General features: G+C 45.4%; 3 protein-coding genes across 6 annotated transcripts in view; 1 reads left to right on the top strand and 2 right to left on the bottom strand.

Moving 5' to 3' along the window:
* Positions 1-4,847: 4,847 nt before the first annotated feature.
* Slc18a1 (solute carrier family 18 member A1) lies at positions 4,848-38,420 on the bottom strand. The gene is made up of 16 exons (XM_060381893.1): positions 38,315-38,420; positions 36,367-36,641; positions 34,775-35,111; positions 33,565-33,623; positions 29,646-29,729; positions 28,658-28,750; positions 27,048-27,137; positions 26,775-26,818; positions 21,161-21,221; positions 20,985-21,080; positions 10,595-10,673; positions 9,370-9,421; positions 7,664-7,727; positions 7,270-7,389; positions 6,934-7,067; positions 4,848-5,579 (listed from the first exon to the last, which is right to left on the bottom strand). The coding sequence occupies exons 2-16, from the start codon at positions 36,488-36,490 to the stop codon at positions 5,469-5,471; spliced, it is 1,548 nt and encodes a 515-aa protein (XP_060237876.1). The 5' UTR covers positions 36,491-36,641; positions 38,315-38,420; the 3' UTR covers positions 4,848-5,468.
* An 11,681-nt stretch (positions 38,421-50,101) lies between these two features.
* Atp6v1b2 (ATPase H+ transporting V1 subunit B2) lies at positions 50,102-74,550 on the top strand. Its single transcript, XM_021652136.2, has 14 exons — positions 50,102-50,295; positions 56,906-56,961; positions 61,950-62,048; positions 62,467-62,560; positions 62,699-62,776; positions 62,983-63,122; positions 63,387-63,488; positions 63,808-63,905; positions 64,449-64,572; positions 66,648-66,798; positions 68,563-68,645; positions 69,337-69,441; positions 71,042-71,171; positions 73,252-74,550. Exons 1-14 carry the CDS (start codon positions 50,160-50,162, stop codon positions 73,389-73,391), a joined length of 1,536 nt encoding a protein of 511 aa, XP_021507811.2. The 5' UTR covers positions 50,102-50,159; the 3' UTR covers positions 73,392-74,550.
* Positions 74,551-95,287: 20,737 nt separating this feature from the next.
* Positions 95,288-143,632, bottom strand: part of Lzts1 (leucine zipper tumor suppressor 1) — a 59,560-nt gene continuing 11,215 nt past the window's right edge. The window contains exons 2-5 of one of the 4 annotated variants that reach the window (XM_060381894.1): positions 108,809-108,949; positions 103,853-104,310; positions 101,729-102,526; positions 95,288-98,816 (exon numbers count right to left, since the gene is read on the bottom strand). In XM_060381894.1, the coding sequence (XP_060237877.1) occupies positions 98,154-98,816; positions 101,729-102,526; positions 103,853-104,197 (1,806 nt within the window). In that variant the 5' untranslated portion in view covers positions 104,198-104,310; positions 108,809-108,949 and the 3' untranslated portion in view covers positions 95,288-98,153. Of the gene's footprint in view, positions 98,817-101,728; positions 102,527-103,852; positions 104,311-105,535; positions 105,690-108,808; positions 108,950-128,339; positions 128,779-143,632 lie in introns of those variants that run through there. The other 3 variants (XM_060381895.1, XM_060381896.1, XM_021652139.2) reach the window with 3 other exon arrangements.

Raw genomic sequence — 143,632 nt, forward strand, 5'->3', positions numbered from 1 at the left:
AGATCTGAACAAGGCAGAGGCAACAAATGCCTACAGAAGACTTGGCTCTACAGCCAGGATCTGGCTTCTGCCTGGAATCCCAGCATTCAGGAGCAGAAGCAAGGAGTCTGAAATGTTGAGGCCATCCTCCTGAGCTCCTGAGCTCCTGAGCTCCTGAGCTCCTGAGCTCCTGAGCTCCTGGCCAGCTTGTTCTACATGACAAAATACTCCCCTCCAAAAAAAAAAATACTTTTTACTTGAAACTTTTAAGTATAAAACAATTCAGCATGTATAAACTCCACAATAATTAATAAGTAATACACATTCAGTAATGAGCTATATCAAGTTAATCAGAGGGATTTGTTTGGCTTCCTTGTTGAACGCCTTTTTCAATTCACTGTGGAGTCTACTGCCCTCTTCTGAAAAGAATGGCAATGGAACCTTACTTGTGGTTGTGCCCATGGATGTCTGAGGCCAATTTCATGGTGAGATCCAGGCAGAACGGGCAGGTGGCTCCGGAAGAAGGGGAAGCAAGATGGAAGCAGAGAAAGGGTGCAGCTCTGTGGCAAACTTCTTAAAATCTGAAGAACAATTCTTATGACCCTTTTAAACTTGAAAAGTAATTCATTTAAGACATGGAACTGGCTGATAGTGTGGTCCATAAAGTACTAGATGAGTACAAGCGTGAGGACATGAGTTCAGATACCCAGAACCCACACAAAAGCTGGTGTGGCATCATGCCTCTAATCACTGTGCTGGACAGGCACAAACAGGTGGACTCCTGGGGCTTAGCTGGGTGGACAGTCTACCCAATCAGTACGCGCCAGGTTCAGTCACTCAAGTGAACTGGTTTTTTGTTTTGTTTTGTTTTTTGAGACCGAGTGTCTCTGTGTGGCCTGTGGACTTGATTTGTAGACCAGGCTGGCCTCAAACTCACTAAGATCCACCTGCCTCTGCCTCTGCCTCCCTGAATGCTGGGATTACAGGTGTGTGCCACCACACCTGGCAAGAATATTGGCTTAACAAGGAAGGTTCTGAGACTTGGGAGCCATGCCCAAAGTTTGGCTGTGAGTCTCAGCACCCTTTTGGGTGGAGCCTTTCAGAGGACCCTCTATAGTAGGCTCCCATCCTGTTTCCTCTCTTCTACTGCTTCTGGTATCTATCCTGTTTGCCATTCTGAATGAGATTTAAGCATCCTTCTAGGGTCCTCCTTAGTATTTAGTTTCTTTAGGTTTATGGATTTTAGCATTTTTATCCTATATGTCTAATATCCACTTATGAGTGAGTATATACTATGTGTGTCTTTCTAGTTCTGGGATACCTCAACTTGAAAACTAAGACACAAATAGCCAGGACTATACAAGGTCAGGATCACTGTCTTCTACCTTCCTCTCACTGGAAGGTCTTTGGAGATACCAGCTTGTATGGAGCTGTCATCACCCAGATAATACCAATGCCTGAGTTTTTGTTTGTTTGTTTGTTCCGTTGGTTGGTTGGTTGGTTGGTTTTTTTGTTGTTTTATCATTTTTATTTTATTATTCTTTTTTATTTTATTTTTATTTTTAAAAAATTCTTTATTAATTACACTTTATTCACTTTGTATCCCCCCTGTGGTTCCCTCCCATCTCCTGTCCCAATCCCTCCCTTTCTCCACGATCTGCATGCATGCCTCTCCCCAAGTCCACTGATAGGGGAGGACTTCTTTTCCTTCCTTCTGATCCTAGTCAATTAGGTCTCATCAGGAGTGGCTACATTGTCTTCTTCTGTGGCCTGATAATGCTGCTTCCCCCTCAGGGGTAAGTAATTAAAGGGCAGCCAATGCCTGAGATTTTCTGAATGCATCCTACAGGACCTACCTAGAGCTGTTTTCGGTGCATTAAAAAGGGTCTGCAGATGGATTCAATTGTTAGAGTGCCTGTCTAGCATGCGCAAAGCCAGTGGTCCAGTCCCTAGCATCAATATAAAGAGTATGATGGCACATGCCTGTAATCCCAGCACTCTCTGGAGGATCAGAAATTCAAGGTTATCCTCTTTTATACAGCAGGTTCAAGGCTAGCCTGGCTACACAAGACTGTCTTAAGTGTGTGTGTGTGTGTGTGTGTGTGCACATAAGCATTATAAAAAGTATACCACAGGGGCTGGAAAGATGGCTCAGTGTTTAGGAGCACTGGTTCTTCTTCCAGAGGACCTAAGTTCTATTCCCCGTACCCACAAGATGGTTCTCCAGCCTTCTGTAACTCTAGTTTCAGGGGATCTGAAACTAGATCATCATACACACACGGTGCACAGATATACATGCAGGCAAAACTTTCATGCAAAAAACCAAATCTTTAAAAAGTCCAGTGTGTATATACATAGGCTCACTATCATGGTTATTGTTTGTCATTACTACATGTCACACACATTAACTGCTCAATTTTGGCATGACTGGCATGGCAGGTTTATATATACCAGTATCTCCATAGACAGCTGAGGTGTGGACTGTGATTTGGCATTAAGTCAGATCAATATCACTGGGAATATTTGAGCTTTATTATCATCAATGGGGCCACAGTCATACATTCAGTCCATCATTGACTAAAACATCTTTATGCAGGAAATTATATGATGACTCAATCTGAAGGACAAATGTAAACAGAACTTGCTCATTCTCCTGCCTCTGATAACCCTGACCTTCCTCCTCTAGAACAAGAATGAAAGGAGAGGAAAGGAAAGGAGAGCAGGAGGAGCCAAAGGAGAAGGAGGGCAAGGAAGAGGAGAGGGAGGAGGAAAAGGAAAAGTATGAAGCAAGGAGGGGAGAGAAGAATGCAGGCAGAGGGAAGTCCCAACTGTGTTTCTGAAGTGATGGGAGGCAGAGGCAGGCAGATCTCTGTAAGTCTGAGGCCAGCCTAGTCTACAAAGCAAGTCCAGGACAGCCAAGGCTTCACAGAGAAACTCTGTCTCAGAAAACCTAAGGGGGGGGAGACTCATGTGATTGAATAGCGGCCCATAGGGAGTGGCACTATTAGGAGGTGTGGCATTGGTGGAGGAAGTGTGGATCCAGGTGTAGACCTCTCAGCTCTTTCCCCAGCACCACGTCTGCCTGCATGCTGCCATGCTTCCCGTCCTGCCATGCCGATAACGACTAAACCTCTGAAACTGTAAGCCAGCCTCAATTAAATGTTTTTCTTTATAAGAGCTGCCATGGTTATGGTAGCTCTTCACAGCAATAGAACAGTGGCTAAGACAGTATTTCTCCACAACCTCCCATCCTGTCTGCCTCTTAAAAGTGCAAGTGCCGCACTTGGTTTGTCTCCAGTCTGAGAATGTCCGACATTTTTCTAGCATTTTGAAGTTCTCCTGCCTTCTTTGTGCAGCTATCGTTGGGAGCTCCATGCACTACCCGAGGAAAGTACACCTCAGTTGTTGTGTAGTGCAGATCATCTGCTGCTTTTACAGAAAGATCCTTCAGTCCCATTCTCACTGGACTGACATCGTCGCGTCTTGAAGGTCGGCATGACCTTCCTAATGTTTGATGCTTCCCACGTATTCTTTCCGTGTTGCTGACAAGGGCACTAATAGAGACCAAGTTCATCCTTGATGATTTTTGTTAAATTCTTCCCTTCTTTGTAACACACATTAATAGTTTCTGTAACAAGCTCAACTTTTTAAAAATGTTTTTCAAAGATATTTATTACTTATTAGTTATTATTATTTACTTATTACTTATTTAATACTTATACAGTATTCTGCCTGCATGTGTGCCTGCACACCAGAAGAGGGCACCAGATTTCACTTTCATTGGATAGTTGTAAGCTACCATGTGGTTGCTGGGAATTGAACTCAGGACCTTTGGAAGAACAGTCAGTGCTCTTAACCTCTGAGCCATCTCTCTCTCCAGCCCCCAAGCTCAACTTTTATTACAAACCCCACCCTCATGGATGTGCTCCATCCCTTCCCACTTTAAAGCTCTGGTGGTCTGCATTCATACTCTCTCTCTCTCTCTCTCCCTCCCCCCTGCCTTCATTGGGAGCTATGGCTTAGAAAGGAGGTAAATCATTTGCTAATTTTACCTTTATGCGCCTTTAAAATGTGAGAAACATGTCATTTGCACTAAATGAAATCCATCTGGTTCTGAAAGTTAAGGAAGTCTAGTTTAAAGCCAAACAACCCCACAAAAAATAAACCACTAATCAGATATTCATTGTCCAAGTACACAGATTCAGTGAGCACTACCCAAACTGTGTTCTAGTGAATCGGGGTTGGTCCAGAGCCTATCCAGCTTCCAGGGAAGAGCACGGAGGTCCAGGTCAAGCCTGAACAGGCCTGTCTGAGATCAGAGTCCCTTCCACAGCCTCCCCTCTCCACTTCTGCCATTATCCCCCACCCAGCCCTGAGCACCCGTGCCTCCATGTACATGCTAACTTGGCTTGTTTATAAATTTTATTCTGTCTGCTCAAACAAATGAGAAGCCACTTAGGATGAGTGTCATGTCTCCCGTATCTTTGAGACTCCATCACCCAATAACCATTTCAAAAATGTAGCACAATGTCATATGACTTATAACACCCACTGTATTTTCCCACAAACTCTCTCCAGCCACAAAGCAGCGTCTGGCTTATCACGTGTGAATTGGATAATGACTTACTCATTGACACATGTGAACAATGAATGCCTTATTCTATGCCGAGTGTTAAGAAACTCACACTGAGAGAAATCTCACGTTTCCTTTTGCTTCATGCAGAGCACTCTTGAGTCTAATGCAATTGTGTTGGTTTGGTTTTTGTTGTTGTTTTCTGTCCTTCAACCACTTTTATTTGTAAGGGTTTCAGAGGTTTGGGAAACATAGAAACATATATGAAAATCACAAGAACAGACATGACGCAAGCCTAAGAAAGCTGCCTATTTCCTTTTGACTGGGTGATGAAGAAAGTAGGAAGGCCTCATTTAACGAAGGTGAAGTAATTTTAGCACATACACCCACAGATAAAGATACATATTTTTTTTAATAAGGAAAAAGCTATATATTGAAGCTCCACTGCAAAAAATAAAGTAAGGAAAAAACATCACAGGACAGCGATCAAATCCCATGACCTGTTGGGAATATGTCAAAGAAAATCACAGAACAAAGCAAGCCTGGCTGTTTGTTCCTCTGGTTCCACAGGCACAGTGTTCAGTACCGCCTGCAGGAAGTGAGTCATGCCTTGTAGAACCTGTCACAACTCAACTTTAAGCAGCCTCGTTCGGGTCTGGCAGGAAGTAGCACTGTCCTCCCACAAAAAGTGGGCCACCTGTGGTGAGAAAGCACAGACAGAGCACAGTGGGCTGCACAGGTGAGCAAGGGCAAGCCATTGAGGAGAAGGGAGAAGGGAGGAGGGAGGTGACACCCAGAGCAGAGGAAAGCCAAGTTGACTAGTCCGTGGTGATGCAGTCCCTGGGGAACAGGTGGTCACTGAAATCCAAGCCTTATGGAGTCAGTTGGGATTGGGCTAAGGTATCGCCATCTGTGGCTACTCCTCACTGTCAGGATCATCACTGTTCTCTCCTAGTGGAAACTCCTTTGTGGGCTTCTGTGATACATACATCCGGGTCTCCATGGGGCATTCTTGGCTCAGAATTGCCTGCAGCAAAAGGCAAGTACAGAGATTACTGCATGTCTTTGACCATCCTGTTTCTTGTTCACACTAGTATATCCAAGCTTAGTGTTACTTAGAAAAACTCAAGAGATAAATACAGCATCCTCTTTCTGCCTCATGTATAGACTCAGGCCTTCCGAGATACTTGGGCATATCAAGCCCAGTCAGGACAAACATCCGATATGCTGGTGCTTGAATCCTAGCATTAGCAGGTACAAGGCATAGCAAGAAGCTGGCTGAACTGGGCACTCCTCTCTCTAGACCTTCCTGCCTACTTCTGTTCCTTTGTGCAGCTGCTACATCCATTCTGAATACCCGAAGACCCTAGGGCTGCTGGGACGTCCATGCTGCAGCAAGAGCAAAGTATCATACAGTATGGAGGACCGTTCACCTGGAGACTGCCTTTTAACTTTAAAAGACATGGCCTGAGCCGAGAGATGACCCAGTCGGTACAAACACTTACCCTGTAAGCATAAGGACTGAGCTTGAGTCCCCAGCACCCATATAAAAGACTATTCTGGTCATATGCTGTAATCTGAGTACTGGTGGATGGAGACAGACAGCCCAGACAAGAGGGCACACATCTAGTTCACTGATAGACTCTGTCTCAAGGCAGTAAGGCAGAGAATAATAAAAGAAGACGACATCCTCCTCTCACACACTAACTTGCATGTACCACACACAGACAAAAAATAAAGAAATGAAATACATTTTGTAAAGAGACATCACCTGATAAAGGTAAGGGAAGATTCAAGTGAATGAGCTCTTGAGTAAATGAAGGAACGCACTCAATGGAATGTTACTAGCTACAAAAGAGACGACTTAGTAAATCGAGCCTTGCTATTGGCTATAGTAACCACAGGATGCCTTTTACAGGCAACATCCCTAACTTTTAGTAAGATTCCCATTTTTCCTTTTATTTTTTGTTTTGTTTTGTTTTGTTTTGTTTTTTTGTTTTGTTTTGTTTTTTAGTTTAGTTTAGTTCAGATTTTTTTTTTTAATGAGTAGGGATTATGAAGGCCAGGCTGACCTTCAATATGTAGCTGAAGATTACCTTGAACTGCTATACTACCCCTGTCTCCCAAATGCTGGGATTTCAGATGTGTGTCACCATGCCTGCTCCCCTTCTTTACTTAAAATCCAGATAATAGGGGAGCTGGTTGCTTAGAGAAAGAGGTGAAAGCCAAGGGTTCAAGGGAAGAATAAGCAATTTAGGAAAAACAGAAATGCTACAAAGCAGAGAAATGAGCAGCAGAGTGGAAATGAGCTCGAGGTGAAGGGTCAGGGGAACTCAGGAGGAAACAGACATGTGTTTTAGTCAGTACTCAGGGTGCCTTACAAGTTTCTCCTCGTTGGCTGGGGGATTCTGCAGGAAGCAGCAGAGAGGGGCGTAAACGATGTTGATGACACCAATGATGACCATGAGCCAAGGGAAGCCAATGACCTGTACCACGGCACCCCCAGTAGACGGACCTGTGGAAAATAAACCAAGTTCCAAGTGTTTGTTGAGTCAGTCACCTGTGATACACCATGCTGGGACAGAGGATGCGGCAGATTCCACTATCTTCAGATAGCTACAAGAGTAAGGCCACTGCTTCCACATCTAGATAAGCTACAATGGAGAGGGGAGACTGGGTCACTCAGGCCCGGGAGCCAGCTGCCCCAACCAACATACCAATAGCAAAGCCCATGCAAAAAGCCACATCAGCGATGGCGTAGACACTCCCGTACACAGAGGTGTGGCGCAAGTCCACCAGATAGCCCATGATGGGCATCAAAGAGGAATCCACCATGCCTGTGAGCAGAACAAGAAGGATGCCATCAGCCAGCTTTCCTATAGCTGCTCCCTCCACTCTGCCACCGTTTAGTCTACTCCCTTGGCCTGCTGTCCCACACTAAACACCAACACAGGTCCAGGTAAGAACCATAAGCCCACTCTGCACATCTGCCAGCTTTCCTCCCATCCCCGCCTTTCCACCTCCCTCTTCTGATGGGAAGATGGGGAGGAATGGAATCTGGCCTAAAGGGACTTTCAAAGGCTTCATTTTGACCTTGAGGGAACTACTTACCTATGGCAAAGCCAAGGCCTGCATTGGGGCCAATGAGACCAAAAATATTGTGAGCCAGAGGTACCTGGAAAGGGAAGGAAGAAGAGTTCCTCAGAGCTCCACTGGGCTAGGAGGGGCAGGGTGCCGTGCCAAGTCTTCACATGACATGTGCCACGTGCATTAGCTTGGATTTCTCACACCTAAGAATAATCTTCCTCTCCACTTGGACCACATGAAAACTGGACTGGTACCACCCAAAGTCATGAAGCCAATAAGCAGCAAGATCAAGTCTGAACCTCAGACTCAACTGCATTGTATCGCAGCCAGGGTCCTTTTCTGTTCGTGAACTATTCTTCCTCGTCATCTGCCACTCTCTACCCAACACACTGCTGTCCTCATTCATCACTGTATGTGGCCACCACTGCACCGTCAAATTTGCTTGTTACTTATTGTACAGTACTGGGAATTGAACCTAGGGCCTTGTGCAGGGGAGACAACCCACACACACACACGCCCTTCTTTTATTTCTTTTTGAGATGGAGTCTCACTGAATTTCCCAAACTAGACTTGAACTCACACTGTAGCGTTCTAGGCAAGCTCTGCACCTCTGACCCTGGAGCATCCTAGTCTCCTGGAGTATCTGGAATTGAAGACCTGCACCACCGAATTTGATGCCAATGGTTTATTTGAAACCTCAACTTGGTAACCATTGTAGCAAAAAGACAAAAATTGAACCCAACAGTTAACAGCTCAACAGCTGGAGAGATTGGTGGCATCATTTGGGTGCCACGGGGGCAAGTGATGACAAACATTTACACCCTGCCCCCACTGAAATCCTATCCTTCCCATTTAGGCAGCGCTCCTATCCTTTCCTTGGTAGCCAACCCCACCATCCCGTCACACAGCCCTTGCAGGTTCTTCATCCCATTGAGCATTAGCAGCTCGGTACACTTATGGAGCAACACCCCATGTGGTGTTCATATTTATCAGTGACAGGGCGGACTTTCTGAGGGCTTTTTATGTGCCCTCTTCATCCTACAGTCCGTGTGGATTACCTCAGGCACCCTGTGAGAGGAAAGCAGAATCCTTGTATGACGATATACTGAGCAGACCACACAAACGGCAAGTGACAAAGCTGGCCTGGAGCTCTGAGCTCACACCCATCACGAGGGGCTTGAGCTCACCCCAGGTGGCGCAGTGCTCAGAGCTTTCCGGCTCTGTTTTCACATCCCTTTCAGCCTGGCGCCAAATGGACTGACGGTCTCCGCTGAGGACATGAGACCACATCATCCGGGAGTGCAAAGGGCTCTCCAAGATGGAGATGCCTGTTTGCTTTTCTCCACTAGATTTTTTGGTTCTAGAGACTGAGCCATAGATGGTACCTGCCCTGGTGGCTTATGGGAATTGTCTCAGTAGATTGAATGAATGGATTTGTAAAACACCATTGGCTGGCTGGCTCCAGAAATAGAAACTAACACGTTTCACTTCACATATCCATGTGCACAGCCTCGCACCTCTGGTCCCCACCCACTGCCCTATTTCTTTCCATTTCCACCTCCTTTTGATGACATGCCATTTCAGTTGTCAGCATCTCCTCCAACATCAATTTCTGATCGTGTAGAAACCGTTTTCTAGGCATTCCTACCAAGTAGCCCGCTGTTCATTTGAAGGAAAATTATCTTCAAACGTCTAGTGTTCTTCCTTTATCAACTGGGTGTTGTACTTACACAGAGCAAGCTTACACCTACTGCCACCATTCCAACAAGGGAACACAGCCACCTGGAAAAACAGAGCCATTGTCACACGCTGCCTGCAGGGAGAGGGCTGCCATTGTCACACACTGCCTGCAGGGAGAGGGCTGCCATTGTCACACGCTGCCTGCAGGAAGAGGGCCACTACTTGTCCAGTCCTTCATACCCTAGTTCAAGTTAGCCCCTAGATTCTGGGAAGGAACTGTATCTCTACAGGACCAGATGGAACCTCTTTATGTCCCTGTCCTTCTCTTGGCCTCATCTCTACCCTGAGGTCATAGTTCTTTTCATAGCAGTGTTGGGAGTATCACGGTGGCTGGTTTCCCTGAGAACTGAGACGCTCTTGGGCTTTGATTATTGGTGTTTGCCAGGTCAGGCTGTTTTGTTTTTTTTTTTTTTTAATAGTTTTTCTTGATTATTTCTTGATTATTATTAGTGTGTGTGAAAAGGGGGTGACACACTACAGCATGCATGTGGAGGTCAAGAGAAAAACTTCATGGAGTCATTTCTCTCCTTCTGCCTCTTTGTGGGTTCTGGGAATTGAACTCGGGTCACTAGGCTTTTATGGCAAGTGGATTTACCCATTGAGCATCTCTCTCTAGCCCAGTTCAAACTCTGCATACTTATAACCTATGTAATCTTACAAATTCATCTCAAAAACCTCATGAAAATATGCTATTTCTCCTCATACCCAATTTCCTATAGCAGTGTTTTCAAATGTATTTTCAAAAAAAAAAAAAAAAAAAAAAACTTGTGCTGAACTACAGTAATAACATTAGAACCAACTCCATTTCATCATTGTTGTAGGGGAAGAGAGTCTAGATTCATACTTGTTGCCCCTTCAAACCCAAATCCCTCGTGCACTTCTGATGCTCCTACCTAGAATTCCCTAGGGCTTCACGCAACTGCTGCCCCAAAGTATACACTGATTTTTTTGGCTTTCCTGATTTCTGCTGGCTATTGGGTGACTTTACCTCTTTAGCTGAAAAGGAAGGGCTATCTCTATGTAACCACTGTCTCTGCAAAAGAAGCCTGTTAAGGATAGTCCATTTTCTATACTGTCCTTCACCTACCCATCAGCCTTCTTTCTACATGGCAATTTTTATCACTGTGTTCTAAACTATCCCAAGTACAGGGACAAGCTCCCAGGGCACTTTTTGGTGATGATTCCGTCCTTCTTCCAGTTTCCCAGGCTACATACCGACCCATTTTGTTGGCCAACACACCAAAAAGGTTTGTGCCAATGAGGTAGGCCACACTGGCAGGCAAGAAAGCCAGACCTGTAGAAAGAGAGAGAAGCTCACGTTATAACATGCTCAACTTAATGTAAAGCACCTTATTTCGTACAGTTCAGCAAAGTACCCCTGATATGTCCAGGTCCCCAACTACTTTGTTGTATGTTTTGGAGATCTCTGTGCAACTCAAGAGCAGGGGTGTCGGGACCCCACATCCCTGCTTTCCTCAGGAACAAGGCTTTCTTTGGCCTCAATATATTTAATATGCTCTCAGCTCCCACATGAACTTTCTGGAAAGTGATTCAGTAAGCCATTGGCACATATAAGATTCACTTGGTTATGAGCACAGAGCTTCCTGGAAACTCAAATTCCTGACTTGCTTATGGACTGTCCTCTTGTTGCTTTGCCCACGGCCTTCGCCAAGTAGGTAAGCCTTTCTGAACTTTGGCTCCCACATGTGGACAGAGCAAAGCTGTTACTATATTGTGCCAGGTAATGTTGCAGGATATTTGATCACATTGTGAACTCTGAGATTGTTTTATTTACTGGAAAAAAATGTTTTTAGTTGTAGTGTTGCTCAACTTTACCATACACCTTTAATCCAGGCTTTCTGCTTGAATATTGTAAATCAGATTAAATGAAGTCAACCTAAGTCAAGAAATGAGGTAAGCAACCAGTTGACAGGAAGTGAACACAGGATCATTAAGAAAAAAACATAGAAAGTAAGAGAGTGTGAAGAGGACAGATAGAGAGATACACAGCAAGTAGAAGGGAAAGACATTCATTTTGAAGGTTGTTTGAGAAAAGAAGTCCTTCTGGGGAGGAAGGTCTAGGTGCCTTCTCTGCCTCTCTGAGCTAGCAGGCTTTCACCCAAGCATCTAAGTAAGTCTTTATTGGTAAAATCAAAGATTGAAATTTTGTTAAAAACAAGGGAACAGTGAAGAGTAAATTGGATAATGTTTGTGAAAGCCTTTCACTATCTACTGTCCAAGCCACATACCTTTGTGATAACAAAGTAAGATGATCTGGAACATTGATTTGGGATCATACAATTTGGGGTTCAGCATGTGGCTTGGCCACTTGTGAACTATGTGACCTTGGAAATTTTACTTGTTATTTCTGAGTTTTTCTTTCCTCCTTCTCCCATCTCTTTCCTTCTTTGTTGCTTTCTTTCTAATCAGCTTTTACCATCTGCTAAGTATTCTTAAGGCCAGTAAGTGAGCAGTAAATAAGATAAACACAGAAGGGCTAGAGAGACTGAGCACGAGCTGTTATTCCAGAAGACCCAGGTTTGATTCCCAGCGTTTACATGATAGCTCACAACTGTCTGTAATCCCAGTGTCTCAGATACCAGGAATGCATGTAATGCATAAAACATATACATATACATATACATATACATATACATATACATGTATAGGCAAAACACTCAAATACATAAAGTAAAATAGTTTAAAAACAATAAACATAGAAGCAAATACAGTGCAGGTATGTAATCCTGGTACTAGGGAGGCTGTGAAAAGCACAAGGAGAATGTAACTGTCTTCTCTATCAAAGCATTAAACAAGATAAGGAAGAACTATTTTAATAGAAAATTGTAAAAAAGAAATAGAAAAAAATGCAAAACTTTGCATTTTTTCCAAAATCAAAATATATGCTCAATGCTAGACCCTCCACACAGATGTAGCCCATGGCAGTTCAGTGTCCAAGTGGGTTCCATAGTAATGGGAAGATGGACTGCCTCTGACATAAACTGATTGGCCTGCTCTTTAGTCACCTCCTCCTGATAGGGAAGCAGCCTTACCAGGCCACAGAAGATGACAATGCAGCCACTCCTGATGAGATATGATAGACTGAGAGCAGAAGGAAGGAGAGGGGGACCTCCCCTATCAGTGGACTTGGGGAGGGGCATGCGTGAAGAAGTGGGGAGGGAAGGTGGGATTAGGAGGGGAGGAGGGAGGAGTTTATGGGGAGATACAAAGTGAATAAAGTATAATTAATAAAAGTTAAAAAATAAATAAAAAATATATGCTCAAATGTTTTATTATTCTTATCAACCACACCAGTGCCCGCTGGCAAGAGCACAGCCAAGTTCTAAGCTGGCAGAGTAAGGCACAGAGCCCTGTTGGAGGTGCTTGCTTGGTTCAGCACAGTTAGCAGATAAACCTTTTTGCCTTGCAGTTCTTTGGACTGTGAGGCCAAGTTCCTGAGACAACCCCCCCCCCCCATGGCTTTTCTACTAGGCTGAGTGGAAAGGATTATAAATTCAAGACCTGCATACCAAGACACTATCTTAAAACAAAACAGGTACAAGCAAATAAACACAAAAGATGATCATAACTCAAAGGGAGCTCGCAATCACGGAGAGACAGAAAATAAAAATTAGTGGTAGGCCAGGCATAGTGGCACACGCCTTTAATCCCAGCACTTGAGAGGCAGAGGCAGGAGGAGCTCTGTAAGTCTGAGGCCAGCCTGGTCTACAAAGTGAGTTCCAGGACAGCCAGGGCTTAAATGAATAAATGAATAAATAAATAAATAAATAAATAAGGCTAAACAATTTAGTGAAGAAAATAAATTTGAAAACTGTGAAAGAACTTTCATGTATCCAAATGTCAGAGTGACTAGAAGAAAGACTACTGCATATTTCAGAGGCCAGGGGAAGGCTGAGGGCAGAAGCTGAGACCTTATTTACAAAAAAAAAGAGAGAGCAAGAGAGAAGAGAACAAAATATGTGCAGCACCTAACACAGCTTTAAGACTTAGAGAAGAAAGCACTTAGCAGGGTGCAGAAAGAATGCCTGCGGAACGGAACATGTGAGCAGAGAGGACGTGAGAAGCTTTGGAGGTGAATGACACAGCCCACCTGTGTTTTCTGAAGTCTCTTAGAACAGGTTTGCAGGATAAGAGTGAAGCCAGAGACTGTTGCAAGCACAGGAGAGAAGTCAGAGCCTCGGCTTGGAAGCCATAACAGATAGGAGTGAACAAAATTGAAGGTATTTTTAAGGTAGAGTTGTAGAACTGTCTCCCATGCCATGTGGGGTCACAGTGGGAGTGAGAAGAGAGAAGTAATTAGAACTTATTGAGAAGTAAGGCTTTTGTTTCAATCAACCTGTGATGGAGACTGGAGACGGGGAAGATGGGGGGGAAGGAAAAGTCAGAGAGGCCATGAAGAGCTTGAAACAAGCACGTGAAGAGGTCAGACAGGCCTATACACAGAAGCAGAGCTCTAAGGGGAGGTCATAAGCACAGATGCTCAGGACATACTGGTTATACTTGGTTTTTAAAACCATGGAAATGGGGACTGAAGAGGTAGCTCAGTGGTGGGGAGCACTTACTGCTCTTGCAAAATATCAAAGTTCTGTTCCTCACAACCACATTGACAGCTCTGGCCTCTGAAGCACCTGCGTGCACATGCTCAGAGCTCTGCCACACACAGACACTCACGATTATAAAGGGCTCACACTCTTTATGCGTTAATCTTGGGTACGGTTGGGGATTACCTGCAAGCTCAGATAAAAAATAGATATCCGAGTCTGCATACCAGAGCAAAGGAGTCCTTTTATTTATTTATTTATTTGTTTGTTTGTTTATTTATTTATTTTAAATAACCCTGATCGTCCTGGAACTCACTATGTGGACTAAGCTAGATCTGCCTGCCTCTGCTCAGTCCCGGGATCAAAGGTGTGTGCCACCACACTCGGGTTAAAATTTATATTTATTTCTAGTTCTGTGTATCAGTGTGTGCCTGCTTATCCACTCACCATGCCCATGAAGTGCCAGCAAAGGCCGTAAGAGGGCATCAGGTCCCCTGGAACCGGAGTTACAGACGATTGTGAGACACTGTGTGTTGGTGATGGGACCCTGGTCCTCTGGAAAAGCAGGAAGTACTCTTAACCACTGAGCCATCTTTCCAACCCAAGGATGGGGTTCTTATCTTTGAAAGGTAGTAAAGTAGCTGATGAAGTGAAGGGTGCAGGTAAGAAGGCAAAGAAAGGCACGGGAATGCTTCAACCTTTCTCAGAAGGTAGCATCTAAGAGCAGCAATGCAGGAAAGTGGTCAAATGGTGACAGAAACATAGGAAAATTCGCCCTCCCTTCTCGGAAAAGTCAGTAGCTGAGGATGTGAAGGTGAAGATATGGGGTATACAGAAGTCTGTCTAGAGAAGTAGAAAAGCAAAAGTCATTTTAGACGTGAAAGGGAGTATACAAGTAGTGGTATATAAAAGGACCATTAGCAGAAAAATTCCTTTAGATTTGCGGCTGTAAATATCATGTAAGAGCTGAGCATGGTAGCATATGCTTGTAATCCCAGCCACTCAGGAAGCAGAGGCAGGCAGATTGCAAGTTCAAAGCCAGCCTGGGAAAGTTGGTACCTATCTCAAAATAAAATGTAAAAGGCTGAAATTTAGCTCCTTGGAAGGGTGTTTATCTAGCACATGTGAAATCTTAAGTCTCTACTACTGAAAAAAAATTTAAAAAAAAAAATAGAGATGGTCTCAATGGTAGAATACTTGCTTAGCATTCTTAAGGTCCTGAGTTCAAGTCCCAGCACTGCAGAAAAATAATAAGACGAGCCTGGCCATGTGTTACACTGCTCCCATTCCTGCCACAGTCAGGACTAGAAGGTCTAACGAGGGCTAGGAGTTTGCTGGAAGAGAATCTCAGAAGCAAAGCAGGCTTTCAAAGGAAGTGGCGTACATGCTAGGCTCTAAAATCCAAGATAAGATTTTTTTTAAGGGGTTCTGGGAAATGAATAGTGATGCAAACTAGCCTGCCTGGAACTGGGAGTCCGGAAGTGACAGGATTAGCGGTGGTGTTAGTGGCAAGGCCATAGGTAGGATTCAGTGGTTAAACCGAGGAGAGACGATCAGTGCGTGGGAGCACACTGAGAGAGTGGGAGGCTTACGTGGGGATAGCCTCATCCACGGGACAGTAAGATCACTAAAGTCAGGACAGGAATAGCACTGGAAAGCACAAGTAACAAAGAGGTCACCGGGTGGCTGAAGAGATCCGGCAGTAATCCAGCTGGGTGGACTTGGAAGGACGCGGGTGGGGTCTGTGAAGGAGAAGAGGGAAGGGACTGGAAGAAGCGAAAGCGAGCAAGGCCTGGAGGCGGCGCTGCCAAGAGGGCTGCAGAAGAACGCTGCTCTCCGCCAGGGCAAGATGGGCAGCCAAGAGAATAAAGGTGGCTGATCTGTGCCAAGGTCAGAGCGTCTCACAGAGGCCAGGATTTTACAAAGCCATGGCATACAGGCCAGGTTTAAAAAAAAAAAAAGCTTTTAAAAAAGGTTTATAAATGTTTTGGCTGTGACCCCCACCCCCAAAGATTCATGTGCTGGGGGCTTGGTCCCCAGCATGATGCTGTGGGTGGAAAAGAGACCTTTAAGAGAAAGGCCTATGGTACAGATGCCCAAGAGGCCCTGGGTTCTGTCCCAGCGATGTACAGTCTGGGCGTGGTCACACATGCCTGCAATCCCAGCATTCTGAAGGCAGCAGCAGCATGGTCAGAAGTTCACTCTCAACCTCAGCGACGCAGTGAATTTGAAGCCAGCCTGGGCTGTGGGAGGCCCTGCTGGAGGAGGGGGAAGGTCCTTTGACCATCAGAGGGGTTTGCCTGGGAACATACTAAGATGGTTCCCATGGGCCCCTAGGCTATTCTGACCATGAGATGCTATAAGGATGGGACTGAACCCTGAATCCTACAGGCTGCCACCAGCCACAGGTTCCTTGCTGGAATTAGCACTGTGTTATTTGGACCATTTATCTCCAAAACTGCCTGTTTATAAAGTCAGCCCACCTCGGGTATTTTGTTAGAAAAGTAAAATCGGCTAACGCAGAGACAGGATGGTGTGAGTCACCAAGAAAATACAGCACCGGCTCCTCAGCCATCATTACAAAAGCTTCTTTTTCTAGCAGATGGAGGCTATTACGAAGAACCACAACTGATTAAAGCACAGAGAATGAGTGACCTCGCAGCACCTATCCCCACCTGGACAGAGTGACACAACCCTACAGCCAAAGCTCAGGGGCACTGTGGAAGACTGTAAGGGACAAGAAGCCTTGCTAAAGTGTGCTCTGGGCGTGCGGGGAAGCTGCAGCCGTGAAATCACAGTGATAGGGTTGTCTGCACTAGACCACAGCAGTCAGCATTCCAGCGCGTGGGAGTGGCTCACAGGCTCCACCCCTGCTGAAGAGCTGCAGGCATCAGAAGGAAGGAGAATCAGTTTTCTTCAGGCGTGAGAAAAGTTGTTTGTGCCCAAGCAGTCAGCCCTACACCCGTGAGCATGTGGACAACACTATTGGAATCAGTAGGACAGACAGACACACACACTCACATGCATGTCCGAACACAATAATAAGTAGATAAGGCCATCAAGTCAGTGAGGACAGAACAACACAGGAAGAGTTGGAGAGGGAGGGAGATAGTTATAATAACAATGCATTGTACTTATGAAAGTATTAAAATTAAAGATGTTTGTAGGAAACAAAAGTAAAACATAAACAACAGGAGCACGCTGAGCGTTTTACGCTGGCTTGGCACAGAGGAAGTGCCCTGGGACCCTCACGCTGGTTATTACCTGGACCCAGGCATCTCCCCCCAAGGCCAGGTACTTCCCCTACACAAGGCCTCCAGAGTGGCTCGTGGCTGGCTGTGTCCTGAGGGCCTGCTTGGGACCAACAGTGCGAGTCTCTTTGCTCGCACCAGCCCTTCCCTGTACCACCTGGATCCTGAGGAAACAATGTAACCTAATAAAAAGTATTATTACTCTGATCCTAGGCCCGATGCAAACAGCCAGCCAATGCCTGGCTTGTTTGCTTTTAATATTGTCTCCTATGCAGCAGAAGTGAAGCATGCCCTCCTGTGTTTGCCTACTTTATCTGTGCAGGGTGGCCTCCTGTTCATTTGTGTGTAACTGCCTTTGAAAGTTCAGACGTAATAACTACTGAATGGTTTGGATGATGCACAGAAAGAGGAAGCTCATGGGCCTGGCTACCTGTCTTCTTGACATCCCTGTAAACTGTGTGAAATGTCCTAAATGCTGCTTTCCTCAAACATGCACTTGCTCCATAGCACCTGACCCTAGCTGGTGTTTCAGCAGTACTTGGCGTTCTAGGCTACTGTTCACAGCCTTTCTTCAAAGGCTGTCAAGACGAATGAATCACCAGCTTAATAAATCTCATAGTCCACACGCTGCACTAACCTCCCAGAAGTAAGTACAAAGATGAAAACGACTCTGAAAAGCATCTTCAGTTTAACAAGTGAAAAGCGAAAGCCAGGTGTGCACACCTATAATCCCAGCACCAAGGAAGCTGAGACAAAAGGATTGGGAAGTCAAGACCAGTCTGCGCTATGCAATGCCGATCTTGTCTAAACAAATGAATGTAAGCAAATAAAAAAGTAGGGATTTCTAACAGGATAACCAGTAAATGACTGAGCATAAACCAGGCTGCACCCGTTCCCAAAGCCAGTGCTGCTTTCTGCATTTGGTAGCAGTACCCAGGGCCCATCGGCCAGGTCTGAATTGGTCTAATTCAGACCACACATCACTCTCAACAGTTTTAGTGGTGGTTGGTTGGTTTTTCACCTGTGCTCCTCCCTGCAACCTGGAGAAGTGTTCCTTATGGGCAGTGTTTTTCTGAGGGTGATTGGTGTCAGGTGTCCCCTGGAAATTCATTAGAAACATCACTTGTCCCATGGAGTGTGGGGCACATGCCTTGAAGCGTATGGTCCTAGCACTTAAGAAATGGAAGCAAGAGGATGAGGAGTTCAAGGCTAGGCACACCTACATATCCAGGCCAAGGCCAGACCAGGCTATGTGAAACCCAGATTCAAAACAAAAACAAGATTAAAAAAAGAAAAAAGTGTAGCCCAGGCTGGCCTTGAATTCACGATACACCTGCCTCTGCCTCTTTCATTAAAGCCGCCACAACCAGGAGTGGGATTGTCTGTTTCTTCTGCTCTTGGGACCCCTTTCCTTCTACCGGGTTGCCTCACCCTGCCTTGATAAGGGGGGTGGGAAGGGAGTGTGTCTTACTGTAACTTGTTATGCAGTGCTCAGTGGACATCCCTGGGAGGCCTGCTCTTTTCTGAAGGGACGTGGAGGAGGAGTGGATGTGGGAGAGAGGAGAGGTATGAGAGGGGGTGCCTGGGAGGAGTGGACGAAGGGGAAACTGCACTTGGGATGTACTGAACAAAAAGTAAATTAGGAAGGGAGGGAGGGAGGAGAGAGGAAGAAAGGGAGGAAAGGAGGGAGGGAGGGAGGGAGGGAGGGAGGGAGGGAGGGAGGGAAAGAGTGGGATGGATTTGACCTCTGTCACACATTCTCCAGACAGTATGGCATCATCATTGAAGAATTATATTAGAATATGCAGAGCTCATAGTGCAAACAGCATTCAGGAAACTGTAGAGGATGCTAGGACATGGCAGCCAGGTGACGTGTAATTGGTAAGTGAGGCTGCTGTCTGGATTGCTGGGGGAGGGCTGCTCCAGGCTAGCAGGTAGTCACTGGTACCAGGAGCCAGAGGGGCCTCCTCGGAAGAGACGGAAGAGACATTATCTGCACTGAGCGCTGCCTAACTCAATTAATTGCCTTGGTCAGAGGCAGTTCCAGCTCAAGAAATTCAATTTGAAGTTAAGTGTACAGCTGGAGCCCTGCTCAGGATCGGTCCCTTAAAATTAGATTCTGGCTTTTTTATGGTACATTGAGCTATATCCAGTTCTTATCAGCTTCCCCTCTGGCACCCCTAGCCTCTCCTGTTTGCACGTAGCCTCTCCTGCCCCCTTGTCCTCAGGTTTCTTGGAAGAGGCCCAGACCTTCTCTCTAAGCTCATTCCAACTCACTTGTGGAGGCCCCCAGCCTCCACGGAGCAGAAGAGGCAGGAGGCCTCTACTCTGGACTGGATGGAGGCTGAGCAGCACTCTTTATAAAAGTACAGAAGGCAACAAGAGGAGGTGTAGCGGCAGTGGGGTTCGTTCTTACCCTGCGCAGCGTGCAGGCACAGAGCACACCGTAGGCCATTCATTCCTGCCACGGCGCTCTGAGGCAGGTAACATGTTCATTTCAGACCGCGGTCAAGTGGCACTCAACTATGAAACCAAATCACTTTAAAATGACGAGGCACAGAGTCATGGGGAAACTTGCATGGGCAAGGCTGAGGCTTATATCTCAGGCCTTACTAAGGAAGAGAACAAGTCTGGACCTGCAGCTCAGTGCTAGAATGTTTGCCCAGTTTGCATGAGGCCCCTGAGACTTATCCCCAGAAATGGTCAAAAACAAAAAAAGAGCAAACAGCATGTGCACAGCTGCCTGTGATGGAGCTGATATTCCCACACCCATCTCTCTCACTGCCTGGAACAACAAAGCAAAATTTTCTTCTCTCATTTTATATAAATAAGAGACTACTGTTCCTTAAGTGTGATGCTTAGTTAATCTGACCAATGATTGCATCGAGAGTCACTTAGGAGACACACCCGAGGGCCGTCTGTGAGGGCATTTGAAGAGAAGTTAAATAAAAAGAGAAGACCCACACTGAGTGGGGCAGCACTGTCCCTTGGCTGAGGCCTTAGACAACATCAAAAGGAATTTAAAAAGAGAATGCAAGATGAGTGCAGGCATCCCCTGCTCTCGGCTTCACCGTCTCTCCAGAACTGAGGCACTCCAGTGGTATTTAGTTCTGCAACCCTTCCCCACCAAGAGAGACGATGTCCTCTCAAGCCATGAGCTAAAAGAAATACTTCCTTTGCTTATGTTGCTTTGCTAACTATTGTGTCACAACAATGAGAAAAGTAATACAGAAATATCATGTTGTTTGAAGACACTTGTAACACCAGTCGTGGAAATACTGAACAGTTTTACCATAGTACTAGCCCTATGGCCTCTCCATTGCCCACCATCTTTTACAAGGTGATTCTCCACCCGTGCATTTGGTCTCCGTTCATGCGGATGGGTCTATGATGAGGCTATGGAGGCTGTGTATTGTCCTTCTGAGTAGCTGCTGACCTGGACTTGATGGCTGTTGATTACCTTCAAAGAGGCTCACAGCACCTACCTGGGGCCTGAGCTTGGTGGGGACTCATGTCACTTACCTAGCTGCCTGGGGCCTGAGCTTGGTGGGGACTCATGTCACTTACCTAGCTGCCTGGGGCCTGAGCTTGGTGGGGACTCATGTCACTTACCTAGCTGCCTGGGGCCTGAGCTTGGTGGGGACTCATGTCACTTACCTAGCTGCCTGGGGCCTGAGCTTGGTGGGGACTCATGTCACTTACCTAGCTGCCTGGGGCCTGAGCTTGGTGGGGACTCATGTCACTTACCTAGCTGCCTGGGGCCTGAGCTTGGTGGGGACTCATGTCACTTACCTAGCTGCCACTCGGGGGAACACATGGTCTGCATCATCCAGATGGGCAGCGTGGGCTCTAGTATAGCGACGCCCATGTTGGCCAGACAGATGGAACCTGAGAGACAGTTGTGTGAGCCAATGTGGCTGTCTTAAGCCACACTCTTGCTATGGGAGAGGGGGTCATGGCCAGCTTACCTGCTGCTACCAGGATGTAAGGGTCTTGGAGAAGTGTGAGGAGTGGAGTCCCCATGGCACTCTGAGGAAACAATTAACAAGAAGCCTGTTTCACAAGATCTGAGATAGGACTTTAGACACCATTGGCTCCTTTGCTGTAGAGACCAGGAAACTCAGGTCTAGAGAAAGGAAGTGACCTGTCCGGTGTCACAGCTGGGGACAGGGCCCAACTTGTGTACAAGTCCTGAGGCAATCAGAGCAGCATACCATGTATTGGATCTGAGTCCCACCTCCAGTGAATGGGAGCAAAGCCAGGACTGTGAGGAGCTGTCCGGGCCTTCCCACTGCATCTCTCTGGAAACATCAGTTGTCCCACGGGCAGCATCTGACAAGAGGCAGAGCGCTTAAACCTCAAGGTGGGTGTGGAAGTGCCACACCCATCAAGGAAAGTATGATGACCAGTCACAGCTGTTACTTTGCCACAATCTGGAAGAGCTCCTGGTCTTCCACTGCAGTGTGCCCGCTGGCTGTTTCCATGACACGGTAGTTGGCACCCTACCTCTAGAAGAGATGCTCAGTGATGGATTGCCCAGGTAGGTGAGCCTGTAGGCACATCTGTGGGGAGTGTCTTGCTTGCCCTAATGGAAGGGAAGCCCCAGCCTGTAAGTTGGTGGCACCATCCCCTGGTTTTGATTCCTGAATCACAAAGCAGAGAACTTGGCATGGGCGTGTTTATTCTCTCTGCTCTTGACAGTAGAAGTGACGTGACTATCTGCTCCATGTCCCAGCCTGGGCTTCCCCACCATGGTGGACTATAACCTGAAACTGTAAGTCAAATAAACCCTTTCTCCCCTAGTTTTTTGGTTGTCAATGTATTTTATCACAACAACAGAAAAAAGAAAAAAAAAAAACAAACCCTGGAACAGGAAGACAACAGGTGGGAGACCATTGGGACAAGGTGGCCAATCACACACCAGGAAGAGTGGTTCACAGGAGCCAATGCTGACAGCCTTGGACAACCAGTCTCTAGGGATAGGGGTTAAGTCACAAGTCTGTATTTGCAGCCCAGTACACTAGTGCACTAGGAAAGAGTGGAGGAAAAAAATACTAAAACTAACATCAAGGTCAACAAAGGAGCATAACTAGATTTTAAATGCATTGCACATAATAGCCACAGTAAAGATGAAATAAAAAAATGAATGCAAGTAATTTCCAAGCATGCAGGCCACAGGCCATAAGTCTAATAGGAACTGCAAAAATCTAAAATGCTCCCCAGTAGTCGCCGGTGTGTTTGTACATGGGCACATATCTGAGCATGTACCGGGGGGAGGGGGAGGTATAGGCATACAGATTATACACATTGTAGGGTTGTACAAATGAGTAAGTGCAATTTTAGAATAGTCTCAAAAAATTATCCAGAGGAGATGGAGTGTGGAAACCAATTGCAAATGCTGTGGAGTGAGCTGAAAGTGGAGGCATTGCTGCCAACTACCGTGTGTACACTATTATCTCTATCATGGAAACAGCCAGCGGGCACACTGCAGCGGAAGACCAGGAGCTGTGAGCTCTCAGGCCTCATGCTTGCTAACCAAGCATCCACCAACTGAGCCATATGCAGCTTTCAAGTTTTAAAAATTATCTGTGAATACTCCACTTTCCAATTGTCCCAAGCTAGTCCCTGTTGAGTATCCATCAGGACTGCTACAAAGATGCTCAATTAAACGGAGGTAGGACTGTCTGCATGAGTATTCCCAGGCCTGGGCAGGTAGGTACCCAAATGGTGCAGGACCCAGCACCCTCCAGGCTGCAAGCAGGCTTTTGGTGCTTTTCTCTGAGGAGTTTGGACAGGGTGGTTACTCCTGCTCCTGGACACCTTAGCAGCAGACCGCAAGAGGCGTCTGTTACTGAAGGGAAATGGCACTCCCAGAGCAGCAAGCAGGTCAGTGTCAAATTCTTTCAGGAGCGCTCTGTATCTGTAAAATGAAGCTGAAAACAGTCATTTCCTGGAATTTGTAAGACAAGCCAGAGATGGTGCACTAGACAGAGCTCCTAAGCCAACAACTTTTATATGATTACAATTACTTTTCAAACACCTTGACCTACTAAGTCAAGGTAATCAGACTTCCCACCCTACCCATGTTCTCGTTTTTCCTTCTGTTTGCTGCTTTTTTTTCTTCATAACGTTTTCTTTATTTCTTCATAGTGTTTTCTTTCATTCTTGTAAATTTACTTGGGTAATTCATTTTTATTTACACGACATAGATATTGTCACATGACCATGTGCACATATATGGATGACTTTCTTCTCCCTCACATTTCCTAAAGTTTTCCTGTATTTGCTAATAAATTTCATAATTAGTGTTTAAATTGACTATCATAGCCCTGAGGCTGATACACTAAAAGTTGCTTAACCATTGTGCCCATGGATAGAAAGGTTTTTTTAAACCAGCATTCATTCCTCAGTATATTTCTGCCATAAACACCTTTGTTTTGTTGGGCAGTTTCACTGTGTAGCCCAAACTAACCTCAAACCCATGATGCTCCTGCCCCAGCTTTTTTAGTGTTGAGATGACAGGTGTGACCGACCATACTTATTCAGTTGTTAGGATGCAACTCTCCATTATCACCCTGGAAAAGGAGCCATGAAGTACACTTCTTTTCTGGCTCTTTGCATTGCTTTTGGTTGTTTAGGGGAATTGCTCTCATTTTTGTCTATAATTCTTATTTCAGCCCTCTAACTTTCATTAATTCTGGGATTTTTTTTCTATTTTAAATTATTTTTTATTATCAATTATTACAATTTATTCAATTTGTATCCAGGCTCTGGCCCTCTCCCTGTCTCCTCCCAATCCCACTCTCCCTCCTTCTTTTCCCCCTATGTCCCTCTCCTAGTCCACTGATGGCCTCCTCCCCTTCTATTTGACCCTAACCTATCAGGTCTCATCAGGACTTGTTGCATTGTCTTCCTCTGTGACCTGGCAAGGCTACACCCCCCAGAGGGAGGTGATCAGAGAACCTGTCACTGAATTCATGCCAGAGAAAGCCCCTGTTCCCCTTATTAGGGAGACTGAGTCTATGGGCCACATCTGAGCTTGAATGTGAGGTCCTTTCCATGCACTGTCCTTGGTTGGAGTATCATTCTCTGCAGGGCTCCCAACACTCAGTTTTTTGGTTCTGTTGGTCTTCTTTTGGAGCCCCTGTCCCCTCCAGGTCTTTCTATCTTCCCCTTCTTTCATAAAATTCCATGCCCTCTGCCCAAAGTTTGGCTATAAGTCTCAGTCTCTGCTTCAATACCATCAGTAGAGTCTTTCAGAGGTCCACTGTGGTAGGCTCCTGTCCTGTTCCCTGTCTTCTCCTGCTTCTGATGTCTATCACGTTTGTCCTTCTGAATGAAGATTGAGTATCTTCCCTAGGGTCTTCCTGGTTGTTTAGTTTCTTTAGGACTATTGATTTTAGTATGTTTATCCTCTATTATATGGCTAATATCCACTTATACGTGAGTATATACCATGTGAATCTGTCTGCTTCCAGGATACCTCACTCAAGATGATCTTTTCTAGTTCCCACCATTTGCCTGCAAATTTCATGATTTCCTTGTTTTTAATGTACCACAATTTCTGTATCCATTCCTATTTTTTGAGGGATATCTAGGTTGCTTCCAGCTTCTGGCTATTACTAATCAGCAAACATGGTTGAGCAAATGTCCTGTTGTATAGCTGAGCATACTTTGGATGTATGCCTAGGAGTGGTATCACTGGATCTTGAGGTAGCACTATTCCTAATTTTCTGAAAAAGCACCAGATTGATTTCCAAAGTGGTTGTCCATATCCTCTCTAGCATGTGCTGTCACTTGAGTTTTTGATCTTAGCCATTCTGATGGGTGTAAGGTGAAATCTCAGGGTCATTTTGACTTGCATTTCCCTGATGAGCATTTCTTTGTTTCTCTGCAATTTGGTATTCCTCAACTGAGAATTCTCTGTGTAGCTCTGTACTCCATTTTTTAATTGGGTTACTTGATTTGTTGCTTTTTTAACTTCTTGAGTTCTTTATATATTCTGAGTACTAGCTCTCTGTCAGATATAGGGTTGGTGAAGATCTTTTCCCAGTCTGTAGGCTGTCGTTTTGTTCTGATGACAGTATACTTGCTTTACAGAAACTTTTCAGTTTCACGAGGTCCCATTTATTGATTGTTGATCTTAGAGCCTATGCTGTTGGTGTTCTGTTCAGGAAGTTGTCTCCTGTGCCAATGAGTTCAAGGCTCTTCCCCACTTTCTCTTCTAACAGGTTTAGTGTGTCTGGTTTTATGTTGAGGTCTTTGATCCACTTGGACTTTAGTTTTGTGCAGGGTGATAAGTATGGATCTATCTGCATTTTACTACATGTAGACATGCAGTTAGACCAGCATATTTGTTGATAGACATCTAGTTAGACCAGCATATTTGTTGAATATGCTATCTATTTTCCATTGTATGGTTTTGGCTTCTTTGCCAAAAGTCAAATATCTGTATGTATGTGGGTTTATTTCTAGGTCTTCTATTCAATTTCATTGATCCATCTTTCTGTTTCTATGAATTGCAGGATTTTTAAATTTCATCTTCTGGGGACCTTTTTGTTTTCCTTGAGTTCTTTGTCCTTGGGTTAAAAGGGAAAATTTCATAATCAGGCATTGTTCTGGCCCTAGAGCTCAGGAGATGGAAGGCCAGGAGGTCAGGCTCATCCTCTGCTGCATAGTGGGCAACAGGCCAGCCTGGGCTACATGAGACTGGGTCTCTGGCTCTGGTTTGGTCAGTTTCCTAGTCCTTGAAAAAAAATAACTTCTTTTTCCTTACTTTACTGATCATTCTTAGAGCCAAACAGTTAGTGAAGTAAAGACAGTCTCTGCATGTCTTTCTTCACTGCTCTAGTTTTGTTCTCTGCAATTTTCTTCCTACATTCAAGGAAAACTTTTTTGTAGTCTTCCCACTGACACTCAGACACCAGTACCATCATCTGCAGTATGTTCTTTCTATCAAGCTTTGTAGAGGATATCACTGCCTTGTTCTTCTCCAGCTCAAACACATCTTTGCCCTCCCAATGGTGTCCAGTACTTCTCTTCTTCTGTTGTTCCAGTCCCTTCTTCTTTGACTTCAGGCAGTTCACCTATACTGAGGAACCTGACCCGGTACTGTAGGACACATTCGTTCTTTCTCCAACTGACACCACTGCTTCTGCACAGGAAAAATGCTTGCACCCTAGGATCTTCTCTATCAATACTCACACCCTGGGCAACTCCTCACTCTATGCTGTGTCCACTCTCCTCCTAATACAGCTTGGTCTGGATTTCTCAGAGCCATATTTGGCTTGGGGTCAGATAAGCATCAACTCTGGTGTTTCTTAATTATGACTATGATGGTCAACTGAGGATGCTCTCGGAGAAGGCTGTCTGGAGGTCTCTGTCACCATTTTCATTCCTTAGAAAACACTTGATTCTTTCCATAGCCTCACTTTCATCTTTGTCTAATATCAAGCCAGACTCCTTTGCTATCCTAAGTGTAGGCCTGCCTGGAATCCAAATCTGGGTGCACTTTTCCTTACTTCCCATTTCTCTTGTATTCAGCCATGCTATTTATCCCTGGGTGATAGAGTTTTCACTTACCTCAGGAGACACTTTGGAAGGCCACAGGATGCACAGCTGGAGAGCTGAGAAAAAAGGGAGGCATGGAGAGAGCTGTTTATTCACTGATTATCTGGGGCTCTCATGGCTATGTAGCTACTGCCTTGACTCCCTCAGTTTTTTTTTTTTTCCTTTTTTCCTTGAATGGGGCAATCCTTGCTTCCATCCAAACATGTCAAGGCAGATACCATAGCATAATGTACTTCCAATCTGAGCTGAGCTATTATCTTTCTGGAAGCACCAGCATTGACCTACCTCCATCCAGAAGTGCCAGGAAGGCCAAGATGAGGAATGGTGAGGACTTGCCCACAAATTCATACATCACACTTCCGAAAGGTGCTCCCACTACAAGGAAAGGCAGCACAGACCCTGCAGTGAGACTTCCACAGCACCTGTTCAGCCTTTACCGAAGACCTTTAGGGGCTAAGCTCCACTGAGGCAGGGGGTTCAGAGGTGAAGATTTAGTCTCTCTCCTCATGAAATTCCTTTCTAGTAAATCAAATTTATCAAGGCAGGGGTCAGGAGGCAATAAGACAAATAGCTGAAATGTGGCAAAATGCTTAACAGTAGGTGGTCTTGTGCACAGAATACTATTTAAGTCTAGCAGAATGAGTCAGAAAGACCAGGGGAATCATAAATGCTTTGCCAAGTCTATTGCACCTGAAGTCATGTGTAGGAGCAACACTGAAGGGTCTAAAAGAGGACACAAGCGAGGGTGAAGGTTGATATTAATGCAACATGAATATTTGGAGAGGAAATGTTAAGATGAAGGTGGTTGACACAACATTAATCAAGGACTCCAGATAATCCAGAAGAGGTATCTACTGGGCCTTGTTGGTTATTGAGAAACATGGTACTTTTTAGCAGAGAAGAAACACCACTGGCTCCAAAATATTCTTTGGTAGTATGTACCATGAATGAAGGAGGGGTGTGAAAGAGAACCAGTAGAAGGCTCGTGCCACGTTCCAACCAAGAAAGAGGAGAAAGCTGACTTTGAAGGAGCTCTAAGGATGTAGTATGCTCGTTCTTCTGAGAGTTCCTGTGAAAAAGGTGTCTAATATGACCACAGTCCAAGGAGGTGTCTATATGGCTACTGAAAAAGAATAAGACTTTCTTCCCTGTGTTCTCAACCATGGTGGCCGGTAGGACATAAGCCAGGGAAGAAAGAGACTTGGGTCTTTGCCTCAGCAACCTTGTAAACTCTCTGAGGGCAGCAGAACATTGTTAGAAGCTATAAAGTCTATGCAATCTGTGCCAGCACTGTGCTTAGCATGAAGAGAGTGCTCAGCAAAAGAGCAGCTTATTGAAGTAGTCAGTGTGAAGTCTATACATCAAGGAAAACATAAACACTTTGTTTGGAGCTGAGGCTTCTGAGTATAGAAAATCTGAGTCCTCATCTCTGGCCCTGGCATTACTTTGGATGAAATTGCTCTTATTCTTATCTCTACTCCGGAGACAACCATTCGTCTTTCACATGTTGGTGGTGAGGATCAAAGGAGCTTATTTCTATGAAATCAGCAGTGACTCTGGCAGAAGCTGGGCTGTCCTGTGGAAAGCTCCAGCTATGCATGGAAGCAGAGGTGAGATAGGCAGTGGTCACTCATGTGGGGACATTCACTTCCTTGGACAGGTTGGCCTTCAGGACTTCCCCAGGTCCTTATGCATTTTGCAGCTTCTTAAGGAGAAAGAAATGTCACCTTTCCCTAGTTGTCTTTCTCAAGCAGTCAGCACAATTGCGCCAGGGAGGCAAGGAAAATACTTACTTGTCTTCCATGACAGGAAGTACCTGCCTCCTGCAGCCATCTTTGTGGCATTTGCAACAACCTTGTCTCTTGAACTAAGATCTCTGTCTAGGTGCTACTTACCCAGGAGCCCCAAAGCTAGGCCCCCCAAAGCAATTCCCATGGCTTTCCCTCTCTCGTCGTTGTCAGTGTAGACACTGGCCAGCATCCCAAGCCCTGAACAGAAAATGACAGTTAGAGTCGGCATAGGGAGGCTGATGATTGCGTCTGCCAGCCCTTGATCCCGGGCCTGTGATACCCTGAGTGACAGTCCTGCTGGATGTTTCATCTGAGGGGCTTTATAAATGAACTCACAGTATATTGTAAATACTGTCCTCCATAGCTGCTTCTCCCGCCTCCTCTACACACAGCTTATGATTTCAGTGACAATATTGTTAAGATTGTTAAAATGAGAAGCCTTGGAGAAAGGGTAATATAATAAGACTATTGTCTAATTTAGTTCATGTTTCGTGGGGTTTTATCATTTCCTAACACACCTCGCTGCATGAGGCGGTCACAGACCAGGCGGCCAGGGAGAGGCGACGGAAGAGTGGACTATGGTACTCAGTGTGATGCTCGCCCCAGGAGGAACATGGGAACACTAGGCACTGGGAGAGAGCGTGGGCTGCCAACCTCTGGCAAGTGTGCCGCCAGCCATTCAGTTGTGCACGCAGCAGAACACAGCAGCCTCGTGGGGTACTGTGACATCTTTGCTTGTCACTACTTTAAAAAATATGATGATATTACTGAAATAACAATTAATAACTGAAAGTAATGCAAAGGAAGAGCCATGAGGCGGCAGTAGTTAAAAGCCTGACCTTAGGCTTATGTTTACTTGAGCTAACTAAATCTACATAACATTGGAAGTTAATCCAGGCCAATAATCTATTCGCCCTGCCCACAGATCTACAATCCTTTCATTCCTGAATCACAACTGCTACCTCCCTGGATGGCATTTTCCTTAACTTCCTTGTATAAATTTTATGAAGCTCCTAAAGTAGTGGTAAGAAGCTGCGTGTGTGTGTGTGTGTGTGTGTGTGTGTGTGTGTGTGTGTGTGTGTGGCAGCATTACCTGCAACAGATGAAAATGAAGATCCGATGCCTTGGAGGGCTCGGGCTACAAACAGCAGGGCGTAGGTGCCAGAGAAAGCAAACACTGGGAAAAAAGAGAAGAGTCAGCATGGTCCAGGTTGGGGGAGCAGAAACATTTTCCTCAGTAAGTAACCCCAACTAAACTTGTAGAAGGGGGACTCATTGGAAAGAGGGAGAGCATCAGTGAGAGTGAGCAGGGATAAAAAAGGGTAATCGGGGAGGGGGATGAACATGATAAAAAACACATAATGTAATGCATGAAACGCATAATTAAGTCCATTGTTAGACATTGAGTTAATTAGGTTAATTGTCGCAGTTAGATTTGGCCATCAACTTGACACAGCCCAGAGTCATCCTGGAACAGGTAACGCAGTTGAGGAGCTGCCTAAATCAGACTGGCCTCTGGGCGTGTCTGTGTGGTATTTTCTTCTTCATTGCTAACGATATAGGAGGCTCTGCCAACACACGTGGTCCTGGACAGTATAAGAAAAGTAGGTGAGGGGTTGGGGATTTAGCTCAGTGGCAGCCCTGAGTTCCGTCCTCAACTCTGGGGAAAAAAAAAAAAAAAAGACAAAATAACAGAGAAAAAACAAAACAAAACAAACAAACAAACAAAAAGGTAACTGGCAAGAAAGGTAGCTGAGCAAGCTATTAGGAACAAGCCAGAAAGCTTTTTTTTTTTTTTTTTTTTTTTTAATCTCTGCATCAGTTTCTGCTCTGGATTCCTGCTTTGGTTTTTCCTAACCATGGACTGTACTTTGTAAGCCAAATAAACCCTTTTTTTTTTTTTCCACAAAGTTGTTTTTGGTGAGAACATTTTATCACAACAGCAGAAACTAAAATAGGACATTAATGAAACAACATTTTTTTAAGAATGATTTTCAGACCAGGCTTGTTGCCAAGCCTGTGACATGAGTTCAATCCCTGGAATCCACATGGTAGGGGAGTATGAACCCCTGCAGGTTTCCCTCTGACCTCAATGCACTCAGTGGCAAACATACACATGTGTAATAATAAACATATAATAACACAATAAATACAAAAGAAGGGTGCTCTGTTAGCAAGCTGGCTCAAATTCCGCAAAGGATGTTCTGGACTTCCACGAGGGTGAGTCACTCCTACACAGATCTTGAGCATCATGACGAGATGAGACCCATTATCTCAGAGAATTAACAGACTTAGAGGCTGGAGAGATGGCTCGGCAGTCAAGAGCACTGGCTGCTCTTCCAGATGCCCTGGGTTCAATTCCCAGAACTCTCATGGCAGCTCACAACTGTCTATACCTCTAGTTCCAGGGGACCTAGCACCTTCACATAGAAATACATATAAGTAAAATACCAATTCACATAAAAAATAAATTTTGATTTAGAAAAAAAGAATTAGCATTTTAATATAAAAACTGTGATTTACTAAATGGTGCTGGGCGTGCTGCTCCGCTGGACTGGTGGCAGACGTGAAGAAGAAAGAGCGCGTCCAGCTCATGCCCTTGAACACGGACTGTTTATTAGAAATTAACACAGGCGAAACTGAAAAGCAAACTGGAGAGTGCTGTCTCAAACTAAATTACAGGTTGTGGAGTTGAGTTGGTAGACCCAGACATAGCTCATCCTCAACTCCCAAACAATGTCTCCAAAAAAAAGGGAATTCCTCCCAAGGAATTTTTCTGAGCCAGAAAAACTTTAATCCTCCTGACCACTCATTATAGGTGTCTTTGGTTGTGTTTTATGATCTTCAGGTACAGCCCAACATGACCACACCCAACTACTTATTTTCTCCCCAAAGCACACACTCTTGGTCCCTCCTTTTTTGACCTCTAATGCCCATTCTCAGACTTTCTAATTTCTACTATGCTCAAACCCCACTATTTTTATGTCCTTAAAAAATGGAGTAGCTAATTTGGTACTGAGACGTTCTTAATTTCAGAACCAAAAGTCACATTTTGGAAAACCTCAATCCCAGGAAAATCAGGACAGTTGGTCACACTCTTCAGAAAAAGCAATCATTTTCCTTTTATTTTTCTAAATTAATATGGGCCATTATTTATCTCCCAGTCATCTTAAGAACTCCCAGATAGGAGCTCCAAAGAGGCGTGATGGGCATCAGAAACCTCTTCTTAGTAATTTTGTCTTTTTGAGACAGGGTCTCATGTATAGTGGACTGGCCTTGAACTCACTATAGCCAAGGATGACTCTGGCCTTCTAAGCCTTCTGCTTCTAGCTCCCAAGTACTAGGCCTGTGCGAGCACACCCAGCTCTTGCTTACTATTTTATTCAAACCTTAAGGAAGATTTACATGGGCTCTCCAAACAGCCAAATATATTTTCTTTTGTATAGAATTAGGCTAACTCAGTAGAGCAACACTATAATTGTTACCTAACACAGTTTGGTACATAGGAAAAGCTTTTAATCTACTATATCACAGAGGAGCAGGTAAGGATTTTATGCTAAATAGCTTGGGTCACAGATATACTTTGTGATCTTATTTTGCATGGTATGGACATGAATCCCAAGGCAACACCAAACCTTCCTCTACATATCTGGAACATATTTTATTCTTTGTATGTGGTCCAGAAAAAAATTTAATGAATTTCTAGGTCACATTGGATGACTGTGTTCCTTTTTTTTTTTCTTTTTTTTGCTCCCTGACACTTACCGAAGACTAATGAACCCTGCTAATTTGAACTTCCTGGGTTTTTTTCTTACAGTAAATTTTGTTCTTTCAGTTTCATACTTGTACACTCTGCTTTCCCACCCCAGCACCTTCTCTCCTTTCCCTCCCAATTCAACCAGGCTTCCACCCTGTAAATCTCCTGCTTGCATTAGCTGGTTTTTGTTTTGTTTGGTGTCCCACTGAGTTTGATGAGGGCCTTCTCTGGGACCCTGAGTTTAGATCTAGGCAGCGCAGCGTGGTGACCTCATTTTCTTTCATTAGCTTATAATTACACAGGTGTATTTCCAGGTCTCAGCAAGAACGCCCACCTCAAGCTCTGCATGTCAGCCTTCCTTCCATCCCCAAATGCATCTGATGCTTGTTGAACTTCGGATTAGTCAGTTCTTACTCTGGGAAGGAGGAAAACTTGAGAAGAAGGAATACAGAAAGGATATGTGCTAGAAAACCTTAAAAAAAAAAAAAAAACAGAGGGAGAAGCTATATAATTTGGAGCGAGGGGTCAGCAGAGGCAGCAGAAAATGATAGGTCCATAGGCACCTTCCCTGCATTGGTCCTTTAAAAGTGGACACTCTAACCCCGTGCTTTCTCCCTTTATCTCAGGCTCAAACATCAGGCTTATTCTCACCTTCTCGATTTCACCTCTACTTTATTAGTAAGATCAAGCTGACGCTGGATGAGATTTGTCATTACTTTCTTGTTTCCTTAGCAAATTTACTTTCCTGAGATATAACCTTTACCACCCTTAGCTGGGAAACAACAGACCTTTGGGAGTTTTCTAGTTTCTGTGGTCCAACATCCTTTTTTGTTGCTGCTGTTAGTCACCCTTTACCATAGCATATCAATATAATACTATCTCTTTTAAAAGATGGAGTCTTGTAGTAAGCTTGTTCAGAGGTTACACACACACACACACACACACACACAAACACACACACCTGAACAAGGGAATGCATAGGTACCATGGCTTGTACATTCAAACAGCTCTCCTGAATTTCACTGAAGTACATTAAAAACCTGTTCGCCTATAGGAGTTGAGAATGATTCTCACTAGGAAAGGTGGTTACTTGCACTATCCCAGCCCTGTCCCAATGACTGCAAACATTTCCGTCAGTGTCCCAGTTGACTTGTTCAGATGTCCCTTTTTTCTCTCAAGAATGCAGTCCTGCTCTCTTACACTACATTTACATGACGGAATCAAAGAGACTTAGTGAAGAGAAGCGAAGACTTACTTAGTGTGGAGAGAAACATGATCATAAAGCCAGCAAACATGGGGATGTGATAGCCAATCCTAAAATGGAAGTGAACAAAGACAGAGAGCATTGCAGCAGGCATTCATATACTCGGACAGTATTTTTTAACAGAGATGGGGTTAATTTGAGAGCATGCTTTTAATATCGAATGCATGCTTACAAATAAACAAACAAGCAAATCTACCCATAAACAAGGCCCTAATTATCCTTTCCAGGAAAGGTATCTCTCAAAACCTCAGGATCGTCCCAAGTGATATTTGCAGGAAGCCAGAGCATCATTCAGACTGTATTCAGACTGTCCTATTCTCTCCATCATCCCACTCACTCCATGCTCACCAACTGCCAGCTCTTCACTGCTTCTGTTCTCAGCATTCAATATCACATCCTTAAGAAAATGTGACGCTTGTAACATTTCATCAATAATCTGTTACCCTTTGAGATAAAAGGTTATCCGAACTGCAGTCCCACCCACCAACCATGGGGCAGGAGCTCAGAGCATTTTTTTCTCTTCTAACCACCTTAACCAGTGATTCTCAACCTATGGGTCACAAACCCTTTGGGGGTCAAGGACCCTTCACAGGGATCACATATCAGATATCCTCCATCTTAGATATTTACATTATGATTCATAACAGTAGCAAAATTATAGTTGTGAAGTAGCAGTGAAAATAATTTTATGGTTGTGGATTACTACAACATGAGGAACTAAATATAAAAGGTCACAGCATTAGGGAAGTTGAGAACCACTGACCTACATAAAACCTAAGCCTCTATGCTAAGCCTGAGCCTGTACTTTGTGGATGGGACACTGTGATGTTTGAATAAGAGTGGCCTCCATAGGCTCATATGTTTGAACACTTTGTCACCAAGGAGTAGCACTTTGAAAGGATTAGAAGGATTAAGAGGAGTGGCCTTGTTGAAACAAGTATGTCACTGGGGAGTGGGTTTTGAGGTTTCAAAAGCCCATCTCAACTCCAGTTTCTCCCCCTCTGCTTATGCATCAGGAGGTAGCTCACTGCTACTGCTCCACTACCTGCATGCCACCATGCTTCCTGCCATGATGACAATGGACTAAACTTCTGAAACTGTAAGCCAGCCTGGAATTCAAATGCTTTCTTTACAATAGTTGCCTCGGTCATTCTTCACAACAGATCAGTGACCAAGACAGACACTGTGGCTACTGAATTACCTGTTGGTAAGAGGTCCTACAAATGGGTTGACCAGAAGTTGCATTAAAGCCTTTGAAGCAAAAAGAATCCCAACCCGGATATTTTCTTCTTCCAAGAACTCTATCCCTTGCAAGCAGTTGTTTTTAGGTACTGGGCCAGCTTCAGTGACTAGAGGAGGAGGAGTGCCATTTGTCCATGCTACACGGAAGGGTACATGCTCTTCTACGGTCATGGTGGTGTTGTCAAAGAAGGATAATATGGTAGAGAAGGCAGGAGAGGTGAAAGCTTGATGGGAGCTTATAGAAGAGTTGATGTCTTTGAACTCTGTCGCATACAGGAAGGTGGGCACAATGGGCACTGAAAATCAATGAGGGAGGTATGTGAGGAGAGTCAGGAACAGACATACATTTACCACTACTAAGTTCAAAGGCATTGCTATGAGGTACAGTTTTATACAAAAGGAAAACACCTAAGTGACATTTAAAGCCTACTAAAGATCACACCTGCTCAAGTCATCCTGTTAGCTAAGGAACAAATTCTATCCATCATGCAGTTAGTCTTCATGAATTTGTGGCATACTTACTGGTTAGTTCATCTACTGGTAAAGAATCATGTACAACCTGAGAATCAACAGCTGATGATAATCTATAACGATTTTTCACAGATTGGTGCAAAATGGGGGAAAAAAGAGTTGCCCCAATACATGTAACCCAGCTGAAGGAGATCAAAGCTGGGTCTGTCTCTTTGTTTCAGCTCCCAGATGACTGGAAAATGAGGGCCTAGGCAGTGTGGTGTGAGTTGCTCAGACTCTGAGAAAGTTGACAGCTGTTGAATTCCAGCCCCAGCACTAGTAGGAATCTTGGACATGTTATTTAATATCATTGAGCCTAATTTTCTTTTTGTAAAAGAGACAGAACCTGCAGGATGCATTGATATTAAGATTTAACAATCTCTATGATGGCGTGGAATGTCCCTTTGATGCAAAGATTCTGTATTTGCTATGTTAATGTTTGTGAGAGTTTATGAATATACTCTGACTATCAAACCACAAAATATCAGTATTGACCATATTGGGTTATCTACTTGTCACAAGAAGCCTTTTCCTTAAAGCACAAATTTCACCCAGGAGGGACAACATCTAGAGCTCAGTCATCCACTTCTGAAACATCGTGTAAAATTAAGTATCAGCTGGAAAATGTAGGGCTGTCAGGCAATTAGCTGCAAACAAGGGCTTGGTAAGGACTTGGATGATCTGTTACAGAGCTGGAAAGGCATCACGGGAAAATGACGCCCACTGCCCCAGCTGACTCCAGAACTCCAGAGTCATCAGCAACCGTGGGAAGACAGAACGGTGAAAAAAAATCCTGTCTTAAGACTTCTTTTCCTGCCAGGCACATACGAACGTGATTTTTTTTTTTTTTTTTTTTTTTTAGTCCTACGTCTAACAACCTTCAGATCCTGCTGCCTACAGTTCCCTCCAACCCTCAACAACCGCCACATCTTTTAAGAAACTTGACAAGTTTTCTGCTCCTTGGTGAAATCAAGCAGGGTACATGCTGCCCGCTGTGACCCAAAGCAGATACACCCTTAGCACAAAAAGCCCCAAACATACCCACCACGGTGAGAAGCATGTTGTCCAGGAGCAGCGCCACAAATACCACTGCCAGCACCAGCTTCCGGGACTGTCTCCCTTCCTTCAGCAGCCGCTGAGGAGCACTTAGAGCGAAGTGGAGCATGGCCCCGGCTGCAGGAGGCTGGGCTGGGTGGGGAGTGGGAGAGCAGAGGCCTTCTCCTCCAGGTGCTTAGGGAGGTCCCTTGACAGACTCGGCTCTTCTGTCACCTTCACACAAGAAAGGGAAGCCTGTCTGCTCCACTAAAGCTCACTGTCTAAACGAAAAGTGGGAAAGCGTTCAAGCAGCAAAAGAGTTTGAATTTTTCAAGCATATTTACGCATTTCTTACATAATCTCAATAATTCCACATTTCCCACAACACCTTCCAGAGAAGTTTTGCTTCCAGAGATTTATATCTGAAATCACACCTGCTTCAGTAAACAGACTATACAGATGATCAGCCTCCTTGTTTCTCAACTGTCAAGACATCAGACTCTCATCTGGATGGTGTAAGCATCACCTGAGCCATTACTCTCTTTTCTTGTAATTTTTAAAACAGTTTTAATTTTGAAACAGTTTTTAAGGGCAACTGCATAAGTCAGGCAGGGTGGTGCACACCTGTAATCCAGCTCTTAGGAGGTGAGACCAGGAGGTTAATAAGTTTGGGGCCAGCCTGGACTACCTAGAGATCCAGGTCACAGCTACACAGAAAGACCTTGTCTCAAAAATAAAGAAAATACAAATACAAGCAATTTTATGACTACACCAAAATAAACCTCTTAAGTTTGTCACCGCTTAAAAATTATGGTGTAGGAGGCTGCATTTAACATGCAAAAGTATGTGTCACCCAGGCTATCTGTCCACTGATAGGTATTAACCAGAACCAAAAAAATTTCAAAGACTCAGGAGCTGAAGAGATTTGCCCTGGGTCACACAATTGGTGCCAAATGGAGCTAAAATCCAAAGCATCTTAACTTGTATATTGTATTGTATATTTGTTCTTTTTCTGTGGATATACAATGTTAGAAGGGCTTGTTTGTTGTTGTTTATTTAAGCTACAGGACTCTGTTCTGTGTAAATAAGATGCTAACTCTCATGATGAGTTTCCTAAGTGCACTTCTAAATCAGTAGTTTCCTACTTAGGAACATGTATGATATCTTACCATCATGTCACATCTGCTTATTCAACCTCAGGGAACCACAATGTCTGAGAGGATATCATCTGCTTTTTATGATGCTTCTGTTACAGCGCCAACAATACCAATCATTTAACACTTTAAAATGGATTGCTATCACAAAATGTACGATACATATAAGACATTGTATTCATGCTTGGCATGTGAATGTAAAAAAAAGATGTGCTTATTTTTAAGATTAGAAAGATGCGCATTCAAGTGCTAGTTACTTATGATCAGTGGCTTACTCTTTTCCTTGCTTGTCATTTAAAAATAATTCTATAATGAACCAGGTTCATAATACAAGCAGTAAATAATTTTGGGTGGTTATATCTAGGATTAAACATCAGCCTCAAGTGGTAGAAGTACCCCAGGCACTGAGCTAGTGTCTTCTAAGCCCAGGGCTAGAAAAATATCCTCCTCTTGGCAGTTCAAGGAGCAAGCTCCCAAGTGAAACAAATCTCTAGATAACTCCAAACCAGGAACCACATACAGAGAACTGGAACCCTTCATTTCTTTGTATAATAAGAAATTTCAAACTACAAACTTACTTAAGACACATAAGAATGAAAAGATCAAAAGAAAGCAACAAAAATGAAAAGTTGTTAGAGTGAATTAAGTAGGGAGAGATTAACAATACAATAAAACAACAAAAACAAAACAAGAAATCTGTTAATCCATCAATAGTAAACTTAGCAGTCAAAACTCTCTGACAAGAAACATAAATTTTAAGGAAGAATTTAACTTGTCCAGAAAGAAAAAGAGAATCTTACCTTACAGCTCATCTGAACGTGAGGCACTCAAAGAGGAACTGGCAGCTGTTGGCAAGACAGCAGAGAATCTGCTCTCTGAAAGAGCGTGTGCTGATGGATTTATTGCCGCCTGCTATCTGATGGTAGTGTGTGTGTGTATGTGTGTGTGTGTGTGTGTGTGTGTGTGTCTGCAAGTGTACTTTGTCCACAAAGACTTAATTGGAACTTCCAACAGGTTTCATTTAGACTCTTAGCTCTCTGCGTCAAAGGCAGGCAGACAGGGTCAGGGCTGGAGAGCACAGAGGAAGTGGATTTTTCCTAAGCAAAGAGGCTCTGGGCTGTGCTGGTTCTCATCTGTGCTTATCTGTCACATTACTCTTTTAACTCTTGCCTGGATCTGGATACAAACTAGAATGCAAGGTTGAACCAGGCACATTGCCTGTCCTTTAGTACTTAAAGATGCCTCTTGTGCATTCTTTCCTTGAAAGTAATAAATCTTGAAACATTTATGTGAAGAAAAGAAATAAGTGCTTACTGTTCTCTAGCCATAAAATCTAATATATGGGGCTGAGAAGATGATTCAATTAATAGATGTCTGTGAGACACACAGAAAGACCCGAGTTTGCTTCCTTCAGGGCTTTCTGGGCAATATGGCTGAAGCAGCAAGCTCTAGGTTCAGCAAGAGACAAATATGGAAACAAATTGAGGAAGACACCCAGCATTGACTTCTGGCCTCGACATGTATGTGCACACACATGTGTTTGCATCTGTACCCGCATTTGCATAGGCACACGAACATCTATAAACACATGTAAACATAGACAAATCAAACATCTCTGGTCTAGGTACAGACACAGATTTTTCATCCCAACCCTACCTCAGTGCAGAGCACATGGTATCCACTGGTAAATCTCTATCACGTGACCGGATGACTGGATGACTGGATGGATGGCTACAGGACAGATAGCAACTCACTGAGAGATATTCAAAGGCACCGTGGCTCTGTAATATTCTAACATGAGGCATCTTCAGTGGGGCCTTGAATGTAAAGTTTACAAAAAATAAAAAAATAAAAACCAAAAAACAGATGAACAAGAGCAACAGAGCGTCCTAATTAAATGGCTCCTAATCCTACGGTGAGCCATCCTAATTAAATGAATAACTCAGAGGCTTGATTTAGGGCTAAAAAAGAAAGAAGGAAAGAGCTTTAAAATGTCAACCTGGAGAGAGAGGACAAGACCATTAAGGAAGTGTCTTGTTCCTGTACGTACTGTGAATTTAGCAGCACAAAACAGCACACGTTTGCTGTGGTACACTTGTGGAGGTCGGAAGTCCACACAGCTGTGCCTGGCCTAAAATGAAGGCATCCACAGGGCTGTGTTCCTCTGGCACTCTGCGGACCACCCAATTCTTTCATCTCTGAGAGACCACCTACAGATTTTGGCTCCCAGCTTTCCCCTTCAAAGCCAGCAGCACGTCTAACTCTTCCCCTCCTTCACTTAAAGCACTGACAAGTGGCTATTCTGAGTACACCCGAATGTTTCACAATCGTCTCCTGTCCCCAGGCCCTTAAAATAATCACAGCTGGAACACCTGTACCTTTCAGCACACAGAGAAACAGTCACAGGTTCATGGCTAGGATTTGAGCCATGAACAGACTCAGCTCCAGTGGGTCTGTCCAGTGCCATTGCCCCGCTTTCACCATGAAAGGGAGCACGTGAGTCCCCCAACATTCCCCTGTGCCTGTGTCTGTAGGAAAAAAGGGGTCATGGTCAACAGTTAGAGGAGATATATCAGTAAATATATTTCCTACTCTGGGCAAAAGGCCTTTTGGGATGCAGTTGGCACTTCTGCCACCACATTTCCCGCTAAGTGCGATTAAGGTTCTCTAAGGGCTAAGGAAGCTCCAGCAGAGTGCAACTGTCCAACAGACAACATGGGGAGGGGAACACAATCCTAACTGGAGAAAACTGGAGACACCAACCAAACTCAGAGTCCCCCCCAAAAAAAATGATATGAAAATGATGATCTGGGGCCCTGAGGGCTTAAGAGGGCAGGTATGGTTAAAGAATGACCACACTGTCCATTAACAGAAATAACAGCAACAGTGACGACCACTATGAACTGCCTACTCCACATTCAGCTTATTGCTAACATGTAACATTTTATTTAAAACATGTGTATACATTTATATATAGTGCTTGTGTTCACAGGCAAGACAAGGAAGCCTTCACAGATACTGGCGATAATCACAGGAGTGAGTGCTCATTGTCCTCTAGTTAATGTTTTCACCTCTGTTTGGGGGTAGAGTGTGTGTGTGTGTGTGTGTGTGTGTGTGTGTGTGTGTGTGTGTGTACCAGTGTGTGCAGGTACATGTATGCCATGACACGTAGCAGACAACCTAGGTGGCAGTCATCACCTTCTACCTTGTGGAATCCAAGTTTCCGATTTGTCCCTGCACTTGGCAGGCTGGCTAGTCAGAGTAGGTCCAGTGAGTCCAACTCAAGCCATCAGCCATGGCAGCAGGTGCCCTTCCACTGAGCCACCTCATGTTCTCCAAAGCATAAACTTGTGTGTGTGTTTTCAGGCATGCACACACTTTTCAAAAGCTGAAAGCAAGCCAGATGCCCCCCTCCTACAAAGGACAAATAAATAAGCAAATGTAATAAATACTTACCTAACATGGATTCATTATTATGCTAAAAGTTTGTCATTCACCACAGGAAAAGCTCTCTATAATTTCATCTATATGAGGTTCCCAGAATAGCAGAATGTGCAGAAACAAAAACAACATCTTTTTTAGGGTCTGGGAGATGGGAAATGGGAAGTGGTTCTTCAGTGGGTACACAGTTTCTGTTTCACAAGATGAAAAGCTTCTAGGAATTGGTTGATTGAACCAATGTCAAGTATTTAAGTGTTAAATACTAAACTGTATATTAAAATGGTTAACATTTAAATAGATCTTAATGTCTCTTTTGATATAACTAAACTTTTTTAAAAATGTATGCACATCATGATTATGTATTATATATTGAGTATATGAATGTATATTTATACATATTTCTCAATAGAGCATAATGGCTTGCATCTATAATCTCAGCACTCTGGAAGCTAATGCAAGATGATATCTATACATTCAAAGTGGCCTGGACTACACAGTGAATTCTAAGAAAACCTAGGCTACAGTGTGAGCTCATGTCTCAACAAACAACAAGCTGGAAACTACCTATTACAGCTAGTCTAGAATCACAACCCTCCTGCCGCCTCCTCCAGGGAACACAATTATACATCTTAACTTTGCGTATCTTCCATGTAATAATGGAAAAGCTAAAAACTAAAGAGCAACCAGTAAAAAGCAATAGTTCAGTCTAGATGCAGATAAGCCAGTGGCCTTTAAGTCCTTGCAAAGAACAACTTCCGATCAGGGTAAAGTGGAAGTGTGCGGTACTCCCACTGTGGTTCTGTTCTTTCCAGTTTGAATGGCTGGCAGCCGGGACCTTCCGGCAGACTGTTTTCTCTAGGCCTATATACACATAAAACAATGACTGGAGCTGAGGCTGACATGGCCTGCCCCAAGGGGTACCCTGTGACTCACAACTGGATATGAGGGTTTGCTTCCCATCACGTCCTGTTTCCCTTAGCTGTTTAATATTTAACAATCACTTCATGATTCCTCAGGTTTAGCAGATGTCAGGGTTGCAGAGGCTTGGTTCCAAAATATATGACTTTAGTTCAGAAGTTATATGCAGGTTTCTGAAAAAACAAAAACAACAACAACAAAAAACAAAACAAAACAAAACAGGTGTATTTGGTGGGAGCGGGTGTGGGGAGGGATTATAACTTTGTATAGCCATGATCTTCATGACATTGAAGAACCTATGGAATAGAGATGTGCCAAAAGGATAAGGAGCCACTATATGTGAGAGAAAATAAGTGCTGGATTCAGACCCAGGAGAACAAGACACTTCAAAAATGGAAAAAATCAAAGCCAGGCATTGTAGCATACATCCATTGTAGCATACAGCACTTGGGGAGATGAGGCAGCCCCAGGGGATCCAACAGTCTCTTCTGGATTCTGAGGACACCAGTGCACACTTGCCATGCATACATCAATGCAGGCAAAGCACTCACAAATTAAATAAAATAAAACCTCATACACATAAATAAATACAAAACATAACCAAGAACCAGGAAGATAGCTCAGTCATAGAGTTACTAGCCAGCATGTACAAAGAAGCCTCAGATTCAATGTACAGGATGGACACACACACATCGAATTAACACAAACTGGGACTTCACATAATCTTTCCATTTTGAGACACCAGTAGCAAATTCAGTAGTTTATAAGGAGACCAAAGAGCTTCACGGTGCTCTTGAAGAGGCAGGAAAGTTTAAAGTTAAAGAACATACACACCATGCCAGTGAAACCAAGCTTCCGTGCCGGTGCCAAGTCCCTTCAAGCTCAGTCCAGATGTCCTTCCATTGTGACAGAAGCAGCAGGTGTCAACAGTGTAGAACCCAAACGCAGGCTGCTCTGGCAGGATTTGAATTTGAGGATTTTCCTGGCTGTTGGCTCTCACCTGCAACCTCAGCCATGGCCTTTACTTCTTTGCTAGAGACTAAGCCTCAAGCACCTTTTCTCCTTGCTGTCAACTACCCTTTATCTGCTTTGCATGGTGAAGGAGGACCTTCCCTTCTGTCTATGGGCTCCCTGCATCTCAGCATGCTTTTGAAAGTCCCTCTTTTACTTTAAGTACCAGATTAAATTTTGTGTTTATTTGTGTGTGCATTTGTGAGTATTTGTACATGGAAATAGGATATATGCACTGTGCCGGAGGATGGAAGCCAGAAAAGAGCTTTGGATCTCCTGAACTGGAGTTACAGGCAGTTACAAAGTAACTTTTTTTTTTTTTTTTTTTGAGGCAGAGTCTCTCCCTGAACCGAAGCTCCTGTTTTCTCAGACAGGCTCTAGTCTCTGGTCTCCTCCAAGATGGGTGTCTTAGTTGGAGTTTCTATTGCTGTGATGAAATGCTCTGACCAAAAGCAAATTAGCTTACATTTCCACATCGCTCTTTATCATCCAAGGAAGTCAGTACAAGAACTTAAAGCAGGCAGGAACCTGAGGGCAGGAGTTGACTGGCTTGTTCTCTGTGGCTCACTTAGCCTGCTTTCTTATAGAACCACAAGCCCAGGGATGACACCATCCACAATGGCTGTGCCCTCCCCACGTCAATCAGTAATAATGAAAATGCTCTACAGGCTTGCCAGATGTTACGGAGGCATTTTCTTAATTGAGGGTCCCTCCTCTGTTGTATTAGGTCATTAATATTTACTATTGATATATCTTTTAGTAAAGCTGCAGTTAATCCTAAACAGCTGTGTAACCAAATCACTACACAGAGACTAGGATTTATTTAGTTAACCTAGAACACAATGCTGGGCAATAGTTACTCCATCCTAAACCTCCAAGCCTGCATAGTTCCTACCATTCAGATTCACCCCTTATACTTGCTTTTAGTGATATCTTAGGTCCAGTTCATTTCTCCACATCGTTCCAAGACCTCTCCTCCAGCTTCTGCTCTCCCAGCTTTTGCTCCCCCTCTCCCTCCTATGCTTTCCTCTCCTCCTTCTTCCTTCCCCTCCTCCCACTCTGAATCAGGATGTCCACCCTATCCTCTCCACTGCTCAACATTGTGGCTGGTTGTTTTAACTGACAGTTTAGAGAACAAATGGCAGCATGTTTACACAAACTTGAAACAGGTGATGCTAAGAATAAGTATCACAATGTAATGTCTGGATTGAAACCAGAGAGTGGAGGAGAGAAATCAGCATTTGAATGAACAAGGGCAAAGTGTATACATTCCACAATAATGTTATACCAACACTCCTCTCATATGACTTTTTTTTTTAGATTTTATTTATTTATTATGTATACAAACTTCTGCCTGCATGTATGCCTGCACGCCAGAAGAGGCCACCATATATCATTATAGACGGTTGTGAACCACCATGTGGTTATTGGGAATTGAACTCAGGACCTTTGGAAAAACAGGTAGTGCTCTTAACCTCTGAGCCACCTCTCTGGCCCCGACTTTCACTTTTTTTGAGATGACATAAAACTATCTAAAACACTGGGGTTAGAAGTATGCAGGGGATGCCTACATTGTTACATGAGCATCTGAATTCTGGTGCTCAAGGCTGCAAAATGACTTCACCACTGAGACATCTCTCTAAGTCCCAAGCCTTAGAATTCTCAAAGCCTCCAATTCTTCCTATTGTCAGAGCATGAGAAATCACGGTAGAGATTTGTGGCAGCAGAGAAAGCTAGGATCCGTATGCTCTCTGAGGGCACTACCTCAATGGCCTATCTTCCCCCACCTCCCACTAGTGTCACAGGCTGATTTCACCTCCCACTAGTGTCACATTACTGATTTCTAACCATTCTTGACTCTCTGGGGGTCACAGAAGCTGGGCTGAGATACCAAAGGCCCTGAAAGATACTCACATATTCCTAAAGTGTCTTTGCTGAAGAATGAGAGTGAAGACACACCACCTTCCTTCCATATGGATTTCCGTTCTGAAACCCACATACCTGGGCAGTGTAGGCAGAACTCTACCTCTAACTGCTGGACTCTCAGCCTCAGCAATGGCTCCTTAAAAAGTTTAGTCATACAGTAGCTCAGGGGAATGGACCGCCCTCATACCAGTAGATAAGAGAACTGGTGGAAATAATTGTGAGGAGGAAAGACTTATGGTCAATGGACATGTATTATCTAAACTCAGTTCTCATCAGACTCATTCCTGGCAAGTACACCTTTCTATCCTTACTAGTAAATAAGGGTGATAATCTCTTTAACCATCAGCTTGGGTCCTTATTATCCATCAAGCAACTGCGGGACTATGGACAGCTACTTGAGTCTCTGTGTCACTAACTGCTAACTTGTAGAGTCTTTGTGGAAGGTCAATGAACTAAATTAACAGCAAGCAATTTAGCGAGCCATGGTGAATCATGCCTTTTGGGGGGCAGAGGCAGGAGGATCTCTGAATTCAAGGGCAACCTGATCTACATAATGTGATTTAGGTGAGCCATGGCTACATAGTGAGACCCTATCTCTAAAAGCAACAATCATTTAGAATAGTATCTGTGTTATGGCCCCCAGAGCTTAGCACAACTGGTGCCATGATGGAAGTACTATTCAGGCCTTGGAAACCAGCATGTAGGCAACAACACCTGCCAAAACAAAAGACCACCGAAGTCCATAGTTCAGGGAAAGTCCCTAAATGCACTAACCTTGCTCTTTGGCTTCTGTAGTTCTGCTTCTGGCTACCTATTCTTGCTAACTGAGGTGTGTCATCCCAGCAGGTGTTTTTTGTTTGTTTGTTTGTTTGTTTGTTTGTTTTGTTGTAACCAACACTTGGGTCTTGACAGCACATGGATCCTGAGCACCCAGTATAGTAGATAGTGGGCTAATGAAGCTTTTCTATTGGCTTGAACCTGTGTCTGAATGGTCTTCTCTGGTGAACTCCCTCACAGCACCTGGGACATAATGAAGCTTTTCTATTGGCTTGAACCTGTGCCTGAATGGTCTTCTCTGCTGAGTCCCCTCACAGCACCTGGACATAATAGGCATACAGGACTATGTCTCAAGACCTTAGTTATCAGAAAAAAGCATAAGGACATGGATTCTGCTCTGCAGAGCCCCTCTATTTGTGGGGAGAATTTTCAAACACTAAGTTCCCCAAGTTAATTTCCCCTTGAAGTGCATCATCTACCCTGACCACTTTAGAACTGTTACTTCTTGCTTGCCACAAGAATTTACAGGTCGCTCAAGAATTAATGCAAAACATCCAGCACTGTTCTTCCCATTTACATCTTCTCCAAATTATTTTTTGTTTGTTTATTTTGTGTTTTGCCATGCTCAGGATAAAATCTAAGGTCTTCTACCTGCTAAGCAAGGGATCTACCACTGAGTCTGGCCTGCTCCATCTAGCTTGGTGTAATGCTAGCGGCTTGCTCGTGGCTCAGAGCAAGAATGTGTCTTCCATTGGACTTTCTCCAATGACCATACTATGTTCAGGTCATTACCAGTTAGGCACTTGCTTGAACAAGGCTTCAATTGGGTGCTTTTGATTCTCTGAGTGTATTATAAAGAATAAGAACTTTCATGGCTCTGAGATTCAGACTTAAGGACAGTACAGGGCATGGCCATGATAGAAAGGCTGAGATGAACGTATGTCCCTGGAGCTTTGCCTGAAAACCCCAGTGCTGTAAGACCATTAAATCCCTGGTTCGTTTCTGCTATCACAGAAAGGGCTTTCAGCAGATCTAGGTGAGAGCCTGGGGCTTGTCGTCACACTTCAGATCGGAAGCACCCACTCATCTCAGCCGTAATTTCATCTTCCAAAATTCCCCACTCATGATTTATATCTGGGGTATTTGTAGATTGATCTGAATCTAGATTTATTCTGTAGATATACACAGAAAAGACAGGCAAGACACGTATGAATTTATGGAGTCCGAAGCATACAGTCTAAGTCTAAGGAGCTCAAATTGCAGGAAATCACCTTACTTTCCCAAACTTCTGTTTCCTCACCTGTAAATTGAGAAGAAACATCTAGCATCGCACCGTTCTAAAATCTAACAATTATAAACTAGTCCTACAAAAAGGGCAACCACACAAGGAAACTCATTATTTTACATGTGAGTAGTATTTTCCAGCAAATAAAGAAAGATTCACATTATATGGGGAAAATGAAGTCACTGGCATGAGATCTTCTTGCCTTTCCTTCCTTATTCTTCTTCCTCAATAAGTATTTGTAATAGAATACAATTTCACATTCTTGCCAGAGTTGCTGGGTGCTCTAAGCCTAATTTTAAACCCTTAAGAAAACCAGGCCTACGGGACCATGCTCATAATACCCGCTTTGGAACATGGAGACCAGAGGATAAAGAGTTCAAGGCCAGGCTCACTACATAGCTTCACAGCAAGGTTGAGGTCAGCTGGGTCGAAGGAACTCAGGGTCACCCCAAGGTCACATTGTGTACTTAAAGAGTACTTGAAACCAGGATTGATGACTCCAAGTGTCATGCTCTTACCACCTTCTCTATGGATGGGCCAGCTACTCTTGCAGTCCTTAGGAGTAAAGGAAGGCACATTAAAGACATTCCAAGTAGAAGAACGAAGATGTGGCACGTTTCCCTCATCTGATGGCTATGTATCAAGTACTGGCTGCAAATTAGCTCCTCAGGTGCTTCAGGTAAAAGACACAAGAAAACTGCTGTTTAATACATATTGGTTAGAGTGAGCCATCATTTAGCTCTTAAAAAAGAATCTAATACAGCAGTTCTCAACCTGTGGGTCATGACACCAGGTATCTGCATAGCAGATATTTTCTTTACTATTTATAACTGTAGTAAAACTGCAGGATGAAGTAGCAGTGAAATAATTTTATGTTTGGTGGTCACCGCAATGTGAGGTCTCAGGATTACGAAGGTTGTGAACCACTGGTCTAACACATAGTAATTAATGTATAAAGGTTTATCAATCAATAAAAGTATATGAGTAATCTTAGCTAAGAAAATATATAGAGCTGCATGCGTAAAGCTCAGGCTGGCTAAAATCCCAGCACAGATGGAGGGGCGGCTCCTGATGACTACTCTGAGGGGAGGGGAAGGGAAGAAAGGGGAGGGGAGAGTCCATTTTGTTCAGAGATGTGGTCCTTGAGAGAGCACCAATGCAGATGTCCTGCACTCGGGCACATGCGGGCAGCACAGAGTTGACTCGGTAGACTTAAAGAACCATAAACACACGTGCTTGGGAGGGCTAGAATGGCAGGAGATGGAGTAGGAACTAGAAGAGAGGGAATTGGGGGGACGTGTAAACTTGATCAAAATATATCACACACATGCATGGGATTGTCAAATAATAGAAAGTTTAAAAGAAACGTATAGAACTTACTGTTTGCATTCTTTACTTCTTTTAATACTCCCAACAGTTTCATAGAGAAAGATTAAAGAAGGATCATTACATAGGGAAATGAGGTGCACCCAAAGGAGCATTTACTTCATTTGTAACACCGGTCGTCCAACTCTTAGCTATAATGTTTGGGACAGGGAGTGCTTTAAACCTCTAAATTTCTTTTTTTTTTATTTTGTAATATTTGCATTTATATAATGTATATAGGCTCTAAGTCTAGAGACAAAATTCATTTATATTCCATACATATCTCACATATATAGCCCAAAGAGAATTTTATAATAGTATAGTAATTTTATGAATGAGACAGGCAAAGTTCCACGTTATGGAATTTTCCATCTGTGGCATCATGTTGGCCCTCAAAGTTTTTGGATTTTTCTAGCATTTCAGAGTTTGGACTTTCAGATTAGGGATGACTAACCTATACACCACCATGGTATACAGTTCAGTTCTCAACCCTCTCTTCCAGGTTAAAACAGAGACAGAGAGATTCATTTCATGATCAAGTGCCTCTTTACAGTTGTTTGAGACAAGATCTCATTTAGTGCAAGACTTCTAAAACTCCCATGTACTTGAAGATGCCAAGAATGAGCTTAAACTGCTGATTCTCCTGCCTCTGCCTCCCAAGTGCTGGGGTTACTGGTGTGTACCATTATGTGTGCTATTCATAGTGGTCTTCTAATGGCCACGGGAATTGGACTCTGTTGTCCTCCCATTACTAGCTTTCTCTTATGTGTCTGGTAATAGTCTCAAAGTTGCCAAAATTTCCCCTTCTTTTAGCTTTTGGAACTGAGTGTCTAATCCCCTAATCCTAAAGATTCCTTCAGTATCTCCCCACTCTACACACATTTCAGGCTCCATTCTTTTAATCTCCACATTCCCCAACTGATAAGTTACAAATCTTACCTAAGGCCAGTCTAGATGTCTTCTTGTGTATTTATCAACAATCTATGGAGAAATAACAGTTACCCAAACAAAGCAATTTTCCATTGCCTTGCCCTACCTATCACAGCAAAGTTCCTGTCTTCCTTTTCTGTTCTTACACTGTAAGCAGAACTACAATCAATCCACTAGGTTGTTCCTTTCCCACAGCCAGCTGTTTTTTCTCTTTGTTTATTTTTTTATTTCAAAACATAGACTCACTATGCAGCCCTGGCCGCCCTGGAACTCAAAGAGACCTTCCTTCCTCTGTTTCAGTGCTGGGATTAAAAGCATGAGACAGCACAGGGGCTAACAGCTAGCTCATTTTATCACTGCAACAGAAAACAAACTATGTGCGTTCCACCCCTTAACTGTTTTTTTTTAAGTCTGTTCATAAGGTGGTCTTGCACCCAAATATGCAAGCCACGTCGGTTGAATAGATCCAGGAGAGAATGAACCGAGTAGATAAGCTGAAATAAATTATGTCACAAAGCACTCCATGGTAGCAATCATGGGGGTAGGTTTTCTACCTTCTGCTTTCCAAGGTGGTTTTCACAGTTTGACAATGGACATCAGCTGTATGCATCTTCTTATGCATGATTTCCTAACTCCTCTTTCCCTGCTTTCCAATGAATCTTTTTTTTTTTTTTTCTTGTGGGTTCTCTCTCTTGGTTCCATCTTTCTTTCCTAGCCCCAAAGGCTCCTCTTTTCCGTGTTCCCGGTCGCGGGGCCGCGCTCCCAGCACTCTGGTCAGCTCCCCATCGCCCGCTAGCACGCGAGCGCGCGCGCACGCTGCTCCGCCCCCGCAGAGCTCCAGTCACGAGTCTGGGGGCGGGGCGCCGCCGACTGGGCGGGGCCTCTGCTGCAGCTTCGCAGCGCGCATGGGCGGAGCCGGCCGCACGGGCCTCCCTGCTATATCTGCGCCTGCGCCGCGCTGCTGCGGGGCCAGTCGGGACGGAGGAGACAAGATGGCGCTGCGAGCGATGCGGGGAATCGTGAACGGTGCCGCGCCCGAGCTGCCCGTGCCCAGCGGTGGGCCGATGGCCGGAGCTCGTGAGCAGGCGCTGGCGGTGAGCCGGAACTACCTCTCCCAGCCTCGTCTCAGTGAGTACGGGAAAGTGAGCGCGTCCGCCTCGGCTCGTGCTCACCTGTTCAGCCAGCAGGGAGGGAATGGGATCGTGTCCCCCACCGCGCAGTTCACGAGCACCTTTCCCGCTTTGCGTGAGCATTTCGGTGACTTAGGAGGGCCGCGGGCGAGAGCGCCGACTGGAACCTTTTCGTGGGCTCAGTGGGCTCATGACATTGCCCCACCCTCTCCGAGCTCCCTGGACTGGTGTGTTCTCAGTCTGTCTCTGAGGCCACTTCTTGTCACTCGGACCTTCTGCTCCTGGCCTCATTTAAATGTCTCCCGGAGGGAACGCCCACTCCCGTCCCCTCCGCGCCGAGGACCTCTGGGCAGGTGGACAGAGCAGAAGATGTAGTGTCATCGCTGACGTGGGCAGGCCCGCGGAGAGAGCTAGATGTGGCTTATCCTGTAGGGACCGCTTCACAGGACTCTTAGATACCGGAGAACCTTAGAGCTGAAAAGTACCCTAGTCGTGTAGTCCCACTCTCTCATTTTACAAGCGAGACGCCTAAGGTTCTCGAAAGGAGAGGCCATGCCAGGCTCCAGACATCTAATTATTGGGAAAGGAGGAACCAAAACTCGAGGTTTCTTAATCCTTGCTTGGTTTTCTTTCGTTTCTTCGTTAACTGAATAGCTAACCAAACTCAGTTGAGTGGAGAGTTGCTTTGCAAAGCTAAGAAGCTTCTCCCCCCACCCCCCGTAAGTGTGGTGATTGTAAAAGACCTCAATAGGCCGGGGTTAGGTAGACAAGTCAATCATTCCCAAAGAAATGGCTGTTGTTGATTGAAGATTTCGGTTGTGTAGCATTAAACCTTCACAGATATCTTGAAGCCAGGGAGAGAGCTTTGGAAAAAGACTTTAAAAAAATGAGAGGGAGTCTGTTGTTTTTCAGGTAATAAGCTTGCATTTGCACTGGTTAATTGCCAGCCTGTCCCTGTGGGTGGCTCATTGGTTAGAAACAATTTCAGATGAAGGGTTTTAGCTAGGCGCCCTCCAGCCTGACTAATCCTGTCCGGAGCTGTCCATGGGTCATGTGATAACACTGCAGTGTTAGGAAGGAAGAAAACACATTGGAGACGAGATTGCTAAATGCCTTTAAGGCTTTTTTTTTTTTTTTTTTTAATAATTGTTAGAAATAGCAAATGCCTGTTTGGGGCCCATATGAGGAAACGTTGAGAAAACTGACAGATTGATACCTGAGAAGTACAGATTCTCATAAATTGCATTTAGTGTGTGTGCTTTGCTCTGGGCAAAACACATAGACACTGGTGTGGTTTCTAGAAAAAAAAATGTTAAAGGTTACAGTAGTCTATTTTGATGTAATCATTCAGTATCAATTCATAAAGTGTAGAATACTTTCTGGTTAAGGTGGTAAGCCCTTCAGGGATATGAGGAGTGTTTCCCCACCATCTTCGTGTGCTAGGCCCGTGGCTGAAGAGTGTGTCCACAGGAAAGGTCTGCTGACCAAGCAGTGGCTGCACGTTCTTCTCTTGCCCTCTGTGCATCCCTGAGCTCTCAGTGCCTGACTTAGGAAGCACCCTGCGGTCTGTAACTTGCCGTGCAGCTTGTCCTAGTACTTCAATGGGTAGGTTTTCCGTGTGGCTAGAGCTTTCATGGAGTTGGAATACTGTACTTAAGTGAACAACTAACTACACTTAAATGTCATCTTTTACTATTTTTGCCACATTTTTATTTTAGTCAATTTTAAATGCTTCAAGGTAAATATTAACATCTCAATTTTTATTATAAAGGTTTGATAATACTGTCTAAAATGATAAATAATTATAGTTAGTTGATACACACTCTTTGAATGAAGGAATGGAATGGTTTTGGCAGTTGCCCTGTGAAAATTAGGTCCTGTTTTTAAACAACTTCAGGTTTATAGGGCTGTTATAAAGAAACAAAGTAAAATATTCAGGCTTGAAATTAATAACTAATCTTGAACACATCGTTTGACTTTCTGACGTCAAAAGGTAAGAAAACTTTGCCCTTCTTTTAAACCTTAAGAAAGATCAACAATATCCACAGAGTTATTAGAGCAAAATATTTCCACTTTTCTTGACCCATGCATGTGTCAGCTATCCTTAAGTTTCTTATATCACAAAGCAGAGCCTCAGCAAGAAATGAAAATAAGGAACTCTGCTTGGTTTTTTTTTTTTTTTTTTTTCTTAGACCTTCTCTTTCGGGTGTTCATTGCTCAGGTCAGTTCTCTGTTCTTGCACAATAAAAGGAACGGCTTTTGTTTTGCTCTTAAGGTGGTGCCTAATGAGCTAGGGCTTATTGTGCAATGTGTTTTACTTTAAGTATGTCACAATCCTTAAGAGTGTTAGTGTTGAACCATCTCTTTCATCTGACAGAGATGTGCTTTTTAAAATCTTGGGGTTTTTTTGAGACAGGGTTCCTCTGGATAGCCTTGGCTGTCCTGGAACTCCATGCTGGTCTCGAGATCCACCTGCCTCTGCCTCCTGAGAGCTGGCTGTCTTTAAAATCTTTGTAGTTCATAGGGTTTTATTTTTTATTGGTTGGGTGTTGAGCAAGTTGTTTGTTTTGTTTTGTTTTGTGTTATGTAGTCCTGACTATCCTGGAATTCACTATGCAGACCATGTTGGCCTTGAGCTCAAAAATATCTGCTTACCTCTGCCTCCCAAGTACTGGGTTTTAAGTCATTCACAGCCATGCCCAGCTGGTTTGTTTTACCCTGGCAAGACTGAAACTCTCTATGCCATGAATTAACTGTCCTGCTTCAGCTTCCCAATAAATCATGGTTTCTAAATGCTACTTCATAAATGTTTTGTGCAGTGTAAGCATGTGTCTGCTGTTGCCATATGGAGAATAATTGTCAGTGGCTTTGCTGTGTGATGTTCTTGGATGCTGTACTCTGAGCTAGTATCTGTTTCCAGCTACTTAGCGGTTATCGTGAGGAAGACTCGATGGATAGTATTGAGGATAAAAGATGGTACTTGATGTTTTTCCTGCTCACTTTTCTTTTTTAATATTTTTGCTGGCATGGAAAGGGCTGACCTTATCATGTAAACTGTCTTTTTGCATCAGTTTTTAATACAAATGCCAGGAACTGTGTGATCTCCATATTTTAAGTTATAGTGACATATACGGTCTAAGTTATGCCAGTTAGAAGTGTTCCATAGAGTAGAAATTCCATCATTAAAGGAAAGCAGCACAAAACTTTTAGTAAGGTAGACCCCAGAGGCTCTCAGGGCATCTGAAAGTAAGTAGTAAGATTGTACCTGCCTTGCTTACCTTACAGTATTTTGTAAAGAGAAGATCAGATAATTTGAAAATGCTCAGTAAAAATGTGTCTCACTCTCCAAAATGGTTTGGTAGCTTTTTCACGAAGTTCAGGTTATAAGGTCCGTTGGCTCAGTCCTTGTACCTGTGTTTCAGTTAAATTTATGTCTCTCCTCTGAACCATATTAGGTCTTCTGTGCTCTTTAGACTGCCAGTGAGGGAAAACTGCACCTTCTCTGTCAGATATTTCATTCTTGGCTTACAGAGCTTGTGTCTGCTTGATTTATCAGCCACTGCAATGCATTCAGTAGCCCAGTAGCCACTCTCTAGTTTAGGGCCACTGTTCTAGCAGCTGTAAGTGCTAGAAAAGGTAGCCTTGCAGCCGTGACAGATGTAGACACCAGGGAAACTGCCTGGCCCACCACACTGTAAACATAGAGGGTGCTGCTGGACAAAAGCTTTCACACACGTTGCTAGTTTGTCTTAGGATTGGCTCAAGTGGCTGGAGACAGGCTTCAGGTGCTGGTGCATGGGCTGTCTAGAAATTATTTTTCTCTTCTAAAACCAGGAATAATGGTGCTGTTGCTGTTAATTAGTAAATTTATAGTGTTTGCTTAATTGGCTTTCCAAAGGCTTTATATTTATTCTTGCACATTTAGAATTCTTTTTAGAATTTTATTTTTTTTTATTTTTTTATTATATTTATTTATTTATTTATTTATTTTACTTGTTTGCTGTCCCTGGGATTGAACTCAGGGACTCTAAGCCCTGTCTTTATTTAGTTAGTGGATGGCAACTCTGCTGTTTCCATGAAAAGCCGTGACTAATGCTGCTTTTTTCTTGGTCATGGGTTTTGCTTGTGACTGGCAAAACTGTGTAATGAGTTTGAATTTTAACCATGAGACTCTGAGACATAGTTCTGTGTCAGTACTAGAAATCCAAAGAAAGTGCTGTCTCTTTAAAAGTAGAGAATTTTAAGAATTAGAGGCATTTTAATGAAGAGTTTCTTATCAGCCCAAGTGGCCCCCACCCCCTTTGCCTTAAGGCTTAGGGAAAGTTTTGGGAAAGTCTGGGTTTCTGTATTTTTAAAAGTTGGTTTCAAGAAGTACTGTAGCTCACTTTCTGTCTCCGTACAGCAGCTCTAAAAGGTCTTTGAGAAACAGTACTTGGAGTTTTTAAAACAGAAACAAGGAAGATATTCTCAAAAGGTTGGAATTACATGTTTTTAAAAACAGTATTAGATTATCTTAAAGCTGTGAGAGTGCTTTCCTAAAATTGGCCCAAAATGCCGCAGATCTTAACACCCTTATTTAAGTTACTAAAGGACATTCTCCCTTTAGGAGCCTCTGTTGACATGACAGTTCTGACATACTCAAGCAAATCTTTGCTGTCTGTGTTTGGGTGTCTCAGTATGGAATGAGGCTTGTCTGTTCTGTATGAAGAGTCTATACCAAGACTTGCTTCCTGGCCTTGGGCAAAAGGGATTGGAAGCCCCTTAAGTGGATACACTGGCTAGTAAATGATTTCCTTGTTCTTTGGAAGATGATTCTCATTCCAGGAATCTTTGTCCAAGTTTATTAGAAGACCTCAGATTAGACAAGAGAAACATTCCTGATCAGTTAATGATTTCACATAAATTATTTTAGGTGAATTTTCTTAAGAAATGTATTTTTTAGCTGTTCTAATTTTGAAATATAGTAAATTTTGAATTTGTCTGCTAAAGTTGCTGTTTCCTAAGTATTTTGTGTAAAATGAGTGAGGAGCTGCAGATACAGCTTGGAGGTTATGAGCGCTTACTGCTCTTGCAGAGGACTTGGGCTCCATTCCCAGCACTTCACCAGCACCTCCAGCTCCAGGTCCAGCAGATCCAGTCTGCTTTAGCAGCACCTTACAGCCCATGGAAACATGAAATTTAGGCAGCCTTACATCATGTATAAGGAAAATATAAATAAGCATTTAATATAACCTTAGAATGGGGAAGTAGATTAGATATTTCTTCTAAGTACACTTTGCAATAAATAATGGGAATCTCCTTACCTGGTAGTAATCTTTAACTCTTTTGTTTCTTTTTGAGATAAGGCTGACAGCATTCTTTCCTGGTTTGTAGGCAGGGGTTACTGTGCCTGCTGACTTTTAAATATTTTTAGTTTTATATATGTTTAAATCTGTATGTTCATTTATTTATTTATTGAGTGTGTATATGCTTGTAGGTGTGTAGGCCTGGGTATGGAGGTCAGAGGGCAACTTTGGGCTCTGTTTTCTCTCTACCGTATGAGTCCTACAGATTGAGCTAAAGTCCTCTGAGCCATCTCAACAATCTCTCTGTCTCCCTCCCACCCCACTTGCATATCTGTTTATGCTTTGTTTTGTTTTGTTGGTTTGCTGTTGTTGTTAGATAGGGTTTTTCTATGTAGCCTTGGCTGTCCTGGACTTTGTAGACCAGGTTGGCCTCATACTCAGAGTGGTCCACCGGCCTCTGCCTCCCTGGGTGCTGGGGTTACAGGTATGTGCCACCACACCTAGCTGTTTTGTTTTGTTTTGTTTTGTTTTTAAGAATATTTTTGTTGGGATGGAGAGATAGCTCAGTGGTTAAGAGCACTGGTTGCTCTTCCAGAAGATTCCCACATGGCAGCTCTCACTGACCTTAATTTCAGTTCCAGGAGTTCTGGCCTTCATGGGCACTGCACATATGTGGTGCACAGACATACGTGCAGGCAAAACATCCATACACATAAAATAAAAATGAAGATTAAAAGAAAAAAAAAAATGAAGAACATGTTTCTTGGCTGGTTGGTTGGTCACTTAAGCCTGCCATCCCCAGCACTTGAGAACCTGAGGAAGGACTGGTACTGCAAGGTCAAGACCAGCCTGGGCTACAGAGTGAGACCTCTTTCACAGTTCCCACATAGCCTCTGTTAGTTATAATCTATTTCATAGTGGCTTTACCTTCAAGCCACATTTCTCTCAGAATTCCTTTGTGAGTTTTGTCACTAACTCTTTCCTTTTCCTCCTGTCCGTCCAGCTAAGTGCCACCTCCTCAGCGGGATGCTGCCAGGAGGCCTGCACACATCTGCCATCCATCCCATTGGCATTCTCCCTGTCCCACATGAAAACTGAAAAATCTGAACTTGGAAAGGGAAGCAGCATCAGTCTCATGTTGTATCCTGGGTCCTAAGGACAGTGGCTTACTTAGAGTAAAAGTTACACAGGAAATAGCCATATTTTAAAATTCATGGAAAATGTGTGTGGCTTTTTGAGTGTTCTAACAGGGAGATGAAGGGGAGGGGCTTGTTGTTGTCATCAGCTTGTGCTGCTTTACTAACCAAGACTCTTTCTTTCCAGCCTACAAGACTGTCTCTGGAGTGAATGGTCCACTGGTAATCTTAGATCATGTGAAGGTAACACCATGTCCATTATGGTCTGACTGTTGTACTTCAGATTTCATCAGTACTCTTTAAATTTGTGTTACGAATTTTAAACCATTCTTCAGTAGGACTGTAAGTATTATTTGTAGGAAAGAAAGATCTAAAGTCAGAAAACTGGATTCTAGTACTAGATTTAGTGTGGATTCTTTCCTATGACCTCAAGTCCCTTGACTTCCAAGTTGAGGGAAAAATTTTACTTGGTGGGCTTATAGGAGGTAAAACAGCGATAACAAGTGTGTCTTACACCTGCAGAATATTATACAGAGATCTGGCATCTTCTATGTTACAGGCTTCTGAAAAGTAGTGTTTTTCTTTACCGAATGTTAAACTCTTGAGTAACTAAATGTACTTTGAGAGCCTGACATGGACATGCAAGTAATGGATATACAAGAGCAGATTATCTCAATAGTGGCTTAGAACCCTCAACAGAGTGGTGTGTCCTAAATTAGCTCTAAGGATCATTAGTGAGCATGTTGTTCTTTTGTCTCTGTCTATTATGAACTTACTGTTAATTTTAGAAAAGGAGGCATAGAATCTAGTTTCTAATTGGTTATTCTGGACTAAGCTTTCTACCTGATTTTACAATCAAAATATCAGAAAAAAAAATAATACAAAGTACAATAGACAAAAAGAAAAAGTACCAGAGAAAGCAATTTAAATTAGTGTGCCTTCTAGAGTTCTGTTGTAGCAGGCACACAGTTATTAGTTTATTGACGTGCTAATAATGATCATGTGTGTTTTTAACATGTGACCCTCTGGAAGCAGAAAATAAGTTGAGAAACATTTTTTTCAAAGGGCAAGTGCATATTCCCTTTAACTTTATCACTACAGTAATGTTTTTATTTATGGCAAGGGATTTTTTTTTTCCTCGAGACAGGGTTTCTCTGTGTAGCCCTGGCTGTCCTGGGACTCACTTTGTAGACCAGGCTCGCCTTGAACTCAGAGATCCATCTGCCTCTGCCTCCCAACTGCTGGTATTAAAGGCATACTCCACCACACCAGCTATGACAAGGGATTCTTACAAAGTAATTATGTGCTAGTAAGCCTAGCACACTTTCCTCTGGCTCAGAAGGCATTGGTGTTCTCTCTCACTCTGTCTTGTTCTGTGATTCAGGGTCTTTCCCAGAACTAATACTTGGTGTTTCTAGACTGGAAGCCCTCAACCCCATCCATCCTCCTGGCTCCACTCCTCTTTATCTAGAAAGCAGACAATCAGAATACTTAGGAAACCCTAGGACTCAGGTTCTCAATATGTGGGTTATGACTCCTTTGGGGGTGGAATGAGCCATTCACAGGGCTTACATACCACACTTTCTGCATATCAGATATTTACATTATGATTCATAACATTAGCAAAATGTTATCAAGTAGCAATGAAAGAATTTGATGGTCGGAGGTCACCACAACATGAAGAACTGTATTGAAGGGTTGCAGCATTGGAAGGTTGAGAACCACTGCCCTAGTAACATTCCTTTCTTAGTTTTCTCTCTGTAGCTTTGGCTGTCCTGGACTTGCTTTGTGGAGCAAACTGGCCTCCAACTCACACACTTCAGTCTGCCTGCCTCTACCTCCCTGAGTACTGGGATTAAAGGCTTAAGCTCCAGGCCTGGCTAGGAACATTCTTTTTTGAAGTTAGTAAAAGCTGCACCATTTCCTCGTAGTTTTTACTCTCAGCGATTCTAATGCCAGGTGGACAGGTTCTCCCTCCATGACAATTGAGCTCAGTTTCTTAGTAGACCTGAAATTTGATTCATTTCTTCCAGACTCCATTGACTCCGCCACATACACACACGGTATCTGTTTCACTCATACGCTGTGTAGGAGACACAGCTACTGGCCAACTTGGCTATAAATCAGAGGGTATCTCCTCATCTCCCATAACTTGCTGGAATAGCCCACCTTAAGCAGGAACACATCATTTCCCATCACTGACCTATTTAAAAAGTATAAATGTAAATAGATAGAGCCCCAAGGAGTCCTGGGTACTAGCTCCTGCTTCTGTCCTGAGGAGCTGAGTGTGCTCTCTGTCTGCATCCGGTTGCATTCTTTCCAGACAATAAAGCTCCCAGCTCTTCTCTGGAGTTTTATGGATAATTCCTCACGTATCCTGTTGTTGATTACATGATTGGCGAGGACTGACTAAGTCAATCTCCAGTCTCTGTGCCCTCCTCAGAGATCTAGTCTTCTAATTGGGTGCGTGGTTCCCCTGGACAGTAGACACCCACTATGGTCTCTGCAGCTTCCTAAAAGTCACCATACTCAGGTACAAGTATGAGTGAAAGAACTTGCTGTGAATAATAAAAGACTTCTTTCATCTTGATTGCTCCTGATGCCTAGAAAAATACAAGGGTTTTAGGAGCTCTGACCAAGAACTGAACTAAAGCTAAAATGACCAGTTAGACGAGAATGGTTGTTGTAGCCATTTTTTGTCCATCCTTGTGTTTGACATTAACAAGCAGCAGGAAAAGAGTAAGCGTGTAACAGGATTGGAAAAACAGCAGCTGTCATTGTTCCTATATGTGATTACACAAAAGCTTAAGTCATCAGTACCATTAGAGACAGTGATGTAAAGCAGGGTCTCAGGACAACACAGTCAGTTTACAGAAACTATTTCAGTTTCTGTGCTAGGTACAACTTGTATAGAGAAAATTGTGAGGCTTACTGAAAGTACATGGAAATTCCATTTGTTTTGAGTGATTCCACTTAACTTTGACTGGATGAGATTTGATTTTTTTTTTTAAATGTTTATTACCAGCTAGTACAGTCAGATGGGGCGAGGAAGCATGCAGTTTTAGTGAAGGGATAAACCCATCCATGTCACGAGGTTATGGAGCCCAAACAGCTCTGCATATGGATGATCTTTGGTTTTCTTTCTTTCACAAGACATAGTCTCATACGCGTTTTATTGTTTTTCAAGACAGGGTTTCTCGATGTAGACCTGGCTGTCCTGAAACTCGCTTTGTAGACCAGGGAGATCCACCTGCCCCTGCTTCCTGAGTGCTGGCATTAAAGGCGTGCACCACCATCATCCAAGACATAGTCTCTTGTAGCCAGTGGAACTTGCAATTCTCCTGTCCTGGCCCTCTGAATGCTGGGATTACATGTGGCACACCTGAGTTTTTGACATGGTGAATTTGCCATTGTGAGGCCACAGGGAACATTTTTGTGCTAGTCAATTGTTGCTATAGCATTCATTTCCCAAATCAAAATAGGAAAATAAATCCATGTAAGTGAAACATCAACTTATTAGAAGCCTATTAGAAAACACTGAAAACCTGTTTATGACTTTCAGGTTGAAGCTTTTCCTAGGTAAAAGATAAAAATCATAAAGAACAACAATACTTTTATTCTGTAAAACCTTAAATACTTTTGTGGGATAGAAAATGTCATAAGCACAATTGGAAGATTAAAAAACATTGTTTATAAGAGGACTAATGTCCATCCATATTCTATAAAACCACAAATGAGTAAGAAACTGAAAGATTAGCGAAAATAGAGGAGGGTTTTTTGTTTGTTTGGTTGGTTGGTTGGTTGGGGTTTTTTGGTTTGGTTTGGTTTGGTTTGGTTTTGGAGACTGAATTAATCTATTACCTTTGCAGAATAATTGGGTAGAAAATGAAATTCACTGCTAGTATGTAGCTTGCTAACTTTTGTGGAGTTGCTTGCAAAAATGAGGGTTTATTATGTCATTATTAAGTATAGTAAGTTTCAACTGTGTTTCATCAGGTGAGCAGCTGAATTAAATATGATATGGTCATTAGATAATATTTTTTTCTTTTTTAATTTTTTTGAGATAGGGTTTTACTGTGTACCGTGGTTGACCTATAACTAAACTATATAGACCAGGGCTGTCTCTGCCTCCCAAGTGCTGGGATTTAAAGACATGTGCCACCATATCCAGCTTGGTACTAGACTTTAACTGTGTCAGTTGTATAAACATTAATTTTAAAATCCTCATTAACAATTTAACATCTCCAAAATCCAAAAGTCTTAGAAGCCCTAATATACAGTAACTTGACTGAAGGGATTTTCCCCCTCAAATCACATAGAATGATACATCTTTCAACTGTACCCAAAATACATTGTACCCATTTGGTACAGTAATTTGACTGAAGGGATTTCCCCCTTAAATCACATAGAATGATACATCTTTCAGCTGATAATATATTATGTCAAACATGGATCAATACAGTAAAGGACGTTCCCCAATAATAATACATCAAGTACTTTGTCAGTTAAGTACATTAAACAACATCTTAGCTGGGTATGGTAGCTCAGGAGCTTGTCATCCAGCCCTAAGGACATACAGACAGGAGGCCTGGGAGTTGGAGGTCACCCTCAATTTTTATGATCACACACACACACACACACACACACACACACACACACACACAGAGTGAGTTGGGGGCCAGCTTGGGTTCAATTGCATCCTATTTCGAAAATGAACAATCTAAGGCCAGATGGGAATGTGAGGTAGGAGGGAATTTCAGAAATATACATCGTTACATAGAAAGGTATATTATCCTTAGTGTTTAAACCACATTGAGGAAGACTGCATATTATCGTAGCCTGATATTTACGTTTTATAGTAATGTTTCATCTTCCATCTCTCATGTGAGGCCTGGGTGATTACAGGTGCACATAGCCCAGAAAGTGAACAGCACTCTGAGTGGTAGAGACATTGTTGGTAATTTTATATCTTTCTGCGGTCTCAGAACCTTCAGTTACACACACAGGAGAATAATGTGATTCAGTGTTTTTGCAGGATAATACTCTGCATCTTGTACAGTCTGCCACTTTGAATGCCAGTGAGTGTAAGTTATAGGGACCAAGATTCCACTCCCCAGGTATTTGTTCCAGGTGGGAAAGTACATAGACAACAAGACCTCAGTAGAGAGGCCTGGAGTAGCTTGGGTAGCTCTGGGGTGTTGATATTAACCCTTCCCTGTGCTCCTGCTTAGTTCCCCAGATATGCGGAGATTGTGCACTTGACATTGCCGGATGGCACAAGAAGAAGTGGACAAGTTCTAGAAGTCAGCGGCTCCAAGGCAGTGGTTCAGGTGAGCACCACTCAGCTGTTGACCACACAGCGAGTCCCCTGACAGCATGGTGCCGACAAGCCGCGTGTGCTGATGGTTGGATGCTATCAGAATGATTCCCAACTCGGTTCCTTTGAGTTTATTTCTTCCTTACAATTCTTTGTTTTTAATGCTATTTTATTAGAGAGATAGAGAAGTTTCTTAACATGTACTGTAAAAAATAGTCTAGAGCATGAGGAAGTAAAATTTTTAAAAGTAGCCAAGTGGTTTGTATAAGATAACCAAAAATTCTTAAATTTTCTTTCTTTTTCATTGTTCTTTCTTTCATCCATTCTTTTGACATGTAATACTGTGGTATTTGCCCCTGCAAGCAGTACCCTTGCAAGTGTCCCTGACCTAAACCTCTATTACCCTTCTGGCTGATTTTCTTTCTTGGTAGGTATTTGAAGGGACATCAGGTATAGACGCCAAGAAAACATCCTGTGAGTTTACTGGGGATATTCTCCGAACACCAGTGTCTGAGGATATGCTTGGTAAGTCGACTTCACTCTCCGTTGTTAACACAGGTCCGCTCCCTTAAGAGGGAACAAACCTGTATAAAATCTAGAAACACACAAACACACACTTGGACGTCTAGCTCTGCTCTCCTCTATCTTGTTGCTGTTTTATAGGTCGGGTATTCAACGGATCAGGAAAACCCATTGACCGAGGTCCTGTGGTGCTGGCTGAAGACTTCCTTGACATCATGGGTAGGGGCAGTAGATGGGTTTGATATTGGGGAAAGTAACTGCTGTCTACTGGGAGCCTTGCCAGATAGAGAATAGTTACGGTAGCACTTAAAGTAGGTAGTTTAAGTACCGAGAAATTCTTTTGTAGTTCTGACTTTTTAAGTATTTCTCTTTCTATCATGAACAGTCTGCAGACATAGTAACATTTTCTTTCTGGAACACGGCAGGTCAGCCAATCAACCCTCAGTGTCGGATCTACCCGGAGGAGATGATCCAGACAGGCATTTCTGCCATCGACGGCATGAACAGTATTGCTAGGGGACAGAAAATTCCCATTTTTTCTGCTGCTGGACTACCACACAATGAGGTGAGAGCTAGGGTGCTCAGCCGAGGCTTGTCACGGGAGAATCTCTGTGTGCATCAGCTCACCTAGCATGTAGTTGGTATCTTCCACTCGCGCAATTCAGGCATGCATGTCTGCCCTCTTGATTCTATTTCTAGATCTTTGTGAAAATCATAGAGTTTTGTCAACTAAGTTTAGTAATTAAAGTATTTAACATTAAGAATAAGATATTTTGTTCTTAGAATATGATTTTTAGTTTATAGCTTGTTTCTTTTTCATCCTCAACAGATTGCAGCTCAGATCTGTCGCCAGGCTGGTTTGGTAAAGAAATCCAAAGATGTAGTGGACTACAGTGAAGAAAATTTTGCCATTGTGTTTGCTGCTATGGGGGTAAGTGTGGTGTTATGTTTGGGAATAACATAAAACTAACTGTTACTGGAAAGAGGCAAATAAACTAGGCATACATAGTCGACTTCGTTCCTAGATGGAGGCGTTGCATCTTGACATTTTAGCAAAACCAAGGAGGCAAAGTTAGCATGTAGCCACAACCTAATATACTCTGTATGCCAAAGTGCTTTACTCTGACCAAAAAATTAGATGTTTGGATTTTTAAAAGATGGAACAGTTTGTATTCGTAGCTTGGCCTTCATCAGAAGTAGATGTTGAGAATTTTTTTTCTCCTGGCACTTATGAAGTCATTGATATTTAGGTAAACATGGAAACAGCCCGGTTCTTCAAATCTGACTTTGAAGAAAATGGCTCAATGGACAATGTCTGCCTTTTTTTGAACTTGGCTAATGACCCTACGTAAGTAAATATGGTCACTTCTTTCTCTTTGAGAAGACTGGGGATCAGAGTTGTTGAAGAAGGTGATGTTGCAGTGAAAGCCTCTTCGTGGTGTAGCCCTGTATTTAAATGGCGTTCTGCTTCTCGGGAGCTGTTTAGCTTTGTGCAGATTCTATAGTCACGCAGACACAGAAGCTCAGGAAAGTGACTTGACTGGGTTGTTGCACGTGGCAGATGACAAGATGCACAAGAGTTATTGGGACACAATAGGTCATCAGCAAATGACTTTTCTCACCTATTTCCTTCCTGCCCTTTTTCTCACCACCCCTTCTCAGTTTTGAGAACGGCAGCTCTGAGAAATGACAAGCGTTTGTAAAGTAATTTAACCTGTGGCACTTACTATCCTGCAATTACTCCTGCAGAGTAATTGCCTACAGAGGATCTTCAAAGTAATAGTTGTTTTCCTCTCCTATTTATTAAGAATGTCAAAGGGAAATTGCTATTGATCCCATAATTGTTTTGGTTATGGCTTTTGAGTGACCTACGACTTATGTTCCCTTTCAGCATCGAGAGAATCATCACTCCTCGCCTGGCTCTGACTACAGCTGAGTTTCTGGCTTACCAGTGTGAGAAACATGTCCTGGTCATCCTGACAGATATGAGTTCCTATGCTGAAGCACTTCGAGAGGTAACTTTTCCTTCCTTCCTTTATTTTTTTCAGTCAAACAAAATAGGTCAATTTGTAGGGCTATATTGACCCTCTGTAAGTTTCTGTTTTTCTTTAAACATGCTTTTGAGCATGTTGCTGATGGATTTGTAGATTATCCTCATCAGAAAAGCTAGGACAGGTTTTGTTTTGTTTTGTTTTTTCCTTTCTGTCAACTTGGAAACTTTGGAGGATGAGGTTAAAATTAATAGCCTGCCTACCATGTCACTGTCCCAAGGGTTTAAGTTGTAAGTAGTTATATACTCCCAGGAATTCCTGTTCACATTTTGTATGTGTGTGTTAACCCTTTTCAAATACTTTTTTAAATTTATGTGTATTTTGCTTGTGCCTGAGGGTATGTATGTGCTCATGGAGACCAGAAGACAGCATCAGATCCCCTGGAAGTGTAGTTATAGACAGATGGCTGTGAGCTTTCCAGTGGGTGCTGGGAACTGAACCCAGGATCTCAGCAAATGCCCTTAACTTCTAGCCATCCTTCTAGCCCCTCGGGGCTCTGTTTTTAATGATTATAATAGTTTAATAAGTGGTCTGGCAACACTGTCTTTGGAATTGTTTCTTCAGAAAACCAAATGTTTGTTTAATTACAGTAACATCATCACATAGAAGTTTTAGGATATTTTAAGACAAATTTCTGGTATTTTTAATAAGCTAACTCTTGAGTACATAAAGACTTCTGAGGAAACCTGCTCTCTACCGACTGCCTTTTCAAATCCCCAAGATTATTACTTCATTGCCACAGTGTTTATGTTGACTCCCTGAAGGACTAGAGTCTTCCATCATTGAAACGGATCAATACTATTGTTAAGGAAAACAAAAATGAGCTTTGAAAAAAGATAATTTTTTTAAAGATAAACAATTTATAAACCTAGGCTTACTGCCCATTTGATCTCATAAACATCAAAGTGCTCTGCCAGCTTGCCATGACAGTTTCCTTGTGCATCGATGACTGGGTCTGTAGGCCACACCGAGTGACATTACAGGAACCCTGCAGTGGGGTCCGCTGAGGTTCTTGCGGTGTGGAGTTTTGCACGCACCTGTATTCCCATATGCATGTCCCAAAGAAAGACCTTTGTGAGGTGGAGTAACCTCTGGGCTCTGTGATCAAGGCCCTGTGTGGCCCAGTCTGGCCTTGAAAACTTACTGTGTAGCTGAGATTGGCCTTGAACTTCTCTCTTCCTGCCTCTCCAAAGTGTTGGGATTCTAGACGTATGCCACTGAGCTGGACTTTGGCTTTTTGGTCTTGGGAACTATCTGAGCCTCAGTTCTGGCTGTAAATTTCGGATGAGCTTTCTTGTTTGGCTGTTGTAAAGATTTGACTGTCTAATGTATGAGTATAACATGTGATTAGTTCTTGATATGTGTTCCTCCTTGTGACCTAATGAGGACTCTTACATGAAAGTGGATTATTTTACAGCATGGTATAGTTAATGAATTGAAAATTTAGGCTTTAGAAGTAACTATTTGATTTATAGAGTTTTTTATAATAAACATTGTTGTAGTAAAATTTTAGCAGAAAATCTAATTGTTTTGTTTTCTTCTTTCTTTCTTTCTTTTTTTTGAGACAGGGTCTCAGTGTGGTCCAGGCTGTCTTTGAACTTAGAGACCTCCTGCCTTAGCCATCCCAGTGCTGGGATCACAGGCGTACACCACCATACCCAACTAGTTTCTGTCACAGAATTTATTTATGCACGTAATATTTATTATTGTCACTCTTCAAACACATAAGTGAAGGCTTATGGAAAGCAGAATTTTTTTGTCCCCAAACTCAAAAGATTACTGTCCAGAGTCAAGAAAAGTATAGTCATTAGCAAACTGAAATAGAGGAAATGACCATATTAATAGAATCTGAGAGTACCATCACCTTTCCAGCCTCAACTGAATTTCTGGTTCATTATAATTTTCAACATTCTTGCATTACAACCACACAAATTAATTTTTTGTTGGGCATATTTAAGGAGACATTCTAAGCAGACTTTTTCTTTCTCTGACGTGTCTTTTTCTTACTCTGACATTCTCCTTCCTTGGTTTGCTTTTAGGTTTCAGCAGCCAGGGAAGAGGTTCCTGGTCGGCGAGGTTTCCCAGGCTACATGTACACCGATTTAGCTACAATCTATGAGCGTGCTGGTCGGGTAGAAGGTAGAAATGGCTCTATTACCCAAATCCCTATTCTCACCATGCCCAATGATGGTAAGTTTGCATCTATGATTTACCAGACTTCATCACTGAAAGGGCTTGTGTGTATGTTTGTGAGAAAAAGGAGGGGGAAGGAAAGGGGAGAGAGAGGGAGGAGGTTTGGGGTACTTTCCACAGTGTGCTTGTGGAGGTCAGAGGACAGCTTGGCCAGAGTTAGTTCTCCTTTCAATGAAGGTGCTAGGGAACAAGTAATCAGCCTTGGTGGCAAGGGCTTTACCTGTGAAACAGTTTGATGGCCCTTAACAGGGCATTGGTTCTGTAGACATCAACCATCTACTTTTCTCAGTTAAAATTCTTTTGAGAGCTTGACATCAGCTGTTGTCTTAACTAGATACTATACCTAAACATCATTTTCAGTTAAAGGTTATTTCTTTATTTTGGGGGGGGGGGGTGAAGACAGGGTTTCCCTTTGTAGCCTTGGCTATCCTGGAACTCACTCTTTAAAAGTGCTGGGATTAAAGGTGGGTGCCACCACCACCTAGCTGAAGATTATTTCTAATTATCTTCATCACTTTTTGAAGAAAAGCTATTTTCTTTGTAATTTGAATTTTAAATTTTCACCTACTATCTATTATTGAATGCCTGCTGCTTTCAGAGCACTATTTAAACTATAAAGAATTTGTCTCTCTTTAAGTAAACGACTTGGATTTTCTGTGAGCCAGTCATTTATACAGTTAAACTCACAGTGAAGAGCATGGGATAGTCTGGGCAATAACTCACTGTGCTGAGCGCGGTTAGGAGTGCTCCGGTGTGAGCCCCCCCACAGCACTGAGGCACCAGACGGTGGAGTGGTTTGCTGGCTTAGGAAATGGTAGTTCTGCAGCTTGTGCAACCCACACCAGCAGTTACCCTTCATTGCTTCTGACATAAGCACGAATGTTCCAGAAGAGCAGGCATAAAGTGGCTGTCTTCCGTCCACAGGTTAGAAGGACACCACTTGGCATGGTGTTTGGGTGCTGCCTGAGCAGCACTGCCATGCCCACGTGTCCTGCATCTGCATAGTGATTTGTGATTGCGATGGAACATTGTGATTTAAGAAAGCACATGACTAGAAGCAAGTATTGTATGTACAGCACATGTTGGAACTATTGTAACTGAACAAATGAAATGGTTTTAATATGGAAACTGCTAGGCACATTGCCCTGTACTTAAATTCAAGTTGATTAAAATGAAATTTAAATTAAGCACTTCAGGTTCGTTAGCTACACTCAGCTGCTCAGCTGCCATGCTTGGCAGATTCCTCTGTCCTGCTTCCATATCTGTTGCTGTGATAATGCACCCTTATAAAAAGCATCTTAGAGGAGAAAGGGGTATGTTTCCATTTGTAATTCCAGGTTGCAGTTCATTACTGTAGGAAAGTCAAGGCAGGAACTTTAAACAGCTAGTCCCTTCATGCCTGTGATTAAGAGCAGAGGGACAAGAACGCTGAGTATCGCCAGTCTTTCAGAATTCAGGACCCACCCTGCCTAGGGAATGGTTCCATCCGTAGTGGGATGTCATTTCACATCAATTAATTAAGATAATTCCCACAATATGCTCACAGACTGACCCAGCCAAGCCTCTTTCCAGCTTATAGTCAGTTGACAATTAAAACTAACCATCATACTACTCTATTAGACAGCACAAAAGCATCATCACAGAAAGTTATTCACTGTAGCTCTTATGGGCAGAGAAATGTAGATGATACAGACTGGCTTCTTGTGAGATTGGCCATGTGGGGTAGCCATGTGCTTAAATAACTATGTCTTCCTCTGGCAGACATCACCCATCCCATCCCTGACCTGACTGGCTATATTACTGAGGGCCAGATCTATGTGGACAGACAGCTGCACAACAGACAGGTACTGACACTTGAAGAGTGCTGTGGGTCTTGAAGCCACTCACTCACTCTCTGCTGACTTCATTTGCTCTTTGGGACTTACCAGTTCAGGAAGTACCAGCTTGAGTTGTTTAATATGGCTATGAAAGTATCATTTCTAAGCTAAAATCTTACAGTGGGCAGAGTGCCAGAATTAAGAATTACCATTTTTATTTATTGTGCCTTTAATTGGGATCAGTTGTCTCAGGGAACTTTTTTGTGGGGAATTCTATGCTAAAAATGGTGTATGTCATGATCTGCCAGTCCTATTACTAGAAAAGCAGGAGGATTTTTGCTGGTTTTATAACAGATTTCCAAAATCAGCTTTTAGGGGAAATTATTATAATCATTTTATTTTGCTTATAAAATTTTGAGTCCATGAACAAAATTGTTTAGATGGATACTAAGGTAGCCTAGGCAATTGAAACTGTAGGTTTTCAAAACAGTATTGTGCTCTCTTTATACTTCACTTTCTTTATTCTGATTCTCAAAAGAAATACTGCGCACAAAGTGCTTCTCACTGCTGTTTCTTCCCTAGAAGATGCTAGAGCTCATCTAGAAAAAGTGCCTGCAGATTTATGTGCTATGAAGGATACCGGTGATTTTTAAATGCTCGGTACAGTAAAGCTCAAGTTTTACATACAACAATTTTTTTTCTTCCTGTTCTACCCAAGATTTATCCACCTATTAATGTGCTACCCTCACTGTCTCGGTTAATGAAGTCAGCTATTGGAGAAGGAATGACCAGAAAGGACCATGCTGATGTATCTAACCAACTGGTATGTGTTCTCTTCTAAGGAGGAGGTTTGGCCTCACTCCTTATGTTCTTCTGTCATATCCATGACAACGCTATCAGTGTTTGTCTTCCCAACCAAATAGAATTTCAGTATTGGTTTGATACAGAATAATTACATTGGATAGAACAAAGCAGCCTTTTTTCATAAGAGCAAATAATGCTAATCAAACCTGGGGCCTGGAGAGATGACACGGTGCTAAAGAGCATTTATTATTCTTGTAAGAGGACCCACATGAGGGTTCACAACCATCTGTAACTCCAGGTCTAGGGGAACCGACACCTGACTGAAGAATCTAGGCATATATGTGGTACTCATAAATACATGCATGCAAAACACTCATCCATATAAAATACACTTTTTGAAAAATAAAACCAACAACCTGTTAAGCTTCGGCGGCTTGTGCTGTCATAACCTGTCATCCCAGGATTCGGGAGGCTAAGGTAGAAGAATTGCAAACTGGAAATCAGCCCAAGCTTCATGGTGACACTGTCTCAAAAGACAGTAGTAGCAACAAGAAAATTACCAAGCTTGTAACTCATTTTGAATACTATATGCAGTTTTAAAATGTATTTTATTGGAGAATCTCCCCTATTTATCCAGATATCTCTCCTATTTATTCATTTACCTTTCTGAGTATTGGTGTATTACCTGCATGAATATTTGTGTGTTACATGCATGCAGTGCCCAAGACCAGAAGAAGGTTTGGGATCCCTAGGACCTGGAATTAGCTGCTGTGTGGGTACTGGGAATCAAACCTGGGTCCTGAGTCCTTTAGAGAACAGACAGTGTTCTTAACCACTGAGCCATCCTTCCAGCCCGTAGTTTTTAAATTAAAAAGGGAAAAGGGTGGGGGTGGCAATAGGGCTCAAAGGGTAAAGACACTTGCTACCAATACCAAGTCTTGCAGTTCAGTCCCAGGGACCCTTATCGCAGAAGAAGAGAACCAACTCCTGCAAATTGTCCTCTGGTTCTTATACACCTAACATGGCACATGCGTGCCCACAAATAAAAAGCATTTAGTGTGTGTTCCTGTGCACACTAAATAAATAAGTGTAATAAAATTTTTAAGCATGAAAATAAAAGCAGAAAGCAATGTGTTCTTTTAACTACTGGTTAAAAGTTCTTCTGTCATATCCATGACAACGCATGGACAGCATTACATATTTGTTACTGACCATGAACAGCCAGCAGAACACTGAAGTTAGAGTTGTATATATTCTATGAAGTCCTTAATGTTTATAGATTGTACATCAAACATAAAGAAAAATATCTGATCCTTCAGTAGAAATGGAAAGCCTGTGAAATCACAGGTATTTGAGTGAGACATGCAGAAATTTCTCTTTGGCTTCTGCATCTTTTTTTCTATTCATCATAAATTAATTAGCACACTGAGAAAGTATATTTTTGCAGTGTTGGTAATGTCTTTACATTGTATGCCTGAAGGCCTCTTTCTCGGGGAGACTATAGTAAGTACTTGAATACCTTCCTGGGAGCTTTCTGTAAGCTGTAACATCTTGGGGAAGAGAGCTGCCACAGGACCTATCTACCCCGGGCTGTTGACATGTACCCCTCTCCCTTTCAGTACGCATGCTATGCTATCGGTAAGGATGTGCAAGCCATGAAAGCCGTGGTGGGAGAAGAAGCCCTGACCTCAGATGACCTTCTTTACTTGGAATTTCTGCAGAAGTTTGAGAAAAACTTCATTACTCAGGGTAAGATGATGCCCTTCAAACAAACCGTCTTAAAACCATTAAACCTTCCTTGCAAAGCTGAGAACTCCTGTTGGTCTCTCTGCATTCTCTCCTCTAACGAAACACATAAAGTTCTGCTGTGTCTTTGTCTTCACATCTGACCTCCTTCCCTCTGCCTTCTGAACATCTGCAGGAAACCTGATTATAATTCACAAAGCCCAACAACCTTTCTCTGTCTCAAGCTACCACACCTCGGCCTATTAAAAACATATCTTTTTGTATGGACCCAGTGACCAGAATGAGACTTTTCCCCAGCTGACCACCTTTCTGCCTCCAATAATCTGATCTGGTGGGGTCATTTTTCCACCTAATCCATCTCCGTTGCTGGACAGCATTTGGTTGTTTGTTTATTTTTTGTTTTTGAGAATCTCATGCATGTATACAATGAAATAAGGTCATACATATCTACTGCCTCAATTCTTCTTCATCTTCCACCATGTAATATATTCCTCAACCTGGCCCACTTTGTGTGTGTGTGTGTGTGTGTGTGTGTGTGTGTGTGTGTGTGTGATAACACTAGTGCATTTGACTGGGCAGCATTTTTAACTTTATTCTCTAGTGATCAGACAGTTATTATTCATAGTGTTCTTCTTACTGTATTATTTTTGTATTCTCACTATAGTATTTTGTCCAGTAGCTCTCAAACTTTGATTTGCTTTTTTTTTTTAAGATGTATTTATTTATTATGTATACAATGTTCTGTCTGCGTGTACACCTGCACACCAGGGGAGGGCACCAGATCTCACTATAAATGGTTGTGAGCCAACATGTGGTTGCTGGGAATTGAACTCAGGACCTTTGGAGGGACAGACAGTGCTCTTAGCCTCTAAGCCTAATCTCCAGCCCTTGATTTGCTTTTGAATCAATCAAACATCTCAAGAAGTGCTGATACTGACTTAATATATATGGTGAGGCTGGAGGTTGGAGGTTTCTGGGCCATAGTGAAGCTAAGGTCTGTAACCAGACGTGAGGTTTAAGTCCCCCATACGTCATCCTTGGCCACTGGGGCCAGTTTTCCACCTCTCTCTCAGCTCAGGGGTAGATATTAATAATTTTATTGGTTGTCTCTCTTCTAAAAAGCCTCCAGTATGTTTCCTTACATGGCACATATGGGTTCTCAGGCTGTTTTGTTCAGTCTATCTGCTGTTCCTAGAAATACTCCATCCTTGACCTCAGTGATAGTTACAGCAGGTATGCATGCTGCTTTGGAACAGCACTAGGATTTGTGTACTAGAATAACACTAGGATTTTACTTGCATTGCATTTACTTGCCTCCATTTTCCATACCGAAATCATCTAAACACACAGTGGTTTAATTATATGAGGGCTGGAACACAGGCCAGGCAAATGCGTGACCCTGAGTCACCGATCTTGTTGGGATTTAGTTATTTCTCTGACAGTCTGTCTGTCTGTCTGTCAGTCAATACAGACACTAAAAAATATAGTAAAGTTATTTAGAGAGGGACTCCAGAATTCCACCACTCTTAATCTTTTGAAAAAGGGGTTTTTTGGAGGAGAGGAGGTTAACTCTGCTATATTAAATATAATTTGGTTGGCCTGTAATTTCAGCACTTAAGAGGTAGAATTTGAGGCTTGCCTAGGCCACTCAGTGAGACCCTGTCTCAAAATAAATTAAGTTTTGAAAACCACTGGCCTGTAATATATTCTGCTTTATGGCATTTAAGGCTTTCTTAGCATCTCTGTTGATTCCTGCAAGCTTAGCTTTTTCTCCTACGCCCTGTGTCTAAGTCTGCTTTTTACTGACCTTTGATGAAAATGCTGGGTCTAGTTTGCCTTAAGGATTTTGTCCCTCTTTGTCCACCTCAATCCTTTAACTCAACATGTACACTGTCCCTGTGGGCCTCTCCTCACCTCTGACCTCTGTGGTACTTTGTGCCCTCATTCTGCATTCAGTCTGAGTCCTAACTCACGTTTTCTTTCTTGTATTTAATGTCTACCGTTTGCTAGTCCACGGACAGAATACTGAGCAACATGGGTCAAGTGGAAGTTCTTTGAGATTAATTCAGTGTCAATATTTTAGGTCCCTATGAAAACCGAACTGTCTATGAGACTTTGGACATTGGCTGGCAGTTGCTTCGAATCTTCCCCAAAGAAATGCTGAAGAGAATTCCTCAGAGCACCCTGAGCGAGTTTTATCCTCGAGACTCTGCAAAGCACTAGCTGCGGCTGCTTGTGTGGCGTGACCCTCTTGTGAAGTACTGGTTCTGTTTCCTGATTCCTTTTGCACTCCTCCATCCCCACCTGTGTGCGGGAGTTTACCTGTTACCCTGTAATTAAAAACAAAGGCTAGGTAACTATTGTGCCAGTGTTGCAACGTTTAAACTGCTAACAGATTGAAAGATCCCTGCTCAGAAAACCTCACCTTCAGTGCTTTCCTTAAAGTAGCTGAGGGATGGCGTGAAGTTTGCTTACCAATGTATGTATTTGTACATAGTGGAGAGCTAGTTGCTAATAATGTCTTGTTTGGGTCTCCCAAACCCTACCTCTCAGCTCCCTTAAGAGTATCACTGTTTTGAAGTTAAAATGCTTCAGTCTCAAATTTAGGGGCAAAGTGGAGACTGGAAGAATTCTCCTTTCAGAAGAACCATGAGGCTCTTGGCTGAGCCTTTTTTCTGGAGTGCTGCTGTGCCTGTGGGTCTGTCCTCTGCTCTATGCAGATGGGTTTTACTGTCTGCTTGCACTTTCTTACGAAATGAGTTTCTTGCTGCCAGTGCTGTGAGTTGGGAATTCCTGTGTGGCATCTTTCTCTTTGAGGCGCACACAGAATTATGCAACGTTGCACAGCTGGCATCTTCGTGGCAGTGGTAAAGTGGTGACATGTCTTTTGCTAGTGATACCCACTGGGCTGCAGTCATAGGAGAATTGAGACGTGGAAAGGCTGGGGTACAATTAAGAAAAACCCTACATTCCATCCTTATCCTGATGTGCTTATGGTGGTTTAGGTTTCTGTGTTGCCCCCAGATCCTGAGGTGGGTGTGAAGATGGCTTGCCTTAGGTTTGTGGATGTTTTAAACTGTTCAGTCCCCAAACTTTCTGATCCAGCTCTGACTTTTCGGGTGACCTTGTGGCACATGTGGCAATGTTTTTTATTCCTGCTCCTTCCTGGCTTGAGCCGTTAGCTCTATCCTGTAAGCCTCTGCCATGTCTGCTGTTGGGTCTCTGTGCTGTGTGTTCTCAGGTGCAGCAGTGACTTCCCACTCTATGCATTCCGTCTTCCAGTTGTTTTTCTCTGAGGGCACGGGAATCAGCATGATTATATTTTAATGTAGAAAATGTGACATCTCGTTATAAATGAAAATAAATGTTAAATTAAATGGAAGTTACCTGAAGTGACTCTGTGTCTTCTCATCAGAAGAGGAACAGCAGCAAGCAAGTGGGTAACTTGAGTCTTCATGAGTGTGGCCTGTGTTGGTCTGTAAGAAATGTGAGTATGTGTCATATGCCTGAGGGCTTGAGGAAGGCATCTGTGTGTTCAACTGCAGAGTCTAGTGCACAGCAGCATTCAGGCTGCATTTATTAACAGACCTTTATCAAGACAAATTGGCTCAACGATGGAGAGATGGCTCAGCTGTTAGGAGCACTTGGCTGATCTTCCAGAGCTCCTGAGTTCAATTCACAGCAGTCACATAGTGGCTCACAACCACCTAAATGGATCTGATTCTGTGTTCTGGTGTGTGTGAAGACAAAACACTCATATACATAAAATACACAAATAAATAAATCTTTAAAAAAAAAAAACAGACCAATTCTTCTGTAGGAGTTGGGGCTGGTTAGTTAAGTACCACTCTTGCTAATCTGTTATTTTTTAGTGAAAACATTTGCTAAGGGATCCTTCTATAAAAGGACAAATTTAAGTGACAGATATCATCAAACTTGTTCTGGGGAGATTTTTGTGAGCATGAAGGACCATCTGTAGATTAGTGTCCTCAGCACCTCACCGTCTTCTTTCCTGTGAGGGTGGGTGGACTGACATGTCAGGCCCTCAGGGTAGTCTGCTCTTGAAGTCTTCTGTGGCTGGACTGAGCGCAGTTCAGTGCACTAAGATCCAATAAGAAGATGACGTCAAGAACAGTATAGCAGGTGGGTCTCGTAGATCATGCCTGAAGTCCTGGCAGGCAGGAGAATCAGGGATCCGCAGTCATATTCAAATGCCTGTGTTTAAGTCTAATGTACTGGGCTATACTGTCTTAAAAAAAAAAACAAAAACAGACGCTTGAAGGATTTTTTGTTTAATATGTAGGAATATAAGTATAAGGAAATGGTCTTTGCTGTTATTTTTCTTTTTTATTTCTTTAAAATAAAAATGGCATTCCATTCTATAGCCAAAGTGGTTTTATGCCAAGCCATTTTTTGCAGTTCAGGGCTGAACACCTGCCTCATGCTCAGAGAGCCAGTAGTGCCTCTTCCATGGCAGCAAGTACCCTCAAGACTCAGTTTAGTAACAATGAGAAATCTCTTCCAGTCTCCTCACAGCTCTGTATCCTCACTAGGAATTGTCGAGTTCTCCTGATCAGTCACCCATACTTCCTGTTTTGGAAAAAGCAAACATCTGACTAGCTGCCCCTAAGGTCTGAGGCCAGGGTGAGCAAGACTGGGCCATCTGGTCTAGGAGTCTGAAGGTCGCCATCCTGGGTAGAAACATGCCTGCCCCTGAGCTCAGCGAGCCATAGTAAGTAACATACATGTCTCACCTCTCTTTCCAAAGGACCATCTCCCGACTGCCAGAGCATTTTAAAAATAGAGCAATCCGTTGGAGTTCAAGTAGAAATGGCCTTGTTCCCTATCACCAGATTTGTTCATTGGCACTCACTGTCACATAGGGAACGGCAGAGCAACTGCTGGAGGCTAGCCTTGAACCTTAATCGTGTCCTTCCTGTGTCTCCCTCCAGCATCCCCTCACATCCTATGGGTTCCCAGCGCTCCAGAACCTGGGATCTTTACTTCTGAAGCGGTGTGAGTGTGAACCAAAATCACCGATAGCCTAGAGTCACCAGCATAGGGGTTCACACAGTTTGCTTGTGAGGTGAATGTTTCGGGGTGTACAGACAAGAACCTCGGACTGCATATCCTTGCCCACAGCTATATTCACTTCCACAGAGCAGCACAAGCCACACATTGAGCCCTGGAGTGGCCAGGCCCAGCTTGGACTGTCTTTGGCTGGGCAGTCAGTGGCTCACGGGACCAGATGGTCCCTTCTGTGAAGTTCCACATCAACATCAGACGAAGGCTCTAAGGAACATATTTTATATGATTTAAAAAAAAAAACAAAAAACACAGCAACTCTTTTTTAACTTTAAAAGCCAGGCAGGATGGGAAGCTCAAGCTCCAGACTCACAAAGTGGCAAAGGAGCAGTAAGAGTGCACCTCGGAGCATCCGTGTGCTGTGACACACTCCTGCCTGCAGACAGTCCCTCAGTTCATGGTTTTAAGAGGCTTTTGCCTCTCCCACCACTGAGCAGAGTTTGGACTCCAGCTCTTTCCTTCCATAGAGATGTTAGTAGGTTGTTATTTTCTGTTTATGCATTCTCTGGAAGGCAAGTGGGATGCAGAGGCTCAGCCCTGAGAATCCAGGCCTCCCCCATGTGGCTGGCCAGAAGGGGCACAAATGCTGACCATGACACTGGGACCAAGCCCACGAGGCCAGGACTCTGATCCAAGTTGAAGTGACTGGAAACGACTGTGCTTTGAGCTAAGACATTCTGTTCCCTGGTTCTCTTGTGCTTTTCCCAGGGCCTACTCTTTTGCAGCACTCAGGTATAGCCCTGGCGTTAGACTAATTTCATTAATGGCATGCTCAAGCACATGCTTTGTGCAGGTAAGCACAAAGAATTCTGTAACTCCAAAAACTGCACTCAGTCTCACAGAATAGCTTAGCAATCAGATTGCCTTCTGTCTTGTTAAAGTAAAGCCAGCAGCATTCATTTCTGTAGTTCACTCCTCCCACAGACTACATATGTGATACAACAGGAGCCATATCCATGGAGAGAAAATCCCCAGTGTGGTGAATGGCTTCAATCTCAGAACTTGAGAGGCAGCCAGCCTGGTCTGCATAGCTAGTTCTAGGAGAGCCAGGGCTACTGAGAAATGCATGTACTTTAGATATCAGGGTCCTGTGGTTCAGACAGTAGCATAATTAGGCAACAGCCCATCTAACCAAAATGCACATCAGTGTAAGAGTTCTTGTGGCTAAGGAAACAGGTCATGCATACTTACCTAGTTAGTATTCATGAGACTGGGTTCAACCTCAAAGCAGCAGCAAAAGAAAGGCTCTTGTTTTTTATTTCATAAACAACTGAGCTGAGCACAGTTCAGAGCACCTGTTTTCGTAGCAGGTAGGAGGCGTAAAGCCCCATAGAAGAAAGGGGAGTAGGAGAAAACAAGGAAATATTTCCCTAGCAGCACTACTGTAGTGCTGAATATTGACTCCAGAGCTTTACCCTCCTCCAGGACCCTAGAATGCCTCCCCTTAGGGGTCTACTTCTCTGCCTCCCTTTCTGGTTCATGCAAGTCTCAGTAGTTCAGCAAACACTATTCTTCAGTGTGGAGTCTCTGTGCTTCCAGGCCCTACCCTATCTTAGGCATTTGATGAAGTGACAGATCCGATGGGAGGGTGGGCATATCATGAGAAAAGCAAGTCTGGACCCAAAGGGACGAGGCATGAGGTGCAGCTCCTGCAGCGGAGTTGAGGTAGCTGATGGGAGACTCTTGCCAGCAGTCCCCCATTAGGTCCCCTTTGCTAAATAAAGATAAGGGGTTCAGGCTAGCAGTGGCCAGTCTGAGCTCACTCAGCTCGTTCATCTCTGCTGCAGGAGGAAGCTTGGACCAGGCGTAGCATTTGGATGCAGAGGACATGCTTGCAGATGGCCCTCATTTACACACACCCTTATTTGGCCTTTCTACAAACCTCCAGAACAGGTACTTCCCTGGGAAGTCCGTGTGGACATACACCAGAGTTACCCATGCATTTTGCTATGGGTTCTGAACCGTGGAATACATGCTTTAAGCCATGTAGTCATTTAGTTAAGGTGCAGGTGTGCGTATTTACTGGCGGGCTTGGAGTACAGGCTGTCCATACTCCCATACAGTGCTGTACCAACCTAGAACTCGTTTCCTGTTTCCCCCCAACATTGGTGTCCCAGGCGACTGCCACTGACCTTCCTGTGTGGATTTGCCTATTCTGTTTTGAAATCATAATATTTTTTAAAGATTTATTTATTTATTATATATACAGTATTCTGCCTGCATTTATTCCTCCAGGCCAGAAGAAGGCACCAGATCTCATTATAGATGTTTATGAGCCGCCATGTGGTTGCAGGGAATTGAATTCAGGACCTTTGGAAGAACAGCTTAACCTCTGAACCATCTCTCCAGCCCATAGTATGTTGTTTTTTGTGTCTGCGCTATTTCACTAAGATTCACTTCATTTGTTTGTTTCTGAATAATATTCATCACAAAGATAAATTATGTGGCATATATCTATTCCCTGATTAGTGGACATTTGGGGTATTTACACTTTAGGATCACCAAGAATAAGGTTTGCATAGGTGTGCTTTTATGTGACTGTGTTTCATTTGCCTTGTGCATATATTATATCTAACATAAACAAACAGGATCTACCTCTTTCCCTTAAGGATTAATCTAGTGTGGCAGGCCAGGGACCTGATTAGGAAGTCCCCTAGGAAGACAGGTTTCTCTGAGTATACTTCTTCCTAGAATTCCCTACCCAGTGCAATCCTGAGAGCCATCAGAGGTTCATCTTCCCAGAGAACTATCCTTTCTTAACCGTTGTCTTTTCCTCTCGACACCGGGTAGAGTCTAAGAATGCTTTACAATCCCCATCGTGCACTGGGCTTCCTTATTCTTTCTAAAGCTTACCCAGCTGCCAGGTGGCTGGCCCCCAAACTCTTTCTTCATCCTCCTCTTCCAGGCAGCTGCTTGCCTACCCTGTGGGGTTTTCTTCAAACTTTTGAGTCCCTTTCTTGTCTTCAAGCTTCCATTTGTGTCTATTCTTAAATCTTTTATTAATGAAACTCAGAGGCCCAAGAGGAGACCCTGATTGCCTAGGTGTCATGTGATGGCTCTGCTGGGACTCCCCAAGATTGCTGAGTCACATGGGAAGTATATGTTTAATATTTTGAAGAACTTCCAAACCATTTCCTAAAGGTTCTGCTGGTGATATGAATAACAGTTGCTTGCTGTTTTAATGCCAAAGAATCTGGTATGTTTTGGAAACAAGTAACTTCTAGAACTTTGTCTAGGTTCTTAAAGATATACTTAATGTCAAACAAAACAAAACAAAACAAAACAAAAAACAAACAAAACAAAAAAAAACAGGCTGGAGAGATGGCTCAGAGGTTAAGAGCACTAACTGTTCTTCCAAAGGTCCTGAGTTAAATTCCCAGCACCCACATGTAGCTTCCAACCATCTATAATGAGATCTGGTATCTGGCATACAGGGAGAACATTGTATACATAATAAATAAATAAATCTTTAAAAAAACACACACACAAACAAAAAAACAAGACTTTTATTTACTGTGACACTTCCCAAGTGTTGTAATACAGTTGAAACTAAAGATACTAACCTTTGCATTCTGGATTTTTACTTAATTGCACAGGAAACTGCAACTAATAAGCATTCTAATAGTTTAATGACTACATTATACTATTATTATACTATCCCATAAATATTCCATATTTTCTCTTATGTTAAACATTTGGCATTTTTTCAAATTTTTGTTTATTCTGTAATAAATTTGTTTATGAACAAATATTTTATTCCGGAATATTTACTTAAGAGTTTTAAAAGTGGCTCTGGAGAGATGGCTTAGAGGTTAAGAGCACTGGCTGTTCTTCCTAAGGTCCTGAGTTAAGTTCCCAGCAACCACACGGTGGCTCACAACTATCTCTAATGAGATCTGGTGCCCTCTTTTCACCTGCAAGTACAAATGAAGACAGAATACTGTATAAAAATAATAATAAATCTTTTTTTTAAGAGTTTTGAAAGTATAGTACAGAGAATATGGAAAATTCTTTATGTCTGATTGCTTTTTAAAACTGTGTGACTGTGGAGCTGGAGAGATGCTCAGTGGTTAAGGCCACTGGCTGCTCACCCACATGGTGGCTCACAGCATCTGGAACTTAAGTTCCCGGAAGACTTGATGGCCCTTTCTCAGCTCCTTGGACGGTGGGCATGCATGTGGTGTGTAGACGTGCACAAAGGCGAAAAAGCACGCATACACAAAATAATTTTAAAAGTTCTTTCTAAATGCATGACAATTTATAATCCTGTCCTTGGGTTTCCTTCCTCTCAACAGCTAGGATTACTCCCTCAAATTTTGAAACTGAATGTTGTTTAAGAAAACTTCAATTTTAGGCTGGGTGTGGTAGCCCACACCTTCAATCACAGCACTGGAGAGGTAGTGACAGGAGCCCTCCCAGTAAGAAGCCAGCCTGGCCTACAAGCAAGTCCTAGGACAGCCAGGGCTACACAGAGAAACCCTATTTGAAAAACCAAAGGGTCCGGGGAAGGAAATTTCCATTTCAAGGAAATCTAGAAGTGTGGCGGCAGCGGCCAGGCGCGGTGGGGCGTGCCTGTCATCCCAGCGCTCTGGGAGGCAGAGGAAGGCCGCTCTCCGAATTCCAGGCCAGCGCCAGTAGTCACAGTCACCACAGGCTCCCCGCTGTGCTTCTGGGAGATTGAAGCATGTGCAAAGGTCCAAGTGCTTATTCAGGTGTTTCCAGTTGGGTTGGAGGAAGCTGGAGCCCACGTGAGTTTTCAGTCCCAGGACTTTAGTCCAAGTCAGACCTTCAGTCCAGTATTCCTTCTTTGGAAACCAGTAAGACATCTCTTACCATCTTGTTCCTGTCCCTAGTACATTATCAGACCTGGCTTGAGAGGGAGCCATGTTGAGACGCCATGCAGCAACAACAGCATTAATCTGAAGCCGGGTCATCACTAGACAACTCCAGGCTTCTACTCATGACTGTTGTGTGGTGGTGAGGGCCCTCTCCACCACAGCCTAGATAGAAGGAAGTTCTCAGCTCTAGAAAAACACTCTCAGAATAGACCTGATATAGTCCTCCCTCCCCCTCATCTCCATGCCTCCTGGATGAAGGGACCTAATCTTCCCTTTATGTGAATCCTACAAAATACATAGAATAAGTGACCTTACCATTTGGGAGATTTGGGTTCTTTGGCATGCACTTTGTTCTCTGGTCTTATGTAAAAATGGACAGGGTTTTTCTGTACAAACGCTTGGGAGATTGTGAGAGCATTAGTGTTCTCAACACTGTCCCCTAAATTCACCTCAATCCAGGACATATTTCTGTTCTTAACCACCCTGAGGGAGGGCAGGGTAAGCATCACTGTCCTCTGCATGACACTCTGGGAGGTTAAGTAACTGACCTAGATTTAGTGGCAAATTAACTCTTAATAACTTCTGTCATTTTGTGTCCCTGCTGTGGGTACAAGCTCCCAGATTGTGAGAGCCTCGTGCAGAAAGTTGTAGGCTCTGAGTCTAAGGCGGTTTCAGTCTTAATGAAAATGTAGACAGATTTTCACTGTTGATTCTGCTTACATCAATCAGACAATGCCCATTCTATAGGTTGGACTGCAAGACATCCAGGAGGGTGTCATTCCACTTTCTTACCCACCATGACAAATGTTTAATCTCAGCCTCCGTTACTATGAGCAATAGACATTTTATTTCATTCAGCTTTGCCTTTTTCTTCACAATGATGAAATGGATTCATCGCTATTGAGAACTCAGTCCCCACATGTGTGACAAAGGCTGGTACTCTTCCTTCCTCCCCCTGAAAAACACCCCTAGCAAGGATCAGGCACACATTTTCCGGTAGTTAAAGAAATCTAAGGCAGGTAAGATTAACTTGGAAGGTGTAATCTAAAAACCGGGTCAGACAAGACCTCTGCACCCCAGAAGACCCTGTGCTCCAAGGTGCCTCTCAGCCACTGTGTCTTTGTGGTTGACAAGAGTTTCTATTTCATTAATGCTGGAACTGAAACCAGATGATAATAACTTGATGAAGCTCACACTCCCAGATTGTTCCCACGGACCGTGGTTTTGTAGGATGTGAAGGTCATGACCCAGAACAGCACAAGGAGCCACTCACAGCCGTGGGAAGCCTTTCTTTGTGAGCGCTATTGCAGTGTCTCCTCTGAGAAAGGGACCCCTTTCCTAGAAAAGACCATAGCACAGTAGCCCTGGATCACACCGCGGTATCCGCTGGGCATGCCCGAGAGAGGAGCCATTCTCCTAAGCTCTGGTAGTATGTTCAGACCGACTCCAAGTCGCTAGTACTTCAAAGTTTGGTCACAGAGAATGTCTAGATAACATATCACCACATTGGTCCTGAAGTTGGGAATATTCTCAGCAGTGGAGGGAGTAAGGATTGATTCCTAATTTCTAGAGAGGGACTGATGTCATAGCATCTCTGCAGTACTACTTGGTTCATGAACTCTTAGAAAGGGATAGATAGATGTGCTTATCTCAAGACATTCTTCTCTGTCTTTCTTGCTCCTGTCATTGCTGGAGACTGCTCTGTTGTTGGCCTGGCCCTGTCCAGGGAGAAGAGGCTCCGTAACAGTTGCAGTACCAGTGCTGTGGTCGCAGCTTGAAGCCCTTGAAAGTCTGAGTCAACATGCTTGAGGACACTCAGTCTAGTTGTGTATGCTGGTGACTTAGGGGTGCCAGTATTTTTAAATATTTGAAATATGCGTACATTCATATGTTATGTTTTGATCAAACCCACCCCCAATTCCCTCCTTTCCAATACTTCCTCTGCTCTCACACTTTTCCTTCCCAATTTAAAGTGAGTCCACTTCGTGCTGCTGTGTGTGCGTGGATGTGGGACCACGGTAGCCTCACAAGCTAGCCTTCTCTGGAGAACTGACTTACCCTTCCCAGAAGCCAGTAATTTCTCAGGTGTGTCAGTATTTCAACCCCATTGTAAGAGTACAATTCTTTAAAAAAAAAAAAAAAAAAAAAAAAAACTGTAACACTTCCTGCATTTCCAAGTTTCACCACAAGGTGTCAAGAAAGCATGCAGAAGAGCAGTTGACTTCTTTGGCCAGCAGAGGGCCTCGGGTAGTCCTCCTGCAGTCCCGGAGCCTACAGTTTCCTTTCTCTTGCTTCCCTACTCTCTCCACCACCTGTTTGTTTTTGTAGTCTCAACTGTTCCACACCAAAGATCTCACCAGGCTTTCCTCCCCTAGGGCTTGAGAGCAGTGGCTGGACTCTTTACTTCCTATGAGCCTGGCAGTGATATAAAGGCTTACTGAAACCACTGGGCGTAATTCCCAGGGCAGTGCTGGGAGCAGCCATGAGTTATCCCGGTGAGGAAGCTGCACACAGAGAGTTAAATCTGAATAGCAGTCCCAGAGTGCTCTTTCTGCATGCCCAAAGGTGAAGCCTCAGCTACCTTCCCCTCCACATCGTGTGAAAGAGTCCTCTAAGAAGGCCTTTTATCCTTCCCACCATACGATATAGCCCAATGGCTGGCCTCGCACCTTTCCCCAAGTGGAAGACAAGCAGATATGAAGCATGACTATTCCCAGAATGCATTCCAAGACACAAAGGATGCCTGAGACTGAGATAGCACCTTTTATTTTCTCAAGGAGCCTGTCCACTTTATGGCTCTCAGCAGCCTATCCCAGTTGCTGGCATTACTATTCATTGTTTTTGTTTGCTTGCTTATTTGTTTTTGAGACAGGGTTTTTCTGTGTGGCCCCTGGAACTCCCTCTGTAGACCACACTGTCCTCAACTCGCAGAGATTCACCTACCTCTGCCTCCGGACTAACGGTGTGTGCCACCGCCGCCCAGGGAATTACTGCTCTGGTACTTTGAATGTAAGTACTTTGGAACTGTGGCCATCAATTGAACAACTCAGCAGCACTAAGAAGACTCCTGTGACCAGTGCACAGTGTGGGGACGCCAGACCACTAACTCCCGGTGGGAGAGAGACGGGGTCAGATTCTCTTATGCTACCCAAAGGGAGTGTGCGCGGCGGGGGTGGGGATGTTTCTAGAAATTGAACCGGAAGCCTCACACAGGCTAGCTGAAGTCCATCCCAGCCCTTTGGTCTGGTATCACTTGTTAAGTTTTCCAGGCTGCCCCGAACTTGCTGTATAGCTCAGGGAGACCTTGAATTTTATACCCTCTTGCCTCAGCCTTCCAGGTCCTGTTTAACACTTTCGAACCATGGGTGACCGTGGAGAGTGACATCACAAATAAGTACTGTACAGCTGATGCCTTTTTCCTCAGTGACAGCCCAAATGGTTGCCAGGGGTCAGTGTTGCCTTCCCAGAGGTGCGTGGATGCCAGTGGGGGTATTCAGTATTACTGTTTATTTCTTAATTTCACAAACCTTGTTTAAGAAAACTTGCAATTAAATAAAAACATCCCATATAAAAATTAACCAGACCACAGTCTGTGCAAGGCAGTGAACACTTAGAATAGGCCTTTGGAATGGGAGCTGTGGGACTGCAGATTAAACAGTTAAAAACATTTTCACACACCTTTGTACAGCCAGAGTCAAAACACAAGAACGTGAACCCACCACAAAATAAGAACTAAAAAAATAAATAACTAGCTTTCCATCCTCTTTTACAGCTGTGTCCATCAGCTGCGCCCAGGTCTTCCTCCTTACATTTAGGGAATATGTTCTATGCTTAGGGAATGCATATTTTGCTATAGATATTCTGTTCTCTTTCTTTGTGTTATTCTGTACCTGCATAGTCACAAATATCGACTGGATTTCACATGCTCTTTTCTTTCTGCAACTCTATAACCTCAGTCAGTATTACACATTCTAAGTCCATTTGTTTTGGTTTGCCAGTTTTTGTTTGTTTGTTTTTGGGTTTTGGACCTGAATGATATTCCATTTTACATATGTTTCAAATTTTCAATATCCAAATAGCCAATTATTTTTGAAATAACTATTTTAAGAAATGTTTCGTATCTTTAGGCAAATTAAAACTACTTTGAAATACCACCTCACCTCAGACATAGAGGCTATCATCAGCAAATATGACAACAAATGTTGGGGAGGAATGTGGAGACAAAGGAATTGTTACTCACTGGTGGGGGTGCAAATAAATAGAGACATTGTGGAAAACCGTTTGGAGAGTTCTCAAAATACTTAAAACAGAACCACAGTGTGACACAGTGATTTCACTGCCAGGCATCCGCCCAGAGAACTGTGTACCCCACCACAGGGATGTTGGCACCCCGTGTTTCTTGGTTCTCTATTCACTGTAGCCAGGAACTAGAGCTAACCTGCTACCAGATGATGAGATCATCCTGTAGAGAGAGAATAATATAGATAGATAATCACATATATGTGGATATTCATGTATGGATACTGAGTGCTTTTTAGGGTAAACTATTCAGCAGGAGCAGATGATTATTCGATTTTATCGATGAAAAAATGGGTAACTGGACCCAAGCCTATGAGTTTCCAAGCTTTTGGAACAAAGCCCTCCGGTATGGGGCATTTCATTTTAAAAGATAATAACAGCAACAATAGCGATGATGATAATGATAATTCTGGGATTTGAGGTGAGCTGGAGCAGCTCGCTGGGACCGAGATGATGCAATGAGCCTGCACTGCCTCATCACCAAGGCACTCGGATCGAATCCTATCTGCCCCCCCCCCCACTCCCCACCCCTTTCAGCGACCTGCCCAGATGCCCCGGGGCTCTTGTCAGAAGGCTACAATTAAACAAAGGGCCACGCTCCCCCACCAAAGCCCAAGCACAGGAGCAGGGACCGCCGCCGGGACAGCAGGTTTCTAAGCAGATGCAAAAATAGGCCCGCAGCTGCCGCTGAGCACACTAGCACACTCTGTTTTATAATTCCCTTTCCCTGCTAAGTGCTGATTACCCAGCTCTGCCTGGGGCCGAGATACTTCCAACCACCTGACTTTAGCCAGTGGGGCACTAAGAGAACAGAGCAGCTGGCAGGGCACACTTCCGGCGAGGACCTAGCGGGGCGGCAGATGCGAAGCACTGATTATTCCGGGGGCGAGTTGCACTGGGGACCTGAATTTGCACTTCAAAGGGGTCTGGCCCCAGTGCCCCACTCTGGGGACCCAGCCTTGTTCTGGGGAAAATCAAGTTGCTTTGAGTGAGTTACCCTCCCCCTTCCTAACAGGAGGGCGGGTTTAAACAACCCCTAGAAGTTAATGCCCGCTGGCTCGGCATCCCCAGGGACCCTCCCCTGTCTAGCAGCTCCCCTCTTTACAGTCTGTCTCCATCTGGACACTCACGGGGCCACAGCAAACCTGCTCTCTTTTACACTGCTCATCGTTCTCAAAAGCAGGCTCACTCTGTAGCCCAGGCTTCCCTGGCAGTCCTCTCAAGGGCTATGATTGAAGGTGAGTACCACCAGGCTGCCTCCGTGTTGATCCTAGTTGAGGTTTGGACTCTGTGTATGTTCCCACAAGATATGCTCATAATGTCCCAATCCCTAATCGGGTCAGTTTGGCCATATTTGTCAATATGGTCATTTTGGATGGGATTGGTTAAGATGAAGAGACCACAGCTAGGGCAAAGTTCAGAGAGTTGCCACAGACAAGAGACACCTGGTGAGTTTGCAGTACATTTGGTAGCCTGGGGGAAAACAGATCCCTGAGTAAGGAAGTGCTCTGCTTATTTCATTGAAGAGGAAGATGAGGGTGGGGCTGCCTGGTCCCCGTGCCTTGGAGAGCTACGGGCTGTGTTCACACACCACATTTCTAGGCAGTTTCTTGTACCTCACTATAAAATGTAAAGCCTCTACCAGAGTGCTTTCTTTTTTCTCTTGAAATGACCAGCCCTGATTCTCCTTCCTGTACACATTCCTCATCCTCCATCCACCCGAACCCTCCTCCACTCACAATGAAGCTTATAGAAATGAAGGTTGACCAGGGCCCTGAAGCCATGTAATGAAATGGAAAGGTGCTGGGGCTAGAGCCAGCTCCCCTCCTCCATTCTGTTCCTGAACTTCCCTCCCCCACCCTGTCTGCGCAGTGGGGGGTTGAGGGGCGGGAGGTGTTATAATTACTCATATTTGTGCCTTCTTACCCAGACTGCTAACTCTGAGGATGGAATCCTGGAGCTCAGGCCCCCTGCCTCTCACCTCAGCAAATACCAGCTTAATTTGGGAGCCTCTTGTAGTGGCTAGTGTTTGGAAATTCAAAAGGAATCCACACAAAAGGAACTAGATACTTCCAGCCTGTGGGCAGGAAAGCTGTGTTCGTTTGTGTACGTCTGTGAGTCAATAGCAGGCAGCTGGCCCTTAGGAACAGCGCCTGCTGCCAGTTTAGCCACTTCAGAGAACACACCCTCTTTCAAGGCTTCTGTGACATAGGTTCCCTGTGCCTCCCCTGGGAAGGTCTTAGAATGGTGTGACCCAGCAAGAGAAGCAGTAATCAAAATGAAGGCTTTGGGGACCCACGAGTAGGCTAATGTCCCCAGCTCCCCTCCAGGCCCTCAGCTCTTCCCACTTCCTAAGACTCTCCCCTTTCACAGAAGCTGGCATTCTCCTTACAAGTACCAAACACAAATTTTGGATAGTCCTAAATTCTGACCTTACCCTCTATCAGCTAGCTTGTGTGGTTACCAGAGGGTACAACCCTGAACCCTGGCAGCCCCAACAAGAAAGGCTGGGCCTCTCATCCTGATACACTGAGGGAAGAAAAAAGTAACAATTTGAAAAGGAGAACAAGATTTATTCAAATGTGGTCACACTGGGAACAACAAATAAAGGGGTCAATGACCTCTGGCTTTTAGCTTATTACTGTGAGGTTTAGATTTAAATAAAATGCAAGAGATATGCATAATTAAGGCCTCTTGGTCAGGGTAACCAAGTCCTCAGTGTGAATCCTCAGGAAGTCCTCTTTAGAGGTCCCACTTAAACAAGAGTGTGCCTTGTCTTGGCTGTGAAAAAAAATGCCAAGATGAACCAGTGTGAAGCTCATTTCAAGTTTATTGACTGCATTTTACCATAGACCAGGAAGCACAGCAGCTTATAGAAAGAGAGGTGCTGGGGGAAAGAATAAATGAGATCGACACAAGCATGGGTATTGGTTCTCAAAGAAGAGTCACACTGTAAGGATCTTAGTGATGACAGTACACGGGGTTTCGGAAGCTTTTGAAATGTCATTGTTTGGTGGCTTCCTAAGTGACCCTGCCTTCCTTTATCTTTGATTCTCTTGATTGAGAGTTTGCATAAAGTGATTCCCAGGATTTCTGGGATCAACTATCACCTGATGAAACTAGGAGCCACAGGGTTGCACAGGGGAGTTTGAGCATGTCCTTTTCCAGGAAAGGGGGTTTCTGGTGGAGTCTAGAAAAGTGCAGGTTTGCAGAAGGGGAAGGGAGCCGGGTCTTAAGCAGATGTTGATTATGTTTGAATTCTTGTTTCTCAACTGGCTTCAACTTCCTCTTCTGTCCCATATCCCCATTTTCCCCATCTTTCTGTTCTGCTCGCCACCTGTATCAGTTTGTTCTCCATTGCCGTGACAAACACCACAACTAAAAGCAACTTGGGAAGGAAAGGCTTTATTTCAGCTTCTACTTCCAGCTGCTATTCCATCACTGAGGAAAGTTAGGGCAGGAACTCAAGGCAGGGACAGGAGCAGGAAACACAAGAAAAACTGCTTACTAGCTCACTGGCTCCCAGCTAGCTTTCTCACACACAGCCAGCAGCATCTCTGCACTCAGACAGAGTGGGCTAGGAACCAGAAGTCAGGCTGCCCATGGGCTCTGTTATCAGAAGACTTTGACAAAACCCCTGACACTAATGAGTCCAGCTCCCTATGCACAAGCTCACAGTGATCCGGACCAAGCAAGTCTCTTGTACCCTCACTGCCTGTGAGGCTGAGAGGAAGGATCTGTTGTAAGCTACTGTACTCTTCAGAGCATCCTTAAAATGGCCTAACACACATATACATCCATGTGCATATACACACATAAAATCACACATCTATGCCCACAGTCCTATGTGTGTATACTTCTACATACATAATATACCTCCATGAACACATGTATGCACCCACGCTGACACACATGAATATCCACATGAATATATACACATACAGATCGTCACATGTATGTATCTCCAACTATCCAAATCTACACAAATACTCATTAACACACACATACTGGCAAGCATGCATGAGCATATACATCCACACATAAACATCCACACACCATGGCTGCACCCATTCCCGTTCCCACGCGCATTCTCATCTACATCTACACGCAAGTACTGCGGTGGCCTGAGTGAGACACGCACCTAGTTCCCGGTGGGTGGTGCTGACTGGAGCCGGTCAGGAGGTGCCATCTTGCTGAAGGAAGTCTGTCACTGGGGATAGGATTTGAGTGCCATTTCGGTCCCTTTGCTCTGTACTTGTGGTTCAAACTGTGAGCTCCCAGAGTGCTTCTCCAGACACCATGCCTACCACCTGCTTCCATGTTGCCCCTCTATCAAGGACTTTAACCCTCTGCAACCCTAAGTCCAAATAAACTCTTTCAGAAGTCACTGAGGTCGTGGTGTTTGATCACAGCAACGGAAAAGTAACTGACACACATACCCACAAACACTGACAAACTCACATCCATGTATCCACACTCAACACACACATTAAAATATGCACTGCCTTCCCTTCCACTTCAGTTTTCAACATCAACTTACGAGGGCTAGAACGAACCCTGTTTACTTTCATCATGGTGTGTACATATGTGTGCGTGTGGTATCTGTGCAAGCAGTGATTTAAAAAACAGGCTCTTTCTTTTCATTGTGTGGCTGTGCCTTTGGCAATTTGTAAGAAGGAAACTCCTTGCCCAGCTAGCACACATCAAGGCTGTCCTGTGGAACTGTGCCCAAGACTCCACTTCCTTGGTGACCAGATGGCAGAGGACAGAAGCAGGTCTTAGTGGGGACCTGACTTGGTTTTCTCTATAGCTTGTGTGTCTCTCTGTGATGCCAGCTCACATTCAGGGCTGGCCAGTTGGCATGGATGTGGCCCCTTCTGCTTGCTAAGTTGATGTCTGGGGCCCAGCCAGGTAGGCACCAGAGCCAACATTTCCCTGAAAAGCATTTGCCTTCACAGAGTAGTGTTAGGACCTGTCTGACCCTGCTGTTGGGGTTGCTAGTATATGAGGCGCTTCGTGCACAATGAGGCTGGCCTTCATTGTCTACAGAGCTGGAGCTTGGGGTTCCTTCTTGTGGTAGCTTGTACCTCCAAGGGAGTGGAGATGAAAGCCCAGCAGAGCAAGTCAAAACCCTAGCCCCAGTGTGGTGTTTTTGGACTCAGAAGATCATGACTCAGGAACACTTCAGACCACCACGCCAGTGAGTATGGGGGAGGGGGACTAAAGTGGCCTTGCCCATTGTTGGACATTGCCTTTACAGTCTGCTCCCCCTTCACTGTGCACATGCCCAACTCTATTGACCAGCAAGGCCAGGAGCTGTGGCTCAACGAAAGGACTCGATCAACAAGGTCACCTGACCTCTCTTCACATGGAAAATGGACAGACAGGGGGCGTGAAAGCAAGTGAGCAGCTTGGGCTATGCCCGGCCTCAGCCAGACAACATTTATCATCTCCTTTGGTGAATGTAACAGTGGCCCCCACTAGAGAGGCGCTCACTAGAGAGTTCCTGCTGGGAACAAGCAGACGCCTGGATTCGGAACCCCTGGCTGTGTATTCCACTTTATGTGACCCTGTAGCCCAAGAGGGTGCCGCCTGAGTGACAAGCCATGCAGGCACATTGCCCTGTTATTTTTGGAATGAGGAATTTGACTTACCTCACGGGCTATTGATTACAAATTCTGTCTTGATACTGGCCATAGTGGCACATGCCTTTAATCCCAGCACTCAGGAGGCAGAGGCAGGCAGATCTCTGCCTGGTCTACAAAGGGAAGTCCAGTGTTAGCATATATGGACTGCTTCTGGGTTGCCTCGTAGCCTATGATGTCATCATGTGTTGCCTACCAGGTGTGTGGCAGAGGCACGTAGCAGAGGCAGTTTGGCTTCACACCAGATATGAAAGGACCAACCTGTCACTTTATCGCTCTCATGCTCTCTCTGCTTTTGTTTCTCTGTCAGGGCACCCCCTTTTCCCCATCTCTGTCCCTCTGTCTCTCTCTGTCTTTCTGCCCTCATGGCTCACTCAGGCCCTAACTCTCTTCTACTTCTCTTCCCCCGAATAAAACTCTTTCATATCAGATCTGTTGTATGTGCGGCTTTTTAAATATATCAACATACAAGGCAGCCAGTTACTTAGAGAAACTCTGTCTCAAAAATCCCCACCCCACGAAAAAATTCTGTCATGACAATCTCTACCCCAACCCAACCCCTCCAAAAAGGCAGCAGCCTAGACAGAGAGCCACCAAAGAGGACTCTTAAAATTTGTCCTAAGGATGCTAGCTCTTCACAATGACGGCTTCTCTCGAGGATGCGGGTGGGGAAGGACAGTTTTCTTTAAGGCTGGCCACCGGCAATTTGACCATGCTCCAGTGAGTATATGGGCGATACAAATTGGAGTCCCCCCCCTCATTTTTCTTATTCTTTTTTTTTGGGGGGGGAGTGGCAGGGGAGGTGACAGGGTAGGGGGGCAGAGAACTGGGAAGTAAGCAAACTTGGGGGGGGTTCATGATGTTAGAATCCCAAATAATCAATAAAAACATTATGAAAGCCAAACCAACCAACCAACCAACCAACCAAATTCTGTCATGAGCCTTCTTAGCTCTCAATTAGCCGCAGCTGAGGTAAGTGGAGCACATGCGTTTGTGTGTGGGCGTGTGGGGCCAGCTCAGGCTGGCACTGTGTGATGGAGCTAAGAGAGCAGAGCAGGGATGGGAGCTGTGCTCAGGGCGGTGAGTGAGGATTCCCACTGTCTCCCTTGGTACTCAAGGTCACAGGCTGCTCCACCCCAAGCAAATCCCTTTGTTCCTTTCTTCTTCTACCTGTGCCCTCTCACTCAGAGGGCCAACAAGCCAGTCTTCTAGAATTGAGGAGAGGGGGCGGGGCAGGGGGCTGACTGCAGGGCACTGGAGACAAGAATAGCTGTCCTCACAGGCCAAAGATTCAGCACCCTAGGGAGCTGTGCAGCAGGAATTCATAAGGGCCTGCCTGAAACAGTGCTGTAAAACCAACAAACAGCAACGGTTATACGAACACTCAGCTGTGGTGGTGATGACATTTTTAGTGATACTTTAGAGAACATTTCTCACATTTAATCATCCAACTACCCTGTAAGTCACAGAGAGTTTAAGTAACTTGTGTCAAACTGCCCAGCACCAGGGAACTCTGGGGGTGAACTTAGCCAACCCAGATTCTGCAGGGCAGCCTGCGCTCTTTTGGATGGGGATTAAAAGAAATCCCTCAGGGTTGATTAAATTTCTTTTAGGGTCCCTTCTGAACCCCATGGTTGTTTACTGTGATGCATGTGAGATCCAGAAAACAGGCAGATCTTGGAGACTGCTAAGAGGGGCTGAACTTCCGAAATCAGTGGGAGTCACTGAAGGTTCTGAAAAGAAGAAAGGCATGATGGGATACACACACCTGTTAGCAGCCATGGGTTAATACGCCTAGAGAGGGGGCAGAGAACAAGTGGGGTCAGTCATGAGGTCAAGGTGACCAGGTCTACAGTTAACCAGCCAGCCAGGTCTACAGTTAACCAGCCAGGCATCTGGTATCTGGGCCTTGTTTTTGTAGCTACTAAAGAGAAAGGGCTATGTTTCCAAGTGTCCAGGATATTCAGAATGTTCTTTGACTCATTGCTAACCTCTGACCAACAGCTGTAGGAAGGGGAGGGGATGAGCTTTAAGGATTTGGTAGAACCTGCAGGATTCCGGATCTGACTGGGTAGGGAAGATGAAAGAGTACAAGGCAAAGCTGGTAAAACAGAGCTGTGCGTGCAGCAAGGATGGATCATTCACTAGGCTGAATGAACTGCCTCTGTGATTCATGCCTCCCCAAGCAAATGTATGAGTAAATTCGTTGAAGCTCACCATTTCCTTGTGAAATTACCCAGCTAAGGTGGGTTAAATCTCAGTGCTGGAGAACTAGCCTAGCATGTGCAAGGCCCTGGGTTTCATTCCCAGCACTGATTATTTCATTTTGAAATTTACTTATCTAGAAAGAAGCAAGGAATCGGTGTTGACTTCAACATCCTGGCAGGAATCACACCACTTCATAAATCTTCGGCTTTCATGTGTGGAAGAACAATGTAATTAATGCTTGAAGCTTTCCAAAGGCTATCAGGAAGTGATGGACCTTGTTTTAGATGGAAGGCAGGTAAGGTTACTCTGGTGGAGATTGGGGGTGGGCACAGCAGTCAGAGGAGACTGCAAGTCTCCTCACTAAGCTGTCCACGGAGGCTCCCAGACAAGAGATTCTCATGGGCTTAAGGAGAGAGGCAAGCTGAGATTTTCCTTTTTCTGTACTAATGGCCTTGCCACATCTTCAGACGCATGCCTGTCTACACAGCCGGCATGTACCGCCCTGCTTGTGGCCCTTGTAAAAGCTGTTTGCTTGGAGAATGTAAACTCTCTGAAAAGAAAGGATTGTTTTGTTTGGTTGTTTTTTTTTTTTTTTTTTTTTTTTTTTTGAGACAGGCTCTCTCTCTATAGTCCTCCCTGCGTAAACCAGGCTGTGTGCTGGGAGTGGTGGCACGTGCCTTCGATCCCAGCACTCAACACCTGAGTTAGGGAGAAAGTTGGGAACAGCGTGGCCTTCCAGACATAACTGAGTCAGGATGTGCTGCTGAAGATGCTCAGGAGGAGTCAGGACTGGCCTTCCTCCCTCCTCACACGTGGTCTGCAGACTCTAAGATATTTGGGCAAAGATAGTTGCCCCAACTTTGTGCTGTCTGCGCAGCCTGGTGGCGGCTGAGGACTGAGCTGCTTCTCTCTGTCTCTGCCTCCCCCCACCCCCCACCCCCCCACCCCCGCTTGTTTGAATCAGCATGTGATGAGGAGGTGGTATGGGAGACAATACTCCCCACCTACAGTGGAGCAGCCTTGGCAGAGCGTTGCCTCTGTGTATGAGAAGAAATAAATCTTTAAAAAAAATTTTTTTTTGAAGTGTCATGGTTCTGGGGATCAGGATGCTGGCAGGGTCTCTAAAGAAATCCCTGCTGCATGTGGCTTTGGCTGGGTCCTGGGTGGTCCTAGCTGGCTTGCTGGGATAAGTGACTTTCTTGCACTGGCAGAATGAGAACCTTCTGACCTTGCAGCTCAGGGCTCCCAAGAATGTTAAAGTGGAAGCTGCCAAGACTTCTGAGCTTATGCTAAAGTTGGCAGCATGGCTCTCCTGCCTGACTCCCCTGGGCCTACCTGCGAGGGGAGAGGAGGGGCCAAGCATCCAGGGTGTCCTGTTTGGGTAGGGCTATTATGAATAGCACAAGCCTAGCTGCAGCTAGGAAGAAGACCTGGCCACCTTCCCTAACATCAGCCTCTACTGACCTTCCCGTCCCAGAGGCAGTTTTATGTCCATGGGCCTTTAATTCTGTGTGTGTTAATTCTTTGTCTGTTACCATAGTGGCTACCTTTGGGGCTTAAGATCTGAACCCAAAACAGAGAATGCCCCTCAAGGTGAAGCAGGCAGGCAGGACAGATGGTAGTTGTGGTGACAGCCTTCCACCGAGGGGCCTGGAGGCGTGGCAACAATAGTTACTCTAGTCCCTTGCTAAAAAGCCATATGCAGTGGGCCAAAGACTGGCTATGAGGAGAGCAGCTGGTGGATCGGGGGGCTCAGAGGCTGGGTTTGGGAAGGGGCATGCTTTTGAAGCCACTGTCCCCTGGTCCCTTCCCTCCTCCCTCTGGGTCAGCCCAAGACCCATGTCACAAATAAGATCACCAGACTTGTAAGGGCACGGTGCCCCAGGTCATGGAGCTGCCTCCCTCAAGGCCTCTTAGCGTGGACCACGGCAGGCACGAAGAGACGCTGCTTTTCTATTTCCAAAAGGAGAGGCCACCATGAGTTGCCAGCCACATCATAGCAGAGGAGCAGAGATTAGCTCAAAGAGACAAAAGGAACTGTGAAGACATGAGAAATGGCATTCTTTATTCATAAATAAAAACATAAAATTACCAGAAATAGTTTACAGAGCCAACATAGAACTTCAAAAATAAAACAAAATGAAGCCATCAAGAGCATAGCAAACCAGAAACAAGGAAGAGAAAAAACAACTATGTACATAGTCTTCTAAATGCCAGCCCATCTGAAGCCAGCCTCTGCCAAGGGCTCCGGAGGGGTCAAAAGGGGAAAACAGGCTCCAGTTAGGGGTGCTGAGGCCTGCTGTGTGGCAGCTGAGAAGAGCTGGAGAAATCGCTGGCCCAGCCTGGCTTTCCTTTCAACATCTCTCTCACCTGAGACACAACCCAGGCTGGGGCCAGACACAAGAGGATCAGCAAGACCCACAGACGTCCCCCTGCTAAAGTTCAAGCTCACCTAGAGAACTGAGCAAGACAGAGCCGAGCAAGGAGAGGGCCCGTGGGGGCCAGGGCACTGCGAGACCCTCCCTGTGCTAGCTGGTGCTCCTCCTCAGCAAGCAGCAACATTTCCAAACCCCTGGAGGACAGTATGGCTCTGAGAGACGAAGCGTGGAGGGCTACTTGTCACACCCGTGTCCCTGCTCAGTCACTGCTGAACCTGAGCCTTCTGACATGGGCACGGACCACAAGATAGAAGGCTTCAGCACTGAGAAGAAAAGAAAGCCCACGCGAAGGCAAGGTTACTAGGTTACAGCACGGTTGCATCTTGAAACTACCTTGGGTTCTGGGGATGGTAGCAGTTTCTAGAGAGCATCTGCCATCTTGATTGTTGGACAAGTCCCAGGCACAGGTCTCAAAGATAAACTGAGGCAGGGCCACTGTCAACTTGAGCAGAAAGAACCCCTGTGTGTAGAGGGCACCCCATAAGGATCCAGAGTGCAAGCTTTGTGCCCCAGGCATGGCACCCGCTTCTTCCTGGCAAGAACTCCATGGCACAGCACTGGGCTCCTGGCTGTTCTTTCAGAAGATGGAGTCCTCCAATCTGGGGAAGGGAAGCTAACCCGTCTTGCTCTCCCTCTTTTGGACAGTCTGGGTGGGAAGAACAACTCGAACAAGGCACGGACTGGTAGAAAACGAAAGACTGAGGGCCATGAACTTGTTTAACTGGGCTGTGACCTGTGCTCAGTGGAGGGCATGACCCTGCAAGTGGGGGTTGTCATCTTTGGCCTGTAGATTCCAGATTTAAATTGAGCATGTGACCGCTGGCTGTGGTAGAACAGAGAACAGTGTGTCACTGAAAGTCAGTAGTAGGAGAGGCCCGGCGGAACCCCAGGAATGGGAAGCAGTGCCATCAGCAGGGAGGCTCCTAGCCTGCAGACACTAGCAAGGGAGGACAAGGTCACTAGGAAAGACAAGGTCACTAGGGCTGGGTCCCAGGGCGAGCATTAGGGAGGTCGAACTCAACTCGGGTTGGTTCCTGGACTGCCAAGCACCCAGACCCTCACTCACATCTCCTAAACCCTGGATTCCAGCCACCAGGCAAGCACATGGCTCAGGAATTCAGCAAGGGCTGGGTATCCTACCAACAACAGCTGTGGTAACAGCCAAAAATAGAATATGGAGCAGCCTGGCTGCCTGCTTGATCTGGCTTGCTTTGGGAAATACAGAATGGAAGGGGGAAGGCAAGAAAAAAAATAATTCCTTGAATGAGGCAACTGTACCTGCCCCTGCCCCTAGCTCTGGGTATCTTCAGGCTGCCATGGGTTCACATGCTGCTCTCTATGCTGATTCTTCACCCTCCGGGTTCCGCCTAGAGGGAGGATAGTGGGCGGTCTGGGATACTCAGAAGGCTCTGGGCGCACCCTGCCTCTCCCCTGCAGGGACTTCAGCCCTCTGCTGCACCTTCCCAACCTATGCACACTCACAACAGAATGCTGAAGGTGCTGGAGGGGAAGCAATGCTGCTTACTTGGCTACAGGCAAGGGAGGCTACTGTCCAGCTCCCTTGCGCACTGACTATGCAGATGGGCTATCATGGATCCAAGCAAGAGCCTGATGTTCAGGAAAGAAAATCCTTTGGGATTGGCTGCTGGCTAACTGAACTATTCAGGGAAGCCCCTGCTTTTGCCTCCGCTGGACCAATGAGGAGGCTCCCCTGGATCTATGCTTCATAGCATTTCCCTGCACCCCACCCGGGACCCCAATGACTATGGCTTTAAAAAGTGACCACTGGGGTCAACAGGGCTCTGCAGCTCATCTCAGACTTGACTCCTTGACTCCGCAGTCTGCCTTGGTTCTCTCTCTTCACACCCCACTCGGACCTCTTAAGACCTGTGAAGGCTCTGTAATGCTGGACTGTCCCTCCACGCCTTCCTCAAATGACTTGCTGAACTCTGTGGCAACCCAAGCCCTCCAACCTCCACAGACAGAGAAGTCCAGGCTGCAATGAAGACAGTGCCCAAGGCTTTCGGTTACTCATGGCTTCTTTCTATCCCCAAAGCATCCTAATATGCCCAGGGGATGACAGGGATTTAGGGATGACAGGGAAGATGGTTCTGTCCTTGGGTGGCGTTTGGCCTGTATGGCAGTTACTCCCTTCCCTGGTGGAGTGCCTTTCTCACTATGAACAAGGCCAAAGTTGAGGGGAGCCTCAACCAGCACAGAAAGCTCCCTGAACACATCTCTAGAAGAGCTTGGGGTTCAGAGACGAAGCTCTAATAAGCAGCAGGGTTCATTAGGCTGAAAAAGGCAAGAGGGGAGGAAAGGCTATGTGGTGACCCCTCCCACCACTGGGGACTCCTGAGCCTGGGCCCAAGAGGTGGCTTCTCCCAGGGGGGCTTAAAATGCCTCTGAATAGGCTCCGCCCTCCATGCTTCTGGGGTCCAGTCCCCAGCCCTCCATCCCCCAGGCAGCCCCTCAGATCTCAGTGGCTATGATGTCCTCATAGGGGATGTCAGCCCCGGCCAGGTCAATCTCAAAGGGCTCCCCAGCACCGTCCCCACGGGCCAGCTGCTGCAGGGCCTTCTCTAGACGCTGGTTGCGCTGGTACATGGCCAGGTAGCTCTGTTGCAGCTGCTTTTGGTACTGGATCACTTTCTCCTTCTCTTCTTTCCACACCAGCCGCTCGTGCTGGAAGCCTGAGGACATCTGGTCGTGGCCTTGCCTCTCTTCCTTCAGCTCAGCGCGCAGCCGCTCCAGCTCCCGCTGCAGAGCGGGGATGTCCTCTGAGAAAGTGGGCCCAACCCCTGGGGGCCCCAGGGACACAACATCTCGATGCAGGGCAGCCTGGGCCCGAAGCTCCAGCAGCTCCTGCTCTAAGAGGTTCACCTTCTCCCTCAGCAGCTCCGCCTCGCTCTTCTTGCGCTGCAGTTCGTTCTCACAGACCTCCAGCCCCAGCCCCTTGGCGCGCAGGGCACTCTCCAAGTCCTGTGTCTTCAACTCCATTCCCTCCAGCTTGCCCCGGGTGTCCTTCAGCTGCGCTTTCAGACTGAGGATCTCGCTGGCCTTGGTGTTTACCTCTATCTGGGACTCTTTGAGCTGTTGCTTCAGAAGAGAGATCTCACCCGACTTCTGGCACACCTGCCAAGGGTGGGGTGAGAAAGGGTGAGACACAGTACCAGAGGTGGTTGGCATAACCCGCACCAAGATGATATCTTTCTGCTTCCGAAAGGGTTCAGCCTGCTCCTGACAGCGTGCCTCGAACACAGTCCTTGTGCTGCAGACAGCCTGCTTTACTTGCACGCATTTCCAACTGCCTCCCTCATCTCCATCTTGGCTTCTCTGCCATTCCAGCACCCCATTGGCTATCAAAGCTGGGCCAAGAGCACATGGTGTCAGGTCACTTTGTCTCTGGGGTCTTGGCTCTTTGGGGTCCATAAGTATTACTTGGGGTCGTGATATGGTTTGGAGTGGTGGTACACACCAGTCTAAACATACCAAGCCTGTCTCCTATCCCACCCCACACCTCTGATTAAAAAAACAAAGAAAGCAGGAAGAAAAAGTTTTTTTTTTAATTAAATTTAACAAAAAATATTTTAAAAAGTGCATTTGATCCCTACCACAAACAAACAAACAAAATCGACTCTTGGAACAAAACTAGAGGCCAACACCCCATATTTCCTCTTTCCCTCTCCCGGTAAAGCTCCCCCTTTGCTGCCAATGAAAGACTGACCGATGCAGAGAACACATAGCCTCAACTCCATGCACAGCCAGAGCCCAGAATTTTCTGACAAGGCCGAGTCCAGACCTTGAATGTCTCCCAAAGCCCACATGGTAAAGTTTTCCAGTGTGGTAACACTGTGAGGGAGTGGAGCTTCTAAGAAGTAAGGGCTAGTGGAAGATGGTTAGGTCACTGGCCCCTGAAGGGGATTGTGGGATCCTGGACGCTGCTTTGTTCTCTCCTTTGCTTCTTGTCCATAAGGCGATAATGGCATGGGAACATGTTCCCACCACGATACACCACTTCTTCACAGGCCCAAAGCAGCAGGGTCTGTTGGCCCACTGATCATGAAGTGAAACCTCCAATACTGTGAGCCAGAATAAACCTTTCCTCTTTGTAAATTGCATATCTGTGCATTTTGTTATGATGACCCCCCACCAAAAAAAAAAAAAAAAAAAAAACAAAAAACCCTGAGTAACACCCCAAGCCTACACTCGTTTGATGGAGGGTTAGGACAGTCACATTAACGCACAGGCTGTAAAGCCAGATTGCGTCACTTATGCACCGGGTGAAGCCGGCACACGGCAGCCTGCAGGCAACAAGCAATTACAGATGTGAACTCTGGCGGTGCACGCCTGTCATCCCAGCACTCAGGGAGGCAGAGGCAGGTGGATCTCTGGGAGTTTGAAGCCAGCCTGGTCTACAAAGTGAGTCTAGGATAGCCAAGGCTACACAGAGAATGCCTATCTCAAAAACAAAACAACAACAACAACAAAACAAACAAACCAGTGACCTCTTGGGATGGTGAGGATGAAAGGGCTCACAGGAGTAACACATTTGTCTCCAACCCTGACGAGCTGAGTTCCATCCTTGAAACCCACATGAAATTCTACATTTGGGCTTCAGCAGGTTCATGCCCTCCCCCCTTGCAATAAATATTAAAAATTTGAACTTTTGGTCCACATTCTTAGAGCTATAAGGATTCAATGTAAAAATATAGCACTTTCTAAATTCTCTGTAAATTAAATGGGTTTATATGACAATATTTCTGTCATTATTATTACTTGCCTTTTTACTGTTTTGCTAAGAATCCTGACCAGCAGAGGTGGAAACAAGGTCACAGCAATGTCCACCTTAGCTCCAGACTGGACCATAAGGATGGACGACAGAGGCCAATACTTGCTGCTTATCGTGCACCAAGGGTCTCTTTCTTCATCCTGCCTGTAACTACCTGTTCCTTCGCCGTGAGGCAGGAAGCGCCAGGCAGTCAGCTGAGGGTCGACCACCCCCTGCAGGAGGATGCTAATCCATCCAGACAGAACAACTGCTGTCCTTCCTTACACAGTTCTCTGGAGTGCACACACCCTACTTCCTGCCAGGCCACAGGTGTTGCTGGGAGAAAAAGCCGCTATCCTACTAGCAGGGTACACGCGGGGCCCTGACTGCTCTCCAGCAAGGCCAGGCTCACATGATTCCTTCCAGATGACTGAAGGACTGAGGAAACACATCAGGGATGGAGTGCTTTCCTAGCAGGTGTGAGGCCCTCGGTTTAAACCCCAAACAAAACCAAACCAAACAAAATAGCAAAACCTAAGCTGGACATTGCATCTTGTTCCTACCTTGGCTAGTCAGGATTCTTAGCAAAACAATAAAAAGTAAGTAATAAATCGTGACAGAAATACTGTTATAAACCCATTTGATTTAGAGAATTTAGAAAGTGCCATGGTTTCCGTCTAATCCTCATAACCGCACTGTGAAGCAGGCATGTTCCAGTATTTCGGTCTGTAATGGAGGAAACTGGCACACAGCTTTGCTATGGTTGGTTAACAACAACGAAGGGAACTCCCCAAAGTGTAAGTGATCCTGCATTTGTCTGCCTGTGTTTAAATCTCAGCTATCAAGTAGAATTTCCACTTACACCTCAGCAAGAAGGAGCAATGCCATCATTGAGACCCACCACCAATGGCGGTAGTTAGGGCCTTCTCCTCCAAAGCGCCACACAGACCCATCCCTTCTTTCGGGCCCTCAGACCAGACACACACAGGAGGACTCAGCCCTCGGGTGGCCTGGCTGGCCTCCTTGTCTGTGTTCTGGCTTTCCCACCAAAGACCAGGCTACTAAGTTCAGTGACTGGGGCGATAAGGACATACAGTGATGGAAAGAGCGACAACGTAAGAGCGTCCCCCATGCTAGCTCACTCGGGAATCCCTTCCTGGTCAGAAAGCTGGCTCTTGAGCAGCATTGGCCTGAGCACTCAGTGTGGATGCTGCTCCGCCCGCACTGATAGGGCGGCTGTCAGCAACGCCCGCCCTGGCAGGACTGTGGGTCTTACCTCCCACTGGGTCTCCTCCAGTGCAGGGGCGAAGCTGGTCTTCTCCCGCTCATAGGACCTCAGCTTGGTCTCCAGCAGGTCCTGCTCCTTCATTAGGCTCTCCAGCTCCTGCCGCAGCTGCCGTTTCTCCTGCTGCAGCTGCAGCACCTGGAGCTGCAGCACCTGCTGCGCCCGCTGGCTCTTCTGGGAGGCTGGCTTCAGCTTGCTCTTAGGTTCCGGGCACTCCAGCTCGTCCCTGCTGCGCCGCGGCCGCTCCTCGAACGCCTGGCCAGACGCAAACTCCTTCTCATCGAAACTGCGCTGCAGCTTCTGCAGCGCACTCTCCCTCTGCAGCAGCTTCTGCTCCAGCTCCTGGATGGCGCACTCATCCGTGGAGAGCGGGGAGCGCACACACGAGGAGCCCTTGTCTGCCTTGCCGGCGTGAGCCAGCTTGCTGCCCCCATCGGAGAAGGACAGAGCCTTCAGGCTCATCATGTTGCTGTCCTGAAGGACGATGCCTTGTGTGATGTTGTGTGCTGAGCCCCCGAACCGGCTCGTCGGCCCCACGGGGGTGACCAGGGGATCCAGCTGGTAGCTGCTGGTAGTGCTATGGGTGGGCAGGCTGGACATGGAGTTCCGGCCTGAGTCAGACAGTGCCCCCGAGCACAGGCCTGGCTTCAGCTCCTGCTCCTTGGGCTTATCGGGAGCCATGGGGTGAAGCTGGTGGCTGCTGCTCTCAGGCGAAGAGTGGAGGATGGCTCCTGACCGTGGCAGCACAGGCTTGAAGGCAGTGGGCCTCACTGCTCCCTTGTCTGAACTCTGGGGAAGCAAAGGTCGGCACAGACCTGAGTGTCCCTGCCACACTCAACTCACCTTTGCTCAGTATGTGTGTGAGCGTACATGTGCCACCCTCATGAGGCCACCGCCCACCTTGTCATTAGCCACACACTCACACTCACTGACACTCCCTCTGAACCTAAGAATGTCTTCACTGATGGCGCAGGCACTGACTATCCTAACAGCGCTGTCACCTGGTCTCAGCTCTCTAGAGAGGTTGGATGAGGACTAAGGTACGGTTCGTAAGGACAATGGGCTGCGTGAGCTCATCACTTCCTTCCCCTCTGCCTCTTTCATTGGGCCTAGCAAGGGACTGTAAACCACCCACTCCCTCCAGTCCAGGCTGGAAGACCATGTGGTATAGCAATCCTTTCTGAAGCTTGCAGTTTCCTCAGTATTCAAGGGAAACAAGGCCTTTGCTGAGAAAACTTTGTGAAAACACAGCCATCTTTCTTATTCTGGAGCATTCCAGGTCCTAAATCTCAGATCTGAAATGCTCCAGAATCTACAACAGTTTGAGTCCAGACAAGAAAAATTCACACATTAGGAGATCTTGTTTTGTGCATAAATTTTGTGTCAAGTATACACAAAACATAAATGATTGCTGCGCTTAGATATATCATTGTAGGTAACTGAAAGAAAACAACCCTGAAATCTCTGGCACCCCTGTTCACAAGCATTCTAGGTCAGCGGTGTTTAACTGTGCTTTAGAGCCATGGACTCTGACACAGAGGGGACATGGGCACAGGAGAGGTGACCTGTTGCCAGTGTGCACTAGTGAGGCTTGCGAGAGCCTGAACTGTTGGAGGAGCTGGATTTCTGAATACTCTCTGTGGGCATCCTTGCTCATTTGATGAGAACGAAATCCGAGGGCCCTTCTCTAGCCAGCAGTGACAGAAACCAAACCGCAGGCAGGGCAGAGATGCAGGTGAGAATGCTAACTCCTTAATGTCCCTAAGAGAGCACCCTCATCTTCCTGTCCACCCTTCCGGGGGTAACAGCCTGTCTTCCCCGGCCTGTGAACTTGCTGCCATTTGGCCTACCTGAACCACGCAGGTCAAGTCCCAACAAAGTTCAGAAATGTTTGAATTGCCCCTGTGCCCTTTGCTGCAGGGAAAACCTACGATTTCTGGTTAGGGGATAGACTTGATTTCTGCAGCGAGGCTGAACACTTCCACTCCTACCACTGTTGATCTGGCTTCTGGGAGATCTAAATGCTTGGGCATCGGAGTATTCATCTACACTTCTCATGTCCCAAATCCCCTCCCCTTTTCTCCTCAAACTCCTTTGTCAAAGACCCTCACTCACCATTTCCAGCTGATTGGAGAAGGGCATAAGCTTCGGTGGGGTGGCTGGGTCAAAATCTACCCCGGCCTGGGCCCCCATATCCCCACTGGACAGGGCTGTGTAGTCTGGGCGGTGGGAGCCTCGGGCCTTCTGGCTGACTTTGATATAGAAGAAGTCTTCGCTCTTTCCCATTTTGGAGCTGGACTTGCCACGCCCTGAGTCCTGGGAGAAGCCGAACCTCAGCAGCCCATCCGAGTAGCGATTGAGCTTCTTGAGGTGCGAGGATTTGCGCAGCTTGTACTGTGATGCACGGCAGTGCTTGCTGTGGAAACTGTGGCCTGAGATAAGGCTGCTGACACTGCCCATGGTGACGCAGAGCCAAGGGCCTTGGGGTAGAACAGGGGACTGGAGAGACTGGAGCAGCAGCCGGGGACTGTGGTCAGAGCAAAACCTCCTCACAGCCTGGGAGAGCCATGGGCCTGGAAAGAGACACAGAGAGGTCAAGATCTCGGCAGAGCACTGTCATGATGATTTCAGGAGTGTTATTCCTATCACGAAACCTGGATGGTAGAGAAGTGTACACCAAATGCTGGCTCTGCCTCATCTCTGAGTCTGTCATTCTGATGGCAGGGTGAGGCGCCATCCTATGCCTTGGGCATACACTGGAAAGTGAAGGATTGTACAGAATTGTGGGACCCATATGTAGTGCCATATGGATGGAAGAAAGCCCATACCCAATCTACCAGACCCATTCAAGTATTGTGCTAAACACTATGCTAAGAAGGCAGGATGCTTATGTAGCGGGCTTGCTGGGGCAGGAGAGTTCCGTATACCCAGGGAGTGCTGGGTTAGCTGTAGCCCTCAGTATGTATTTATTAGAAGCTTGATGTCATATGCTTGTGATATTTGGGAATGTGATTTGAACTCAATAGGATTAGATGAGATGCAGGGGCCTGATGACATCATTAGCTCTGAAGACAAAGAGAAGCTAGGTGTGATAGCACATACCTAATATCCCAACACTTGGAGGGTAGAGGCAGGAGAATGGAGAGTTCAGGGCTAGCCTCACGGCAAATTAAAGACCAAAAATGCCTAAGCTACATCATAGTAGGAACCTGTCTTATTAGAAAAGGAGAAAGGGGGAGATGGAGGAAAAGGAGGAAGAGCAGGAGCAAGAAAAAGAGTCAATTGGGTACTTGCTCTACCTGAAAATGTGCTGCCTGTACAGTGGCCCCCTTGGGGGAGGACCACAAAGAGCACCCCTCTACAACAAGAAGGACTTGACTAGATGTGGACGCTCTACCGTTCTTGAACTTCTTAGGCTTCAGAAAGGTGAGCTGGAAATGCCCATATTCTTTACAAATTATCCTGTTTATGGCCTTCTGTCACAGCAATGATGTCAACAATAATGTCAGATCTCCAGAAGCTGAGAAGCAGGCCATGGGAACCTGGGAGGGACAAAGCTTCAAGAAGCTACAAGTACAAAAGGCCTGAGTGTGTAAGGCAGAGCTTGCTCCTTGGGTCCAGCTTAGATAGTGTCCTCACGGGAGAGCCATTGGGTTGCCAGGGTAGGCTGGAGAAGCTGCAGCAGACAGAAAGCCTGCAGCCAGGTGCCATGGCACAGGGAGCTTGGACAGCCTCAGGGATGTTAGCTTGACTGAGACAGAAAGGAGTGCCAGCGATCTAAGCAAGGGACAAGTTCACCTTGTGTTCTGAGGAGGGTCGCTGTGGCAGCTGGGTAGAGGGGCTGCTGAGGGGCTCGGCTGTCTGAGTGACTTCAGTTGGGCTGAAGAAGCGGGGACTGTTCTAGATGTACTTTCAAGATGGTCTGAGAGGATTTACTGAAGGATCTGGTAAAGAAGTGAGAGAAAGAGCAGTCAAGGATTCTGGGGCTCTGGGGGCTGGTTGGTGTAGCTCATTGATAAAGTGACTGCCTGGCAACAGAGATGCTACTCTAGAGACGCTGAAACAGAGGACCCCAATAATTAAAATTTCCCTGGGAGTCCTGGGAGCAGGGAGGCTCATCTTATTGGAGCGCACTGCAGGAGACACTTCACCCACGAGGGTCAGGACTACACCCTCACCAGGACTACTTCATTGTGTATAGCCCTAGCCCTCTAGCCAAAGGTCCAGTCAGTCACTCTGAAGATAGCCTTAGGAAAGGAGCGACATCACTCTTCATCTCTTCCTCCTCCCAGCATGTCCACATGATTTTTCACTAGTGCTTGTCATCTCTTTAATTGGTATACTGCGGACGGATGATGGCAGAGCTAGCGTTATTGGGACTGCCAGAGTCCAGGCTTTTATTCAAAATTCCATTAACAGTAGGGCATGTACAAGGACCTGGGTGCTATCCCTAGCATGTGTGTGTGTGTGTGTGTGTGTGTGTGTGTGTGTGTGTGCATGTGTGTGTGTCCATGCACATGAGCGAGAACACATACACAAATAAATAAAGAGAAAATTGCAGATAAAAAACACCAAGCATTAATTTTTTAATGTTAGTGTTTTCATGGAGCGACCTGATGCAGGGATCTGTCGCTCATTGAAACAAGGAAGACCACAAGCTGAGCAACTGCATGTGAGCTGAGCTGAAGAGCAGAAGTTTGGTTTAAGACTGTAAGTTTGCAAACCCTGTTGGGCACCCAGGCTTGATGGAGTAGGCTCCAGGCAGTGAGGGAGGCACTGGAGCCACAGATCCACAGGCAGAAGATGTGAGTGTGTCTCCAGCTGATGGAGGAGCTACAGTGGCGGGTTCAGAGAGCAAGCTCAGGAGGCAGGAAGGTGGGAGACAGCAGCAGAAAATCAAGAAAACTCCAACTGTGAGGAAGGAAACTGGTTCACCCAGATGCTGCTTGTAAGTTTGCAAATGAGAATTAGTCCCTGACAAGAGTGCTTTTGATGAAGTGGTGGGAACAAAGCCTTGCTGGGAGAGGGCGCAAGGGAGGAAAGGGACAATTGTGTCCTTGAACTCCGAAAAAGACATGATCAACTTGGTTTTGGATCCTCAGTTAGGCCCCTGCTAGCCATAATTTGGGAAGTAAACTGTTTAACAACCTCACCCTAGCTTTGCACACTAATTTAAACAGATAGTTTAAAATATTTTAAAAAGTAATAGGAGTCTCTCTGTAATCAGTGCCTCAAATAGTAATAACTGGACAGCGAAACACAGTGCTACACACACACACACACACACACACACACACACATTCAGGAGTAGGTAAAACCACACATTTCCTGCAAATAGTGTGGCGCTATCTATACAGGGGGAAGAAGTGTTTCTCCAAGAGAAGACATAAGGACCCAGGGGAAAGCGACTACCAGCTCCCTCAGGCAGCAATGGAGAACAGACCTGTGTTCCTCTATCTGCTCTAAATTAGGACATGGATCCTGAAGAGGCCTCAGAAGTCCCAAGTGGCTCATGGAAGCAGTGTGCGCCCCGGTGAACGAGGCTTCAGGCTAAGGATCCTGGCATGGGTCCGGACTTGCCCTACCTGAAGTCTGAAGAAGCTAAGCTCAGAACAAATACACTCCAAATTGCACTCATGGAAGCTCCACGGGATCAAACCTCACTGTGCAAGCTTAGGACATGTAAGTTTACTGTGGAAAGTGTTTTACTAAATTGGTGACCTCTTATGCTCAGAGAAACAGTCAGTCTGGCCTGGAGGAATCACCAGGCACCATCTGTAAAGCCCCACTGTGTGCAAAGGGCCTGTGACATTTCCTGAGTGCACAGTGATAGCAGGTACCTAGCAAGTGGTAGGCATTATCATTGGCATCTTTTATTTCAGTTTCGGTGGGACCCCTGCCAGCATTCCTCATCCCTATCCAATCTTTCCTGTCTATATCACATTTTCTAAAATGATGTGCTTTGGCCTTCCTAGGAGCAAAGGGTTTCTCTGCTAACCTTAGTGTTGACATTGGCCAAGTGTCGTTTTTTCCTTTCCTCATCTCTAATTCAGTTCAGACCTCCAGTCCCAGCGGACAAACAGCCTGATGCTATCCACCTACGGGACAAAAGGCTCTCCTGAATTCTGCACATTGGGTCACCTTAGAGGAGGTTCTGTCTTCTACCACGTGAAGTCTTGGGAGGAAACTTGAGCCCTCAGGCTTGGTGGCAAGTGCCTTTCCCCAGCGAGCCATCTTGCTGGCCCCATCACACCTCTTGGGCAGGTGGCTTCTTATCTCCTGCACCAAGTGAACATTTGTGAGAATTGTACATGGCATGGCTCTGGCTGAGAAAACTTTCCGTATGAGAACCGGCTTCTCTGATTGTTTCTTTTATTGCAAAGCAGAAATATTTGTATTGTTTTTAGGGTATTCTTATGCAGCTCCGGCTGGTTTGATACTAGACAGCCCAGGCTGACCTCAAGCTCAAGTCCATCCTCTTGCCTTACTTTCCCACGTGCTGAGATTACAGGAGAACCACCAAGCCTGGCTGAAATTCCCTCCCTTAAAGTGGGACAATAGAAAGATGAAGAATGCTCACAGAGTGCAGTGTGAAGCTTGGCACAGGACATGTACCTCTACAGGAATGTCCAGGATAAACAGAAGCCTGTGAGAGCACGCCTCTACAAGCCAGTGACAGATGACCCACAACCGCAACCACAGTACCGGTCAGGCAGTACCAGGCAGGCTAATGGCTTGCTACAAGGTTATGGCGGCACTGTTTTGGGAAGCTGTGGGACCTTTTGAAAGCAAGATCTAACAGGCAGACACAGGGTCATGAATAAAGCAAGGGGACTACAGCGAGTTCTAGCTTCATCCAGAGTTCTCTGCTTCCGGGTCCCTTCAGGTGGCAGGGTCAGGGCTGGGGAGCCGGCCCTGTGGATAAGTGCCTGCCATGCAAGCTGGAGGCCTGCAATCCAGGTTCCCGGAACCTGTGCAAATATAGGGCAGGCCTGGCGACCCGCCTGTAATTCTAGTGCTCAGGAGGATCCTCACAACAGCCTGGCTGGCACTGACAAGTCCAAGGCTCACCTCTGAGCGGCAGGGCCTGAACTTAGATCTGCATGTCACCATCCGTTAGATAAACACGGAGCCACACTTCCACATTCTGTTGGGGATGTTGACTCGGGGAACCAAAGTTCCTGTCCCAATGACCAAGGTGAGTCTCTAGGACTGAGAGAGAAATTAAAGGAGAAAACAAGGAATGGAGCCAGCAGTCACGCCTGCATTTCCTTTATGTATAAATACCAGGAAGGTCCCACAGGCTCTGAGTGGCAGCCTGGGTGCTTCCCCGGGCACAAGTTTTGTGCTGCGTGTTCGGAATTGGAAGAAGACAAAGAACTGTGGCAGTAAAGAAGAGGGCGCCCCAAGGACGGCCACCTCTGCTCCCAAGAACAGTCCTGCCCCTCTGCGCACACATTCCGTGCACCACCCTCAGTTCCTCACGTTCAGGGAGCGCTCAGGGAGCGGCAAGGTTCAAGATTACGCTGCAGCAACCTGGAGAGCTGTCCAGCACACTTGGTTGTAATTCAGCCTTAGTCTACGTCACCCCACCAGACTTGATGTCTCTTTCCTTTGCCAGAACAGGGCAAAGGGACACTTTCCAATGCCCAGGAAACAAACCTTCACAGGCCACGAGGAAAAGCAGAGGGCCACTCAGATCTGAAGAGATTCAGGAAACGGAAAAGAAGAAGGAAGAAGCCACTCAGTGTGGTAGGGTAGCCGAGGCTGCATGAGCTCTGAGGAACTTCACTGAGGGCTGGAGAGATGACTCAGAGCTTAAGAGCACTGGCTGCTCTTCTGAAGATCCTGAGTTCAAGTCCCAGCAACCACACTGTGGCTCACAACCACCTGTAATAAGATCTGCTGCCCTTTTCTGGCCTGCAGGCAGAATACTGTATAAATAATAAACCTTTTTTAAAGGGAGCTTCACAGATGAGTTCGTGTTAGCAGCAGCTCCAAAGACAACAGGAAGCCAAAGCTGCCTCACTTCTCTCTTCCCAGAGCCCCTCCCCCCGGGGACTCAGGACCAGCCTAGTCCTCTCCCACAGCAGCACCAGCATTCAGCCCTCCTCCAGCCTGCACTGGGCCTCACTGCACCAGCACAGGAAATGGATGTCTACAGCCCTCACTGTTGACACTTAGGTGGGAACAGGGATGAGGTGCCTCCGCAGCTCCTTCTCCGTTCCTGTTCTGCACTCTCCTCTCCAAAGGAAGTCAGGGCTGACTCAAGTCGATGCGCAGCTCCTTCTCCGTTCCTGTTCTGCACTCTCCTCTCCAAAGGAAGTCAGGGCTGACTCAAGTCGATGCGGTACATTCCTGTTTATCCCCCTTCCACAAAGTGGAAGGCAAGGTATGGCGTTGGAAGGAGTCAGTCTGAACTGCGAACCCAGGGTCTCCTTCCCATGGAGGAAAACAGTTGACCCTAACCCATAACACACATCGGCCTAAGGGCAGGGTTCTGGGCACCGTGTGTGTGCACCCTCCCATCTCCCCAACACAGCAAGAGAAGTCACTGGCCAAGCTACAGACCAGCGAGCGGGCTCTGGCTGCCCACTTGGTTCTTTCCGTCCCACTGCCCTCCTTCACTCCTTCCCCAAACTTTGGGGAGAAAGTCTGGCCTTGGATTATAGACCTGACTTTTCTCCTTCCCTCTGGGGACTGGAAAGATGGGAGACAGGAGCAAGAATAGGGTGAAGAGCAAAGAAAACAGGCAGCATGACCTCAGATCCCTCACAACTTCAGCCCCAGCGGCCTTACTTCTTAAGATGTGGGCGTGTTTGAGATGGACTTCTATAGAAACCCCCCAGGCCGGGCATGGTGGTGTACTCCTTAGGAGACAGAGGCAAAAGAAAGAGGAGACCAGCCTGGGTCACACAGCTAGGCCTTGTCTCGAGAAAATAAAGAGCGGATGGGGGTCACTGGACTGCGAAGCCCTCTACTCAGGGCAACAGCACTCAGGGTACTGTCTCGAATTGGCTGGTCCTGTGCCTGGCAATCCACTATGCCACCTTTATTCTTGTGTTTCATTCCTATTCTAATACAATTTTTTAAAAGTTAAAACACTTACAAAATTAACTCAAGGGTTGGAGAGGCTTAGAGCACTTTTTATTCTTGCAGAGGACTTGATTCAGTTCCCAGAGCCCACATTGTGGTTCCAGCAGTCTGTAACTCCTGTTCCTGGAGATTCCTAAATACATCCAATACCTTCTTCTGACCCCCAAGAGCACCAGGGATACACAAAGCATGCACACACACACACACACACACACACACACACACACAAAATACTCATTCACCATTCACAGGAAATTAATTCACCTTTTGTTGTTTGTTTTGTTTTTGTTTTTGTTTTTTGAAACAGGATTTCTCTGTGTATCCCTGGCTGCCCTAGAACTCACACTGTATCCCAAGCTGGCCTCCAACTCAGATCTGCCTGTCTCTGCCTCCCATGTGCTGGGATCGTAGGTATGTACCACCATCAGCTAGCTCAGAAAATAAATCTTAAAGTTAAAAGTAAAAAAATCAAGCACTCCATGAAGTATTTGACAATTGTTAATATGCTGACATGTTGTTTTCAGAAATAAAACATAGCAGAGTTGAATCCCCACCCACATTCTCCCCAACCTCTTACCCCCAGCTCTCTCCTCAAGGGAAGTCAATCCCATGAATTTGACAGGAATATTTTTGGATCATAAAACATTTTAACATATTCTGTATGAATGCTATATAGTTTTTATACAAATGCTATGTTATAGGTGCTGGAGAGATGGTTCAGTGGTTAAGGGCACTGACTGCTCTTCCAGAGGAACTGGGTTCAAAAATAACTGTCTGCAATTCCAAGATCTGACCCTCTCACATAGAAATACATGCAGGCAAAACACCAATTGCATAAAATAAGAATAAAATAAATTTTAAAAATTTCATAAAAGCATTAAATGTTTGTTTTAGGGCTAGAACCACCTGCTGCCTGGGTACCTCTGTGGAATGCTAGCTCTTTACATCGCTCAGGCCTAGACACTGTGCTGCAAAAACTCTCCTCTATATGACAGTTTTGACACACACATGAGAGCTTTTTGAAGTGTTGTTCTTGAAACTAGAATAGGTCTTGAAAGCTGTCCAGGTTTTATAGGCCCTAGTCTTTAGCGGAATCCCTTCAGGGCAGCTGACACCTGAGCCCCTCATTAGCTAAGAAGGAAGGCAGAAAGATAAGACGCAAACCAGAAAATCACACTTCACCCACAGGAAGGCAAGGCGGGGTCAGTCACTTTAAGGCAGGGCAGGGTCTGTGGTTGTTTTTAAGAGATGCCATCACTGTGGAGGGGTAGGAGGGACCCTGAGGGTGAAGAAGCTTTAGAAGAATCTCTGCAGCTCTGCAGTGGCCAGCACTGACAATACCATGTCCATGAGATCTTCCATGACATGAGAGTCAGAGGGACCTTGGACATACTATGCCTAAATCTTTCATGATATAGAGGCTAAACGGAGGCTCAAGTGGGAAGGGACTATACCAGTTTGTACCTCAAGTTCCAGGTCAACAACACACTTTTTAGCTACTAATGGGACAAGGCCAGCTGGTTTTCATTGGTGGATGGGACCAGCTAGAGAGAAGCACTAACTGCTCTCTGTGGATAAGATACATACAGGTGTGTCTGTGTGCGCACGGGGTGTGGGCGCACACGCGCCTGGGAGAATATAAGTATATGAGAGCATAGGAGTGCCTGTGACTGACTGCACAAGTGTGAACACAGCTGTCTTTGCGGGAAAGTATGTGCTTATGAGCAACACAGTGTGTGACCGTTAATGTGTGTATGCGCATGTGTGAGCGCAAGCCTGCTTGTATGAATATGTGGGCAACCGTGTATGTGTGAGAGTATATGACTGTGAGTCGGAGAGCGTTTCTTTATGAGAGAAAGAAAGGGAATGTGGGAGGAGCTACCTGTGTGATTGTTTTTGTGAGTCCAGTCTCCAGGTATGGCAGCTTCTGGGTAGGATCAGAACCCCCAACCCTTTAAGAAAAGGTCATAATCTTGGCAATTGGAGCCACATCCTTATTTTCCCTATATTAAGCTCTCTCCCCTGAACTCATTCATAAACACTGGCCGTTGGGGCAGACCACGGGCAAGTGTGGAAGAAAGAAAGGTTCTCCCAAAAGAACTAGAATCTCTTCTTAGCCATTTCCTCTGCCAGGGAAGCCGGATCCCTGCAAGCTTTAGCTCATTGCTCATTTCCTGCTTTAAGCAGATATCTTTTTTTCCTTTTCTAATTAATTAATTTTTATTCACTTTACATCTTGGTTGTAGCCCATCCCTCCTCGCCTCCCAGTCCCACCCTCCATCCCTCTCCCCTCCCATGCTCCTCAGAAAAGGGGAGCCCCCTTCCCATCCACCCCAGCTTGTCAAGTCCTAAGCAGATATCTAAATTAACTGACCACCCTAGAGAGAAGCGTATTTCCCCTCCACCACCCCAAAGTAGTCCTGCTCAAAGTCTCTGGTCAAGACAAATGTGAGCCTGGGTTTCTATTTCCAAGGATCTGAGAGATGCCAGGTAGCCAGGTACCTACTCAAGAAGTTTAAACAGCAATACGGATTTAGCTGAAAGGCCCAGATGCTCAAGTTTGCCAATTTGCTTGGAGCCAGGCAGACACGGCCCCACCCACCACCCACCACCCACCCCCCCCCGCCCAGTATAGGAATGCTTTTACATGATTTTGTGTAGGAGGTAAATGTTCAGACTGCAGTTGTCTGCCCCATCTCTCAGACATCCTGGCAGAACAGGCTGTCTGGCCAGGCCACTGTTTCTAGCCCTGTGCTTTAACACTTTCCTTTGCTTCAGAGTCGGTGTGAAGGACAGCTGTTCTCTATGCAGGGCTACACAGTGCAGAGCTGCTAGGCCGGAAGCTAAGTTGATTCCGTTCTGCCTCGCTCCACCTCTGGATCCCTCATTTTACTTTCTGAACTCTGCTCACTGCTGTTACTGGCTGGCAGGGCTATGGGTACCCAGGAAGGAACCATTTGGCTCCATTCATCAGGCCACCACAGCACCACACACCTTACCCACTCTCGATAGACCCACTTCCATCTGGTATAAGAATCATTACCAGTAAGGATCTCCATCTCCGTGAGTGTCACATAACCACAGCTGATAGCAACTCCAGCCAGCACCAGCACTGGAGAAAATTACATAGATCTATTCCGGCCAAATGTAAAGCAGCAAACCCACCGGCAGACGGTGGTAGCCAGCACTGTGAGCTTGACAACCTCTAGAAGAAAGCCTGGGTTATGTAGGTGTCACAATTTCATGTGCAAGAGTCCCGGGCTGTATAAAGAGGAGAACATGAGCTAGGCACTAGTATTGTCCTTCTCTTCTTCCTGTCTTGCAGATGCAGCATGACAGCTGTCTCATTTTCCTGCTGCCATGACTTCCCCTTCACACACAGCCCATCTGAACATGCAACCCAGTTGGGCCCCTACCCCATAACTAGAAAGAATATGGATTACTTCACTGAGCCCTTCATCTGGGAGCCAAAATAAGCCTTTCTTCCTTCCTGGAGTTTCGTCGGTCAAGGTACTTTGCCACAGGATGGGAAAGGAGACACTAACACAGGGACTGCCAACCAGACTTGAAACTAGAAAGGGTTGTGGAAAGATTCAGGAATGCCACACTCATTTGCCTTCAAGTTAGCTGAGCGAGTGCTGGCCCTGGAGGAATGGCTCCGTGGATCTGCTGTGCAAGCATTGAGGACCACAGTCTGGATCTCTAGAGGTCACATAAAAGCAAGCGGCCAACTGTCAACCCAGCCGGGGTCAGGATCAGCAGCCTGACTGGACTAGCTAACCCCAGGTTCACTAAGAGACATCAATGGAGAAAGACATCCAGTGTCAACCTTTGGCCTTTGCGTACACCCACCCACACACACACACACACACACACACACAACACCCCATCCCACCCCTCCCCACCCCACCCCACCCCACCACACCACACCACACCACACCACACCACACCACACCACACGCACACCCTTTAGAAAAAAAATATCCCTACATTTTCCCCTTTGCTACTCGGGAAGAGATCACAGCATCTTCTCCTAGGCAGAAATGCCTCTGCCTCCAGCAGGAAAGCAGCTCAATCTTGCAGACCCATGAAAGTAGTCTGAGGCATCTGTCAGCAGTAGCAGATGGGTGGGTGGGCTTCCAGGCAGCTCTGCAAAAGAGGTCTCTCAGGGGCTGAGGGGCATGTTCCCTTGGCTAACGGAGTAACCTTTGACTACCCCCCTGCACACACACCCTGTTCTGCCTGATTCAGCTTTCCCTATCCTAACTCCTCCCGGTGTTTCAGCTCCTTGTCCTTGACCCTCCCCCATTTGTTTCAGGGGGAAGGGGTGAGGTAGGCAGCAAGGCTAGGGAAGAAGTGAGGCCAGTTTGCAAGCTGCGGCTGCCCGGAGGGCTCCATGTGCACAGCTCAGTACATATTTTCTGAGTGAATAGATGAATGAAAAAAGAGGCAATAATGGAGGAGGACAGGGTGGGGGGCGTGGGAGGCGAGGCAAGGCTGAGGGTGCGAGGTGCTGATGGGGAGCAGCCTGCTGGTGGGGTGAGAGCAAGGGCCCACACAGCTCTCAATTAAGTGAGCTCAGATTCTGAGGCAAGGCAGAAAGTGAAAGGGTAATCACCCTCGGGCTGAGTCATTCCCGCAGAAGCAATTCTGCTTCTGCTGCTCCGAGAAATCAAAAGCCACTCTCCACGGCAGCCTTTTGTGTGCAAGTCGGCTGCCAGCTGAGCCTTCCTCCGTACCGGTGGGCTGCGTGTGTCTCGGCAGCGGCTGATTGACACCTCTCCTCCGGAATATGATTGGCAACCTTCCCCGTTTCAAACATAAAGCCCCAGCTTCAGGCAAAGCTCATGTGAATTTACCCTGCTTCCTCTGGCATAGTTGCTCCTGCAGAAGCAAGCCAAAATCATTCTTTCACATACATGGTTCTTGGTGCTCTGGGCGACAATGCCTGGCAGTATGGGCAGTACTAGCATGGGACACACAGATGGACAGATGGACCAAAAAACGGATTCTGATTGCACAAAGCAGAACTTGTGAGAACACCAAGGAGGGTTGGACAGCTGGATAGACATGTCACCATCTCATATGGACAGACATAAATGGCTGCGAGGCCAAGCTCAGGTTGGAAGGAGCTGAAGACCGAGGGATGAAACGGCCATGGATTTGGGTAAGGGGTGTGTTGACACATTGTTAGCGCCATGACATTCTTGGCATTTCATCAGCATTTGGCCAATCAGACCCTGGGTCTCTACCTGGCCTGGGTATGCCTCACGCTCCCAGAATCCCTGAAGGTCTACGATTCTAAGGAATGCTTCTGTGGCGCTCTACAGAATTCTGATTTTTCCAGTCACTGTTCCCAGGTCCATAGGCAGAATCTTTCCAGTGATTCACCCACTCCATTCCATTCCAAAAGCCAGAGGCAAGGAGCCCATTACTAATGGCATCCCTTAAATACAGGGGCTGTTTGAGTCCCTCTGTGTTGCCATCACAGAGGAAACCCCTGCCCAACCTGGACCAGAAGCCCATCTGGCAGACTGGGTAAGAGGCCTTGGGGGTTGTCTGGCACAGAGAGAACTTGGCCCCAGTTTGCAGATCAAAAGACAGATGGAGACATATTTATGTTTGTTTGTTTCTTTAAACAAACAATAGAGTCTTGCTGGGTGTGGTGACACACACCTTTAGGCTAGAAAGGCAGAGGCAGGTGGATACATAACAAGCTTCAGGCCTGCCAATGCCACCAAAGTAAAACTGTGTCTCCAAAACGGCAAGGTTTCCTTTGCTGTAGCTCAGACCGGTCGTAAGTTTACTCTACAGCTGAGGATGCCCGTCAATGTCTGATCCTCCTGCTTCTAAATCCCACATGCTGGGATTACAGGCACTGCGCCATCACACCTCCTTTATGAGGTGCTAGGAACCGAACCCAGGCCCTGCAGCATCCTAGACAGGCACTCTACCAGCTGAGCCAGAGCCCCAGCTCTGGGAGAACTTTTAAGGGCAGAGCTGCTTCAGGGCTCCACACTGAGACCCCGCAGCAGGGCAGAGGCAGGCAGAGGCATGGCACCGTAAGCACTTTTCCTGCTTGTGTCTGCCTTAACCGTGGACCAAAAGATGAGGAGAAACGGGGCATTCCTTGCTGAAAGGTACCACCAAAAAGAATATTCAGATCAGACTCCAGGTGAGCTCATGGGCCTAGCCTGTACCCCAGCAACCTGAGACTTCCAGCGTCGTCATCAGTCATCAACCCTGGTGAAGGCCAGGCAGCAATTTGTAACTTGTAAAAAAAGAAAAACAGGAAAAAGGCAGAAATCCTTTTGCCACTTACAAGATCCTGAGGAAGGCTCTACCTACCTTAAGCAGGGAAGAAGGAAAACTCCAATAGGTGGGCAGGCATGGGAGAAGGATGGGGCCGGTGAAGCACGCAGCATATGAGAGATGCCCCCAAGCCCTCTGTTTCTTCCTGCTTTGCCACTCCATCATCCCCACCCTATGCTGGCTCCTCCTTCATACCCACAGCAGTGTGTGTGTGTGTGTGTGTGTGTGTGTGTGCATGAGTGTTGTGAATATGGGATGAGTGGGTACAATAATTGTGTGGTATGTGTGTTATGTTGTGTTCTGATAGCCAGGAATGGCTGGGTGTCCTGGAGAGGGGAACACAAGAGAGACAACAAAAACAGTGGAGGAAATGGTGGACTATAAAATGTACGAAGCACTGCACTGCAAAGGCCTGGCAGAGGGCTCAGCTTAGACCCCAGCTCTGTTAGATTTTGTCTGGTCCCATGAGACAGGTACCTTTAAGTAGCAGGTGCACACATTGTGTGCTCCACAGCAAGGACCATTCCTGATGTCTCTACCTGTCCTGAGTTAAAAACCTCTCCGTACCATTTGATGTGTCTGGCTGGGAAATGTGACTTCTGTGTCACCGGTGTCTTCTTCCCTGACCCTTCCTCCAGGACTCAGCCCTGCCAGAACTGCAGCCTCATACGCACCACGTGGCCTGACGCCCTCTGAGCATGTGATCCTAGAGCCAGCTGCTCTGCAGTATCCATGGACAATGAGACCACAAACCTCTTTAGAAGCCCGAACCACCAGCAGGTTGCCCCCCCGGCTGCCTCCCCAGTCTCTGACTCTGTCCCCTTGTCACCTGTGCAGCTTCTGAAGAAGCTTGTGGAGCAGGGTCACCGGAGCTGCGCACCAGGACTGCTTTGCACTTCTGGCCCCAGTGATACCGTCCCAGCACGCCATCACAGCTGCTGAGTAACTTTCCACACGATCCAGCGTGTTGTCTGCAGGAATGACCTTCCCTGACCCACTCACTGAGGCTGCTCCGGCAGGTGTAGGGAATGTGGAAAGTGAGGGAAAGTGCCTTTCCCTCACCACAGCCTTGCTTGGCTGTGTCTGAAGAAAAGCAGCACCCGTCCTGTGTGAAATAGAATCCCAGATCGCAAGGCTTCATTGGCTGGGGCCTGATAAGGGTGGACTGGGACCACTGTAAGGCTGCTCAGAGCTGAGGCCTCTGATGCCCACTGACACTGCAGACCCATTGTTCTGGTATTTTCTTTGCACCTCTAACCACTTTATTCATCACAGCCTGACCATCTCTTTGGGAGTAGGCCATCTTGTTTTATTTCCCTCAGAAAATTAGGTAAGTGTGTGAATTTGGATGTCACGTCTACATTTCATCTGAATAGTTAACTCCATGAAGACAACAGACAAAAGCCGGGCTGCATAGTCTACCTTACCACGTATGTCCTGGGTCAGCCATGCTTCTTCCCATAAGGGCCAGCTGTAGGTGCGGATGGCAGAGGAAGTTTGGCATTACCATATTCTTAATAGACAGGGACTATGCTGTGCATCACAGGCTGGCCTTGGCCTTTCTGTACAGCTGAGAATGCCCCTGAACTTCTGATACTCTTGTTGCTATCTCCTGTGTGCCGGGCTCATAGAAATTTCACTAGCGCTGGGTTATGCAATACTGGAGATCAAATCCAGGGCTTCACGCATTCTAAACACACACTGTACGACTGAGCCGCATCCCCAGCCCCAGACAGTTAACATTCTGCCTCCTACAAGAACTTGGGAGGCAACCAGGAAGTTGGGTGTCACGGCCAACTGGGCAATTGCTCATGTTCTCTCATGCTTGGTCCTTCTATCATCTGCTCCTACAGTGACCCTCGGCAGGCATTTCTCACAGCATTAGAGACAGGGTTTCTTGAGGCCACAGCTCAAAAGGCTGATTCTAGAACCAGGATTTCCGGTCACAGACCACAGCTCACTTTTCATGAACACAGCCTCCCCCTGAGGCAGCCTAGGCAAGTACAGGGGTGGGCCTGGCATGGTGGGCGGGGTGGGCCTGGCATGGTGGGTGGGGTGGGCCTGGCATGGTGTGCCTCGTAGGGCAGGCATTGCGGAGTTCTGCCTTCTAGAATCTGTATCATAGGAGCTTTTACAGATGTACCCTGAGTGGAGTGAGCTTCCAGGAACACTGTGCACGGTCACAGCACTCCAAGTATTTAGTAAGCACCTAGTGAGTAGCCACCGTCAGGGTCCTGTCAGTCTTCCTTTACAGATAGTTCCATGAGAAAGTGGGAGGGTTGTTCGGCTTCAAGTCCCCATACAAGGCCATTCTCTCCTCCCAGCTCATCTCCCATCAGCCAGGCTATACTGACTAGGCCATTGAATAAGGAGTCATCGGCACTATCGGGATGGCAATGGGCATCTGGGGTCATTTCTGAAACCCTTTAGTGCTGACAAATTTTTGTGATCACTCCCCCACATCTAGCTATATATCCTCTGACGGTGTTGCATACCATAGTTTAAGATCCTGTGTCCTTTGGTGTCACTGTCTTTCTTCTTTGTTTCCCACTCTATCCCCTGTGAACTCTCTGAAAACCTTTCCTTCTTCTTCTGACCCTCCCAGACTTCTCTGGAGGCTCCTATACCAAAGCTCTGGAGCTGCTCGGATCTGAGAGCCATCCACCCTCTCTCTGCTCTTTTTCTATTTTAAATGTGAGATAAGACTTTGGCATATAGCCCCATCTAGCCTTGAACTCCTAATCCTCTGGCCTCAGCCTCCCGAGTGCCAGGATGATAGGGCATGCACCAGGGCTCTCTGCTCCTTCTTCTGAGAGCATCACAGCCCAGTGAAGCTTCTCCTGCCTCCTAGCTTCACTGGTAGAGTATAAGACAGCTTTATCCGACACTGTATTCCCAATCTCTAGCTCAGTTCCTGGCCCGGGACTTAGTATTAGTGTTTAGAAATACGATTTTCTTTTTATGCCACACGGATTTCATGAATCAGGGTTTCTCTGTATAACAGTCCTGGCTGTCCTGGAACTTTGTAAACTCATCTGGCCTCAAACTCACAGAGATCTACCTGCCTCTGCCTGGAATTAAAGACATGGCTCACACACCTGACTTACAATGTTTTCATTAAAAAACTAAACTAAACTACACCCTGAGTTCCAGGACAGCCAGGGCGTAGAGATCCTGCCCTGTCTAAAAAAAAAAAAAAAAAACAACTACCAAATGTTTTCATCCTTAATCCCCAGCCTAGGGGAGTCCTTGAAATGTATTAAGTGGCCCTAGCACAGCTGTGACAGACCTCAGCATGCACAAGATAAGTTTACCAGTTACTTTCATGTTGCTGTGACAGTGACAAAACTCCTTAGAAGGAAGACAAATTTCTTTTGCCTCTCAGTGTTAGTGGGCTCAGTCCATCCTGTCAGGGGAGGCAGTTATGCGAGGAAGCAAAGAAAGGGAAATGCTAGTATTTTTTTTTTCCTTTTCCCCCCAAGCCCAGCCCACTGGGTGGTGGCATTCACATTCGTGGCAGGTCTTCTTCCTTCTGGAAATGTTCTCACAGACACATAAAGAGGTGTGCCTCAACATCTCCTGAGTGAATCTAAATCTCTTGAAGCTGACAATGAAGATTAACTCTAGAGGAATTTTAATTCAGAATATGGCTGCTCTGGCAAAAGATCACATCCAAAGACCTTCTAGGTCTGTGTGATCTAGCTGGAATACAGACACACTCTAATCACAAGAGACAGAGGCAAGCAGCTCTCTGAGTTCCGAGGCTAGCCTGGTATAGAGCAAATTTCAGGTAAAGAAAAGCTTAGCTCCTGGCTTGGTGGTACACGCCAATAATCTCTGCACTCAGGAGACAGAGGCATGCAGCTCTCTGAGGTCTAGTTAGTTTAGTTGAGTCACTGAGTTGAGAGACAGTTCAGTGGAGTTGAGTTCATGGCAGGTTAGTTGGTAGTATGCAGAGGCAGTTTTACTGGGAGAATTTCACAGAGACAAGTTGAAGAGAGAACAAGCTAGTCATAGGTAAAGACCAAACAAGCCAGAGAATGAGAAGAATCCAGAAGATTAGAAAATATTGCTAAAGTTAGTTTGAGGCCAAGCAGAGCAATTCAGTCAAAAGCTGAGAGAAGCCAGTTTGAATCAGTCAGCTAGGAGAGGAGTTTGAGCCAGAATAGCTGAACTGAACCAGGCAGCCAGAGTTCAGGAAAGGCTAGAAAGGGTGAGCTTATTCAGCAGTAAGTCTCAGAGGCTGAAAACATTCTAGGCCTAAATTAGATTAGGCCTAAATTAGAGGATAGAAGCTTCCAGGACTAGGCCTCAGTTAGCAGATGGAGGCAGCAGCCTCTGAGACAACAATTACATCAGGCTAATAAGAATCTTTAACAACTAACTGTCACGAGGAAGAAGTCTGGACACTTGCACCTCAGTAGCACCCTAGCCTATACCCCTGGTTAGGCTGTGGTGTGTGGATTCCATAGACTTTTGTTAAAACTTCCTGCGATGACCACTGACAGACATACCCATTGGGGATGTAGGCATGGACATGAGATCATGGGTTTATGTGAATGCCAAGCTGTGTTTTAGGAAAAATATCTAGGATATACTGAACACCGGCTGTCCTAATCTTCCTGGGATCTTGGAATTTCTGGGGTATAATAATGACAAACTCAGAGTTACATTGGGGCAAGAGGGTAGGCCTACACAAGTAGAAAGCTGGGATTTGCAGAAAACAAAATTAAATTAGTCAGTGAAGATCCACTGTTCTGGCCCTTGGTCCCCATCAAGTAGCTTGCCCGGGTAAAATGATTTTAAATTGGGAAGATCCAGTAGGTGCATGTATGTTTCAGTAGAGCTGTCTCTCAAGATAGGATCTTGAGCTTGTTTGTAGGCAGCAAAGACTATCATATGGAGAAGATGGGTGATTCATTTAACTGGGGGCAGCAGAGTAGGGAGCTCATGAAGAGGCAGCACCATCCCCACCCTTCTGCCTCATGCAGAGGCCTCAATGCCAACAGCAAAGGGTGGGGCAGAGGAACAGAAGAGAATCTGCACAGGAGGGAGAAGCCTGAGAAGGTGTGGGAGCCAAGTGAGTAGAAGGAAGTCTGGAGAGGGATTCAAGAGAGGATTGGGAGAAAGGTGGAAGATGGAAAGAGCTGGTTGGATCCAGATGAGTAGCAGGAGGGGGAGGGACTCGTCAGGGACCCAGAAGAGGGAGTTGATTGTGAAGAAGATGAAGTGACCTGGAGAGGTAGGGAGCTAGGCAAGAACGGGAGCTAGTGGACAGCCAAAGCAGCTGGACTGAAAGTGGGAACTGCATGACAGGGCCGCTGCGGCAAGCTGCTGAGATAGCATGTCTTCTCCGTGTATGCTACAAGCTGGGTGAGCTGTGACCAGAAACAGGAGTCAGGGCTTGGTAGCAAGGAGGTGTGGGTGGAAGCAACCCTGGAGATTGGAGAAAGGAAGGCAGCTTTCAGGATTGGCACACATATATTCTACTGGTAACAAAAGTCTATATGCAGCCAGTGGCCACTTATCCACTCTGCCACTCCCACCGACAACAAAGGACAAGAGAGGTTGAGGCTTTCGGCTATCAAGAAGTAGACGTGCAGGAGTGCTGGCGCATACTTGTAGTACTCACAAGGCTGAGGCAGGGGCATTAGGAGTTCAATGCCCGTGTGAGATACAGCAAGATAGTGTCTCAAAAAAAAATTTTTTTTTAATTTTTTAATTAAATAAATAAATAAACCACATCACAAACCACATACCACAGAGAGACTTGCACATCTATGTTTATCGCTGCGGTATTCACAATGGCTAAGACATCAAACTAGACTATGGAGGAGTGGATGAAGAAAATGTGGTATATACACACAATGGCATTTTTACTCAGCTGTAAAAAAAAAAAAAAATGACATTTGCAGGAAAGTGGATGGAACTGGAAATAATCACATTAAGTGAAAAACAAACATGTTTCTCTTCTATGTGGAGTTAAATATTATGATAGAACATATATGATATTGAATGATATATATGCATGACATTAAAGCAGAAGAGAATTATCTGGAGAGAAAGGAGGGGGGAGAAGGTGGAAGATAGGAACAGGTGCTATGTATGAATCACAGGAAAAAAAACATTATTTTACATAGTAACTAAAGAATAATGGATTTTAAAAGGTTTTGGAGTCAGGATCTCACTATGTGGCTCTGACTGGCCTAGAACCCACTATGCAGGCCACCCAAGCCTTCACTCATAGAAGGTCTGACTCTGCCTTCTGAGTGCTGGGATTAAAGTCATATGTTACACCAGAGCCTAATTTTAAAAAAAAGTATAAAGGAGCTTTAAAGATAAATGATAACTTTTTTGATAGGGTTTCACTCTTTGGCCCTGACTGACCTAGAATTCACTATGTGCATCAGGCTGATTTCGAACTCACAGAGATTCACCTGAATCTGCCTCCAAGAGCTGTCACCACACCTGGTTTTTAAAAACCAGGAATATGAAGCAAACACACACACACACACACACACACACACACTACAGGCTGGAAACCAAAGCTAGGGTCTTTATATGAACCAACAAAATTAAACCTGATAAATGAAAATCCATTCACTGTGGAAAAGCAAAACAAAGAAATAATGGAGTCTTAGGTGAGGTTTATCTTGTTTGACTCATTAAAAGGTACAACGGCTTAATTGTTATAAAGATGTCTCCAATACTGGATGTCAGAACTGAGTGTGAGCATGTGAGGCCGGTATTCCTCTTAGCGGGACAAACCGTGAAAACCTTGGTCTAAGAACTGGACCCTTCCCTGTGAATCTAAAGCCACCCCGGGGCACAATCTGTCCTCAAAGCACCCTCTTCTTCCGCTACCACCACATAGCCCGAGCCTGAAACAGTTTGTCAGCACCCTGGCACCATCCCAGAGTGGTGTCTGTGCCTACTGCCAACTCTGCTTTGATGCAATCTGGAAATTCTGGTCGTGGAGGAGCGCGGGTAGGAGACAAAGAAAGCAGAAAGGGTAGCCAACTGTAAGTCCTGGTGACTGCTGCGCTCTCCACTGTACCACCGAGCACAGTGCCTGGCAGACGGCTGGGGCTCGACAGATGCTCACTGAGTAAATGGATGAAAGTTTCTACTCTGTAGCAGCTGTAAGGTACATTTGTAAAACGCCAACCCAGCCCCTGCCAGCTGGAAACCCTGGCAACGTCTCTGAAATAGCTGCCTCAGTTTCCCTTTCAGACTTGCCCACAACCTATGTTACACTTTGGGCCTGAAATCCATGCTGCCCCCCCCCCAGGAGTTTGAACACTGGATTTTGAAGGCTGTGGGAACTTTGGGGTGTGAAGCCTGGCTGATAATGTCAGCCACTACAAGCAGAGCTTTGGGGATCCTGATGTTTAGTATTGATTGACAGGACCTAGAAGCACCCAGGAGAAAAACCCCTGGGCATGTCTGTGGAGGATATTCCAGAAAATTTTTAACTGAGAAGTGAGGCTCTATCCTGAATATAGGGTGGCTGGACTTCAGGACTGCAATCAAAAGGTGGGAGCTAGCTGAGTCCCAGCATTCATTGCTCTCTGCTTCTGACTGAGGACATCAGGTTCCCAGCTGCCTCCAGCCTCTGCCACTGTAGCAGACTGCACCCTTTTAAGCCGAAAGAAACCCGTGTTTCCTTTGTGAAGGAGCGATTTCACTGCGTCCGTCAAGTATTGTATTGTCCAGCAAGAAGAATCACCGACTGAGGGATTACTCCAGCCTCCAGTCCTGGTCTAATACTCCACGGAATTCCTCAGTATAAGGGGCTGCCAGTCCAGGCCCCTGGCACTGCAGATAGAACCCCCCAGCTACAAGGGACTGTTTCCTCTGAAACCAAAATAATTTTCTTTTAGGTTGGTCTGTCAGGTGTTTTGTCAGAGTATCATCTTGGTGCCAGATTCTTTCCAGCTCTGTCAAGTTCTTCATCTGCCGCCAATCCCTGGGCCTTGCTAAAGCTGTTGGATCACCTAGAATCTCTTCACAACCTGGCCCCAGGGCCCCAGGGTGGACACCTCTATCCAGCTAAAAAAAAAAAAAAGCCTAATCGTCCCCGATCCACCATCCCCCAACTCGCCACAGGCACCTGTTGCCCCAGGAAACCTTCCTACACTTGCCTTGTTGCTTTGTCTGATCTTTCTTATTAAAACAGTATTTCAAAAATAACTTGTTTTTTTAGTCCATCTTTCACACTTCACAAGCCTTTGGGATCCTTTTAGATTAACCCTAATTTATTCATCTTCATATACCCAGCTGAACAGTCTATGCAGAGGTGAGGGTGGGAAGGCAGGAGAGGTGTCAGAGAGGCTCAAAGAGTGGAGGCAATGTTAGTGGGCTGCTGTTAAGAAAAAAAAAAAAAAAAAGTCAGACACTTAACTATTGTCCTCAGAAACTAAATGTTCTTTTCCTAACTCAGATACTACTGAGAAGTACAAGTATCATTAAGAAGGAGATTAAAGAGCCCTTACGACATTCTCCTGCAGTGAAAATACTGGTTCCCTGAGGTACTGTCCCCCTTAACTAATCCTGGGTTTCACCAGAGAAGACACAGTCACACCTTCCTTCTGTTTTCAGTTTTTTCTTTGGAAGAACTAGGCTTGATCTAGGGCCATCCCATAAGGGTGTGGGCTTTTTCCTGCTTCCAGCTGCCCAGTCATCTTGCTAATTGGAGGGACTTTAGTTCCCCTGGCAGCCTGCTTCTGTCAGGCAGAAAAGTCCTCTCTGGTTTTCTGGATGTGGTTAGTGTCCCCACTGGCTCCTTCCCTAGGAGTTCACTTGTCATTTAGGCCTCATGAAAGACCCCCTTACAGCTGCTCATTCACTGTAGTTCATTGTCTCTGCCCATTCATCCACGTTCACGGGATAATTCCTCCAGCAGCCACATGCACGGGGACGCGTGCACATGTGCTGAGACCCCATGTCCCCATTAGCACTGAGGACACTTGAAATAAAAGGCAGCATTGCCTGAATGCAGAACGCCCCCCCCCCCCATGGATGGGGAGTCTGTTGCACTCATGTTATTTTAAGAAATACCAGGAGAATGAGTGGCTGCTGAGAGCTGAGGTGGAGGAGGGGCAGGTCAATCCTGGCAGCCACCTTCTTTAAAACACTGGTAAGGGGCTTGGGTCCAAATATTGCCACGGGCTCCCATCCTTCCCCAACCAGCCCATTCTGGAGACATGTTTTGCCTTTAATTTGCCATACAGGGCTCTTGCGCACTTCCTAAACTAATCTTCCACTTTCTTCCTGCATTGAATCCTGCTTCCTTCAACCAGCAGCTCTGCTCCTTGAAATGATTTATTTTGTGGGGTGGAACTCAGGGTCTCATGGATGCCAGACAAATGCTCTACTGCCAAGCTAAGCACCCAGCTCTTTGCAGCGCTTTTTAAAGTGATGATTGATAGACAGTTACTAGAACTATAGGAAGCAGAGTAAAACTAAGATCATGAATTAAGAAATAAGAGAAAAAGAGCCAAAGAAGGACCGCGTTATTACTGACCACCTTCTACTTGACCACTGAATTCAGGAGGCCTGGTGGCCACGCCCAGTCCCCTTGATTCTCCCGGCCCTTCACTGGGAAGCATTCCTTGACTGCCACTGGGACCCACAGACTCAGGAGCCACTGGGTTTCATAGCAATACCCTACCAGCACTGCCAAAGCCATGCCATGGACTCCAGAGATTTCAAATGTTGGGCAAGAAGAGGACAGACTCCAGTCTGGGAAAGCCGGAGCACCTGATGGGAAAGGGTGTGCTGGTCGGTAGCTGTGTCAGGGCCTGCCTGGCTCCTGCTCTGGTAGTCACAGGTTGGCGTCTGCCTGCCTGACAAGAGTCACCAGAATGTCTTTTCTCTCAGGCCAGAGCCCATCAAGAGGGCAGCTGGTCCTTAACAGGGGTGTTTGCAGCGAAAAAGAGAGACTCTAGGACCGTACAGAAGAAGGTAAGAACCCAGACGTCTCTTGACAAGAGGCCTTAGGAAAGCCTCTGAACTGTTCTGAACCAAAGCTTTTCTTTTTGCATTTGTATATTTCTCAGCCTTGGCATGGTGACAAATTGGATATTTCCATGCTCCATATCAATAATGTTTGGTCAATACTGGAACACATCCAATAAAAGTCTTACAGTATTATAGTGGAACTTAAAAAGTCTTTATGCCTAGTAATGTGATGCAATATGACACGTTACTGGTGTGGTTTTGATGACACCACTATCTGAAAGTTTATACACACAATTATGTCTACTACCTAATCTTGTTTTCCTTGCTATGATGGCTAATCTTCATTGTTAACTTAACAAGTTTAGAAATACTTAGGAGTCATGAGGGAAAACAGACCTTGCATGTGTGTGGTACCACTCAGGGGGCTGGGGTCTCAGACTGAACACAAAGGAGAAAGCTAGATGAACATTAGCATTCATATCTCTCTGCTAGCTGACTGCAGGGTCCTGAGACAGGCACTCTCACACTCCTATAGCATGCCTTTCCTGCCACAATAAAGCCTTCCTTTTATAAGTTGCCTTTTTCGAGTGCTTAAGCACAGTAATGACAAAAGTAACTTGTGTATCATACAACACCTTTATCACTCTTTTAGAGTATATGTTTTCTACTTAGAAAAAAAGGTTCAGCCAGGTGCAGTGGTACAGGCCTGTAATCCCAGCACTCACTCGGGGAGGCAGAGGCAGGCAGAACTCTGTGAGTTCAAGCCTAGCCTGGATAGCCAAGGCTACACTGAGAAACCCTGTCTCAAAAAATAGAACAGCAACAAAAAGAGGTTCATTATAAACAATATGCAACAGCCTCATACATGTGTGATTGCGAGAAGCCGTGTGGAATGCCTGACCTTTACCGCTCGGTTTGTATAAAGCACTTTGTGATGAACTCACCTGTAGACAAATGTCCTGAGTAGACATAGACAAAGCCTGACTATAGTGCTTTGTAGAGGATGCTGTCCTGTGTATATAGGAAGTTTTAAACACCCATTGCTGTTATTTGTACTCACCACACCCAGTGGTGACATTTAGAAATTTCTCTAGGCATCGCCACATATTCCCTTGGGAGGGTGATACCTCTACCCTCAGGTTTTTCTAAATTACATAGGGGATGACCCACAGGTGTTAGTTCATTTACTCTTTGGGTAAAATTCTGCAGTTTCCCTTCCATGCTCACTCACCATGGACAGTCCCCAGAATGGGGTGTCACAGTCCCTAGAGAAGTTGCTCTGGGGAGGTGTCCAAGTCACGTGGAGCTCTGTCAATCTCAACGAAACACAGCAGACATCTTCAGGTTCTCTGTGCGTTTGGAACCGTGTGAAGAGAAAAGGAGGGTTGTAGTTTGCTATGGTCTAGAATTTTGTTACTGCTGCCTTGTTCTTTTTCAGGGAGGGTGCTGGACATAGTATTTGGTACAAGCTAAGCAAGCACTCGACTATATTCTCAGTACATTTTCACTGTTTTGTTTTTATTTGAGAAGGTCTTAATAAGTTGCCCAGGCTAGCCTCAGACTCACTTTGCAGCCCAGTAAGAACTTGAATTTATAATCCTCTTAATCTAGTCTCCCAGGTAGCTGGGATTACATTTAGACCAACACACTCACACACTGAAACCTAATCACCAATGAGGTGAGGGCCTTTGAAGGGTAGAGCCCTCAGTGGCAGGGTATCCTTACACAAGGAGGCCCTAGAAAGCTGCCTCATCCCTCCCACCACACAGAGACCACGGAAGAAGGCACACTCCATGAGGTGGAAATGGGACCTTCACCAGGCTCTGAGTCTGAGGGCACCTTCATCTTCAACTTCTCAGCCCTCAGAAATTGGAGAAAAATATCTGTTACTTAGAAGCCAGGGTGTCGATAACATTTTTAAAGCAGCCTAAACAGAGTAAGACATTGGAGGAGGCCAGAGAACGCAGCAGCTTAGGAGTCTGTCAGTGCCTCATTCTTTCTCTCCCCCTTCCATCCTGGGAGGACACAGAGTCCACGCTAGGTCAGAGAGATAACAAGGACAGTGCGAAGAGGATGCTGAGAGTCTGTTGGCACGGCTAGAGCAAGGAAGGAAGGATGTGGGTTCTGCAGGCCACAAGCCCAGGCCACAGACGGGAACCTGCCGGCCCTGAATGCCCACTATATTTCTGGCCTCTGATGCTGTGGCCATCCTACTTGCCCAAAGCCAGGCCTCCTCCGTATGTGCACAGGGCACGTTGAATCTGGAGGCTGTGTTTCCTCAAGAACTAGAAGCACTGTGAACCCTGTAAGTCAGCACTGGCTTCTCCAGGACAAAACCAACAGAACACTATCATCACTGGGCCTTGGCAGGGACTGCTTCCAGGAATCCCTCAAAGTTCAAATTTTGCAGATACTCAAATCTTTTCCCTTTTCTTTTCCTCCCGCTCCTTCTTCCTCTTTCTCCTTAAGGCAGGAATTCTACAACTATACTATATCCCCAGATCTTGTTGTTTGTTTGTTTGTTTGTTTTTGATAACTTGCTATACAGTCTAGGCTGGCCTTGAACTCACAATCCTTCTGCCTTAGCCTCTCAAGTGTGGGGATTCCAGCGGTATACCACCTCAAGCTTTAAGTCCTTGCTATAAAGCTTTATATTTACATGGAACCTATTCACAACTCTCCTGTGTTTTAAATCATTTTTTGCATTAATTATCATGCCCACCGCAATATAAAAGCCACGTGAATGAATAGTTGTTATAGTGTATTGCACAGGGAATCATGATTATTTTTTATTATTTTACATGTTCAATACAGATATAATTTGGTTTTCCCTACATATTTTTGATGCAAAGTATTAGTCAAATCCACAGCTATAGAACCTGCAGATAGAGAGGGTAAAGTGAACAGGGAATCCGAGGGGCTAAAACTCTTTCTTTCGTGTGTGGGTACACATGCACACACACGTGGAGGGCAAAGGTCAACCTAGGGTGTCATTTCTCAGGTGCTGTGGTTCTTTGGGTTTTTGTTTGTTTGTTTCAGGTTGTCTCAGCAATTAGGCCAGGCTAGGTGATCAATGAGCCTGGTGTCTCTGCTTCCCAGTGCTGGGATTACAAGCACATACCACCATGACAGGCTTTTCTTTTTTGTAAACAGGTATTGGAGATTGAACACTCATTCTCATGCAGGCCCTTTACCAAAGAGCATCTCTCCAGCACCCGAACCTCTCTTGATTTATAAGAAGTATTATTATGGTCTGCATGTGATGCATGGATGTGGGCGTACATAAGCCACAGCATATCTGTAGAAGTCAGAGGATAATTTTATGGGGTCTCCAGTCTTCATGGCTTTTCCCCACTAAGCCATCCGCCTAGCTCTCACTCTGTCCTTCTTGATGGTGGAACAGCAACAATAATGGACCAGGCTTGTTCAGCAACACTGGTTACTAGGTAAATGGCCCTGACTGAGTCCATTCTCTCTCGGGATTCCTTTGTCCTCTGCTCTCAGGAAGGCTGCCAACTCCTCCCTAAAGCGCACTGGGTAGAGGAAGGGCTATTGAAGACCACTCACCCACCACCAAGTACCGACTCCCACTGAGGGTGCAAGGACATGCCATACCACTTGAAAGGGAGTCGGCAGATGAAAGGAGCTGAGTTGACAGGAGGAGCACAGACCAAGGCCAAGCCAGCCATCTCAGAATCAGAGCTCAGGGGCCCTTCTAAAGATTCATGGGAGCTGGGGCCCATGGCAGCTGAGACAGGGTCCAGCAGAGCAGCTGAAGGGGAAAGAATTTCTTTATTTTGGTTTTAATCACAAGATTAGCTAAGAAAAACACACTTTTTGCTTTTTTTTTTTTTATGAAGGATTGGAACACAAAAACTCCAAATCTGCAGACATGTATATGTGTCATACATTAACTTATTTGTGTCCCATTTGCCTCTCATCCCCCACTTCAGGATCTTCAGTACAATCTTCTGCTCGCGGTACAGTGACAGCCTAGAGGATGGCTTGCTTGCTTCCCTGCCTCCAACGCTCTGCACAAAGGTCATTCTAAGGGTGGATTTCAACATTCCATTACTATCTCCTGATAACCTCCATGGCTCCTCTTGTCCAGACCCAAGCTATTACCAGACAGTCTCCGAAAACCTCTCCATGAAATCATGAATCAATAAGCTGTGATTGATTTTTGTTTTGAAATAGGGTCTCAACAGGCTAGCATCTCATCCTCCTTCCTCCATCTCCTGACTCAGCAGTCAGGATTATAGGTAGGAGCTAGGAAAGGTGGCTTTAAAAGTGATATCTGAAAAATTACCTTATCATTTACTTGTGTGAGACCTAGTTGGTTAGGCCTCTGAATACCCTGAGTCCCTTTCTTTATCTCTGAAAATGATCTACAGTTCTTACCTGGCGAGTCTGTAGGGGACAATAAGGATCAGCGACACAGCAAAGGTCAGCTTTCCAGGCTGTGAAGGGCAGGGCCAGTAACCAGGTCCTTTCGTGTATCTAAAACCTGCCTCAGTGTCCATTCGAGATGGTCTGGATGTTCTTTCCCTTCCTGGGGACTCTTCTTCATTTACTGGTCAGGTTAATCCTGACCCACCATCTCACCCACCTCCCGCAGCACACATTCAGTCACCACCAGCAAATCCATATGAATAAAGACTAAAGCTGGAGACACCAAGACTTAAAAAGGCTCTCTTCCCGTCCCAGGCACTGCAGGAGCCGTGGGTTACCATGCAGACAAGGCCAAGTCCAAGAACCACACCACACAAAACCAGTCCTGCAAATGGCACAGAAATGAAATTAAGAAACCCCGGTCACAAAGATACAAATCTCTTAAGGGTGCAGACCCCAAGTTAATGAGGAGCATGTGCTTTGTCAAAAAGCACAACAAGAAAGCCTGAAGAAGATGCAAACAACGCAACGGAAAGAGCATTTGCAGAGGCCATTAAGGCCCTTGTGAAGCCTACTGCAATTAAGCCCAAGATGCCAAAGAGTCCAGCCGCAAACTTAGCTGTCGGGCTTTTATCACTCACCCCGAGCTTGGGAAGCAGAGTCAAAGCTATGGGGCTAACGGCTCTGCCAACCAAAGCTCAAGGTTCAAACCAAGGCAGAGGCCACAGCTCCAGCTAAGGCCCAGGCTCAGGCTCCCAAAGGTGCCCAGGCCCATGTGATGGCCCCATAGAAAAGGACTCTGCTAATGTGAAGACAGATGGACTGGTGTGACAAGCCTACCTACACAGTATGTACAGATGGCCAGTGTCCTATGCTGTTTTTACAAATAAACCCAAGGAAAGATCTGTAGAAGGAGGAGGAGGAGGAGGAGGAGGAGGAGGAGGAGGAGGAGGAGAAGAAGAAAAGGTTATCAAGACAGTTGTGTGCCACACTCCTGTCTTGACTACCCAATTTAGTAGAGGCAGGGGATCAAGAGTTCAAATCTTCCTCCAGCTGCAGAGTGAACTTAAATCAGCCTGGGGGACACCAGACCCTTTCTCAAACAAAACAAAATGAAACAAACAAACAAACAAAAAACAAAAATGCACACACACACACACACACAAGAAAATGGTGATATTGACAGATAGTTAGATTGACCAACAAGGAAGTATAGAATCAGAAACAGAACTCCAAAAAGGATACCCGATCTATAACAGAGGTGATACAGCTGGTATCCATTTGGAAAAATATTCTATCTATCTATCTATCTATCTATCTATCTATCTATCTATCTATCATCTATTATCTATCTATCTATCATCTATTATCTATCTATCTATCATCTATCCATCATGTTCTTCTCATTCCTATTGGTTTGCTATTTGTGAGACAGACTCTCATGTAGCAGAGGCCTAAAACTTATTCTGCAGTTAAGAGGACCTTTAACAGCTTATTTCCTGCATCTCCCTTCCAAGTGTTGTGATTACAGGTGGTTATGAAATACATCCAATGCTGAAGGTGTTTATCAGCTGAAAGAGTTGAATTTTTGGGGTCACTCATGTATACTATCAAATCATCTGTAAATAGTGATAATTTGATTTCTTCCTTTCTGCTTTCTATCCCCATGATCTTCTTTAGTTGTCTTATTGCTCTAGCTAGGACTTCAAGTACTATGTTGAAGAGATATGGAGAGAGTGGGAAACCTTGCTTTGTCTCTGACTTCAGTGGGATTGATTTAAGTTTCTCTCCATTGAGTTTGATGTTGGCTATAGGCTTGCTGTATATTGTCTTTACTATGTTTAGGTATGTGCCTTGTATCCCTGATCTCTCCAAGACTTTAACATGAATGGGTGTTGGACTTTGTCAAATGCTTTTTCAGCATCTAAGGAGATGATCATGTGGTTTTTCTCCTTCAGTTTGTTTATATGGTGGATCACATTGATGGATTTCCATATATTGAACCACCCCTGCATGCCTGGGATGAAGCCTACTTGGCCATGGTGAATGATATCTTTTATATGTTCTTGGATTCAGTTTGCAAGTATTTTGTTGAGTATTTTTGCATCAATGTTCATAAGAAAGATAGGTCTGAAATTCTTTTTTTGTTGGGTCTTTTTGGGGTTTAGATATCAAGGTGACTGTGGCTTCATAGAATGAGTTTGGTAGTGTTCCTTCTGTTTCTATTTTGTGGAATAGTTTAGAGAGAATTGGAGTTAGCAGTGCTGAAGCCATCTGGCCCTGGGCTTTTTTTGGAAGGGAGACTTTTGATGACTGCTTCTATTTCCTTGGGGGTATAGGATTATTCAATCTATTTACCTGATCTTGATTTAATTTTACTAAATGGAATCTATCAAGAAAACTGGCCATTTCATTTAGATTTTCAAATTTTGGGGCATATAGGCTTTTGTACTAAGACGTAATGATTGTTTGGATATCCTCAGTCTCTGTTGCTATGTCCCTCCCTTTTTTTTCTGATTTTGCTGATTTGGATAGTTTCTCTCTGCCTTTTAGTTAGTTTGGTTAAGGATTTGTCTATCTTGTTGGCTTTCTCAAAGAACCAGGTCTTGGTCTCATTGATTCTTTAAATTGTTTTCTTTGTTTCCAATTCATTGATTTCAGCTCTGAGTTTGATTATTTCCAATCGTTTACTGCTCTGGGGTGTGTCTGCTTCTTTTTTTTCTAGGGCTTTTTAGGTGTGCCATTAAGTTGCTTGTATGAGAAGTCTCCAACTTCTTTATGGAGGCACTTCATGCTATGAGCTTTCCTCTTAGCACTGCTTTCATTGTGTCCCATAAGTTTGAGTAAGTTATGTCTTCATTTTCATTGAATTTTAGGAAGTCTCTAATTTCTTTTTTCACTTCTTCCCTGACCAAGCTGTTTCCATGTGTATGTAGGCTTTTTGTTATTTCTGTTGTTGCTGAGGTCTAGTTTTAGGTCATGGTGGTCTGATAGGATACAGGGTATTATTTCAATATTCTTATATCTGTTGAGGCTTCAGCTGATAAACACCTTCAGCAAAGTGGCTGGATACAAAATTAACTAAAAAAAAAAAAAATCAGTAGCCCTCCTGTATACAAAATACAAAAGGACTGAGAAAGAAATTAGGGAAACTACACCCTTCACAATAGCCACTAATAACATAAAGTACGTTGGTGTGACTCTAACCAAGCAAGTGAAAGAGCTGTTTGAAAAAAAAACAACTTCAAGTCTCTGAAGAAATAAATTGAAGAAAATATCAAAAGATGAAAAGATCTCCCATGTTCATGGGTGGATAAGATTAACATAGTGAAAATGGCCATCCTGCCAAAAAAACAATCTACAGATTCAATGCAATTCCCATCAAAATACCAACACAATTCTTTACAGACCTTGAAAAAATAATTCTCAACTTCATATGGAAAAAAACAACAACCCAGAATTGCCAAAACAATCTTGTACAACAACAGATCATCTGGAGGTATCTCCATCCTTGATCTCAAGCTGTACTACAGAGCAATAGTAATAAAAACTTCATGGTACTGGCATAGAAACAGATTGGTGGATCAATGGAATCAAATAGAAGACCCACACACCTATGAATACTTGATTTTTAACAAAGAAGCCAAAACCATACAATGGAAAAAAGACAGCATCTTCAACAAATGGTGCTGGTCTAACTGGATGTCTACATGTAGAAAAATGCAAATAGATCCATATTTATCATGCTGCACAAAACTAAAGTCCAAGTGGATCAAAGACCTTAACATAAAACCAGACACAGTAAATTGGTTAGAATAAAAAGTGGTGAAGAGCCTAGAATTCATTGGCACAGGACACAACTTCTTGAGCAGAACACCAACAGCACAGGTTCTAAGATCAACAATCAATAAATGGGACCTCATGAAACTGGAAAGCTTCTGTAAAGCAAAGGACACTGTTGTCAGAACAAAACGACAGTCTACAGACTTGGAAAGGGTCTTCACCAAACCTATATCTGACAGAGGGCTAATATCTAGAATATATAAAGAACTCAAGAACTTAAAAAGCAACAAATCAAGCAATCCAATTTAAAAATGGAGTATAGAGCTAAACAGAGAATTCTCTGTAGAGGAATATAGAATGGCAGAAAAACACTTAAAGAAATGCTCAAAATCACTAGTCATCAGGGAAATGCAAATCAAAACCACCCTGAGATTTCACCTTACAACCCATCAGAATGGCTAAGATCAAAAACTCAAGTGACAATACATACTGGAGAGGATGTGGAGAAAGCGAAACCCTCCTCCATTGCTGGTGGAGCATTGTACAACCATTTTAGAAATCAATCTGGCACTTTCTCAGACAATTAGGAATAGTGACACCTCAATATGCAGCTATACCACTGCTAGGCATATACCCAAAAGATGCTCAAGTACATAACAAGGACATTTGCACAACCATGTTCATAGCAGCTTTATTTGTAATAGCCAGAACCATTGATGGACAACCCAGATGTCCATCAATGGAGGAATGGATACAGAAATGATGGTACATTTACACAATGGAATACTACTCAGCAATTAAAAACAAGGAAATCATGAAGCAAATGGTGGGAACTAGAAAAGATCATCCTGAGTGAGGTATCCCAGAAGCAGAAAGACACACATGGTATATACTCACTTATAAGTGGTTATTAGACATAATATAGGATAAACATACTAAAATCTGTACATCTAAAGAAGCTAAGCAAGAAGGAGGGCCCTGGGTAAGATGATCAACCCTCACTTGGAAAGGCATATGGGACGGACACTGGAAGCGGGAGAAAGCAGAGAACAGGACAGGAGCCTACCCCAGAGGGGCTCTGAAAGACTCTACCCTGCAAGGTATCAAAGCATATGCTGAGACTCATAACCAAACTTTGGGTAGAGTGCAGGGAATCTTATGAAAGAAGGGGGAGATAGTAAGACCTGGAGGGGACAGGAGCTCCACAAGGAGAGCAACAGAACCAAGAAATTTAGGCCCAGGGGTCTTTTTCTGAGACTGATACTCCAACCAAGGACCATGCACGGAGATAACCTAGAACCCCTGCTCAGATGTAGCCCATGGCAGCTCAGTATCTAAATGGGTACTCTAGTAAGGGGAACAGGGGCTGTCTCTGACATGAACTCAGTGGCCTGCTCTTTGGTCACCTTCCCTGAGTGGGGAGCAGCCTTACCAGGCCACAGAGGAAGACAATGCAGCCAGTCCTAATGAGACCTTAGAGGCTAGGGTCAGATGGAAAGGGAGGGGGACCTCCCCTATCAGTGGACTTGGGGAGGGGAATGGGTAGGAGGACAGCATTAGGACAGAATGAGGGAGAGGGCTACAGCTGGGATGCAAAGTGAATAAACTGTAATTAATATAAAAAGTAATAATAATAATAAAAAAAAGAAATGCATCAATTGATGGGACCTGGTGTGCTGGGGCCGGATAGAGAGGGAGGAAATCCTCCCCTGTCAGGAGACTGGGGAGTATGGGGGATTGGTGGGTGGGACTGGGGAGAAACAAGGGAGGGGGCTACAGCGGGGATACAAAGTGAATGAATTATAATAAATAAATTATTTAATTTAACTTTTAATTTAAAAAAAGGAAATGCATCAAACAGAACAAAACTGAAGGTCTCATTTATGCCCAGATGGCCTCACAGTCACTCTGTAGCCAAGGGTGACCTTGAACTTCCGATTTTCTTGCTTCTATCTCCCCAGCTCTGAGATTACAGGCATGTTCCACCATAGCTGGTGGTGATTTTGGAGATCAAAGCCAAGGCTTTGTGCAAGTTAGGTAACCACACTACCAACTATATCCTGAGCCCGAGAAATTCATCACGACTCCTACTTAGCACTACACACAAATATATGTAATAGATACATAATAACGTTTATATAATTATATGTAATGCCTTATATAGAATATTGTTATATTATATACAATGTACATTTATTATAGTATATTAAATCCCAGGTTAATTATAAACACAAATACACGATGTAAAACACTAAAGCTCCTAGAAAAGATAGAGGTTATTTTCTTGATTTTTGCATATACCTCTCAGGCAGAGCATAAAATATACTAACTATGAAGGAAAAATATTAATAAGAATTTTTCTTTGTCAAGGAGCTCCATTGAAAGTAAGAAGAAAAAGCCCCGAGTGGAGAAAGACATTTACAATACACATATTTAGTAAAGGACTTGTCAGAACACACACACACACAGACACACACACATACAAAAGGACGCACACATTCCCAGCAAAAAGACAGTTCAAAGTGAGTGAACAATTTAAACACGTGATTGGTAAATAGGATGCACAGACGGCTGAGAAGGAAGTCCAGCATGATTAGTTATCTGGGAAATACAGACTAAGATCATAAGTAACCTTTGTATAAGCACTAGAATGGCAAGCGAAAGTGCCTGACAATGCCAAATGCTGGGCGGAGGAGGAGGAGGTGTGAAGCTCATCCGCTGTTGACAACAGCATACCTGTGCTGGGGCGCCCTACAACACGCTTCCAGAATTCAAGCTGGACATGTGACCCGGGGGCTCCGTTCATACATACGCCGGGAGAGGTGTATGTTCTCACTAACAGACCTGCCCAGAGTCCCCGGGGTGTGGGGGGGGGAAAGTCTGGAATCTTCAAGGAGTGCTATTCGCATTCGGGTACATTTCTAGAGCAGAGGGTAAGGAAAATAACAGAGTGGCTCCGATATCCAGCAGCATGGGCCACCTACAAAGAGCGAGGTATGGTTCTGCTAATACGAGAGAGAAAAGTCACCGCTCCATCGGTCTGGAAAGATGACTCAGCAGTTAAAAGCACTAGCTGCTCTTCTCGAGGTCCCAAGTTCAATTTGCAGCAACCGTAAGGCAGCTAGCTCACAACCATCAGTAACCATAGGCCCATGGGATCTGATGCCCTCTTCTGGTGTACATACATACTAATTAATTAATTAATTAATTAATTACGTTTCAGACCAATTTCTGGGATAATGTTAAAGCTCTTGCCTCTTTTGTTTTAACTTTGAAACAAAGTCTCATGTAGACCAGGCTGACCTCGAACTCACTGGAAGCTGAGAAAGACATTAAACTGCCTGCTGCCCCTGCCTCCACCTTCTGAGTGCCGGGATCATAGGAGTGTATATCATACTGAGCCAAAGCCCCATTTCTTGCTTGACATGTGTTCTATTGATAGGAAAACTCAAAATTTGTCGTTCATGACTTACACACATTTCTGTATGAACACAGACAAATACTTCAATGCATTTCTTATTTTACAATTTTCTCACAATAATCTTGCAAGGAAAGATGCCCCCAAAGAGACAAGAGATGTGCCTGGTGTTACACGGGGAGAAGCAGATCCAGGACTCTGAGTTCCTACACACCATCTCCCGCCTTTTTATTTGAGTCCTTGCACAGTTCTAGATCAGCTCCTCACTGGGCTTGGAGCTACCAAAGGCAGGGACTCGAACTATGTTTTTGCAGTTAGTACAGAGTTGGAATCCATAGTTCTGAGCATACTCAGTGAAGAGCGCAGGTAAGACACAAAATCCCATCACTCACTCACTCGCTCTTTCCCTCCCTCACATACCCTCTTTCCACTCTGGCTCTAATGGACCTCCTAAGCTTACCTTGGCTCTTGTTACCTCTTTGTACATCTGGGGATATACCCCAGGCACATGTCCTGCCTCCAAGAGCCAGCAGCAGCAGCCCCAGATCTTGATTTTTCTATTTGGCCAAATCTACTTGCCATCTTTGGGGCAGGAAGACTTCAGTCACATGTCCACAAGGACATGCAGCGAAGAAGAAATGAAGGAGAAACAAATGTCTGTCATGATGGCTCCTTCCTCCTGCTGAGGCTATCACCCCACCCCTCAGGCATAACCATCGTTTGCTCACAGAAGCACAGTGTATGTTGGGCACAACTCCCTGTGGTACCAGCTCACTCTCCAACTCCCATCTCTCTCTGACCCCAGGGTTCTGCTGTCTATCTGCCTAGCTAACTTCTTCCCCCAAAGAGGCAGGAAACATCTGTCTAGACTAGCAGCTCAGCAGAACAGGGAGCAGGACTGTCTGTCTTCTCCTCCTCCACACAACTGAGAACCCTTCCATCACTGCTTCCCCAAGAACCAAGACCTGGTTATTGATAAGAGACTCCACTGAAAAGCTGCCTGAAAACCTCCCCTCTCCCAGCTCAGAAATCCAGTAGCTGATCCCCGACCCAACCCGAAGGCTGGCAGGAGGCTACGCTCTACCCGAAGCATCTGCTGACTTCAGGCTAGGGAACAGGGTTTTCTGAAGAAGCCTTGGGCTTCTTATGCATTTGGTACTAGACAAAGCATGAAGTACGCAAGGGGAAAAACTTCATCCCATCTCCAAGGAACAGGGTCGGGCCCTCCCCACCCCCCATACTCACCCCCCACCCCATCTGACAGCATTAGGAAGCTAGCTCATTGCTCTGGGTTTTTTGCCTGGCCGATATCTATGCCGTGCCACGAATGCAGTGGTTACCAGAGCCCAGCCACTGTCCAGCAAACAGTGACGTTACGTTTGGGCTGTTCATTAGTACCTCGATCCTTACCCTTTTTTCTCAGTAGTTTCCCTGTCCCTGCAGACCCTACCCTGACCCTACCCTAGGCCTCACCCTCTTTTACCTAAGGGCCCTTCCCTCCGCTCATCTTGGTTACTTGTGACCCTTGCAATCCTTTCCCTCTTACCCTTGCAGCCACTTCTCTGGGTATCTGTTTCCTATCTGTAACCTGGAGCTAATTGTTCCTTTTCCCTGGGTAGAAGGCATTGGAAGTACTGAGGGAAAGCTCATTCGTGAAGGGACCATGGAATGATTAAGAATTTAATTTATGGCATTAAAAAAAAATAAAAGCATATGGGACTTGATGACTCAAAACATTAGTGAGATTGCTGAGGCTCAAATTCTTCATACACTTTTCTCCAGACTCACAGGGCCCTGGGCTCTTTTCCTGTCTTTTCGTGATCAAAAGAATGTGAGAACATTTTCATTTGCATCCTTTTGGGACTAGACTGAAATAGAGATTATCATCAGAAATACATTAGCAGATTAGGAGCCACTGGAAGAAAGCTTGGAGAGTGCCCAGCCAGCAAGCACTGATCTGTCAAGCAGATTACAAACTCCCTGAGGACAGGCGCCTGTCCAGTTCACTGTAGCGTCTCCAGAGCTACCTTCCAAGGGAAGGAATTGCCAGAAGCCCCTTCAAGAGTAGGGGGTAGTCCTAGCCCTCCCCCCACGCTAAAGAGATTTAAATGACCCAGAGGATTTTCATTGAAACCATCTCCTATTTCCCTTTGGTTGCTTTGCCTTGATCCTCAGGCAACCCTACCCCAGGTGTGGGTAAGATCAGATTCATCCATCTTTTGCCAGAGGCACTTCTGTTGAACCCCACCCTAACATCTACAGCATGCCCAGTGCTGGCCTCCTTCTGCCCTTGCCTTCACACCGAAGCCCTGATCCCCCCGCCCCCGCCTTTAGGAAGCTTAAATAGGGGTACTCGCAAGGTCCTTTTCTCCTGGGTCTTGGGGTGGGAGGGAGAACGGAGGAGAACCAAGGTCCCCTCTCACCACTACGGCATGAGAAGAAGTTGGTTTCTAGGCGTGGGGGACGGGGTCTATCAGTGGGCTACATCCCCAGCCACGGTGGTGGTAGCAGTGTGCTGTGTGTGCATGCATGCAATTGTGCATGTGTGTGTGTGTGTGTGTCAGTCAGTGTGTACTGTGTACACGTGGCAGCCAGAGGAAAAGGCAGGTTGTCTCCATACTGGGGTTAGACAAGTACTGCCCTTTCATGTATGTACCACATACCTCAACTCTGGGTCAGACCTCGAACTTAACGTTTGCATCACAAGCACCTCATCAAGAGAATACTTGTATAACATCCTTTTTGTGTTTTTTAATTTTGAAAGAGGGTCTCCCAGTCTTAGTCCTGGCTGTCTTAGGTTGGTCTTGAACATACTCTGCAGCCTGGGCATGCCTTAGTTTCCCATGAAGCTGGAACGACGGGCCTGCATCACCGGGCTTGACTCGGGATGATGAAGCCTGGGTCTGGTAAATGTGGTAAGAGAAACCTGAATCAGAACCTTGAGATTCCACACACCTCCAGGAGGGTCCTTAGCTGTCACTCATGGTTGGAAGGGACTTGTCTTACAAGTCTGATTAGAAAGCCCCTCTCAGCAAGAAGGCCAAGCAGACAGGTGGCTAGTCAAAGGAGGGTTTCCTTATTCTGTCATCACAGATGTCCGAGTCCAGCTGCCTGCGTAGCACAGGTCTGGGCAAGGCCAGGAAACCAGCACTGCAATTAAACCCGCCCCACAACTGGAAGTTATCAGGAGGTCCTTCCAGCCTCTGGGTCCCTTCACCTGGAGTTTGCTGGGCTGGTCAAAAGCAGGGAGGGGAATGGAGGACAATGGGTTGCTATCCATGTTTCCTGCGCTGGGATACCTTCCTGGGGCCTTTCTGGCTAGAGACATCCTAACCAGAGACCTCAAAGCAGCACCATGATTTTGACTTCTGGCAAGCATCCCAAAAAGAAAGATACAATTCCAGGCTGCCCTGTGCTTCATTAACAAGTTTCCTATCTCTTCTTGGCTTGGGAGTCTCTGAAGAAGGTCAAGTGGGAGTTTAATAGTCATCTCTGGGACTGTGCAGAGGGCAGTCTTTGAACTCTGCCCACAGATGGGTGGTTCCCACCACTGAATGATTTATAATTTAAGCAGGAGGGATGCAACTGCCTGCAGGGAAATGTCTGGGCTTCATACAGTTTTTGAGCAGCGAAAGAGCCAACTTCCTCACACCTAGTACTAGATCAAAAGTTCTCCAAACCAGGCTGTGCAAGCAGCCTCATATCCCTCTTCTATACTTCCTACCAGCTAGAAAAGCCAGGGGTGGGTAGAGACACCACCCTGGACCTGATGGATACTAACATGTCAGGGAGGGCTTGCTGCACTTTGACAGTGCAGGTTCTAACATCCCATCCTCAGACTGGACACTTGAACAGCTGTATACTCCATGGGAGTCACCTCAACACACAGCTATACTTTTAACAGAGAGAAGTTTCCTCCACTGTGTGTGTGGAGCTGGGCTAGAGGGAGTGGACAAGGAGGAGAAGGCGAGCAATACAGAGCCCTCCTGGAAGGTGCATTAAACGCCAGCCCACACATTTCCTGTGGGGGCATTTGGATGTTTCCTTGGTAGGAAAATATGTCCCTAATAGAAGCAGCTTCTCCCAGGCCCACTCAGTCTGCCCCCGCCGCACCTCACCTATTCCATTCAGACAGATCTTCCCATGCAGCAATCAACCCTAGCATACCTCAGACCCTCTTAGGGAGACCCAGCCAGACCCCCCCCCCCGACTTGTCTTTCTTCCTGTCCTTGGGTGTTAACAAAATCTTGGAATTAGCTGTCTGGGATGCCATTGCTTTGATGCAGGAGGAGAAGAAGGAGAATAAACATCTCACAGACAACGGTCAGTTGGATGAAGAACTTCCTACCCTGGGTTTGTTCACATCCTGATTGAAATGGAATACCCTATCTTTGGTGGTGTGAAGGGAAGCCCAGCTGGCTTCCATGGTCCCTGGCCCTGTCCTCCTACCCACCGCCTCTCCTGGGCATTCTGTACTAGCCCTTATGAGCAAGAGATCCATTTTCAGTGCTGACTTCAAGACAATGATGCCAGCTCATTACCCAGCATCCTTTCACAGGTAGCCTGTGCATTTAAATTTAGTCAAATGGACAAGTGAGATGGAGATCAGGACAAAGTTGGAAATGACTTCTTGTCACAGTTTTCAGCTGTTCCTGATTCTGGTCACCAGGGTCATGCAGGTCACCAGAGCAGAGTGATAAAAATGTTAATGTATAGCCTGACCGGAAAGCTGTCTCTCCCTGATCTACAAGAAGATTTCACGGCCCTCTCTCACACACTCAGCTGGAGGAACTCAGCCTAAGGTATTTTGCTTCCTTTGAAACTAATGGGAGGAGGAGGGTACTGACAAATTGGGATAACACCATGTTTCACTTGATTTTACTTCCACTCGCTCGTGTGGTTCCCACAGCAATGCTAAAGGAGACACAGTG

The sequence above is a fragment of the Meriones unguiculatus genome, chromosome 4 (genome assembly GCF_030254825.1).
Source record: "Meriones unguiculatus strain TT.TT164.6M chromosome 4, Bangor_MerUng_6.1, whole genome shotgun sequence".
Taxonomy (NCBI): Eukaryota; Metazoa; Chordata; class Mammalia; order Rodentia; family Muridae; genus Meriones; species Meriones unguiculatus.

What these genes read in the sequence shown, in the direction of transcription:
- Slc18a1 (XM_060381893.1), bottom strand. Translation starts at nt 36,490, where the DNA reads ATGCTCCACTTCGCTCTAAGTGCTCCTCAGCGGCTGCTGAAGGAAGGG. An exon ending in CATGCTTCTCACCGTGGTGG is followed by an intron (nt 35,112 to 36,366) that starts GTATGTTTGGGG and finishes ATTGATTTTCAG; the next exon opens with TGCCCATTGTGCCCACCTTC. An exon ending in CTTCCAAAGTGTCTCCTGAG is followed by an intron (nt 21,222 to 26,774) that starts GTAAGTGAAAAC and finishes TTGTTTCCTCAG; the next exon opens with AGTGCCATGGGGACTCCACT.
- Atp6v1b2 (XM_021652136.2), top strand. Translation starts at nt 50,160, where the DNA reads ATGGCGCTGCGAGCGATGCGGGGAATCGTGAACGGTGCCGCGCCCGAG. An exon ending in CTGGACTACCACACAATGAG is followed by an intron (nt 63,123 to 63,386) that starts GTGAGAGCTAGG and finishes CATCCTCAACAG; the next exon opens with ATTGCAGCTCAGATCTGTCG. An exon ending in TTGTGTTTGCTGCTATGGGG is followed by an intron (nt 63,489 to 63,807) that starts GTAAGTGTGGTG and finishes ATTGATATTTAG; the next exon opens with GTAAACATGGAAACAGCCCG.